Source organism: Wyeomyia smithii, chromosome 2 (genome assembly GCF_029784165.1).
Source record: "Wyeomyia smithii strain HCP4-BCI-WySm-NY-G18 chromosome 2, ASM2978416v1, whole genome shotgun sequence".
NCBI lineage: Eukaryota > Metazoa > Arthropoda > Insecta > Diptera > Culicidae > Wyeomyia > Wyeomyia smithii.
Window position 1 is genome coordinate 167723620 of NC_073695.1, and position 144179 is coordinate 167867798.

The 144179-nt window shown below is 39.6% G+C and overlaps 4 protein-coding genes across 18 annotated transcripts in view; all 4 read right to left on the reverse strand.

Annotated features, from left to right (window-relative positions):
- The window catches only part of LOC129724417 (dmX-like protein 2), a 129164-nt gene extending 84765 nt beyond the window's left edge, over positions 1-44399 (reverse strand). For 2 of the 3 annotated variants that reach the window (XM_055679298.1, XM_055679297.1), the window contains exons 1-6: positions 44154-44399; positions 5745-5962; positions 5534-5679; positions 5271-5471; positions 930-5077; positions 253-339 (exon numbers count right to left, since the gene is read on the reverse strand). In XM_055679298.1, coding sequence (XP_055535273.1) covers positions 253-339; positions 930-5077; positions 5271-5471; positions 5534-5679; positions 5745-5962; positions 44154-44240 — 4887 coding nt within the window. In that variant the 5' untranslated portion in view covers positions 44241-44399. The remainder of the gene's footprint in view (positions 1-252; positions 340-929; positions 5078-5270; positions 5472-5533; positions 5680-5744; positions 5963-44153) is intronic. The other variant, XM_055679299.1, reaches the window with a different exon arrangement.
- A 10075-nt stretch (positions 44400-54474) lies between these two features.
- Positions 54475-86872, reverse strand: LOC129724423 (general odorant-binding protein lush). Of its 2 annotated transcripts, none has more exons than XM_055679317.1 (5): positions 86554-86872; positions 86406-86481; positions 86242-86336; positions 81207-81321; positions 54475-56097 (listed from the first exon to the last, which is right to left on the reverse strand). In XM_055679317.1, the coding sequence occupies exons 1-5, from the start codon at positions 86617-86619 to the stop codon at positions 55919-55921; spliced, it is 531 nt and encodes a 176-aa protein (XP_055535292.1). In that variant the 5' UTR covers positions 86620-86872; the 3' UTR covers positions 54475-55918. The 2 variants fall into 2 exon arrangements, with proteins under 2 accessions (XP_055535292.1, XP_055535293.1); XM_055679318.1 differs by lacking the exon at positions 54475-56097 and adding an exon at positions 60142-60382 and having other exon boundaries at positions 86554-86861.
- A 297-nt stretch (positions 86873-87169) lies between these two features.
- Positions 87170-113960, reverse strand: LOC129724419 (uncharacterized). Of its 12 annotated transcripts, XM_055679304.1 has the most exons (8): positions 113315-113960; positions 113174-113251; positions 107889-113117; positions 100097-107524; positions 96840-96932; positions 95869-95919; positions 95591-95672; positions 95326-95532 (listed from the first exon to the last, which is right to left on the reverse strand). In XM_055679304.1, exon 3 carries the CDS (start codon positions 112794-112796, stop codon positions 109044-109046), a length of 3753 nt encoding a protein of 1250 aa, XP_055535279.1. In that variant the 5' UTR covers positions 112797-113117; positions 113174-113251; positions 113315-113960; the 3' UTR covers positions 95326-95532; positions 95591-95672; positions 95869-95919; positions 96840-96932; positions 100097-107524; positions 107889-109043. The 12 variants fall into 12 exon arrangements, with proteins under 12 accessions (XP_055535282.1, XP_055535288.1, XP_055535280.1 ...); XM_055679301.1 differs by having other exon boundaries at positions 100097-113117; XM_055679302.1 differs by lacking the exon at positions 96840-96932 and adding an exon at positions 99812-100030 and having other exon boundaries at positions 100097-113117.
- Positions 113961-141678: 27718 nt separating this feature from the next.
- LOC129724424 (39S ribosomal protein L2, mitochondrial) lies at positions 141679-142842 on the reverse strand. The gene is made up of 2 exons (XM_055679320.1): positions 142253-142842; positions 141679-142198 (listed from the first exon to the last, which is right to left on the reverse strand). The coding sequence occupies exons 1-2, from the start codon at positions 142722-142724 to the stop codon at positions 141780-141782; spliced, it is 891 nt and encodes a 296-aa protein (XP_055535295.1). The 5' UTR covers positions 142725-142842; the 3' UTR covers positions 141679-141779.
- Between the last annotated feature and the right edge of the window lie 1337 nt (positions 142843-144179).

Genomic DNA, 144179 nt, shown 5'->3' on the forward strand with positions numbered 1-144179 from the left:
TTCAGATTATATTTAAATTAATATAAACTAACTGCTAATTACCATTATGTGAAAACATGCTAACTTGTGGATACTCAATTATGTCAAATGACGATGCTTGCGTAGATTTTTTCATTCAAACATTTATTTGGTTAACAAAAGGTCTATGTAAGCTACAAAGCGCAAAAGATTTTCATAGGAAAAGTAATAGATTGTAATTCAACAATAAAATAAATATAGATTGAAATGGGCAAAAATAAAATTAATCCGCACCTGTGTCGTCGATCCTCTCGCTTCAAGAGGACTAACAGTGCCTGCCGGACAGCTAACAGAAAGGGTGCGAGATCTAGACCAACCACGCTGTAAACACGTAACCGAAAAAGAGTAGATAATACACGAAGAATGAAATGGATAATGGTAAGTTATGGTATTTTTTGTGTATAAGTTTCAATTTCTTTAAATAATTGAAAAAATAGAGGTTTGCTTTCCTGAAGACATGTTGTACAATATTTCAAACACTTCTTGATTTTTTTTGTTCACAATACAAATGATGCAAGTGTTAAAATTGAATTACCTTTCAATCCCATGTAAATAAATCACGTACATCAATTTTTTTGCATCATTATAAATTTTAATTAACTTTTAGATCTCCATGAACTATTTTTTTTTGTAGCGGAACAATATAAACACTAAACAAGAATACATAAAGGATGCATTCGTTGCATTTTTATCATGAAAAGGGTTAAAATGCGCGACAAGAATGAGTAAGTTGATTAGAACAAAATGGACAATGGAACAAGATAAAATCCAACATGTGCATAACAGGAAATAAACCAGAAAAAATGTGATGTATTTCAAACCACACACGTTTGGCTATGTGTATCGCAATTCGCTAGAGCAAACTCACTGCTACTATGTCTATGCTACGGAATCCAATGATTAATATATACCTGTCTGTTGAGGCTCTCTTCGTCACATCCTCCGCCACGTACGCTGTATGATCCACTGATACAACGCACTAAATGAGCCAAAATAGCCTTCACCCAACGTATCTTACCCGAGTTGAGTAATTCCATCAGTTGTTTCGGATGGTATTGTGGTAAAACAGGGCAGGCTATACGAGATGCTTCGAAAAGTCCGTAATCAGTCATGTAATCATGAATTGGTTGTTGTTGATCATTTATACTATTGGTTATATGGCCCGTGCTGTGTGATCCTTGTTTCCTTTTTTTACCATCGTTAGAAAGCATTTGTAGATTGATAGAGCTAACACGTGACAACACCGGCATCGATGAAACATTTGCTAAGCGCCTTTGGGTGTTTTCTTGAGCAAGTGAGCGAAGATCTTCATCTTTTAGATATCGATTATCATAGAGATCTTCAATATCCATATGGTTGATTGCGTTCAGTTGCGGTTTCCACTGTGAGTAAACATGCATTTCTGAATCCATGCCTGCTACAAAAATGCCATCTCGCACCCAGGAAATTTGCATGGGCAAAGGCGGTAAGCTGTCTGCAGTCCGGAGTTCAATCTGTCGTAACTTCATCCATCTTATTTCATCATTGAAATGGGGTTGCGCTAACGAGCTTGCTTTACGCAACAATGGACGATTTGATGACTGTGATTCTTTCATTGCTTTCATATTGGACTGAGCCAGATCACTAGATACAGGTGTAAAAAGCATAATTTTACTGCCAACCGCAACGGTCAGAATGTGTGATCCGTCTTCCTGAGAGACCCAGTCAAGTTGAACCAGATGCTTCTGCGTTAAAGGACAAGTATTACCATGCTCCGTGATACTTTTTCTTAATGACTGAAGAGTACTAAAACTTGGAACGGCAAGCAGACTAGAACCGGATTTTACATGACCCTCAGGAGTAACATCTCCATTACGTGCAGAACGGTTATCGTCGTGGGATAATGTTTGTAACATTTGATTTAGCCTCTGTTTTTTCTGCAATGTTTTATTGTCGTACAAATAACTGAGATCCAAATGCGGATCTACTTGTATTCTAGGTAAATGAATGTTTTTTAGGTGAATAGTATCCTCAAGAACCCACTCACTTCCACCGGTGCTTTCACATTCATAAATGGCTACACACAAATTCACATAGCGTGTTTCCGGATCACTACTTTTCGTTGGTCTAGTGAAAGATTTCCCATACTTATAAGCACAAGCAATTCGCCCCGAATATGCAGCGCTTATGTGCAGTAGCTGGCCATTCACATCGATAGTCGACTCTTGATCTTTCCGTATCATCTCCCATTCGCACCATTCGTAGGTGAATCGAACCTTTTCATTTTCATTTTTGAAAACTTTACATTTCCAAAACCGCACGGTCGAATCGGAACAAGCTGTCACAATGATGTATGGAGCGAAGCAAGCTGGATAAATCGACGATGAGCTTAGATGGCCAGCTGCTGGAGCTGCATGAATAACATCAACTCCATCCGGTAAAGGTAACTCCTGAGTACAAACTTTCGTTGTTGAAATATTCACATGTGGACTGTGATTGGTAGGTATCTTTACATCCTCCGGATTTTGAATACCTGCCATCGAAGCTCGGTGGATAAATTCTGGATCATCTAAATCCTGCACGAGATTACTGTCAGGAACATACATCATGCTGCTGCTCATCTCATCAGGTGCAGTAGGTTGGGATGCGATGACTATTCGCCACATGTGGATAGTTGTTCCGTTTTGGGTACGCTCTAGCACGACCAAATAAAACGGTTCTTCGAATTGCGCATTTCTCTGCAAATCAACCATCGCACCCATCTGTCCATCCATCAAACCAGCATGTTTGGCATCATTCCCAATGATGAGAGGTTCATCTGAGCGCTCCCCAGTAATGAGTTGTTCTTGAAAAACATGCAACAACTGAGTGTTTTGCCAATCATGTGATGCATCGTCGATCGCATCTAATTGGATTATACAACCTGGCCGCGCTGTTGATTGTTGCGACACAATCTTGATCTTATCATGCAATGCCGAATGAGTTCCTGGCAGTTGATCTAATGATGATTCCGTCGAAAGAGACACCATGGAATCCAATCGACGGAAGCGTCTTTCGGAGCTGGATATCTCTGCTAACAACGTTCGTGCATCAATAACAGCTTGATAGACTCGAAGACTTTCACCGTCGCTAGCAACAAAACAAGCAGATGGAGAGTTGCTCAAATTGCCCAATGTTGTACTTGGCAGCAGCGTAGGTATCCATGCTACATTGCTAAAGGCGGAAATTTCTGGTGAATTAATACGCGCTAGCTCACTAACACCCCCAGATTGGGACAGTGGACCAACAGCATCAACACGCCAAAGAATCAACTCAGAACAAAAACCGGACGGCGTACAAACATCTTTTGAACGGTGCAATTTTAAATCTGAACCGTCCGCAGTGCGTTTAACGTTTGTGTTCGGGATGTCCGGTATATTATGATGTGATGTTGTAAGCAGTAATGGTAATACTGGGTGACATGTTATATCATTCACGCGGAATCGATGGCCTGAGGCACGTGAAGCATGACCGATACTTAACACTTGCGAAAATTTACTTCTATCAGCAAATGTAAGCTGCCACAAATTTAACGTTCCATTTGAATGTTTGGTCACCATAGATATTGTGGGAGAAGGTGGAGCGGTAAGAATATCAGTTTGCTCTCCCATATGTTCATTTCCCATCGAATCAGCTTCATGTTTATTGCCTGTATTATACTGTGCTTCACCAACGTTTCCCTCGTTTTTGTCTTCGTTCATTTCGTTTTCTTCTTGAACACTAGGTAATGAAGTCACAATATCACTGCCAATATCTGGTGCATTACTTCCAGTACTATTAGTCGGTTTAGGTCCACGTACAATCATATCTCGAAAACCAAGGTTTCCGCTAGTGTTATAAAGTGCAACTGTGGTGGACATTGACATTGCATCGCCCAACGGGAAAGCGGATGGAATCCTGGTAGAAAATGAAACCTGTGCTTGTCGAAATGATCCTGGGTGGTATTCGTCTAACCATTCGACAACCCATATCAGATAGCTGCCATCGATTGGATGAATAGAAAAGAGTAAATCTGGATTGTGATGCCAGTCCCGCAAAAGACACTCGATTTTCATGTCCAGTGAATCTGTTACGTGAATGTTACCATCGTTAACAAGCGAGTTGATTGATGTTGTATTCGATAACGAATGTTGACTAGGAAGTCCTGCATGCGAAGCTCCTCCAACTGAATGAGAACGATTAGTTGGATAAGCCGGGTGCTCATCGCTATTGCTTTCTTCTTGCGATAACATGTTTTTTATCTTCGGACGTCGCTTATTTTCATCATTACCTTGTTCCTCCTCGTGCAATCCGTCAGAGTGACTTTCACTGTTTGGTCCAGATATTAAATCTTCCTTCTCAATAACTTTTCTAGTAATTTCCTGTAGAATACTTTCTGCTTGCAGCGAGAAATGCATCTCCTTGTTGTTTAGCCAATGCAAAATAAAACTGGGTTGTGTTGAAGGATCGTTGGTTTGCATTGATGGCACAAGTGGGATATCGGTTTCCGCATTTATGGATGCGGCTAGATGGAAATGTAATCCTGGAGTCATGCCAGTTCCATGGTATCCATAGGAGTGAAAATCATGCACACTATAGGTTGAAGGTAACGTTGGTATGGGGGCGTTTCCAAAACCAGCACTTGCACCTGGTCCACCGAATCCTGCACCCATTCCATTAAAACCAGTAGCACCATTATGTTTTGCGTGCCGCCTGATGTGAAAACACGTTTTCATATGCTTCAATCGTTGCATAAAACGATGCTTGTGCCTATGGGTTCTAAACTTTGGGTTCTGTGAGGCTAAAGGATCGAACTGATTCATATTAACCAGCCCATCGTCTGGCAAAACGGTTTCCACCCATACTCTACATATGTTGTCTAAGCAGGAAGTCACCAGCATATTTGATACCGATCCTTTTGGCATATATTTGCTTGTTTTCCGCCATGAAAGATGTGTTACGGCTCTGGGATGAGCAACATATACAAAACCATAACTAGCCTCTGGAATTCCATTTAAACTTTGTGATTGGCTTTGGTCAAAGCTTTTATTCGGAAACAAAACTGTAAAAATTATATTTTATTAGTTCGTATTAACACAAGTACCGTCATAATTCTTGTATCATTTGACTGGCACGTATTTTGAAGGTATATCTACAAAGCATAAAGTGTTAAGAAAAGCTTTCGACAAAAGCAAATAAACGTATGCCAGACAGATGATTTTAAATTCAATCGTTACAGTTTTTGTAATACATACTGTGCTTGTTCTCGTACCACACCTTAACCAGACGATCGCTTTTTCCGGAAGTAGCAAAAAGCGTTCCGTCAGGACTAAAAGCCATATGGTGAACAGCAGATGCAGTATGACATTTCCAAACGCAATCCCATGTAGCGTCCGATTCTTCTTCATTGGTTGGTGTTTTGGGATCGCGATCACCTCCGATTTCAAATTTGACAGCTGAAAAACGAAAAAAATGATGACGAAGGAATATATTTAGCACTATTCTTTTTTGAACATACTGGCAGGTTCATCGTCATCTTGCTTAGATATGCGCTCATGCCACAATTGCAAAACAGTTCCTCCAGTTAATAAGCGAGTTCCTTCTAAATTCCAAGACAATGAGCTAATATTTGATGTAGCTTGTAAGCTTCCAGTTTGAACCCATCTGAAAGTGAAACCATACATTATATACCAATGGGATCGGAGTATCATAATTTCAAAAAAACATACTTATACTCCAATCCATGGGTAGAAGATCGATCATTATGTATTAATGGTGTAGGCTCAAAAATGCACACTTTGTCCTCGTATGCAGCAGCTATTTTACCTGTATCAGTGCTGCAATCAAGCGCAGAAATTCTTATATAGTTATGGACAGCTCCTGGTATGATCTGCACACGTTCGAAATTGCTTGCCAATATGACGATGTTACACCCCGCAGCATATGCCTGTTAGAAGCGTTAAACATAATTCCATAAATAAAGTTTAACTAAAGTTAATATGGTGTGAAAAAATAGTGTCCAAAGAACCATAACATATAATCTATATGCATATCAAAAAACCTCTAGTTTCAAAACAACATGAAATGATTTGATTTCCTCAATGCATTTTTTAGTTATCGGAGGAGCTTTATTCATTGTCATTAATACCATCCATTGAACCAGATCTTGGTTTTCTGTTACCGCTTTTTTTGATATACGGGGCTACTTGAAATTTGGTAAGTCGATAACTTTACTAAAAATCTATTCGTTTCTCATATTTGGCCATCAGCTTTACTACCCCTCTTCGCATATCCGTCCCATATCGATGTTCAAAGATTTTGACTTTTTTGTGGGAATCTGTTTATAATCATCTCAAGCTTTGAAAAAATGATAAAACAGTAAACTTTGTTCGTGAAATATGGAAAATCAAAACCCGTTTGTGTTGTCCCTTGCCGAAAATATTCGCATAACAGTCACGTTCATTCTATTGATCGTGGGGGGCTAACTGATGTCCTAAAGTGTCCCCTTTTGAACCATACTATGCAATGGAAATGCTTATTATTCTGAATTAAACTTTAATCATACTCATTTTACACAATAAATTTAATAATTCACTTGCATGTCGCGCTATTTGCATATTACTTACTCGTTTTATCACATATATATTAGGGTGGGAAATCGTTATATGAAAAAAACGAAACTTGATAGCAGAAAGCCAGAACCAAGTTTTTTTGTTCTATTTGGGGCCCCAAACAATCCTAACTTTATCGGAAGTCGATTGGTTTTGTCTCCGCTTGGCGCATTGCATTTCAAATTTATATGGAGATTTGTAAGGAAAAAACAACTTTTATGCATTTTTCATTCTAAACAGCTTAAAATGACTCAAACCATAGGTTTCATAACTTCAAATGGTAGGTTTTTTTTACGCCTAACAACTTGGCCGAAGACACTAAAGAGCTAGGGTGTCCCAAAAAATACTAGAGCTGTTCAGAGTTGAGTATGTCGAAATTTATGTTGCAAATCATTTTTTCTGCGAACACTGCCAGTGCACCGGCGTCAATAAGATTTCCATCAGAAGTAATCTTTGAAACACGTTGTAGATTCTTTCTACGCCTAGAATATTGACCTAAATTTGTTTGCTTGGTCCAGCTGAGTGTACAAACTCGTAACGACAGGTTACTTCTGATGGAAAACCTACTGACGCCGGTACATTGGTAATGTTGGCAGAAAACAAGATTTTCTGCATTTAAATCGACATACTCAACTTTGATCAGCTATAGCTCTTCTTAGAGACATTCTAGCTCTTCAGTGTCCTTTGCAAAGTTGTAAGGTATCTAAAATACTATACTTTAACATAATGAAGTGCATTGTTAGAGCATTATTGAGCTCTCCAGGAAGGTAAATGCAAAAAAGTAGGTTTTCCCATATAAATTTTCATACAAATTTGAAATACATATATATGTATATATATATATATATATATATATATATATATATATATATATATATATATATATATATATATATATATATATATATATATATATATATATATATATATATATATATATATATATATATATATATATATATATATATATAATTTTAATTTAAGGAGTAAATGTAGTAATGAAGATAGAAAATTAAACTAACTGAAAATATGATTGTAGAAACTACGAAAAATATAGTTCAGCAGGTGGGACTCGAACCCACAACTTCCAATCTCCGGTCAGATGTGTTCCCGTTACACCACCGCAGAACGTTAAAGACGTAGTTCTAGAATCGAGTTTTGTATCGCTTATCCAATTCTCGCACTTCGTACATTTACTCAGTAGAGACTATTATTTATAGCTGGCTATTGTTTCAACACCCTCAGTGGAAGTTGGAATGACTTCTCAGTGTGAGAGATAGAAACGTGCCAGTAAGTTGCCATATATATATATGGGGCAGATGGGTTGGAAAACCCATTTGCGCGAGGTGGCATCCAGCGGTCTCCGCCTAGAAAAGTGGAGACGGATGCAGTGAAGGTCGCCTGCGAAGACGGTAAAGGCAGTACGCCTACCGGATCTACGCAAGACATCGCGGTGGCTGGTCCACAGCTATTAAAGGCGGTCGGAAGACAGCGGGACACGCTACCGAGGGTAGTGGCCCTGTCTGAGCAGCTCGATGCTATAATCGAGTTTGCGAAAAGTCGCAGCAATACAACGAAGTACTTGAAGCAGGCCCTCTACATGCTTCGGTCCTCCATCGATGCTGCGAAAAAGGAGCATGCCGAGCTCGAAATGAAAGCTGCGGCTGCGGAGAAAGAGGAGACGAAGGTGACCGAGCTGGCGACGAAGTCGGTCCAAACGGACGCCAGCACAGTCCCCGGGAGAGACGGCCCCCGTGGGCACCAAGAAGCGTTTAATCGCAAACAGCCCTCAGACCGGTGTAGGAGTGGCGCAAGCAACGCTCACGGTGGCAGCCAAGGAGCAGAAGGCTCCTGGTAACCCGTGGGTAACGGTTCCGGGAAGGAGTAGGAACCAAAAAGTGGTGGCCAAAAAACCGCACCCGGTTACAAATCCTGCGACGAAGAAAGTTAAAAATAAGGGCGACGCACTCATCCTTGAGACAGAAGAGTCGAAGTACTCGGAAGTCCTTAAGGCAATGAGAGGCGATGCGAAGCTCAAAGATCTGGGGGCAGATGTGCGTAGCATCCGCCGATCCCGCAAGGGAGAAATGATCGTCGAGCTCCGCAAGGAAGCCAGAAACAAGGGCCCAGCCTATCGGGCATTGGCCCAAGAGGCGCTTGGAGATAGAGTGCAGGTTCGGGCACTCACGTCGCAGGTAACCCTACAACTTAAATACCTGGACGAAGTCACCAAGGCATGCGAAGTCGTGGATGCCCTCAAGGAGCAGTGCGAAGTGGTTGTGGCACCAGAGGCAGTTCGACTGCGCAAAGGCCCAGTAGGAACCCAGACCGCCACTGTCAGGCTTCCGTCAGTAGACGCAAACCAGGCGCTAAAGGTAGCGAGGCTCAAAGTGGGCTGGTCAATGTGCCCACTCAGCATCTACCAGCCGCCGGAGGTCTGCTTTCGATGCTTCGAGCAAGGACACAAGTCCTTTAGCTGCAAGGGGCCTGACAGGAGCTCCCTATGCAGGCGGTGCGGTGCTGCAGGCCACAAAAGCAAAGACTGCGGAGAGCCCCCGAAGTGCTTGGCGTGCGCCGGGAAGCGTGACGCAAAGCACATAATGGGAGGCCCGAGGTGCACGGCCGGTAAGCCGACTAGCAAGCCACGGGCGTGAGAGTGACACAGCTAAATTTGAACCACTGCTTCGCGGCTCAGCAACTGCTATACCAAGCAGTCTCTGAGTCGTTGTCGGACATCGCCATAATCTCGGACCCCTACCGAATTCCTTCCGCAAACGGTAACTGGATTTCGGACGGGTCCGGTATGGCGGCAATATGGACGACGGCAGGTTCCCGGTTCAAGAGATAGTGTCAACTTCAAACGAAGGATACGCGGTTGCCAAGGTGAACGGAGTGTACTACTGCAGCTGCTATGCTCCGCCTCGTTGGTCTACCGAGCAGTTCGCAAGGATGATCGACCGAGCCACCGGGGAGCTGATCGGTCTATCACCGTTGGTAGTGGCGGGCGACTTCAACGCATGGGCAACTGAGTGGGGAAGTCGACGCACAAACCAGAGAGGCCGGATCCTGTTGGAGGCTTGGGCGAAGCTCAACATAGATCTGGCCAACGTCGGCTTGAAGAGCACCTTCAGTAGAAACGGCGCGGAGTTGATCATCGATGTGACATTCTGTAGTCCAGGATTGATCACGAACTGGAGGGTAGACGATGGCTACACTCATAGCGACCATCTGGCGGTCTGTTATAGCGTAGACTGTAAAACGAGACCGCATGTGGCGAGTAGAATTAACACTCCAGCTCCTCGCGGGTGGAGGATATCACACTTCAACGAAGAGGTATTTGCGGAAGCAATTAGACTAGAACACGAGGCGAGCAGAATTCGTAACCTGAGCGCTGATCAACTTGTTGCATTACTTTCGCGGGCGTGCGACGCCACTATGCCTAGGAACCGCCAGCCTAGGCATGGAAGGCCACCAGTCTACTGGTGGACCGACGCGATAGCGGACCTCCGCAGAGCGTGTCTTCAAGCGGGAAGAAGGATTCAACGTGCGCGAACCGACGAAGAAAGGGAAGATCGTCGAGGGGCATTCAGTTTCGCAAGAGCAGCGCTTAAGAGAGCAATAAAAGCTAGTAAACGTGCGTGCTTCGAAAGACTGTGCGCTAGTGCCAACACTAACCCGTGGGGTAACGCCTATAGGATGGTGATGGCCAAGACTAAGGGTGCGATGTCGCCCGCAGAAAAATCACCAGCGATGCTTGAGCGGATCATAGAGGGACTCTTTCCACGCCACGAGCCAAATCCTTGGCCTCCGGCTGGCGAGTCACTTCACCGACGTTCCAGTATCTCAAACTCAGACCAGAGGTGGTCGGCCAACCTGCCGAACACCCAATATATGAGTGACGGCGTTAGCCGTGCCGAGGCAGAGGAGGCGGAAACGGTTACGAATGAGGAACTCATCGCGATCGCCAACTCCCTGAAGGTGAGCAAGGCACCGGGATTGGATGGGATTCCGAATCTGGCTGTGAAGAAGGCCATCAAAGAGGCCCCCAGACTATTCCGGGAAGTCATGCAGAAGTGCCTGGATGACTGTACATTCCCAGAGAGATGGAAGCGACCGAAGCTGGTCTTATTGCCGAAGACAGGGAAACCACCTGGTGACCCGTCGGCATACAGACCGATATGTCTGCTCGATACGGCGGGTAAGGTGCTCGAGAAGGTTATTCTCAATAGACTGGTTAGGTACACCGAAAGTGCAAACGGTCTGTCGAGTAACCAGTTCGGCTTCCGAAAAGGCAAGTCTACGGTGGATGCTATTCTGTCCGTCTCAATAGTGTTAGCTGGGATTCCATAGCCCACTCGCTTCGGAAACTAGACATTCCGGTGTCTTTGTACAGGATTCTGGAAAATTATTTCCAGAATTGTGTGCTAGTTTACAGCACAGTCGAGGGTCAAAAATGTGTCCCAATTACCGCAGGGGTTCCACAAGGTTCCATCCTGGGCCCGGTACTGTGGAATATCATGTACGATGAAGTGCTGAAACTAAAGCTCCCCCAAGGGGTTGTGATCGTTGGGTTTGCGGACGACATCACACTTGAGGTCTACGGCGAGTCGATCGAGGAGGTTGAGTTGACGGCTTCGCACTCTATAAGCGTCGTCGAGGACTGGATGCGCTCCAAAAAACTGGAGCTGGCGCATCATAAGACGGAGATTTCAGTTGTCAATAACCGCAAGTCGAAGCAACAGGCGTTGATCAGTGTCGGGAATTGCACCATCGCCTCTAAGCGCTCCCTGAAGCTGCTGGGGGTGATGATCGATGACAAGCTCGCCTTCGGGAGCCATGTCGAATATGCCTGTAAGAGGGCTTCAATGGCTATTGCAGCATTACCTCGCATGATGTTCAATAGCTCAGCAGTGTACGGCAGCAAGCGGAAACTTCTAGCTAGCGTGACTTCGTCCATACTGAGATACGGCGGGCCAGTGTGGTCCAAAGCACTAGGTACTAGTAAACATCGAAGTTAGTTGGAAAGTACCTACAGGCTCATGTGCTTGAGGGTTGCGAGCGCGTATCGAACTGTGTCATACGACGCAATCTGCGTCCTGTCCGGCATGATGCCTATTAGCATAGCCATTAAGGAGGACGTAGAATGCTTCGATCAACGTGACACAAGGGGCATATGAGGTACCAGAAGATCATTCTCGATGATCAGATGGCAGCAGGAGTGGTCCAATTCCGCGAAGGGTAGATGGACGCATCGACTTATTCCGGATGTATCCGGATGGGTCGGGAGGCGCCATGGAGAAGTGAACTTCCATCTGACACAGATTCTGTCAGGCCATGGTTGCTTTAGGCAGTATCTACACAGATTCGGGCATGCGGGGTCCCCCATGTGTCCCGAGTGCGCGGAAGCGGAAGAGACTGCTGAGCATGTCTTCTTCGTGTGCCCTCGTTTTGTGCATGCGCGGAGCGACATGATGGTAGTGAGCGAACCAGACACCACTCCGGACAACCTAGTTCGGAGGATGTGTGAAGACCCAAACATTTGGAAGGCGGTTTGTACAGCCGCCTCTCAAATAGTTTTAGAATTGCAAAACAGGCGACAGGTTGACCACCGACACGCCAGTGTTAGCTAACGGCCAGTCTCCAGGTTAGTTAGCTAAGTTAGCAAAAAGACCTAAAGAACCAAGAAGGTGCACAGAGTACAAAAGCCGCTCCCCGAAGCAATACCTAGCGGTGGTCCCGGGGAGTATTATGGGCTGGAGACTGAAGGGGTTTTAGTGGGTCCGGTCACTGATTCAAACCAACCCCACACTCCCTGAGGTTGGTCACCTCAGGGGTTTGGATGCAAATTTCCCCTTCACCTGAAACAAACAAACAAAAAAAAAAAAAAAAAAATATATATATATATATATATATATATATATATATATATATATATATATATATATATATATATATATATATATATATATATATATATATATATATATATATATATATATATATATATATATATATATATATATATATATATATATATATATATATATATATATATATATATATATATATATATATATATATATATATATATATATATATATATATATATATATATATATATATATATATATATATATATATATATATATATATATATATATATATATATATATATATATATATATATATATATATATATATATATATATATATATATATATATATATATATATATATATATATATATATATATATATATATATATATATATATATATATATACGTTACACCACGACCGACCGGCCTAGGCGCACCCGGAGCCGAGACGTCAGCAAAAACCCAGCTGAGGCCCGTAGCAACAAGCGGAGGAACCAAACCAGCAACGAAACCATAAATTGACAATCGATGACGACTGCAGGATTCGATCGAACCACGCGGACAAAGGCTGCATCAGAATTGAACCACCGGAGGAACGACGAGTCAGCGGATTTAGTTTATTTAAGCTTTCTAGATTTAATTTTCAATTCAGTCTTGTGTGTAATTCAGTAGTGATCGGACATTAAAGTGTTAATCGTAGTAATAAAGTTTTTTTTAGTTCCCGCGATAAATCACGGCATAATTGGCGCAGTCTCAAGGCCAAGTGGTTAGACAAAGTGAACAGTGTTAACAGAGTGAATATCTAGTATCACAGTCACCGAGTTCTACAAAGAGGAACAGCCCACGTCTATGGCAGACAACTGATACACCCAGCAAGAACAACCCCTGAGTGAACATCAAGGACTTGCGGATATCAGAGGACCGATCCCGCCATTTGGAAACCTACCCCATCCATCCGTCACTTCACACCAAGACTCCAGGAGATGAAAGCAGTAATCTTCCTGTAAGTAACCACAATCATTTTTCTAAGATTAACACAAACAAAACCATACTAATTCAGAGGTGCGAGCCCCCACCAGCGGTAAGCGGACACCTGAAATATCACAAAGTGAAAAAACAAAACTAACAACTAACCGTGAAAGTGCAGTGTAAGTGAATACTGACAACAAATCTATACGCAATACAAAGCAAACGAAGTTAATTTATTATAATGGCCGAGCGCGACTTAATGATCTCACCAGATCTCGCAGCCCCAGAACTTTATGAAGAAGAGCCACAACCAGCTCCTCAACCAGCCCCACAACCGGCAATCACAATTGAGGGTTTACTTCAGCACATAAGAAGTTTAACCCAGAACCAAAATGAGTTGATTGAACAACTCAGAAATTTAAAAGAGAAGGCGGATGATCCTTTTATGCAATTCAGGACTCCAGACCCAATCAAAAATCTAACAACATTTAGTGGAAATAAAAAAGAGACCCATGCATGGCTGGAAGACGCGGAAAATACTCTCGAACTTTTTAGAAGATACCGAGATGAACCAGTGTATAGCCAATTAGTCAGGGCAGTGAAAAATAAAATTACGGGCGAAGCCAAAGAGATTTTGATCGCTGCTGGCAACCCGAACAGCTGGCTAGAAATTAAAGAGGTGATTTTGAATTCCTACGGGGATAGACGTGACCTTACGTCACACATCCAATCATTATTCTACATAACACAAGGGATAAAGACAATTCCTGAGTATTATAATAAAATCAAAACCATCGACACCGCTATCAAATCGACAGCAGCGACGATGGAAGATTATCAGAATGCAACTAAGGCAATAAACAATTTAGTAAGCTTGATGACGCTTACTAGATTCATAGATGGCCTCACAGACGAATTGTCTATGCATGTGAGGAGCTATCGACCAAAAACATTGAAAGAAGCCTACGCTATAACAACGCAATACGCGAATGCCGCGTACAGGCAAAAATTTAACAAACATTCCAGTTCAACCTCTAACAATTCATTCAATTCAAAACCGTTTTCAAATTCCAACAACGGTAATCAGACGAATACAAAACCCAACTACACGAACAACAACAACAACAGCAACAACAAGCACGGTAACACGTTCAACGCGAAACCGAACGGATCAGGGAAATTTAAAACCCCTAGAGGTCCACCGGTGGACGACGACGTTTCAATGAAAACCGCAAAGTCCCGTACGGAGGTGAACAACCACGAAACCAAACCAAAACAAGAAAGCGAATTCAGCAAAAACTACGAGGATGAGTACGACACCTCTAATCAGCTGGAGGAATCAGCTATGAACTCGGAAGACGATGATTACTTCGTCGACGAGGAGTTAAATTTTCACGTGGTAGAAGAGCCACGTCGAAAAATATAAAAAGCGATAACAATTTTGTACCTTATATAATAATTCAAACCTCGAAAGGTGAGATGAAATTTTTGATCGACACGGGAGCGAACAAAAATTATATTTCACCCGAGCACGTAAACATTGAAAATTGCAGAACTGAGAATGGAATCAGGGTAACGAATATAAGGGGAACACATAAAATAAACAAATCAGCTTCTTTTGATCCATTTCAGATCAAGAAGAAATTGAAATTTTATATTTTTAAATTCCACAAGTTTTTCGATGGATTAATAGGTTACGAGTCATTAAGAGACTTAAATGCTCGAATCGACATTCGTAATAATTCCTTGAAAATCGGACGAAAAACAATAAAAATGCAAAAAAAAATTCCCTGAAGAGCAAGCAATTAACATAAATGAACAAGAATTTCAGTACATCGCACTGAAAACCAAAAAGAACGGTGATTTCATAATAGCGAATGAAAAGAAATACAATTCATTCACTATTTTACCTGGTATCTACAGAAGCAGCAATAATAAAGCTTTTGTAGCGATTCAAAATTTCTCAAAATCTTCACAAGAAATAAATTCGAGTGGAATCGAAATGGATGAGGATCCGTTCGATTTAACCGAATTGCCAAAGCAAATAAACATGACAAACTATACCTTTCGTGACGACCACATGAATAGGGAAGAAAAACAAGCCCTTGAAACGGTGATCGACCAATACAAAGATGTTTTATACGTGGAGTCCGACAAACTGTCATTCACACACAAAATAAGACATAAAATTCGAACGGTAGATAGTATCCCAGTCCATACGAAATCATATAAATATCCCTACGTTTATGAAAGCGAAGTACAAAAGCAAGTTAAAAAGATGCTAAACGATGGAATTATAAGAGAATCAATCTCACCATACACCTCACCCGTATGGATAGTCCCGAAAAAGGCAGATGCATCTGGTCACAAGAAATTTCGTTTAGTGATCGACTACAGAAAGCTAAATGAAAAAACTATCAACGACAAGTACCCCATACCCGAGATTACCGACATCTTGGATAAACTGGGAAGGGCTACATATTTCTCAACTATTGATTTAGTTTCTGGCTTCCACCAGATCCAGCTGGCAGAAGAAGACACAGAGAAAACAGCATTTTCTGTGAACGGAGGAAAGTACGAGTTTACTCGCATGCCATTTGGGTTGAAAAACGCCCCGGCAACTTTTCAAAGGGTAATGGACTGTATACTAAGGGATTTAATTGGAGTATGTTGTTTCGTCTATATGGACGATATAATCATATTTTCCAGTTCACTTCAGGAACACAAGAAAAATTTAGCACAAGTTCTAAAAAGACTTAAAGAAGCTAGACTAAAAATTCAGCTAGACAAGTGCGAATTTTTTAAAAAAGAAACGCAGTTTCTAGGTCATACTGTCTCTGAAGATGGAGTAAGACCAAACAGTGACAAAATAGAAATCATAAAAAAATGGCCAATCCCTAAAACAGAAAAAGAAGTTCGTCAATTCTTAGGAACGCTAGGCTATTATAGGAGATTTATAAAAGACTTCGCTAAAATAGTGAAACCGTTGACAGCACTTCTTAGAAAAGACGCGGAGTTTGAGATAACACCCGAAATAAACGCATGCTTCGAAAAGTGTAAACAAATTCTAACGCTAGATCCTGTGTTAATTTACCCCGATTTCAGCAAGGAATTTATTCTTACTACCGATGCAAGCGATTATGCAATAGGGGCAGTACTGTCGCAAGGGCCCGCAGGCAATGACAGACCCATAGCATACGCATCGCGAACTTTAAGTAAAACAGAGGAACGATACTCAACAACGGAAAAGGAATTTTTGGCAATCGTTTGGGCGGTCAAACATTTCAGACCGTATCTATACAGACGGAAATTCAAAATGTTTACAGATCACCAACCACTTACCTTCTCTATGACTAATGCAAATCACCGAATCATAAGAGGTAAACTGGCTTTAGAAGAATTTGACTACGAATTAATCTATAAACCAGGGAAACAAAACGTCGTCGCAGACGCGTTGTCTCGGATAAACCTAAAAAAACATAATCAATTAAACGCACATTCACAATCATCGATGTCTTTAAACGTGGAACCCTCCGAACGAGAAGAGGAACTTTCAGATGATGAAAGTGACGACATGACAGTACACTCAGCGGATACAAGCGATGATTACTTTATTCCGTGCACTGAGAGACCAATCAACACATTCAGGACCCAAATTATTTTTAAAATCGGAAAAATAGAGATTACGGCATATGAACAGATCTTTCCCAAATTTCACAGGCACATAATAATCAAACAAAGTTATACGGAAGAAGAAATAGTAGAAATATTAAAGCGGACTCTTAACCCCAGAGGTTCAAGTTGCCTCAAAATTCCAATCTCTTTAGTTCAATTAGTTCAAGAAACTTACCGGAAACATTTTTCAACTAATAGCCCCTACAAAGTTTTTATTTCAGAAACCCTTCTAGAGGACATACGCCTAGATGAACAACAGGATGAAATTGTGAGGGAAACTCATAATCGTGGCCACAGAGGAATCAAAGAAAATAAGAACCAGATAATGCAAAAATATTTCTTCCCACAACTTGATCGAAAGATTAAAATTTTGATAGATTCCTGTGATATCTGCAAAAAAGCCAAATATGACAGGAAGCCACCGAATTTGATAAGAAAAAGCATTTTCGGCAATAACCCTTTCGATCGAGTCCACATTGACATATTCTTTTTAAAAGGTCAAAAGTGGCTCACCATAGTCGATTCGTTTTCCAAATTTGCAAATGCCATACCTTTGGAAACTAGAACAATAGTGGACGTAAAAAATGCTATTACAGAACACATTAGACAATTTGGCAGACCGAAGACTATTGTGAGTGACCAGGAACCTTCTTTCAGGTCTATTGATTTCATCGGATTCCTTAACGACCTAGGAGTCGAGTTACATTTCGCGAGTAGTTCAAATTCAAACGGTATTGTAGAACGGTTTCATTCTACCCTAATCGAAATTTATCGAACAAACAAAATTAAATTCAACGATTTGTCTACAAGAGATCAAATTAATATCGCCGTCGATATTTATAACAACAGTTTTCATACCGCTATAAAAAATTTACCGCGTAATTTGGTATTCAATCATTCGGGTTTGACAAACATGGAAGAAATTTCGGAAAAATTTAAAAGCTTGCAATCAGCGGCTAAAATCGAACTGGATAAAAGGAAAGCTAAATATGAACAACAAAATAAAGATAACGAACAACCTGAACAATACAACCCAGGCGATGCTAAATACATTAAAATTTCCCAACGAATAACTAAAGACGTAAACCCTTACAAAATAACTACCATAAAAGAGAATAACGATCTTACATTTAAAGACATCAATGACGTAAAAATACACAAAAACAGAATAAAAAAATAATCGTTTAAATCAATAACTTAACTCTCGTTACAGATTAACTTACATCATCCTAATTCACGGCACAAAATTTAAAGAAATATCATATAATAATGGCATAATTGCCATAAAACTAAAACAAGTTAGGATAAGAAATTCATTCAACTCAACTACTCGGAAGAGCGGAATGAGATCACCCACATCAAACTGGAACACTTAAACAGTCTTCAAGAGATAAAGTTGGACCTGCATCGCTCGAAGAGGACAACAACCATCGGAGGAGGAATTCTCCTCACACTAACCTTTTTCTGCTCTTTTGCAATTTATATCATCAACAGAAGAACCAAATCTAAGGAAGATACCATCCTGAAAATCCATAAGCATGCTGAAACCACCACGGAACCTAAAGGAACCATTGGAAAAGGAGAACCCGCAACCTTACCGAGGCTCGTCCTTTTCGAAAAATCGTCCGAGGACGGACGACAATCTAAGGGGGGAGACGTTACACCACGACCGACCGGCCTAGGCGCACCCGGAGCCGAGACGTCAGCAAAAACCCAGCTGAGGCCCGTAGCAACAAGCGGAGGAACCAAACCAGCAACGAAACCATAAATTGACAATCGATGACGACTGCAGGATTCGATCGAACCACGCGGACAAAGGCTGCATCAGAATTGAACCACCGGAGGAACGACGAGTCAGCGGATTTAGTTTATTTAAGCTTTCTAGATTTAATTTTCAATTCAGTCTTGTGTGTAATTCAGTAGTGATCGGACATTAAAGTGTTAATCGTAGTAATAAAGTTTTTTTTAGTTCCCGCGATAAATCACGGCATAATTTATATATATATATATATATATATATATATATATATATATATATATATATATATATATATATATATATATATATATATATATATATATATATATATATATATATATATATATATATATATATATATATACTTGAAACTTCTTAGCGTTTTGTATCCTCAAACAAATTTGAATTCTTAAACTACGAAAAAAAAATAACGAAAGTTTAAATCTTGTTTTTTTCAATGAAATTATGCAAAGCACTGGCGTAGCGTGAGGGGGCGGAGGGGGCGGTCCGCCCCGGGTGTCCCCCTAGAGGGAAATTTTTTATGCATGTCGCCTTCGAAAGGGTGACATCCGTGAGATTAATCATTTAGGTGGAGGTCGAGTTGAAGTTCTCGAAAATTTAAAAATTTTTCGAAAATGGGTAGATTTAGTGCAATTGAAAACGAGCGGGCTAACTCTCGCCATTTTTAATAACAAGGTGATTTAACTGCAATATAGTGGGGGTGACACCCAGAGGGAAAGGGGTGACACCCAAATTTTCCGCCCCGGGTGTCACCCGGTCACGCTACGCTACTGATGCAGAGATTAACAAAAAATAAACCAGAGCGAAACTTGGTGTTTTATTTACTCAAGACTCTTCAGCGTTTTTTTTTTTTTTTTTTTTTTTTTTTTTTTAAGGGGGGATTTGTTAGTAGCTTAAGTATTTATGATAAATATTAGTAAATAATGAGTATGTGTGTCCAATCACAAATGGTGACTTCTCAACACTGTTAGAAATTTGAAATTTTAATTGTTAGGATTTGTTTGCTTTCGCAATAAGGACTTATCATTCGTAGGGATTTAAACCTACTTGTCAGAAAAGGGGAAGTAAACTTACAACTAACTTAATTGCTAACTTATTGGCTATAAAGAGAGCTTATCGTAGCAATTGAGGATTGCAACGATTTTTGTCGAAAATTGTTAATAATTTTATTTGACATAGCTTCTAATGGTTCAACACCAGTAAGTCTATGTAATTCGAGTGTACCAAACCAAGGAGGACGCTTCAAAATCATTTTCAGAATTTTATTCTGAATCCTTTGGAGCGTTTTCTTCCTTGTTGAACAGCAACTTGACCAGATCGGTACAGCATAAAGCATTGCTGGTCTAAAAATTTGTTTGTAAATCAAAAGTTTGTTCTTTAAACAAAGTTTAGAATTCCTGTTAATGAGAGGATATAAACATCTCGTATATTTGATGCACTTGGCTTGTATAAGTTTTTTATCATAAATTAGTCCCAAGTACTTAACCTTGTCGGACCAACTTAAAATAACCCCATTCATCTTGACAACGTGATTATTGTTTGGCTTGAGGAAAGACGCCCTAGGCTTATGCGGAAAAATTATCATTTGAGTTTTAGAAGCATTGGGAGAGATTTTCCACTTTTGCAAGTAGGAAGAAAAAATATCTAAACTTTTCTGCAATCGACTGCATATGACACGAAGGCTTTTTCCTTTTACGGAAATGCTTGTGTCATCGCAGAACAATGACTTTGTGCATCCTGGAGGCAAATCAGGAAGATCTGAAGTGAATATGTTGTACAGGACTGGCCCCAAGACTGAACCTTGAGGTACACCTGCTCTGACAGGAAATCTATCAGATTTTGAATTCTGATAGACAACCTGCAGAGTTCGATCAGTAAGATAATTTTTTAAAATTTTTTGACTCTTTAGCGTTTTGTTTATTGAACAGTTCGAGATAAATCATCGAACTATTGTCAAGATTCAACTTCATATTTAATTCAGTGCAAACATTTAATTGATAAAACACTTATTTCGTCGCCTTTGTTTTAGTACGTCCGTTTTAATAGGTTTACTAACTCCTAAGGACTATCCCCTGCAGTTTCCCTTTAGTCCGAACCAGCTACAATTGAATGTTTGAAATGATCGTTTATTGTGGCGATGGAGCTGGGTACCAGTGTTACATCTGTTAGTCTGTGATAAAACTATGTATGGGTTAGTAACGGAAGGCTGAAACTCAAAAGACTGAAACACGAAAGGCTGAAAAGTATGTATCACATACGAAAGGCTGAATCATAAAAGGCTGAAAGTTTTGTAATTTGAATCACAATTAAAAATTTTTCTTAGGTGACGAAGTATAATTGTTTTGGTCGCATCTCGCTGAACCGAAAAGTAATTTGTTAAAATACATGCTTTTGAGGCAAATAAAGGATAAATGGCAATGGAATAGATTAATGGAGAAATGGAAACCTGCCTCAAATGTGTAAAATAACTAGTTTTTTCGTTGAACATACTAATTTAAAACCATACCAATGCGGTTCTGCGAGGAATCGACGGCCTAGTCTCCAACCCTCACCAACCCTAGGCAATTTACCGCTGTCCATATTCATAGGTATGCTCGTACCCATAGGTGTATACCTGATGCGGCTTTGCCGCATAATCGAGGGCAAGGAACTGTGGCGGTCCCTAAGGCCGGCACTGCTCCCGTAGCGCGAGCCGGCCGCCGACCACGTACACTTGAACAACTAATCTGTTGGATTTCCTAGGTCTATTCCAAACATAGGGGTAATTTCCTAGTTTACTTCCGAACAAGCGGTAGCGACAGCATTCAACCCGGACAATCGAGTTGGCCAAAGGCCACGAGTGTGTTGCATCATATGTAGTTTTTACTATGAACTTATATTTAAATGCAGAAATTGGGCTATTGAAAGTTCTCATAGACCGGAAGATGAAAATAGGGTCAGAATTCGTGAAACGGATTACTAAAAATCGCGATGTCTAATTTTTTCAAATAAATATCAAAAACTTCAAGAGTTTCAATCGGGAAGTTGATTTTCCAATTTTTACTGAATTTGAGTAAGTTTTCAAGTTGTTATTGATTTTGAAATTTAGGCCAATATGGTTTCAAATAAACATATCTTTAAGAATATTGCATCGATTTTAATTAAATTTTCACAGCAGATGCATTCTATGTTATAGCTTCTAAAATTATTTTTGTTCGGATAAAAAAAATATTTTTTTATAGTAACTATTCGAAACAATGTTCTGGGGCACTGAAAAATCAGAAAAAAAATCACAGGTATTTTCGACCAAATTTCGAAACTTTCCTGAAAATTTAGAGATGGTGATATTTTTGTTCAAAAGATATTGGGTTTCGAAGTTGGTGCCGCAACCCATTTTCAAGCGAGAAACGCCCCTAAACCCACCTTTCTTCAGTTTTCGTATCAAAATATGTAGCATTTTTACCAAAAGCAATAGTATGGGCGCTCTTAATCCGCTGGTGCGTTTTGTACGGTAGTCCTTTAACTAAATTTTGCATTGCTTTCTAGTAAAGTGTGTAGATGGACTTGCGAGTTGTTTGGGGCATAAAGTTTATTGTCTTCGTCGTTAAATCGGGTAACAGACTAAGCATATATTGACCGTTCTGCGGCCTAAAATCATTTCCATCAAACTTAGTTTACAAACCTTACAGAAGGAAAACATAAATTACAGTAGAACGTTTCTGTTGTGGTTTCCGGAAAAATAGTACAAAGGCGTCGTACACAAATTACGTAACGCTAAAAATCTAGATTTCAGACCCCCCCCCCCTATGTAACGATAGGTAACGTTCGAAATGACTCCCCCTCCCCTAAAATTACGTAACGCTGATTAGCCTGACCCCCTCCGAAATTTTGAATTTCAAGCAAACATCACAGTTACGTAACTGTAACGTAAGTAACGCAGACTCAACCCGCTGCCCCCTACCCCCTTCCCTTCATGCGTTACGTAGTTCATGTATTACGCCATATGAGAAACATCCTCTGGGAAAATGATGCATTCGGAAAATGATACATTATTTTTCGGGGAAATGTTACAGTCGGGGAATCGTTTTTCGTGGAAGTGTTACATTCGGGAAAATATTTTTCGGAAAAGTGTTACATTCGGGGAAATAATTTTCGGGGAATTGGTACATTCGGGAAAAAATCTTTCGGGGAAATGATCTTCGGGGAATCGGTACATTCGGGGAAATATCTTTCGAGAAAATGGGTTTCGGGAAATGGTTTTCGGGGAATTGTTACACAATCGTTGTCGGATACCCTGAAGCAACACTTTTCGTTTCGTTAGGAGACGGTTATGCGAATGTTTAGCTGATCAGATCGAAAATTATTCGCATGTCAGTCACATTGCTGTTATGTTAATAGAAACATATAATTTATGTCATTTTTTAAGTCAATTGACTTGAACATATTTAATTTAACCAATTGATAACAGTTTCTTACTAGGACAAGCTATGCGGACACGAAATAACCGAAACTTGCTTAAATAATTCAATCGACGTTTCCTCCGTTTGAGTTTTTTTGCTATGGGACCGACATGCACAGAGCGGCAGTTTATTAGATTTGAGCTAAGGATTGTTATTTCTTAAAAAATATTGGAGACGGTCAATTTTCTGTCAGCCATATTTTAAGGTTATGTTTGTGTTTGTATGGAACGAACCTACTGAAAGGCCAATAATTTCCGGAAATATACGCATACATTCAAGGGCCATCTGTTAATAGAAATTTAATTCAGTTCAGAGCGTTTCCATCTTAAATGATCTGGTAATTCGCAAAAATTCAGTCGACCATTTTTGATATGAAAGAAACTTTGCCCACATACTTGCGTAGCAAACTGCGTATTTTCCACAGGTGGAGGAATTTTTTAGATTCAAGAGTAATTTTCTAAAAAGGCGTATGTATCTTGACCATGCTTGTCATTCTCCTCAGTATGTGGGAAGAGCGGAGAAAAAATTCACCGCGCACTCCCCTTTCAGTATGTGCCTGCGTGTAGCAAATGCTTTCACCACATTGCTTTTTTCTTGTGTCTCAACCAACTTACAGAGAGACAAACTCACTTCCAACTCACCCGACATCTGATAGAAACAAGAGGGGTGAATCACTCTACAGAGAAAACGCAGAAGTACACCACAGTGTCCACTGTCGAGTAGTCAACGCAGTCTTTTTTTTCTCCCAATCTCTTTTTCTCTTCTGCCACGCTCAAGAAACAAACTGTGAAACGCACCGCAGATAGCTCTGCTGTGTAAATATTGTGCGTGATGTCCATAGGTGTGAGAAAGTACACCATAATTCATTGTCTCGCAAAAGAGAGATTTCAGATTTCACCGCGGTGCTTTCAGGAAACTCAGCAGATAAAAATCGTCTGTCGCTCTCTTCTAGCATGTGCGTTGATCTGCTCTTTAGTGGGAGAGCAGTTGTTTTCGCAATGCAAGATGTTCTCCTGCACTCTAGAGGTTTTCTGAGGAGAAAAAACAAGCATGATCTTGACATAGGTTATCACTTCAAAGTATTCAAAGCCATAAAAGATGACTAGAACAAGATACCTGACTTCCAGTTTTTTTCCTACATTTTGACCACGACACCTTTACAACGGTTAGTGCTGCCATCTAATGACTCAAATGCGCATAAAATTGTGGTTATTAGCCAGGGGATTTATTATAGCCTGTCAAACATCGTTAAACCAACATATTTGGCTACATGGCGTCTGTTCGTTTTGGTTTTTGTTCTTTTTGGTCATGAAATTGAACGATGTGAAATATTATAGAATTGGAACGTTTTTTTTTTATCAAAACTCGAGAAATCGCGGAAAACTTTTATGAATAATGTGTTGTGTAGTAAATTTTTTTCCCCGGTATTGTTTATAGTTACAAACCTCATGGACCAACAAACGTCATGGACCAGAGTTGATCTGCGATAACGCACACATATATGAAGTTTGACAGCAGTGAATCCCCTCTGTTATCAAGCAAAGCAAAGCCTTGGTGCTACATTCCGATTCGGAATTTGACCTTCTGTTTGTTATACACAGACTTCGCAGCCAACTGTTTAGTGTACGGGACAATTGCGGGGCTAGCGCTACGATCCTACTGACACTAACAGTCTCTCCCGAACCGAGACTCGAACCTACGACGACTTGCTTGTTAGGCCAGCATCGTACCTCGGGACCATCTGGGTACCCCCTCTGTTATTAGCAATTGACTTTGCTCGTGCATAATCCGCCAGATAAAATGAAAACTAGATGGCAGCTCCGTGCAGGGATATTGAAAATTAAATGGCAAAATTAGGTTTAACATATAACTCTTTCATTGATGAGAAAAGTAAAGATCTTCGAAGAAACAAAGTTCAAGCAGAATATGCTTTATTGATTCGTTAGCTTTTGGGAGGAAATACAAGTATTCCGAGATCAGGACAGAAATATCGCGGTTGATTTAGACTCACCAACAAAACAAGCGTTTAATGTATAATTTCTTTCTCAGGCTTGTTATTGCTCATGAATATTTGTTAATTTTCATCGATTTTTGTTACGTCTCATAAGTTCGAAATGAACTTATAACTCAGTCAAATAAATATTTTTATAATTTTTCAGGATACACGTTATTCGACATCTGACATTGGGTCATGGCCCAACCAGCGGAGCTCCAACTAAAATAAAAGTCCTACCAGCAAGTTTCGACTCTATAAGTGAAAATCATTGAATTGCATTTACTATAAGTTAAAATTTAATCAGGTTGGAATAGGGGTTTAATAAACCCCCGCACGGTGGTATATGTTTGAGAATTGGTCGGCGTGCAGACAAACCGGACCGCCAAACACATTATTTCGAGTAATCGGCGTTCAAAGTTTACCCATCCTGTATGTTTCCTGCAAGCTGCTATAGGAAATATCATTATGAGCTGTCCAAATGATCTCATTTTTTCATGAGATAGATTAGTAATTTTCACATCCACAGGGGTTAATAACTCAATTTTGAAAAAAATAGCGCTTGGTTCGGTCTGCTTGCACGTCGGCAGTGTACCACGAAACAAACAAGACAGTCTACCTATATTCTGTACAAGTAAACGTTTATCTTTTTTTGGGGCGCTTTTCCAACCCATCATTTCAAATCATAATAGATGAGGAAAAAAAAAATTTCAAATCATATTTCTATTTGAGTTATAAACTTGCTTATACGCCACTTTTTACGTTTCTCCATCTGGAGCTAAAGTGAATGAATATGCAGGTGAGCGAACCCTCGAGCAAGCGACATGTAAGGGACCGCGGAAAAAACACGGTGATCTTAATTCTACTTCACATTGTTTAATGGATCGTCCCTGTGACTTATTTATAGTTATAGAGAATGCAATTATTACAGGGAATTTGTAATAGAATGGTAGATCACAAGCAGGGTTGCCACATTTAAATCTGTGTTTTCCCTCGGAAAAATCTGAGCATCTGTATCTGGAACAAAAATATTTGTAAAAAAAATCTGTATTGTTTAAACATAAAAAACTTTGTATTTTTTAAGTTTTTATGGTACATAAACAAAGTTTTTAGCTTAAAACGTGTGAGGAGTTGAAAATATGTTCAATTTGCTTATTATTTAATTAAATAAAATTTGGATTGTTTTTAAAAATTATTGTCGATTTCGGAAAATCTGTAAATCTGTACTTTCCGACGAAAATCTGTATATCTGTATATACAGATTCTGTACCGTTACTTCGGCCAAAAATCTGTAAAATACAGATTAGTCTGTACATGTGGCATCCCTGATCACAAGGCATATGTGGTATCCTTGGTATAAAAACTGTTCCACCTTCGCCCTTTCCTGTTGCTCCAATTATATTTTTGGGCAGCTTTCTAACATATTGGCCTTGTTTCGTTGCAAAGTTTCGGGGGATCGATATTTCTTTGCAATATGATTGAAGATCCTTTGTTGATTGATAATCGATGCGAAGGCATTCCAGCTGGGTCGAGTGAGTTGAAAAATTCCGTTGGAATCCTTATCAGCATTTTCGACGGTATCGATTAACTTACAATAAACTCAAATTACACTGAAATTACATAATCAATCTCGTTTTACTTTTTGTGTAAACAATATTAATATAATCCTTAAAGCTGAACATCAGTCTTCATAAATTAATCAACAATTTGGAAATACGGGGGCTATCTCCACATTTTCCTTAAGTTTTGAATAACTCCCACGAGAAAAACAACCCTCACTATACCAAACGTTCGGACACCAATTTTCGGTTCTGGGGAGTCAGCTCTGACCTATGAACCTAATATCAGGGAGTATTTGAATATTTTTCTTCTTGAATTTGAAAATAGCGTTGGACGCTCGTTGTTATTTTCTGAGCATAGTTCTCTTTCTAGAAATATTGACATTATTTTACCATTTTACTCAGTTTAACACAGCTTGACAGAAAGCAGAAATTGCGGATTGATTTCAAATAACCAGTGGTGGGCACCATTCCGCTAATTCGCTAATTAGCGACGCTAAAATTCAGTTAGCGATTTCGCTAATTTTTGAGCTGGTTAGCGAAACTGTTAGCGTCGCTAAAATTTTGGCCTTCGAAACGCTAATCGCTAATTCGCCAAATTTTGTGGAGAAGCGACAATAGAAATATATAGAAAAACTGTGGATTGCTGATGGCGTACGTAAATTGCTTCGAAAGATGAACATACTTTACTGCGAAAGTTACTTTTGTCAGTTTTTTACCCTAGAATGGAGTTCCAGTTATCGTACAAGCCACAGGAGCATTTTGAAGAACAAGCACAAGGTCGCCCGATCAGAAAGACAAAACAAAAATGTAACAGAAGCTGTTAGTTTGTTATACAAAAAACCCTTCAGGTTGTGTTTCAAATTAGATCCCGTTAGGTGTTAAAATAACAGAAATTTTAACAATAAATATTCTACTAATGTCAAACCCATATCAAGTTTTGTTACTAACGTATCAGCTTTCTAACAAAATGAGATAGCATATGGAACAGTATAGTAACAACCATTGTTATAAACTACAGGTTTTGATAGAGACGAAAAAAATGTGAGATTTGTCTCAAAACAACTTTGTTTCAGGATTTGTTTTTAAAACTCATTCAGATTATATTTTGATATCAAAAGCATATGGGAAAATACAAAATCGTATCAAATTATGTTATTTGTATCTCGTGTGATATAATTTTGTAATTTTTTGATTATGCTCTTCTGATCGGCTCTAGATTGAATTTTTGGCACACCAAGAACTTTGGTAAATTGCAATGCGCTTGAAATTATGAGAACTTTGGTTTTACTTTTTCGATTCAGATAATAATAGAATTTCCATGAAAACATTCCTAAGAGTATCTATTTTCAATGCAAGCTAAATAACTTTTGTTATTCTTGTTTTTACAAAATCAAATATGAATACCGTTTCGTGAACCTCTTACTGTAAATAGCTTTAAAAAGTAATTGTTTTCGTTTGTTTAACCAAAATAGATCAAAGTGGTTCCAAATCTTACAAAACATGAGCAATAAATATAGTGATAAGACTATTTACATATTAAAAAGTTAGCGATTGGCGAAAGTTCCGCTAATGTGGGTTTAGCGTTTAGCGATTATCGAGCTAAATCTTCCGGTTAGCGACTTAGCGATTAGCGTCGCTAAATTTTCGGTTAGCGGTGCCCACCACTGCAAGTAACGTTTCAATATTACGTCCAAGCCTTCTTCTGTATTCTAGTAACCTTTCTAGAAAATGAAATCCGTCATGTACGATTTAAAAATATGCGCCGGACATGAATATTTGGATTCTGGACGTTATCTTGATATCGAAAATATACATATTGCAGAGCATATATTCGTTTTTCACAAAATTTTGAAACCGGAAATCGCCATATTGAATTTAAAAAATGTCGTTGGATTTTTATTTATGGTTTGTGAAGGTCATCCTGGTTTCGGAAATACCAATGTTTGGAGGTTTGTAAACGTTTTCTACAGTTGTATACAGCTTCCCAGAAACCAAAAGTCGCCATCTTTGTTTTAGAAAAACATCGGACATCATATTACGGTCGCTAGACATCAGAAAGTTATCGTACCTTTTCAAAAAGTTCCCATACAAGACCTGACTTTCTTATAAATTAAGACCCCCTCCCTCTTTGGTTGCTTCCCCTTTCTGGTACGAGTAAAGCCGAAGAGTTTCGTCCCATCAACATGTTGCACACATTAGAAAAAATTTTAGAACTTGTTATCAAAGGCCAACTTTTAAATTATCTTAATATGAACAGTTTGTTAATACCAGAACAATCAGGCTATCGAGAAGGTCATTCTTGTGAAACTGCGTTGAATTTGGTGTTAGCAAAATGGAAAGAAAATATTGAGCGTAAAGAAACTATTGTTGCAGTGTTCTTGGGTTTAAAACGCGCTTTCGAAACAATTTCTAGGCCCTTATTGTTACGAACAATAAAGCGCTTTGGTATTACAGGTACTGCATACAAGTGGTTTGAGAGCTACTTGTGTGACAGAACTCAACGGACTATTTTCAATGAATTTACATCTTTTCCCATGGGAAACATTCTTGGAGTACCTCAAGGAAGTGTATTAGTGCCCATTTTATTCATAATGTACATTAATGACATGAGACAAGTTTTACGTTTCTGTGATATTAACCTTTTTGCTGATGATACTGTACTGTTCATTGCAGCTAAAGACCTCGATTTTGCTATTATTCGCTTGAATGAGGACTTGTGTTCGCTGAGTAGGTTGAAATTCAAACAACTAAAACTGAATATAGGTAAAACTAAATTTATGGTTATTTCGCGCAACCGTGTTACTGAAAATGTCTCTGTGGAAATTGACAGCGAGACACTTGAACGCGTACGTGAGATGAAATATCTTGGCGTGACTATTGATGACAAACTTAAGTTCAATATTCATATTGACAATGTCATCAAGAAAATTGCCAAAAAACATGGAATTCTCTGTCGTTTGAATAAAGAGTTGAGTACTTTTAGCAAGATTCATCTCTATAAATCAATCATCTCTCCCCACTTGGACTTTTGCTCTTCCATTTTATTTTTGGCAAATGAAACTCAAATATCGAGGTTGCAGCGTTTGCAGAATAAAGTTATGCGGTTAATTTTGAGATGTAGTAGATTCACTTCCTCTGCCTTGATGTTGGATGCCTTGCAATGGTTATCTGTGAAGCAGCGAATTGTGTTCATGACGATGGTGTTCATTTTTAAAATAGTTAACGGATTGCTGCCTCGATATTTGTGTGATCGAATTGTGAGAGGAAGTGTTATTCATAGATACAATACTAGAAACGCGACAGAAATTCGAACACCAAATTTTATTTTTGGAGCTTCGCAGAATTCATTATTTTTTAAAGGAATTAAAGTGTTCAATTCGATGCCTACACAGGTCAAACGTGCAGCAACGCTACTTGAGTTCAAGAGACAATGTATTTCACACGTCAAAGCTGTTTTTTAGGCAGCTAAACAGAAATGTTTTACAATTCACGCACTAAATTGACGAAGTTTTCATAACGGATGATTTTATGTGGACTTTTGCTGTAATAGCTTTTTAGTATTTATTTAAGCATTGTAAAAACTATTATGTTCGTCCCGATGATAATGATGGATTTTGTATTTAATGTAGTAGTAAAAAAAATAAAATAAATGAGAAGTCTACAAAGGTTTGAGAATCGCGCGCGTTACACAGATATAATTGACTACCTTTCTTAAATTAATATATGACATTTTGAAAAATAAAGGTTTTTTTTTTATTTACATACATACAGATGTATTATGCTGAGGTATGTTATGAAAACTGAGTTTTTGTGACACAATAAACTTTTAAGTAGTTCTGGACATACGTCGGATTACTCGGGAAAATTATGACACTTTTGATTGTCTTTGGACGTTGAAATTCCTAGCTGTTCTAGGACTTTTTCGGGTTGGAAATTTTCTAGACTTCCCTAGGTGGGGACATCCTCATGAGTCTCATGTTAAGTTCACGGTTTACCTGTGCTTTGCTTGCTGAGTTCGGCGGGAATGGCCTTGTTGGGACTGTAGCAATTCAGCTGTGGGCTAGATTGGGTGTTGGCTTAATTTAGATGTGAATAATGTTCAATTGATTGAAAGAAGTAAAATAATTAGAACTTGGTAATCTTGGTCGTAGAACGGCTTAGAAATTTGTGTTTAAATTTTTTTTTTATTCAGTAATACTGCCGTTTAAGCATTGGAATATTATGGAGGATTTTATATCTGTATTGACAAAACCAGTCCGTTTTTTTTTTGCTTTCTGGTTTAATTGAAGTAATAACTAATTTTTTTTTTCTTCACAAATCATTTATTTGACACGGCACAAATACAATTCAATGTTTAACGGCGCCAATTATATCGGATGACTTAAAATCTATAAGCAAATTTTTTATCCTCGCTGCCGACTACGAGCTGAAATTAAGTCTATCTTAAAATTAGCATGTATTATTCAATCAGTGTTTTGTAGTCTGATGATCATCGAATGAATATGCAGCATGTATGGATTTGTTCTGCTAAGCCACGATGTCATTAGCTGGGACAGGGGCTTGTAATCCTCGGGTTCTGAGGGTATTGTGCGGGGTCTAGTTGCTGGTTTTGGTTCGTTGTTGTTGTTCGCTGGTGTTCAAGTGGCCATATGGTGTGTGCCGCTGAGCCAAGATATCAAGAAAGGCCTCGGGTTTTCCTGGCGAGTTCGTGTGGGGTTCAATTGCTGGTTCCAAAATCGAGGTCTACGACGTGATCTTGCCGTTTTAATGAATGTGGGTGGAAAGGAATGGGACTAGACTTGGACATGGATGGATTTCAGGAAAATGTATATAAGGGACATGTAGGGTAGGTCGCGACTCGCCAAGACATCACGAACAGGGACAGCTGGTTCTCTACCCTCGGCCCGGAGGGAAGCTATTAATTTAGACCTGGCGTCACGGTGTACAGGGCATGACCAAACAACGTGCTCTATGTCGTGATAACCTTCACCACAGGCACAGAAACCACTTTCCCCGAGCCCAATACGACGGAGGTGCGCATCAAATCTATAGTGATTGGACATAAGCCGAGACATCACGCAAATGAAATCTCGACCTACATCCAACCCCTTGAACCACGGATTCGTCGATACCTTGGGTATAATGGAATGGAACCACCTTCCCAGTTCCCCTCTGGTCCAAGAATTTTGCCAACTGATGATCGTGTTCTGACGTACAAATGCGAAATTTTCATTAAAAGCAATTGGTCTTTCATAAATTTCACCGTTTGATGCGCCCACCTTAGCCAAAGAGTCCGCTTTCTCATTGCCCGGTATCGAGCAGTGAGAAGGGACCCACGCTAAGGTAATCTGAAACGATTTTTCGGATAAAGCACTCAAATGTTCCCGTATTTTCCCCAGGAAATACGGAGAGTGCTTAACATCTTTCATCGATCGGAGAGCCTCAATGGAACTGAGACTGTCCGTAAAGATGAAATAATGGTCCGTGGGCATTTTTTCGATAATCCCTAGGGTATACTGAATAGCAGCTAATTCTGCGACGTAAACAGAAGCAGGATTATCGAGCTTATGGGAGACGGTTAAATTGTTATTGAAGATACCGAAGCCAGTGAACCCATCGAGAAGTGATCCGTCAGTGTAGAACATATTGTCGCAGTTGATGTTTCGATATTTATTGGAAAAAATTCTGGGGATCTGCTGCACGCGTAAATGATCCGGGATTCCACGAGTTTCTTCTATCATGGATGTATCGAAAAACACAGTAGAATCAGAAGTATTTGATAAGTTGACACGATTTGGAATATTCAAAGGGTTAATATTTTGGGACATGTGATTGAAATACAATGTCATAAAACGGGTTTGAGAATTGAGTTCGATTAACCTTTCAAAATTTTCAATCACAGGACGGTTCAAGACCTCACATTTGATAAGAATACGAGAAGACAGGCTTCAGAAGCGGTTTTTCAACGGTAGAACTCCGGCTAAGACCTCCAAACTCATCGTATGGGTCGATTGCATGCAACCTAAGGCGATACGCAAACAACGATATTGTATTTGCTCCAGTTTGATCAAATGTGTGTTTGCTGCGGAGCGGAAGCAGAAACACCCGTACTCAATTACAGACAATATCGTTGTTTGGTAAAGCCTTATAAGGTCTCCTGGGTGGGCTCCACACCATGATCCGGTTATTGTACGAGGAAAATTTACTCCTTTACCTCCTGAAACCTGAGAGATCGTTTTACCCATTGATTGTGGTTGGAGCTGAGCAGGTTCATGCTTCCTAGAAAAAACTACTATCTCAGTCTTCTCCGGAGAGAATTCGATACCTAGCTGTAGAGCCCAAGCAGACAAATTGTCCAAGGTATCTTGCAATGGTCCTTGCAAATCGGCAGCTTTGGCTCCTGTAACAGAGACCACGCTGTCGTCGGCAAGTTGTCTTATCGTGCATGAATTTGCCAGACATTCGTCGATGTCATTTACATAAAAATTGTAAAGAGGGGGCTTAAACATGAGCCCTGGGGAAGACCCATGTAGCTAATTCGAAAAGTTGCCAATTCGCCATGCGTAAAATGCATGTGCTTTTCGGACAACAAATTGTGCAAAAAATTGTTTAAAATTGGAGAAAATCCTTGTCGGTGAAGTTTACCCGAAAGAATGTCAATAGAAACGGAATCAAAAGCCCCCTTAATGTCCAAGAACGCAGACGCCATTTGTTCTTTGCGAGCATACGCCAGCTGAATATCTGTTGAAAGCAACGCAAGACAATCATTCGTCCCTTTGGCACGGCGGAAGCCAAATTGAGTATCTGATAGTAGACCATTTGATTCGACCCAATGGTCCAAACGACGGAGTATCATTTTTTCCATCAATTTCCGGATACAGGATAGCATTGCAATCGGCCTATAAGAGTTGTGATCAGAAGCTGGTTTCCCCGGTTTTTGGATGGCGATCACCTTCACTTGCCTCCAATCCTGCGGTACAATGTTTTGCTCCAGGAACTAATTGAACAAGTTCAACAAGCGCCTCTTGGCATTGCCGGGTAGATTCTTCAACAAGTTGAATTTGATTCTATCTAACCCAGGCGCGTTATTGTTACAGGACAGGAGGGCAACTGAAAATTCTGCCATCGTAAAAGGTGATTCTATCGCGTCGTGGCCCGGAGACGTATCGCGAACAAAGTTTTGCGCAGGAACAGAGTCCGGACATACTTTCCTGGCAAAAACAAAAATCCTCCTACTTGAAGACTCCTCGCTTTCGTTGACCGTTACGCGATTCCGCATTCTTCGGGCTGTGTTCCAAAGAGTGCTCATTGATGTCTCTCTCGATGTCTCGTTTACGAACCGACGCCAATATCCGCGTTTCTTTGCTTTAGACAAGCCTTTAAGCTTGGTATCAAGCTCCGAATACCGTAAATAGTCGCCAGGTATACCTCCCTTCTGGAAGGCCAAAAACGCGTCGGATCTTTGCGTGTAGACATCGGAGCACTCTTTGTCCCACCACGGAGTTGGAGGCCGCTCTTTGATCGCTACGCCGGGATATTTCTTCGTTTGGGCTTGCAACGCGGCGTCGAGGATTAAGCCCGCGAGGAGGTTGTATTTTTCAAGTGGTGGATGATGTTGAATCGACTCGACCGCTTTTGAAATCATTTCCTCGCATAACTTCCAATCGATATTTCGTGTGAGGTCATACGGAATGTCAATTGGTCGCATGCGAGTTGACCCGTTGGTAATTGAAATAAGAATAGGCAGATGGTCGCTACCGTGAGGATCGAGGATTACCTTCCATGTGCAATCCAACCGTAGCGACGTCGAACATAAGGATAGATCCAAAGCGCTTGGGCGCGCTGGAGGTTTCGGGATACGTGTCATTTCACCGTTGTTCAAAATAGTCATGTCGAAGTCATCGCAAAGGTTATAGATTAAAGAGGAGCGGTTATCATTGTAAGGGGATCCCCAAGCCACACCATGAGAGTTGAAGTCTCCCAAAATCAAACGTGGCGAGGGGAGAAGTTCTACTAAATCAAAGAGCAGCCGTTGCCCAACCTGTGCTCTGGGAGGAATATATATTGAGGCAATACAAAGCTCTTTACTTTGTATTGTCATTTGACATGCGACAACTTCTATGCCTGGAATCGAGGGGAGGTTGATACGATAGAAAGAATAGCACTTGTTAATCCCTAGAAGTACTCCTCCATATGGGGTGTCTCGATCAAGGCGAATAATATTAAAATCATGGAAGTTAAGATCAATATTTGAAGTAAGCCAAGTTTCACAAAGGGAAAATGCATCGCATTTGTTTTTATTTATCAAAACTTTAAATGAATCAATTTCTGGTAAAATACTTCTACAATTCCACTGTAAGACAGAGATAGGATCCTTCATATACGCAGATGAATTAGGCATCGAAGGATACAATCGCAGCAAGTAGGGGCCATTGGGCAGTCAACTGCTTCAAAAACGATCTAACTGTTGGGAGAAGTACTGTGAGGAAATTTTTAATTGGATCAGGTATATTGAAGTTTTCAAAAATCCAGTCCACGATGTTAGAAAAATTCACCAATCCAGAGTTTATTTGATTATCTGGGTGTGCAAAAGGAGCAACTGGGGTTTTAGATGTTCCAGGAAGTGCTGGGAACTCCTTCTGGGACTTTAAATTTGCAAGCCCAGGAGGAGTTTGCTTCGGCTTTTCCGCAGCACTTTTAGATTTGTTCGTATTATTCATTCCATCTTGAGAAACCTTAGGTCCTTTCCTGGGAAGCTTAGGAGAGGAAAGATTTTTCCTCTTTCTAGACTCCCCAAGACAGGCAAAAGAAGTTCCTTCTAGTGGTTCGTCAGAGTCGGTTTCATCTGAAGCCAACAGATCAAAGGGGTTCGATGTTATGGTAGAAGTGGTCACGGTCTTCTTAAGAATCTTAGCGTAAGAACGCTTTGAGCGCTCCTTAAGAGACCGTTTAATTTTATCTCTGCGTTGCATGTACACCGGGCATGCGGAAAGCTCATGCAGATTTTCCCCGCAGTGAATACACTTTTCAGCGCTTACACTGCAAGAATCTTCCGCATGAGTCTCCCCACACTTGCCACACCGTGCCTTATTGCAGCAGTAGGCAGCTGTATGGCCTAACTGCTTGCAATTGGTGCAATTCATAACACGGGGCACATACAAACGCACAGGCAGACGAACCTGGTTGATAGAAACGTGGCTACTCCCTAGATGGCAGATCCGGCAAACGTAACGCGCAACGAGTCTGACGGAGTGTATACTTTTTTACCGGAGACGAGCGACATGGACCGTAATTGCTTAACATCCAATACTTTCGCCTCGGTAGTGGATTTTTTGAAGCAGCCGACGCCGCTTCCCAGAATACACTCAACAGTCAGACTCGAATCGGTTACTACACCGTCGATCTCCACGTCTCGTACAGGTACATACACGCGATACTCGCGTGTAAAGAGCTCAGAGCGAGCTGTATCGTTGGCCTGATCCAGATCATTGACCACGACACGGAGCTTGTTTGGTCTGACTTTTGCGATTTCGGTCACGGCCTCGTATCGTGACGTCAGATCTTTAGCGATTTGTAACGTGTTCAGTGATTTTCCTCCTGGTTTGGGCCTCATGTAGAGAACCAGTGGACTCGTTGATCCGTCTGGGTAAAGCCTGGGACGAGGATTGACTAAAGCAGGGACAGAGGGGGGGTGAACCGGAGGGTCAGGGTCGGGTGGGTTTGGAGACGGGGGATCGGGGGCTAAGGGATCCACATCCATTGCGCTCAAACTAGCGCAACAGTACAGTGGCAAAGAATCACGTACCTCTTTTTTGTTGTCTTCAATAGCACAATGACCGAGTCTTTCGGTGCTGGAACGGGCAGCTTCGCAACGACACAGCTATAACACAATAGCAGGATGACCTTCGGATTATCAGTTTGTCTTTACACCGCACTTCGCACTCTTTGAAACACGACCGAGTAAGCAATGCTTTTTTTCTTCTTCACACAGTAGCGATTTTATAGCGAGACAATCACTTAATGCGTCCGTTTTCGTCGAGCGTTCGAGACGGAATGATGATAACTAATTATCTAATAGATAAATCGTCTACCTCAAATCTTTGTAGGGGTAAGAGGCGGGACCATCATCATCATCTTTTTTCGACATCATGTTCCGGTCTCTGGAAATCAATTTCCGGTCTCCAGACCTGAAATTTATCGTACTCATTCAGAAAGTTTCTTTAGGGGTTGCTCCTTCCTCTTCCCAATATTTCTATGACCACTCCCTTTGTACAAAGAACACATATGTTAAGTTTGGTTGAAATCGCTACAGTCATTCGAGAATTATGCTGGAACATACAGGGTGACAAAAAAGTCCGGTCACACAGGAAAATCTCAATATTTCAAAGAATAAGAAGAAAATCTGAATCTGGCTTTCATAGCTTTATTCAGTTACTCATAAAGATACTTCACAGATGATATCTCGGAATTACACCACCTTTCTCTGATCGAACCAGCTTCAGACGTCTCGGAAAGTCGTCGCAAACGGCGCGCACTTGCTCCATCGGCATCTCGTCCCAGATTTTCGTGATAACTCGCTTGAATTGCTCCAAATTTGTTATTTTGTAGTCGTTCAGCTTCGACATCATGTATCCCCACACGGAATAATCCAATGGATTCAGATCCGGAGACGACGGAGGCCATTCATTCTTCGAAATGAAATCGGTCAAGTTTTCCTCACACCACGCCAGAACAATCTTTGCGGTGTGGGATGAGGCGCCATCTTGCTGGAAGCAGTAGTAATCGTCTTCAAACAATAGTTCAGCTTAAGGCAGAACATTTTTATTCAAAACCGTGTCCATGTAGTACGCTGCGTTGATTTTGACCCCTTTATCGATAAAAATAAGAGGCAGTTTACCTCTCTTGCAAATGGCTCCCCAAACCATCACTGACGTCTTATTTTGGAACCGGGAAACGTTCAGCTTGTCCGCAGAGATTGCTAGAGGCTCACACTCCAAACTCGATCATTTTGGCGATTGACTGTTTGCTCCAAAACGAACAGCTTCTCGTCCGGAAAAATAATCTCGTCATCTGCGCGCCAACCGAGCAACTCCCGCGACCGTTGGTACCTCTTGTCCTTTGTAGCTTTGGTAACCCCATGAACCACCTGTTTTTTGTACGGTGTAAGTTTTAAATTCTTGCGCAGAAGCAGGCGGATTGATTCTCGGTTCATTTTAAGGTTCCTGGCCAGCTTCCGTGCAGATTGGGCGGAATTCCGGTGAATGTAGGCTACAGGCGACCCCAAAAAAGTGTGACCGGACTTTTTTGTCACCGTGTACATACATACATACAAAATTTTTTTTTAAATTAATAGCTGGATTCTAGAAGCTCATATCTTGTTTGATCCATGCTCTTAACCAAATTTTTATTCGGTAATAGTTGAGCTTCAGAAACTTTTCCAAACATTATATTTATCCAAAACACTAGATTGGACTCTCCGTTATCAAGTTATACAAGAAATATGCCAAGAAATCGTTCCAAAAACGGATCAAAGCAGGTTGGATGTTTTGAAACACTTCTCTAGAACCATTTGCACGAAAGTCGATTTTCGGCTGCAAACAGACGTCACTACGTTTCAAAAAAGGCTAATATTTGGAAATATATGACCGATTTCCGTATGACATCATTCCGATTCCGAAAATACCCATATTGCCAAGTATATAATTCAATTATTAATTTTCGCAGATTTTGTAGAACCCGAAGGTCGGCAACCCAAGTTTTAGAGTGTCGTCAGACAGCGATAACCGGTTTTTCTTTCTTCACAAATCATTTATTTGTCACGGCACAAATACAATTCAATGTTTAACGGCGCCAATTATATCGGATGACTTAAAATCTATAAGCAAATTTTTTATCCTCGCTGCCGACTACGAGCTGAAATTAAGTCTATCTTAAAACTAGCATGTATTATTCAATCAGTGTTTTGTAGTTGAATGGTCGTCTGATGATCATCGAATGAATATGCAGCATGTATGGATTTGTTCTGCTAAGCCAGGATCTCATGAGCTGGGACAGGGGCTTGTAATCCTCGGGTTCTGAGGGCATTGTGCGGGGTCTAGTTGCTGGTTTTGGTTCGTTGTTGTTGTTCGCTGGTGTTCAAGTGGCCATATGGTGTGTGCCGCTGAGCCAAGATATCAAGAAAGGCCTCGGGTTTTCCTGGCGAGTTCGTGTGGGGTTCAATTGCTGGTTCCAAAATCGAGGTCTACGACGTGTTCTTGCCGTTTTGTTGAATGTGGGTGGAAAGGAATGGGACTAGACTTGGGCATGGATGGATTTCAGGAAAATGTATATAAGGGACATGTAGGGTAGGTCGCGACTCGCCAAGACATCACGAACAGGGACAGCTGGTTCTCTACCCTCGGCCCGGAGGGAAGCTATTAATTTAGACCTGGCGTCACGGTGTACAGGGCATGACCAAACAACGTGCTCTATGTCGTGATAACCTTCACCACAGGCACAGAAACCACTTTCCCCGAGCCCAATACGACGGAGGTGCGCATCAAATCTATAGTGATTGGACATAAGCCGAGACATCACGCAAATGAAATCTCGACCTACATCCAACCCCTTGAACCACGGATTCGTCGATACCTTGGGTATAATGGAATGGAACCACCTTCCCAGTTCCCCTCTGGTTCAAGAATTTTGCCAACTGATGATCGTATTCTGACGTACAAATGCGAAAAATTCATTAAAAGCAATTGGTCTTTCATAAATTTCACCGTTTGATGCGCCCACCTTAGCCAAAGAGTCCGCTTTCTCATTGCCCGGTATCGAGCAGTGAGAAGGGACCCACGCTAAGGTAATCTGAAACGATTTTTCGGATAAAGCACTCAAATGTTCCCGTATTTTCCCCAGGAAATACGGAGAGTGCTTAACATCTTTCATCGAACGAAGAGCCTCAATAGAACTGAGACTGTCCGTAAAGATGAAATAATGGTCCGTGGGCATTTTTTCGATAATCCCTAGGGTATACTGAATTGCAGCCAATTCTGCAACGTAAACAGAAGCAGGATTATCGAGCTTATGGGAGACGGTTAAATTGTTATTGAAGATACCGAAGCCAGTGGACCCATCGAGAAGTGATCCGTCAGTGTAGAACATATTGTCGCAGTTGATGTTTCGATATTTATTGGAAAAAATTTTGGGGATCTGCTGCACGCGTAAATGATCCGGGATTCCACGAGTTTCTTCTATCATGTATGTATCGAAAAACACAGTAGAATCAGAAGTATTTGATAAGTTGACACGATTTGGAATATTCAAAGAAGGGTTAATATTTTGGGACATGTGATTGAAATACAATGTCATAAAACGGGTTTGAGAATTGAGTTCGATTAACCTTTAAAAATTTTCAATCACAGGACGGTTCAAGACCTCACATTTGATAAGAATACGAGAAGACAGGCTCCAGAAGCGGTTTTTCAACGGTAGAACTCCGGCTAAGACCTCCAAACTCATCGTATGGGTCGATTGCATGCAACCTAAGGCGATACGCAAACAACGATATTGTATTTGCTCCAGTTTAATCAAATGTGTGTTTGCTGCGGAGCGGAAGCAGGAACACCCGTACTCAATAACAGACAATATCGTTGTTTGGTAAAGCCTTATAAGGTCTCCTGTGTGGGCTCCCCACCATGATCCGGTTATTGTACGAAGAAAATTTACTCTTTGCTGACTTTTCTTCATCAGATACCTAAAATGGCAATAAACACCCTGTATAAAAATCGAAAATCCGTGAATAGCTAAACAACCCAATTGCTTGACAAATCTAGAAAATCTATAACGAGCGTCTAAGCAGAGTGATTGAGATCAATCAAAGAAATAGTTATCGGTTTCCGTTATACTCTACTAATTTTTTTGGAAATAAATATTGAAATTCAGTCCGCAAATATATATTTCGACTGTGACGTACAGTCTTCCTCAGTGCTTATGTGGACCAGTCCACATAAGCACTGAGGAAGACTGTACGTCACAGTCGAAATATATATTTGCGGACTGAATTTCAATATTTATTTCCAAAAAAATTAGTAGAGTATAACGGAAACCGATAACTATTTCTTTGATTGATCCCAATTGCTTGAATTTACACTTCATTTCAGTGTGAGTTGGTATCCTGCAACTCATGCATTTGTGATAAAAAGTTTGCTGCAACAGTTTAAGCGGATTTCAGATTTTGTGCGTTCCGCTGGCGGAGTTCGGACTTTACACATTTTAAACGCGGATTTTGAAATTTACGCTTTTTTTACACGGATTTCTCAGAAAAGCCAGTTTTTAAGCGGTATATTTTTTAATGATTTTAAAATTTCAGAGTTTCAGTTGAGTTTCTAAAATACAATTGCCGAGTATTCACGAATTTTGCCTGACCTTTGGTTTTTTCCTGATTATTATTTTAACTCGCAAAAAGTCGCTAACCTTGAAATTTACGCGCTACGTATCTAGGGGCGGACGAAGAGCGATTTCAACTGCAGGCGAAAACTGATTTCCCGCCCGTTCATCATTTTTAAGTTTTTATTACGAGCATTTTTCAAGAACTAGGCACTGTCAGGCTTAGGGAAGTGGAGTTCTTATTTGTCTACCCAAGTCGAAGTCCGAAGTTATCCTAGAGGTTCTGGGCAATTCAAAGGAACGCATCCCGCAGCTGACTGGACCGAATTTGGAAAACTTGAATGCAGTTGAAGTTTCATGTGCGATGAGTGGTACGACGTTCGATGTTTACCGGCTAGGTCCATCGCTGTGGCAAGGTCGGGCATATGCAGAATTGTCGTACGAAGCTAAAAGATCCTTTCATTATTGATGTGGCCAAGAATGCCGTGACACTTGTCGGGAAGTATGTTGGGGACATCGAAGGCGTCTAACAAAGGAGTTGAATTTACCATCCAGAATGTAGTACTGCCGCTGGATTCGATTGGATTCTGCGAAACTTTATTTTTATTGCTTTATTAAGGTGGCTTTTAGCCCATGATCATGCGAAACATGTGCCATGACAAAGCAGTGCCGAGAGCCGTTTGATGGTGTTAGAGAACGTTTCACACGTATGTACGCACTGCTTGGCTGCTTGCTATGTACGACCATACATAAAAGTCCAGGGATTTAAGATCCGGGGAGCTGGAGAGCCACAAAGTCTCACCGAGAAAATCAGTCAAATTCTTCCGACACCACGCTTGGACGATATTCACCGTGTGGGCTGATGTGCCGTCCTGTTGATAGATGTCATGATCCTTCCCGTAGAGATCCCGAAGGCCACATCTTTCTCTAGAAGCTCGGTCTTGAAGTACGCGGCGTTGATATAATGGCCCTCCAGAACATCACCGACGCGACGCTCTGGGACTGTGTGATGTTTATGCGGGACGAAGTATGCCAATGTCGGCGCTCACAGGCGATTGTTTTGGACATTTTGCGGCTGTCGCAAGACAGAATTTCATCAGAAAACACGAACTCATAACCTGCGTGCCGCGAAAGTATTTTACTACGATGTCGCGGTACTCTTTCATCGTGCATGGTAATCAAACAATAAATGACAGCAAGTCGACACCGTGTGCGTCGGTTAGCCTATATATGAGGCTCAAGCTGACATTAATACCAATACGCAGAATGCACATGGAGCGCACCTACACAACGATGAAAAGTTGTATTCGAACTTATTGAACACCATCAAAAGCAAGGCGAAAGTGTTCCGGTGTTTCAAGGACTATGAAGCCATAGAGATAACTCAGTGGCAGATAAGTCTTTCCGTGGGACAAGGTCACGAATATTTTTCAGTTCAACTACTACAAGAATCGAGCAATACAGGGCGACTGAACGCTTTAATCGGACGCTAGTTGAAAAACTAAGATCAATTCTGCTTAGTTCAAAAGCTGTGAAGACGTCATGTTTGGAAGCGGCTCTAACGGCAACGTATTTCATGAACGGTTGCCGGCAACGTATTTCATGAACGGTTGCCGTACGGTGGCTTTGGCTGGATACATAATCCTGCTGACTGATTAAGTCTCTGCAAAGAAGTGGATGAACGTAAAACCAGATACGGTTTTTCGAATATAATGCTATGACATAGGTCCCTAACCAGCAGAAAAACGAAATTAGGCCCCAAAAGCCGGAAAATAGTTATAATCACTCCGAATGGATACAAGCTTTAGGACAAATTTGCGAGCGAAACCTTTATTGCAAGAGACGTCAAATGCAACGAAAAATGTTTCACTTACCTGGAGGTGATTGTTTTTTCAGATGTGTGTGTAACAATAACTTTTGAACGGAAATTGAAATCTTATTATTTTTAATTGATTGTCCTAACATTCTTTTTGGTTGTGCTAATTTACTGAAAGAACTTTTTTAAATATAAATTTGCATGACATTCAATAAGGTAAAATTTATTTTTTATTTTAAATGGAAGGTAAATTAATAATAAAAAAACAGTGGAAGCAGTAGAGTTTAGACAGGTTCGACTTAGTATCCTGGCAAATATAGAAAACGTTCTAAAATCGCTTCATAATCTATTATTCTTTTTTATAATCATAGCATGGATAGATATACCTATAAAATCCAAGTATCGCAAACGTTACCTTACAGAAGCATATCGAAAGAATGAACAAAAAAATCCAACGGTTGATAGTAAAATTTAATGAAACATTTTCCACTCTTTCGATATAAGATATTATTCTACCTACTGTTACACTCAAAACAATATTTTCAAAATCTACGAAAGTATGTTCTAAAAAAGTATTCAAGTATTTTAAGCTCTTATAACAGAGACGTCTCTATAAAAAAAGTTTTTTTTAGGATTCTGACGATAGATCATTAACAACCATCAGAATCCTAATAAAACTGTTTTTCTGTATAAGTACAAGACTTCAAAATTTGTAAGTGTGTTGGTTTAGTGCAATATACTGACAAGCGTTGAAATTTAGTCAAGTGACTCCTTCTGTCAATTGATAAGATTCAAATGCATCGCAATTATTTGCAATTTTATTGATTATTTCTTACAAAGCCCAAGACTTGTAAATAAAGTAATTGTGCAAATATAAGAGAGCATTATCTTTGACATATTTTTACATGAATCTTTTTTTTTTTTCTTTGAAAAAAGGTTGAAGATTCTTCCGAAATAAAAACAGTACATTATTGACTGAAAGAAAATTTTAAGTATGTGTTTGCTTGCTGCAACTAACGCAGGAAACAAAAATACTGAATTGAACATACAGTGAATGGAACTCCCTCGACGGATCCGACTGCAAAACAACGATCGCCAGCATTGCAGGCTCCGCTTAGTATCTGATGGCAGTTCATATTTTCAACGTAATTTTACTCTTTGTGTAGTTTAACTTTTCACTGCACTTTTCTGTGATGATTTCTCATTTTTTATGCACAAATTAGCACAATTTAACCAAATTTTCACTCTGGCAAATGACGAACTCAATAGTTTCGCTAATCTTTTTTCACTTTTCACGAAAATCTGTCAAAGTATTAGATGACATTCATGGGCAGAGTTGCCAAGATTATATGAAATATTTGAAACAAATTTAAACTAGCAATTGGCGATTAAAATGACTGTTCGACTGACAGCTAGCGCTGCAGTAAAAATGAAGATGATGATTTGTAGACAGCATTTTAACCTATCAAGATTCACAAATTTACGTAGCGGGAAACTTTAAAAATTTAGATTTTTTTCACTAAACGGTAGATTCAAACTGAGAAAATGCAATTCCAACATGCTATGTACCTACCAACTTCTGTAAAAACCAGTGTTGCAATAGGGTGTTTTAGGGGTATGTATATTATACTTTCTTTTGATAAGGAATGTCAAAAGAAATACATATTCTACTGACTTTCTTGATTTAAACAGCAAAACAATATCTTTATGCTTAGGAAATCTGTAAACACGGTACCCGTTGAAAGTTTTCAAAATTTCTATTGACACATCAAATCGAGTGCGGTTAATCAACCGACTATTAGGTTTCCACTTATTCACACGCACTAAAATGTTTCCAATATTAAGACATGTCTTCACATCTGGCATCCCTTTCATGACGCGTAAATCAGGTTTTTTTTCCTGTATGCACTTCCTCACTGCGACCAGAATGGTAGATCTATTGTGAGATATGCCCGAATGTCTGCTGTATCCAGCGTTGCCACAAAGTTTTGAATAAAATCTGGCAAAACGAAAATTAAAAGTCTGGCAAAAATCTGTCACTCATTTTTGGATAAAATTCCTGGCAGAATTGAAAATGATGACCTTTGTTTTTGCTCTCGCCGGGTGTAGGTAGGTAAAGGCCAGGCACGGCCCATCTCGCAGTAATGACCTTTTTGCAAGACGACGCGGATGAAATCTGGCAAATATCTGACTCATTAACAAATATCTGGCAGATTCTGAGGTTTATCTGTTTGTCTGGCGCGCAAACAGAAATCTGGCAAAATCCAGATATATCTGGCATACTGGCAACGTTGGCTGTATCCCGCACTTCTGTTAATAAGGCAATCCACGAGACAGTTACGATCAGCTGATTTCAGTCTGTTTTCAACTTTTGATAGCTATATGCTTGTTCGATCGGTAGCAACTTGGATGCAATTCGGATCGAAAAGCGTGAAAAACAACTGTAATCCGATCGGTAGTTCTAGTATCGCGAGTGCCAATCCTTCATACAACCATAAAAAATTACTTCTGATATTATTGTCGACATTAAAAGATTTCGTTTTTTGGTTATGTTTTGGCTTTTTAGCTTGAAAAACAACAACAATAATAAACGTACAAGCGTTGAAACGTCACCGGTGGATTGCCTTATAGCAATAGCTCTATTGAGAAGTGGCATGCTTATTACTATTGTTCATCAGTGCTTGTGTGTAATGTGCTACTCTTTCTTTACACGCTTACTGTTCTACTATACCGATACTCGTTCCTCTTGCCAAATGTCACCAATTATAATTCCCTGGAGAAGTTTCGTCGTGCGTCCTTCTGGCCAGTTTTATTGATAAGAGGGACTTATTTTTTGTTAAGAGGAAGTCACGCAAAGGTATTTGTAGATTTCAGCGGAAAGGAAGGGTAACTGGTGGGGAGCCTGAGAATAAACCCATGCTTAAGTCCTTTTTGACATCGGATGGCCTGGTTCTACTAAGATTCGAACCCACGACCATCCGCCTGACAAAGCGGACTCCGTAACATTGAGGCTACGCAGCTCCCCGTAAATCAGGGTTATATTTTCCACAAGCCAGCAGCAGAAATTTCACTTTGCTTACTATCAGGGCTATATTCCCCAAAAGCCAGCAATAGCAATGTCACTCTGTGCACTACTTGCCAGTTAGTGAAAATTTTAAACAAATATAATTTTTCAATTTTAAAATCAAAGAAAACTCGTAGAGATCTAAGACAAATTACGTAATGCCTACTGCAAGGTCGGTTATCGATTAGTATAAGAAAAAGCAAATTTTTTCAAATTAAAACCCCCTATTCACGACGTGGTGGTGGTGATGGACGACGAGACCTGTCTCACCCTGGATGGCAACGACTGGTAGGGCACTTTGTATTTTACTTCCACCACGAAAGAAGTAAGCACTAAGGTGAAATTTCTTTTACACACCAAGTTCCCCAAGACGGTGCTGCTGTGGCTGACAATCAGCGAGAAGGGGATGTCAAAGCTGCTCTTCTTTCGCTCCGGACTGGCCGTGAACGGGGAATTTATAGTACAAAGTACCTGCCGAAAGTTGCATCGTTCACCAAAAAATACTATAAGGCCGAAGACACGGTGTTCTGGCAGAACTTGGGAACGTTGGGCGGGTTCGCCAACTTGGGTACCACATCGACATTTAGCCATTCCAGCTTCTCAAACGATCGCCTCGAATAGTGACATGGAGTCGGCTCACTATTCGAGGCGATCGTTTGAGAAGCTGGAACGGCTAAATGTCGATGTGGTACCCAAGTTGGCGAACCCGCCCAACGTTCCCAAGTTACGTCTCATCGAGGATTTCTGGCAAGCCTGAAGCGTTTTTTTTCGTGTAGGGTATTTTCGTCACTGCGACCAATTTTTTGATATTTTGTGACATATTCCCCCTTTTTAATTTTGCTAAGTCAGGATAACGTATCACTATTGGAAGTGGTCGTTACAGTCTGGCCAATAGCATTAGTCCAGTCCGGTGTTATACTTCGTATGAAGCGCACAACTGTACTGGGATTTGTTCTCCAGATTTCAGAGGGTTCCAGAAGACCTCTCTCGAAGAACTTATATCTCTTGATAAAAATTGCCGAACATCGGCATAACAGATGTTCCGAGTCTTCTTTTTCCATGCCACATACTCGACATGTATCATCTTGAAGTTTTTTTATAACCTTCAAATGATAACGGCTCGGACAATGCCCTGTTATTAAACCAGTACATTTTTTTGAAAGATCTAGTATTTTACGAGTTATAGAAACGTTCGGAATGATGAAACGTTTCGACTGCCTACCGATGAAGGTGTTTGTCCAGTTGGATTCCACTTTAAGAGTTTTCCATGCTTTTAGTTCCATTCTAAGGGAACAAGCGGATAGACCACAGAAGGGTTCTGGACCTATGAACTGATGAGACGATCCAAGTCTTGCCAGTTCATCGGCTCTTTCGTTCCCATCCATTCCACAGTGACCAGGAACCCAGTATAAGTCTACTTGATTATTACAACCCAGTGTTTGGAGTGATTGAACACACTCCCAAACTAGTTTTGATGTGCATGTCGCAGACTTCAAAACCTTCAACGCTGCTTGACTGTCGGACATCATGCAAATGTTTGAGTGTCTGTATTTCCTGCGTAGGCATATTTCAGAACATTCTAGTATCGCTTGGACTTCAGCTTGGAAGACAGTTGGCCATTGGCCCATTGGAACTGACAGGTCTATTCCTGGGCCAGTTACTCCTGCTCCCACTCGATTGTTCATTTTTGAACCATCTGTGTAGAAAATGATTGATCCTGGGCGGAGATCAGGACCACCGCGTTCCCAAACATCACGCTCAGGTTCAAACATTCGTAATCGTCTTTCAAAATTGTATCTTTTCTCCATCCGGTCTTCATTGTTGATCACTAGGGGATTGATACGAATAGTTTTTTGAATACCTAGATGACCCGTTAAATCACCCTCAAAGAGCTTTAATGATCTTTTGATCCGTAAGGCACTCTTTTCGGCTTCTAATTGTATGAATTGATGCAGTGGAAGCATAAACAGTAGAGCTTCCAATGCCTTGGTGGGTGTGCTTCTCATTGCACCCGTTATTGAGGGAGTAGCTAGCCGTTGAAGTTTTTCCAACTTATTTTGAGCACCTTTATCCCTTGTTTTGTCCACCAGACTAGTGAAGCATAGGTAATTCTGGGTCTCACAATAGCCGAATAAATCCAATGGATCATTTTCGGTTTGAGTCCCCATTGTTTACCAAAAGTTTTATTACATATCCATAGAGTATTTGTAATTTTTTTTTATTGCCTGCTCTAGATGTGTATTCCAGTTAAGTTTTTTGTCAAGAGTTACTCCACGGTATTTGACGTTATCTGGAAGTTTAAGAAGCTTACCTTTTAGCCTAATATCATTAAGCATAGTTTTTTTTTCTACGTGTAAATGGGACGATAGTGGTTTTGGAAGGATTTACATTTAAGCCTTCCCTATCGCACCACGAGGAAATAATGTTTAAGGCAATTTGCATTCGGTTTGCGATGATATCATCATACTTGCCACGAACAATAATGACAATATCATCAGCAAATCCAACTACTTCAAAGCCTTCTTCCATCAATTTTTTTTGAAGATCATCAACTATTAATGACCACAGCAGAGAAGATATCACCCCTCCTTGTGGACACCCTTTTATAGCTGTTACACTTATATTAGAGCTACCAAGGCTTGCTGATATTTCTCTTTTTGATAACATCTCGCTTATGCAATGAATAATGCAATGGTCAAAACCACGTTTCTCCATTGCAGCAGTCATTGAGTCATGAGACGAGTTATCAAATGCCCCTTCAATATCAAGGAACGCCGCAAGGGAAATTTCTTTTACAGCAAAGTTTGTAACTATAGTATGGAGTGCAGTAAGCAAATTTATATTTACTAAGAGGAGTTTTAGAAAGATATGATGATTTGATGTGCTCACCGATTATTTTTTCCATTGTTTTGAGAACGACTGACGATAAGCTAATTGGCCTAAAGGATTTTGGCAGAGATTTGTTCCTATTGTTGGCCTTAGGGATAAAAATAACCCGTACTTGTCGCCACGCTCCCGGAATATAGCCTAGAATTAAGCTGGATTGAAAGAGTTGTGTTAGAATGGGCATCAGAACTGTTTTACCCTTCTGTAGTAGTACCGGATAATTCCGTCCCTACCAGGTGACTTGAAGGGTTCAAAGGAGTCTATTGCCCATTCAACTTTACTTTCGGTAAAAATTTGATTGGCCAAAGTAATTGCATCATCCCTAGTTCTTTCTAGCCCAGTCATCGTATTCACTGTTTCGTGAATTTCTGTCCTGGTTGTAAGATTTCCAGTACTTGATACAGATGTAATTTGGTCAACACTTGAGTTAATAATCGACCCAGGAAAGTGTGCTTTCATCATTAACTCTAATATTTCTCTAGAGCTAGTATCAGAACCATCTTCTTTTCTTAGAGTACCCAACTGATTTGAGTGATCTTTCGCAAGGATTCTCTGCAGCCTGGCGGCTGTTGGAGTATTTTCAATGTTTTCACATGTATGCCTCCAGTGAATCCTTTTTGATCTTCTTATTTCTTTATTATAGGCGGTGAGGGATTGTTTGTATTCGTCCCACTGTTGGGTTCGTTTAGCCCGGTTGAAGAGTTTCCGGGTTTTTCCGAAGTTTTTGTAGAGATTGATTCCACCAAGGTACTTCTCTATTTGTAGAGCGTATCTTTGCAGGGCAGCAATCAAGGTAAGACTGTTGGATCAAATTTGAGAGATATTTGGAATTTTCTTCCAACTCTCTGTATGGTTTGGAACATCCTTCGAAGCTGTTCAAAGCTACCATTAGCTTTGAATTATAAAGCTCCCAGTTGGTTTTTCTGGGGTCCCTTATGAACTCATTGCGTTCTTGATTTGCTTCATACTCAAATAAGATTTGCTTGTGGTCAGATAAAGATTCTTCATCTGATACGTGCCAATTTTTTATTCTGCCGGAGATCACCGGACTACATAGTGTAAGGTCAAGAACTTCTTGTCTTAATACATTTATAAAAGTTGGTTTATCCCCCTTCTTACATATATCTATCCCTTGTGATGTTATAAAGTCTAAAAGGTACTTACCTATGTTGTTGATGTCTGCGCTGGCCTGAAGCGTAAGCTCCACTTCAACAAATTTGTCGCGAAATTTGAGGAGGAATTGATAAATAAAACGAAAAAAAGAATTAAAAAACAAGCCTACACGCATGTTTTCGTCCGCCATGGTGAATGTTTCGGTTAACTGCCGGAAGGCCGCACGCAAGATCGTAGATTTTTTTTGCAAGTAAGCTGACATAATTACCTTCCATAGGAAATTTATTAAACCCAATTATCTGTCTTAGTTATTTTTTACCACCATCCGAAAAAAGATCATTTTTTATCGCATATGTTAGCACAAAACGATATTTTTAGCCCATTGAAACATCTGTGTAGTATCAGTATCAGCCAGATCAAAAATAATTGATTGAAATGCTTGGCCTATGTTGCGTGGAATTGCACAGGGTTTTCAGTTGATCCACTAAGGACATTGCAGCGGCAAAAGTACCGGGCAAATCCGTGTTGATCACTAACCGCTAGTATTTTTATTTTTTATTTTTCAAAGTACCATTTTTTTAATTCTAAAACTTTGAAGAACTTGCCCACCCTAATCGAAATTCTGGCTACGCCCATGGAAGAAACCCGTACCACCCGTGCCTTTGTAGCCATGGAGCGATTTCGTGGTCCAGCCGGCGGGTTCAAGCGGGTGTTGCCAGAGACGGGGGGCAGTTCAGAGCTTGAATTTGTACAGTTGGCGAGACAAGAGAATCAAGGTAAGGAGTTGTCACAGCTCGGTTCCAAATGGATAATATGAAATAAGTGAGAACAGAGGTTTCCAAATCTCTTCCCGCATAATCAAAAACCATTGCTGAAGCCCCGCATAATCAAAAACCATTGCTGAAGCGGTAAGGTCTTTAACTGTACTTAATGAAGTATGGTTACTGTTCATGAAAATATCGTTTATCAGTTATAACTGTACTAAATAGAATGACTTAAACTATTGAGCTACAATATTATATTCAGTATCCCCAAATAGGATAGTGAGCACTATTTGTTAACCACACCTTCAACGGTTGAAGCTCCATCGAAAAACGAAGAGATATCTTCCAGCAAACGCTGTAGTCGCAGGTTTTCGTCAAATTATAATGGAAGGTGATCAAATTGGTCACAAATCTTTCGGCTTTAGTATTTATACAATAATTTTTTCTATCCAGTATCTCCGAGCAGAACGAAGTTGAAGTCGACATTGCACGACGAATGCAAAACAGCGCCCCTCGCAGCCTGGAAGAATACAAATATGACCACTCACAAAGAGAAATGTGCTACGTGGCTGGCAAGTGATGATATCTGCAGGTGAAAAACAAAAACATCATGTTTTTGCAAAAAATAAAGAAATCGCCTCTAACAATCTTTATAATATTCAAAACAATATCACGACTATTCCACTAACGATTATCAGAATATAAATCAATATAAATATACCATTCATGAAATGATACCTGAACAACTGGAAACTACTGCAAAATAACATATTTATACTATTTAAAGAATAGTTTTAGTACAAAATTTTTGATTATTAGTTTACCATATCGTGTATAATATCGAAAAAAATATATTCGGGAAAATCGCTGTTTTTGAATGGTAACCATACCTAACGCCTAGTTCACCAAATGGTTATTTCTCAGTTTACTATAAACTAGATGGTCAAAACTGAAGCTGATATGGTATGTTAATGGTTATGTGACTTTTTTATAAATGGTTAATATACTATACGGGAAACAATTCGTGTATGGTATTTGTTTATGCGAGTTGTGTTTTCGTCACCGCTGGCATAACCAATTTCCCCATTTTAGGACAAAGTTGAACTAATGCTGCATTGATTTTGAAAATAACGTTTTGACAGTTCCTTATGGGATTTTCTTTGGGGCTCGATAAAGCCGAGCAAAAGAAAATTCATTTTGTTCATTATTTGTCGAGCAGTTGGACAGGACGAGGTACGGAGTACTATGGGGCAACGTGTACCAGAAAAAAACGCCAGTGTTACGTATGTCTTATGTATGAGGTGGTACCATTCGAGTAGTTCATTTTGCACCAACTTTTTTGGAAGATTTCTTCCTGAGTGTTACGTATATCTTATGTATAAGGTTTTACCATCTTGTTTTGTTTTCATCTGGTGGATTTACCACGATGAATCGATTTTGCTAATAATCACAGTTTGAAGCGCGTTGAGGTCATCAGATGGCAGAACTTACCGTTATAAAGGTGTTGCGGGCAAAATGAATGAAGTCTGGTATCTTGTTCTAGTCATCATTAGCATAACTCATGCATTTGTTGTTTGTACCAATTTTAATAGTCGATTGAAAACCACCTTACGGGATTAAACCATGTGCGACACTGGTTGGGTTAATAGTTCTGCCTCAGCCGTCAAAGAATGCTGTAGAATGTTCTCCTATTTGGTTTGTAGCTTCCGTTGCAGATTATTGTTTGTGGTCTCATACATTATCAATGTCACTATTTATCGACATTTGCAAAGAACTGAGATACACTAAGTTGTAAAATTACGCGAGATTTGATTTTTAGTATTGTCGTTATAAATCAAAATTGCAAATCATCTAGACCATACAGAATAGTCGATTGAAAACCACCGTACAAATTTGATTGAAAGTACCATGATATTTTTCTGGGTGTGCGAATCTGGTCAAGCTCACCACCAGAGATGCCAGACTTTTTTTTTGGCAAGTCTGTATAATCCATAAAAATGTCTGTATAAGTCTGTATACCGCTGCGAAAAAAAGTTACCGATACATTGATACCTAATTATTTGTCGACCTGTCAGACTAATAGACAGATAACTAATTTATCTTTTTAATCTAAGTAACACATAGAAGTAAGAGTCTTTCCCGTGATAAAAATCGTCGTTCGTCGTAATGTAGCTAAACTGATACATGATGGCAGAAGTCTCGCGGTTATAAAAATAGTACCTTCAAGGTTTGGGACATTTTAAGCAATTCTTCAACGTTGGATATTGCTCCGAATAGAACAAACGGTCTTTTCACCAATATAACCTGCATGGCAATCGATCGAGACAATCAGCTGTTTGTTACTGGGGGCGAAACAGGCAGATTAGTGCCCACGGGGCCGATAAAAACCCCGATAGCCTGACTCGATTCCCGTTGTCATGATTTCACTCTCAAAAACGCAAGATTAATATGTTCAGCAAAGTGTTCAGTTCCTAGTTCACTTTTTCCAGCAACGGCTACAGTGACTTTTGGTTTTTGTGTTCGTTTTTTTGTGTATACTGGTAAAACCATTATGTAGAATATCAGATATCTGTGTAATATCTGTATTATACTAAATGTCTGTATAAAATCTGTAGGCTTATGCGTGTCTGTATCACAACACAGAAAGTCTGTATAATACAGATTTGTCTGTATATCTGGCATCTCTGCTCACCACTGAAATGATAAAAAATACCATGATATTTTTCCGAGTGGATATGCTTTAGTTCACCCAACGGCCTATACAAATGGAAAGTTCATAGTGTTGCCTTGAGATTATATGCAGCAAAGCACAACTTGGATATCTATGTTTCTTTAGTCTATAGAGATAAGTAACTTTTCTCCTATGCACACTAGGAAACGTGTAAACCCGCGTAAAGTTTCTTTTGTTTTCTCTAAACTGTAAATCATCGCATCTCGTTGCTTCGACTTTTATCACTTTTTAACATTTTTGGTCGATTATGTTCAGCGGCTTCTTCCGATTTCTGATAACGAATGAAAAAATCATTCAGAAACAAGTTTAAACCATATAATGAGTGTTCAACTGAATATTTGTCCAGCTGCTAAAACACAGCATTGCAAACAAAACAGCTGTTTGTAAATATTTTCCTCAACTAGTGGCACTAATACATTCGTACGTAAAAAGGTCTATGCTATAACCTTTTTTTTGTTTATAGGAGGTGCGCACAGGCCGTCGTTGCCAACAAGCTGGTTGCCGAAAGACGTCAGATTATTTTGCCGAAACTTCGCAAAAACTGAGCTTGACGAATCTCGTTGGAATTTTTTGTTTGACAGATACTGGTAACTTTGTTCACTTTCGGGCAAAGCAGTCTTGCTCTTGATTTTATCAGATCATTTTAATTTTGACCAAAATGCACTTTGAACGTTGTGTGTCAGTTTACTAAGAGCATTTATAAATTGAGCAGCATTTCCACTATACACACGATTGAAAATCGTCGATTATAAGAAGTATATTCAAGATGTTCAATATATCCATACAATTGTGAAATAAATACAGCGGCTCTGTTAGTTATCAAAGGTATTGTAATTCAAAACAATTTTTCTCCTGATAATTTCTGTTATCTGATATATTTACCTATATGCTTGCACGTGCTTAGAATAAACAGAAAAGTAACAAACAAACTAATTAGTTACACATCGTCTATTTGTTTTTCGAAAAGTGAATGCGTCTTTTTTTGCGAAAGCATTCTTAATTTTTTTGCAAACGACTTACAGCACTGTAATATAAAGTTTAAATTCGAATTTAAGTGCCCAGCACCATTTATGCACTCTCGCATAATGATTCAACCTACATACTTAAAATTGAATACCGTGGATATGAATTTGAATTTTTACACCCAATTATTGATTTGAGCAACACGAAGGCAAATTTGGGCGCAATTTAAACAGTGCAGAGTCATGGGACCACATAGATAACACTGGACTGGAGTAATTTGTCCACTGATTTAAAAAAAGATCATGTTTTTCTCTCGAGTCTAGATTTTGAGATATGCCTTTTTTTGTGAAAAACCACATGTGCCTTGAACTTATACTTTCAGCGAGACGAAATGCACCAATTTCAAATCAACTAAAAAAGCTTTGGACACACTTTATACGATCAAATTAAAAAAGATGTGTGTTTGTTTGGTAAAATTTGTCGTTTTTATGAATTTCAAGTTAATATCATTGAAACAATTTTGCTTCTAAATATGATTCCAAAATATAATCATACATCTCTTCTCTAACAAATCCAAATTTCAAAATAATCTGATAAAAGACGCTATACTAGCCATATTGCAAATACTAGACTTGAGAGAGAAAAACTACTTACAATCATTCTCTAAATCAGCAGACCAAAATCCACAAAAGTATAGTCCGAGCTTTACGAGATTGATATATATATATATATATATATATATATATATATATATATATATATATATATATATATATATATATATATATATATATATATATATATATATATATATATATATATATATATATATAACATTAAAAGGTCTAGTACGTCGTCACCATAGAACACCAACTTTTTGATACACCGAATAGTCATTCTACAAATCCATATAAAAAATATAACATTTCTTTTTTTGGTAAATTACATGTAAGGAAAGAATCGGTTTTGAGGGAATTCAAATTGTGAGATCAAATTGTTTCGCTTTAGTTTGCAAAACACTATAACTTTAATGGAAGGTGTATGTGTATGTTTGCATTAGCTGATTGTAGATTTTGAATAATAGGTATATAGAAACCTAATTTCATACGGTGGTTTAACGGTGAGATTCTTATATGCTATGTTCCTTCCCGTTGTACGACTATATTTTTTATTTGTATAGTTTTATCACTTGTTCAACTAAAAATCCTGTGTGGAAAGGTTACAGGCATCACAACAGCATGACATTTGTAAAGAATTTTATTCGAAGTTGTAGTCCTTGATGATTTAATATGGTTACTTGCTTTCGGATGCAGTTCCGCCAGCGGTTGGAGCAGCTGCAGTTGTTCCTGACCTTTGTCCCGGCAGTGTAGCCGAGTTTGTGCAGTTGCATATTGCCTCAAAAATTCTTAATACAATGCCCCTTGTTCGGGTTACGACGCGGTGTTGTTTCAGCCCACTTAAAAGTTTATTTCCTGAAAAATGAAACTTGATTAAATTAGTTGAAATGAATCATTGGAGATGTCAATGCTTTTATTGCAATAGCAACCAGCTTTGGCGATTAGAGCGTCCTACCCGGGACGTCTCGGAATGGAATTTCCCGAGATTCCCGGTTCCCTGGAATTTATTATTCAAATCGTGGAAAATATTTCCCGCAATGAAAATTATTGGTAAATCGAGTTAAAATCTTAGACCCTTTTGAAATTGTGTACTTGCAATATAAATATAGAAAATACCTAGATTCGGTGGTATTTGACCATTTTTGGCTATTTATCGGAAACCGGAAGTTACACCATTTCAAAATGATGTCTGGAGTCGATTTCTGGGTATCATTCCGATGTCGGAAATCATGACCACCCTGCATGATTCCCCACGTTCGGCCATTTAAAACGTTGTTAAGAGGAGGGGAACAAAGTGGATGAATGTTGTCAATCTTTGTTCATTTTGAAAAGGCTTAACCAATTATCATAAATTTCGGTACATAAAGGAATTTATTTCAATAACATTAATATTATCTTTCTCATTGGTTTGGTCAGGGAAGGGGGATGTAATAGCGAATTTATTATTACACCTTAATCAAACACGATCACCATATCATCTTATTTACGTGGGTCCTTGATACGAGGTATATTCCTGTGGCATTGATTTTCCTGATTTCAATGGCGTAGTTATAGGGAGGGAGAGTTACAGTACTCTTAATAATTTTTTCACCGTTGAATAGCTCATCATGGAAATTTGTATACAGGGGTTTTCGAGTATTGGACGTGTTTCTTAAATATTAGTGTCAACGTATTTTCATCCTATTTGCGACAATCGATTGGATGGCTAAATTAGTTACGCGTCCATCAACATGCTGCAAAATTATAGTTTTAGAACGTTAATTATTGTACTATTGAAAAATGTCGAGACCTGTTTCTCACGTTGATTTCGATCAATGAGAACTGAAAACAAGGTCGAATGCCAGCCAATATGGGCATTTTTCGAACCGGTATGATATCTAGAGGCCTACAATCGACCCCAGATGCCAGTTTGAATTTCGAGAGCGTCTCTCGGCATCTGGAAAACAGTTTACAATGGCCGAATACCACCCTACATGATTCCCGACATCGGGATGATGCCCAGAAATGCCCCCCTCATCATTGTTAATTTTATATTACGAGCATTTTTTAAAAAGTCGGCAGTCCTTGAGAAGTGGATAAGCGCCCATGGAGAAGGCGTAAATACATTTTCTAATGAAATATTCTTTGCTCGTTAACATTTGTCTGAGTTTGTCTTTGTCTGTCCGAGTCAACGTCCGAAGTAATTCTAGAGGTTATGGGCAATTCAAAAGAACGCATCCTTACCGGATCTTAGGGGCCATACACATACCACGTGGACAGCTTTGGGGGGGGGGGGGTCTGTGTAATGTCCACGGTCCATACAAAATTTTGAGAATTTATATGGGCAGTTGTCCAAGGGGGGGTCAAAATCGCTAAAAATTTGTCCACGTGTTATGTGGATGGCCCCTTAAACTGGTGTTTCCGAGGCAAGCGTCAAGCTTTACTTGAATGCAGTTGAAGTGTCATCCGTGCTGACAGAACCAGCTTCGGTTGTATACGGTGCTCTCACGAAGTGGAATCAAACCGACAGAAAGACCAAGTCAATTCTCACTAGCCTCACAACGGATGAAATCTTTGAATTTGTGAAAAAATCCGTTTCAAGCCAAACGTTTCTGAGGAAGCAGTGTGCACGATTACGGTAGAAGGAAGGACTCTATGCGGGCTCATTTAGTTGAATTTGATGATCTTGTTCGGTAATTTTAGACCACAGGAAAATGGACGAAGGTGACTCAATAGCTCAACTATTTTTAACCCTACGCGACAGCTATGATTCCCGGGTGACGGCACTCGATAATCTTGAGAAGAAGGACGATCAAACAGCGACTGTTGACTGAAGCGAAAAAAGGACAAACCACCAGGATGACTTGAGTGACGCTGGACTTGTCGGAGGTACACAGGAAGAAGCCGCAGTAAAAGATTACCGGTAAGTGACATTCTGACAAGGTCGAGCATGTGAGAACTGTCGTTCGACGAAACCAGAAGGAAATGCTATAGCGGCAGTCGATAAGAAGGTAGTCACGTTCGCGGTAAATGGTGACCAGAAAAAAATCTGAAACCGGGAAGATCCAGTTCTGCCTGGACGCAGGATACAGTGATCATCTCGTGAAAGATGCAAATCTTCTGCGGTATATGTGGAAAATAAAAATGGACCGTGACACTGGTCGGAAAGTAGGATGGAGTAATGAAGGTATGTCTAACAAAGGAACTGAATTTACCATCTAGAATGTAGTACTGCTGCCGTATCTTCGGGAAAACTTGATCTCGGTCAAGTAGCTCTCACATCACAAGATGGTAGTGATTTCACTTCCCGCGATGGCCAGGACTGAGCGGAACTTAAAAAGGACGGTGCAGTGACACAGTAGTTCGCAAATCAGTAAGTGGCTTCTTGCTCGAAGTTTACGGCCACAGTCTCGTGGTCAAACAAGAAGCACGTGACATTGAGCGCTAATGTAGATGGAGTTGTTTGGCTAGTCGGTTTCTGCATGATGTTGGTGTTAAGATTACGCAACCAATGACGATCTATAAGGACAACCGTAGTTACCCAAAACCTGACATCAAACACTCTTTCATACGTGACCACATCGTAGCTGAACGCATACAAGTGGAACCTATTTGGACTAACAAGCAGTTGGCGGACATCTCCACGAAGGCACTGGACGTTGGATGATTCGAAGACCTACGACGAACAGTTGGACTCCATAATCAAGGGAGAGGTGAAGTAGGCACTCTCGAGCAGGCCTTGAAAACTTGACAAGCGCTCATGGGAAAGATTCTCAGTCATTCCCAATCTAGACGTGCCATCATTATGATCGTTTTTCAATAAACTGTTTCTCATTTGTTAATGTTTGCCTGAGTATTTGTCCGTCCAAGTCCAAGCCGATATTATCCGTCAATTTTAAATTTACTCGTTAATTTTGAGAAATGGCAGTCTAAAAAAACGAAAGTCAACTTCACAAAAATTCAAAATATTTAGTTTTTTTTTCTTAATTTTACGCCCGCTCGATGATTGGCGAGCAGGCGTGAGGTGACTGCCTGCTTCACCTTCGCATTTATCCGCCCCGGCTCCTCGTACTCGAAAACCCCTATGTACCAATTTTCACGGTAATCAAGGCACTATTTGCCCCCTTCAATATTTTCCCGAGGGGCAACCTATCATTTTACCCCCTCCCCCCTCAATAATTCTAGAAAGTTGGCGTTTCTTTTTTTGTTTTCTTTATAATTTTATTTGTTATTTTCAAACTTCACAACTATTGCAAAATTGTGGTCTATGATAGTTACTATCGAAACTGCCATTCCAATCACTTATCGTCAAGACGTACCACACGCAAAATTTTTAAGCAATATATTACTAGAATCAGATAAATCAGATTTTTTCGTAGTACCTTTGCCCCACCAATAATTCTATGAAGTCGGCGCCTATAGACCTTTTTACGTACGAATGTATTAGTGCCACTAGTTGGGGAAAATTTTTACAAATTGCTTTTTGTTTGCAATGCTATGTTTTTAGCAGCTGGAAAAATATTCAGTTGAACACTCATTATATGTTTTAAACTTGTTGCTGAATGATTTTTTTCATTCGTGATCAGAAATCGGAAGAAGCTGTTGAACATAATCGACCAAAAATGTTAAAAAGTGATAAAAGTCGTGATGTTTGGAGGAAACAAAAGCAACTTTACACAAGTTTTCACGTTTCTTAGTGTGTGTAGGTGATAAGTCACTTATCTCTATGGTTCGTACCAAGGGGATGGCAGCTCTATTTAAACACTACACGTTTGATAGTAGGCAACATATCGGGGCTTTATTGAAAAATAAAGCTGCGAGGCAGGCGCCCAGCAAAAGTTCCATATACTTATCACTTTCGTCGGGCAGACTCTTCACTCATTCAACATAGAAAGGGATAGCATGTTGCCATCCTCCTAATTAATATAGATCATTTTAATATATTTACTAACATCATTAATATGTACAGTTCATACTAAACAAACATTTCTGAAATACATCTTAATTCTATTCTACATGTGAGATATCATTCCGTTGTACATTCTCCGGTTATAGGCCAAGGTCTTCGTTGTTCAAGGAAAAATAAAAACTTCTGGATTGAATTCCGCTGCACATTTAACCGAGAAAAAGACTCTATCGCATGGATCTTTGTATGATGACTCTGAAAGGAAAGTGTTTATTTTGTTAAAGTCGTTTCTAATTTAGCTGCGCAAGTTCGCTATTTATTTACCTCTGTATATAAAAATCTATCCTTATTTATTTCTACAATAATTTATTTAATTCTACATTCTTTTATTTAATTCTACAATTTTATTTAAGTATTTTTGTGTAGAACAATACACCGTGATCTAATGTGAAACCATTGGAGTTATCCACGTAGTGCTCGTTTACAAATACGCAGTGGTAAAAATACTCAGCTCCATTGACGTGTATGGAAACAACGGGCAAGACGGGCAGGGCGGGCAAGGTGGACCTTTGCTCATTTGTATATAGAGTTCTCCAGGCGCGTTTGTATTAGTGCGATGTATTCGATTTTTTTTGTTAGCTGTAAGAATTTTTTGTCACCTGTGAGAACTGTTATCTAATAGAGAGAATAAAAAACTACCGAGTTTGATTCACACTCTCACAAGTTTCAATATACAGTGTAAAGCGGGCCGTGTCTTAGTGTTCGTGTGTTTTCGCTTGGAGAACTCTATAAACTATTGATATTTGTACGAAATATTTATACCAGTCACATACCAACAGAATTTTGTGCATTTCGAGTTATTTATATAGATTGAAACAAGAGTTAGTTATTTGAGAACCAATCCAAAAAAGTTGACCCTCAACTGCAAAGCAATGTGATATAGTTTTCTTAGGCTGACCAGATTTTCTGAAAGGAAAACGGAATAAATGGGTTCAAAAACGGGACACTTGGGAAGAAAAATTTCAGAAAATTTCAATTACCCAAAGCATTGGTTGTTCTGCTGCACCTGCCTCATTCGGTACAAAGCAATATTTAGCTGATGCACAGTGTAATTTTTGGTCGTAAAATTTGTCACAAAAAAGATCAAAGTTTTACCTAACGTTATACGTTCGGCTGAGCAGTCACAAAAATTTAGAACTACTTATTTTATACTATCCGACGTTTCGTCACTGGTCAGTGACATCTTCAGGGGAAAATATTATTTGTTCGTTCCTTGTCAAGATGCTTTTTAAAGCTAATCGTCAATACTGATTGAATCAGTATTGACGATTAGCTTTAAAAAGCATCTTGACAAGGAACGAACAAATAATATTTTCCCCTGAAGATGTCACTGACCAGTGACGAAACGTCGGATAGTATAAAATAAGTAGTTCTAAATTTTTGTGACTGCTCAGCCGAACGTATAACATAAGTACACAACATCCCAACAGTCGAAAACTCATCAAAGTTTTACCTAACAATTATCATGGCTTCCATGGTCTCAACATGCAATCGTAACTTTTCATCAGTCGACATACCGTTTGCGATAGAGAATAGGCGTGATACTACCAGGAAGGCACAAAGGATATACAACAACTGTAACAAATTCCTGGCAACACATTTTCCATTTCGTAAAATATTGGAACCCAACGGTTTGCAACTGTTTCGACTCTGTGTTCATTAAAGCTTCATTCGAAAATGTTTGAAAGACTATCCATAAAACGGTACAAAATGGAAAAACCTAAATTAATCCACCTAGCGGTCAGACTCAGCCTTTCTCTTTCAAACTTATTATTTGTAAAAATAGATTTACATGAATGCTTAAATCCAATAAAGGTATATTCACTCTCTGGGTTCTAAAATATTGATGTTGTAATTAAAGTATAAAATATGAAATTCGACGTGATGTTAGTGCTTGAGAAATAGCGAAATAAAAGAAATGACTCCTTATTTCGAACAATTTGATCACGAGCGATACCGGGAACGTTCAGATAGTACGATACCACATTTATATCATGTTGAGGCCATATATATTGATCAAAGCAGGTATAGTGTTGAATAGTCTTTGATTTTCTTTTCTTTCCAAAACTTTTGAACAGTATATTAAATTGTTATGAAGTTTGTTATTTGTAAGTTTGAGAGATGACTCCTCTGTATGATACTAGTTATGTTCAAATAAGTCGTGTAATACCTGAGATGATAGAATTTCGTTGTTTTACAAATTAAAAATAACGGTTGCTTAAGTTTGATTTCAATCGAATGAAAAGGTAACGTTTAGGGCAGCCAAACTTTGAAACCACGTGCTCAATCATAATTCATCAGTTAACCCTTAACTAGCCCGTTCATCTGATATCAATATTGTTCAAATCGGTTGTGTAGTTTCTGAGATAATGAAGTTTCGTGATTTTCACATTTCGATACATTACAGACGAAGTTACAGTCCGATTACAGCAAAATTCAATAGGGTGTTATGAGGCAGCTAGACCTTTCATTTGACACTAATTTTGTGGAAATGTGGATGACCCTCTCTGAGAAAAGTGAGTGAGTCCAAGTAGTCTTCGGAATATGTTTCTTTTCATAGCTGGATTTCAGATTTTTAAACATAACAGGCAAAGTAATAATCCGTTTGCAAAAAAAATAATTGTAACGGGGTAATGAAACGATCGTAAGACCCCGCGGTCAGCTGACAGTCCGATGACGGTTCGTTGACAGGGCTAACGGAAGTATAGATAAAGAGAGAGAGAGAGTAAGAGGAATAAGACGTAGAGAGAAGAAGAAGTAAAGTCGAAAGTGAAAAACGATTGATTACCCGCGACACGAATTAAAAAGTGTGAAATATTCAAGTAAATTGTTAGAAGCGGAGTGGACGGTCTAAATAATTAAGTCTTTAAAGAGGCTTCATTCGTTGTCATCGGGTCCAAAGGAAAAGTCGATCAAGCCACTGATACTTATTTGCAAGTAATAAAATAAAATAAAATAGAGGTTAGATTATGCAGCAATTATAAATTGATTGCACTTACAGTTATCTTACAGTTGGAAGGAAATAATACGGTGAAAAGGTGGTAGAAGAATAAGGAAAAACTAAATGTAAGTAAAGGAAATATTAATTAGAAAACAAAAAGGTAACGGAAAATTACAGCTTTTAGCGCTCGTCGATAAAACACATTTATTGGACTTTTTCGCACGCTCAAAAGATAGCCCCTTTTTCTCTTCAACAATCTAAAAGATTTATATGGTCCTTTGAACCGGATCTACGATGAGTTCTCGTGTTGCTAAGAAATCCCACTGTCAGGCATGTTCCGAGAGGGATACTGAAAGGATGGTCAGTTGCTGCTATTGTGAATCGTGGTGGCATTTCGATTGTGTAGGAGTCAACGACAGCATCGCAGAGCCGGATCGCACGTTCATTTGTCCCAACTGCCAGAGACCGTTGGCAACACGGCCAGTAAATGCTTCACCCTCGTCTGCAGTTGCTAGTGAACGCAACAGTAATGCGGGAAGTGTGTCCGGATGCTCCGGTACTTCTAGTTTGAAAACGAGAAGGGCTCGTCTGCACTTAGAAAAACTCGAGGCCCATAAGGCTCTAGCATTAAGAAAACTGGAGCTGGTACGTCGGGAGCAAGAGCAGCAGCACGAGCAGCTCAAATTACAAATGGAGAACGAAATACTGAAGGAAACTTTTCGGCTGCGGGAAGTAATTGAGCTGGACGACGATGAAGATGCTGACGGCGGTGAATCGCAACAGAGTTCATTCAGCAAGGTAAATCAGTGGCAGAATCGGCAACGGGAACAGAAGGCTTTGGTTGAAAGCGGCGATGCTGAGCAGAACGTCGTGAATACGATGGCTATATCTGGCGAAACCCCCGCTGGGCAGGATGGCGAAACGCAACCACCCAGCAATTGGCAAAACGTTTTGAGAAGGGTGATAGCAGGTATTTCATTAGATGAGGCAGGCTCAGGGCCGTCTTTAGGAGGTTTTCTCGATAGAACTTCGAGCACACTAGTGCAAACAGGGAACAAGCAGCAGATAGATTATACTGTTTTTAACCCAATATCGGGTGATAAATTAGTTGGTCCGACGCGTCCGTCTTTAGGTGCACGAATACTAAATAAGTCGATACCTTTTACAAATAATAAGCAGCAGAGTGCTGTCACCCCGTTGGTTCCTCCGTTGATTCCTCCGGTTCTCCCACCGTTCGATAATGCAACACTTTTCGCGACCGCGAATCAAGCAAGCAGTTTACCCACAATGAATAATGTACTGCATAATATCATTCCGCATGACCCAATGCATTCGCGTCAATCCGTACATACACGTAATCAGATTCAGTCAATAAATCCAGTGAATTTGTTACATCCATTGAATCCAGTGAATTCAACACAACCATTGCATCATTTGAATTCTGTGCCAAATCCGGCGTTACCGGAAAATCAGAGAGGATCGTTAAACAGGGAACAATCATCAAATGCGCATCCAGGTGGGACAGTTCCAAGGCAGATTAGGAACAGCCAGCCGCCACTAGGGCTTCACACAAACGAATCGTTGGAGTACGGTCCTACACCGAGACAGCTTGCTGCCAGACATGTGATGGCAAAGGATTTGCCTGTTTTTTCCGGCAATCCGGAAGATTGGCCGTTGTTTATCAGTGCATACGAAAATACTACTCAGGCATGCGGGTATTCGGACGTGGAGAATCTAGCCAGGCTACAAAGAGCTTTGAAGGGACACGCACTTGAATCGGTGAGGAGTAGATTACTATTACCTGCTAGTGTACCTCATGTTCTCGCTTCTTTGAAAACGTTGTACGGGAGGCCGGAATTGTTGATACACATGCTGTTGCAAAAAGTACGCGGAGTTCCAGCGCCGAAGCAGGATAAGTTGGATACAGTGATCAAGTTCGGAATGGCGGTACAAAATCTCTGTGATCATTTAGTCGCAGGGGGACATGAAACGCATCTGAACAATCCGATGATGTTGTTCGAGTTGGTGGAAAAGCTACCAGCGAGTATGAAACTGGATTGGTCGCTTTATAAACAGCGAGTAACGACTGCGAATATCGAATCTTTTGCGCAATATATGAGTACCTTGGTGCGTGCAGCGACGGACGTGACGATGAACTACGATCCGGTGGCGCAGCAGCAACCAGCTCGTACGGTAAAGGCGGAAAAATACAACAGAGACAAAAACTTTTGCGGAACACATTCGACGGAAGCAGAAATACGCGTCTCGGCGAAGGGAGGTGAATTACATACCCCGGTGAAGGAGGAAATAGTACGTTCTTTCGAGCCAGCGTGTCTCATTTGTAAAGACCCGAAGCATCGGGTAAAGGAGTGTCCCAAATTCGCAGAAAAAGATCCGGAGGAACGTTGGAGAACAATTCATCATTTTGGTTTGTGTCGTACATGCCTGGGAGCGCATGGTAAACGCACTTGTAAGGTCCGGCGACGTTGTGAAATCGATGGGTGTCAATTTCGCCATCATCCACTTTTACACAGTAAACGGGAAACCAAAGGAGACGACAAAAAGACTTCACCTAAAGTTGTTCCGGAAGTGAGAGGAGATCATGCTGCTAGCCAGCCGGGCGGATCCAGAGCTGTGACAAATTATCATTTTACCGAAAAGATGACGCTATTTCGAATCGTGCCAGTGACGCTACATGCCAATAATCGATCAGTGGAGGTGTACGCCTTTCTCGATGACGGTTCATCCAGGACACTAGTTGATGAACAAATCGTACGAGAACTGGGTATAAAGGGTGAAACGCAGCCCTTGTGTCTTCAGTGGACAGCGAGTGTGAAACGCATGGAGGCAGATTCTCAACGGGTCGCGATGGAGATAACTGGATGTTCCAGTGCTACTAAGCACGCGCTTTCGGACGTACGCACGGTGGAACAGTTGGACCTACCACGACAATCTTTACGATATGCGGAACTGGCCAAGACTTATCCGTATTTAAGAGGTATTCCAATAGCCGATTATAATAATGCAGTTCCGCGTATACTCATCGGAAACGATAACGCACATGTTACCGCTACTTTGAGGATTCGCGAAGGGCGACCGGGTGAACCGATTGCAGCTAAATCACGCTTGGGATGGACTGTTTACGGAACAAATCCAGATAAAACCGGAAACCGTGCACACAGCTTTCACATTTGCGAGTGTCAGGATGATCGATCGCTTTATACGATGGTGGAACAGTTTTTCTCTGTGGAGAGTCTTGGTATCGTGGCTGAATGTACTCCGGAATCGAAAGAAACACAGCGGGCTAATCAAATTCTAGCGGAAACCACTAGAAGAGTCGGACAGCGCTTCGAGACGGGACTTCTTTGGAAGTATGACTACTTCGAGTTTCCGGATAGCTATGCGATGGCGGTTAGGCGTTTACAGTGTCTGGAACGGCGTATGCAGAAAAACCCAGTGATAGGCGAAAGCGTGCGGAGACAGATGTCTGAGTATGAAGTGAAAGGATATATCCACAAAGCCTCACCGGAGGAATTAAAGGAAGCGGATCCGCGACGTGTATGGTACTTACCTTTGGGTGTGGTGCTGAATCCGAAGAAGCCATCTAAGATACGGATTTTCTGCGACGCGGCGGCCAAGGTGGACGGAGTCTGCCTGAATACGATGTTGCTGAAAGGGCCCGACTTGCTCAATACCTTGTTGGGAGTGCTTTTCAAATTCCGGCAGAAGCGAATCGCTTTTTGCGCGGATCTGAAGGAGATGTTCCACCAGGTACTGATAAGACGTGAAGATCGGCATGCTCAACGGCTTCTCTGGCGTCAAGAGACGACACAAGATCCTGACATCTACCTGATGGATGTAGCAACTTTTGGGGCTACGTGCTCGCCGTGCTCAGCACAACACGTTAAAAATGTCAATGCCGAAGAGCATGCCAAGGAATATCCAGCAGCGGCGGAAGCAATTGTTCACCGACATTATATGGACGACTATCTGGACAGTGCGGATAGCGTGGATGAAGCGGTGAAGTTGGCCCTCGAAGTTAAACATGTACATTCTCTGGGTGGGTTCCATTTGCGGAACTGGTTATCAAACTGCGATCGTGTTTTGAAACGGGTCGAGGAATCCGATGCTGGATACGAGAAGAGTCTGCAATTGGACAATAGTAACACGACCGAACGAGTACTCGGGATGTATTGGAGAACAGAGCCAGATGTTTTCACATTTTCCACGGCATATGCGACGGACGTGCAGCGTCCCACAAAGCGGCAGGCGTTACGGGTGGTGATGAGCCCGTTTGATCCGATAGGCGTTCTATGCTTCTTTCTTATCCACGGTAAAATATTCATTCAAGAATTGTGGAGAGCAAAAACGGATTGGGACGAGCTGATTCCCGAAGCGTTGTGCGACAGATGGGTGCGATGGACGGAGAAGTTTCAGTTTCTGGACCAGATAAAAATTCCGAGATGCTATTTCGGAAACCGGACAACGCAGGAAATCAAGACAACACAGTTGCATATTTTCGTAGACGCGAGCGAAGACGCTTACGCTTGTGTAGCGTACATTCGGGCTGTTGTACCGAATGAAATCGAAGTAGCGCTGGTGGGAGGCAAAGCGAAAGTTGCACCACTGAAAGTACAGTCGATTCCGAGGCTGGAGCTGATGGCTGCGGTGATTGGTGTGAGACTGGCTAAAACGATAGTCAAGGAACACACGCTGCGATTCGACGAGGTGTTTTTCTGGAGCGACTCGAAGACGGTGATGGCGTGGATCCAGTCGGACCATCGGAAATATCGGCAGTTTGTCGCTTGCCGTGTAGGAGAAATACTCTCGAAATCGGAGGCCACACAATGGCGGTGGATTCCGACTAAGGAAAACGTAGCGGACGATGCTACCAAGTGGGGGAAAGGTCCATGTCTATCATCGAACAATCGGTGGTTCCAAGGCCCTAGTTTCTTGCGCCAAACGGAGAAACAGTGGCCGTCATGGTCAGAGCCAGCTGCGGAATCAACCACAGAGGAGCTAAGAGCGTGCATGGTCCATCACGTAACAACAGCAGCACAGGCAGTCGATTGGAAAAGATTTTCCTCGTGGATGCACTTATTGAGGTCGGTGGCTTATGGGTACAGATTCAGCAGAAATCTTAAACAAAAAGCCGCAAAGCAAAAAGTGCAGCGTGGACTGCTAACGCAGGATGAGCTGGTGACAGCGGAACAGCTTATATTTAGTTGGGTTCAATGGGAACAATATCCCGATGAAATGACCGTTCTAAGTGGTGACCAGAAAGTGCCAACGCGACTACGGACAAAATTAGAGAGAACCAGCAGAATTCGTACCCTGTCACCTTATGTTGATGAATTTGGCGTGCTCCGCTCGGACAGTCGAATTGCTGCGGCTAGGTATGTAGCCTATGACACTCGATACCCCGTTATTCTACCGAAGGAACATATAGTGACTCGCTTACTGGTGAGTTTTTATCATCAAAAGTATTTGCACGCGAATGGAGAGACCGTAGTTAATGAGCTAAGGCAACGTTTTCATATATCGAAGCTGAGATCGCTAGTCCGCGAGGTCGTAAAGGGATGTATGAAGTGTAAAATTAAGAAGGCGGTGCCAATGGTTCCTCGAATGGCACCACTCCCGGCAGCAAGGCTACAGGCGTTTACCCGCCCGTTTTCATACGTGGGGATGGATTTCTTCGGGCCTATTGCGGTGCGTGTCAATCGCAGCATTAACAAGCGATGGATAGCGCTATTTACGTGCCTGACAACCCGTGCCGTACACCTCGAGGTGGTACACACTTTATCGACTGAGTCCTGTAAAATGGCCATCCGACGTTTCATAGGACGCCGAGGTGCACCGGTAGAGATACGAAGCGACAGAGGTACGAACTTCGTAGGATCAAGCAATGAGCTACTAAAGGAGATGAACGAGATCAATTCACAACTTGCGGAGACGTTCACGAACGTGGGCACAAGATGGGTGTTTAATCCACCGGGAGCACCACACATGGGTGGCGCATGGGAGAGGCTGGTGAGGTCGGTTAAGACGGCTCTAGCGGCAATGTATACTTCGAGGGTTCCTAGTGAGGAGACATTGACGACGTTGGTGGCGGAAGCTGAGAGTGTGGTGAATTCGCGTCCACTGACGTATATTCCGCTCGAGACAGAGCAGCAAGAGGCTTTAACACCAAACCATTTCCTTTTACTAAACTCCAGCGGTGTGGTTCAAACCCCAAAGAATCTTTCAGATCCCAAACTAGCGGGCAGAGCGGAGTGGAATTTGTGTCAGGTAATGCTGGACGCTTTCTGGCGTCGTTGGGTCCGCGAATACCTCCCAACAATCGCACGGCGTACGAAGTGGTTTGAGGAAGTGCCACCGATCGGAGTTGGCGATATAGTAGTCGTGGTAGAGGAGAAAGTGAGAAACGGATGGATTCGTGGAAGAGTTGTCGAGACTAAACCTGGAAGGGACGGAAGGGTTCGCTCGGCAATAGTACAGACGGGCAACGGACTCGTACATCGACCAGTGTCAAAGCTGGCGCGCTTGGACTTAGAAACGGACTCCGGAGAGAGTAAAGCGGAAGAGGAACCAGCTTTACGGGTCGGGGAACTGTAACGGGGTAATGAAACGATCGTAAGACCCCGCGGTCAGCTGACAGTCCGATGACGGTTCGTTGACAGGGCTAACGGAAGTATAGATAAAGAGAGAGAGAGAGAGTAAGAGGAATAAGACGTAGAGAGAAGAAGAAGTAAAGTCGAAAGTGAAAAACGATTGATTACCCGCGACACGAATTAAAAAGTGTGAAATATTCAAGTAAATTGTTAGAAGCGGAGTGGACGGTCTAAATAATTAAGTCTTTAAAGAGGCTTCATTCGTTGTCATCGGGTCCAAAGGAAAAGTCGATCAAGCCACTGATACTTATTTGCAAGTAATAAAATAAAATAAAATAGAGGTTAGATTATGCAGCAATTATAAATTGATTGCACTTACAGTTATCTTACAGTTGGAAGGAAATAATACGGTGAAAAGGTGGTAGAAGAATAAGGAAAAACTAAATGTAAGTAAAGGAAATATTAATTAGAAAACAAAAAGGTAACGGAAAATTACAGCTTTTAGCGCTCGTCGATAAAACACATTTATTGGACTTTTTCGCACGCTCAAAAGATAGCCCCTTTTTCTCTTCAACAATAATAATCAGGGTCTTATGGGGCAACAAGACCTTCCATTTTACCATTGATTTTATGAAAATCCAGCCATCTCTGAGAAACATGAGTGAGATTAAATAGTCTCCAGAACACGTTTCTTTCCATTACTTCTGAACCGCATGTTCAATCTTTATAAAATTCAAAAGTTGAGAGTTTTTAAGGTAGACCGTTCATTTGAAACCAATTTTGTTCAAATCGGTTGTATAGTTTCTGAGATAGTGATGTTTCGTGATTTTCACATTTTGATACATAACCTCTAAACTAGAAATCAGATTACAATAAAATTCAATAGGGTCTTATAGGGCAACTAGACCTTTCATTTGCAATTAATTTCATTGAAATTGGTCAGCCATCTCTGAGAAAATCGAGTGAGATTGTGAGAGCGTTTCACACACACACATACACACACATGCAGAAAATGCTCAGCTCGTCGAACTGAGTCGAGTGGTAAATGACATTCGGCCCTTTTGAGCACATTTATACCTTTAGTTTTTGCAGTGATTGCTATAGCTTTCTAGGAGAAAGGCAAAAAGTGAAATGATAGAAATGACTTTTAATTTCAACTTCAATCCCGAGCAAGGGCGCAAACATTGAAATAGTACAATATCAAATTTAAATGATGTTGAGGCCACATATTTTGATCGTAGCTATAGTTTTAAACAGTCTACGGGTTACGTTTCTTTCTATAACTTTCAAACCACATGTTAAAACATTATAAAATTCATTGTTTAAGGGTTTAAAAGTCCATTTATTTGAATTCAACTATGTTCATAGCTTCTGAGATATAAGAGCGTTTTTCACATTCATTCACATTCACATTCACATTCTGACGCAGCGCCAATACTAAAAGTTTGATTACAATGAAATTCAATAGCAACCTAAGCGGCAAATAGATCCTTCATTTGACACCATGATAGAAAGAATCGGTCAGACCATCTCTGAGAAAAGTGAGTGCGAAGAAAAGGGGCACATACACACGTACACACCCACACACAAACATAAAAACCTATACATGCATATATGCAGAACATGCTCGATTCGTCGAACTGAGTCGAGTAGTATATGACATTCGGCCATTTGGATCATTTAATTAGCCAGTGATCGGTAGGAGAAAGTCAATATGTTTACTTTCATTATGTGATTTCACATTTTGCCTTTCTCCTAGAAAGGTATAGCAATCACTTGCAAAACCGAAAGTATAAAAGTGCTCCAAAGGGCCGAATGGCATATGTCACTCGACTCAGCTCGACGAGCTGAGCATTTTCTGTATGTGTGTGTGTATGTGTGTGTGTGTGTATGTGCAGATGTTTATTCTCACTCACTTTTCTCAGAGATGGCTGGACCGATTTTCATGAAAATAATTGCAAATGAAAGGTCTTGTTGTCCCATGAGACCCTATTGAATTTTATTGTAATCGGATTTTTAGTTTAGAGGTTATGTATCAAAATGTAAAAATCATAAACATCATTATCTCAAAAACTACACAACAGATTTGAACAAAATTGATTTCAAATGAACGGGCTACCTTAGAAACCCTTAACTTTCAAATTTTATGAAGATTGAATTTGTGGTTCAAAAGTTATGAAAAGAAACGTGTTCTGAACACTGTTTAATCTCACTCATGTTTCTCAGAGATGGCTGAACCGATTTTCACAAAATTAGTGGCAAATGGAAGGTCTTGTTGCCCCATAAGACCCTATTGATTTGTTTTGCAATCGGACAATTACTTTGCCTGTTATGTTTAAAAATGTGAAATCCAGCTATGAAAAGGAACATATTCCGACTACTTGGACTCACTCACTTTTCTCAGAGATGGCTGATCCGATTTCCACAAAATTAGTGTCAATCAATAAGTCTAGCTGCCTCATAACACCCTATTAAATTTCACTGTAATCGAACTGTAACTTCGTCTGTAATGTACCGAAATGCGAAAACCACGAAACTTCATTATCTCAGAAACTACAGAACCGATTTGATCAATATTATTATCGGATGAGCGGGCTAGTTAAGGGTTAACTGATGAATTATGATTGAATACGTTCCCATTTCATTTAATTATAATCGAACTTAAGCAACCGTTATGTATTAAATTGTTAATAAAATAACGAAAGTCTATTATCTCGAAGATTACATGACTTATTTGAACATTACTAGAGTCATACGAACGAGTCATCTCTCAAACTTACAAATAACAAACTAGAAAAAAAAAGTTCAAAGACTATTTAAAACTATCCCTACTTTGATCGATATATGTGGCTTCAACATAATTTAAGTGTGGTATCGTACTATTTGAACGTTCCAAATTCATTGATTTCTTGCGATGTGTTTAAAGTCTGCAAATGCACGACAAATCGGCCATAGGATATGATCAAAGCCAAATAACAAATCGTTTGAAATGATTTGTTTTATCGAAATGACAACATCCAACATTCTGTACATCGCCTTATTTCTGAATATATTCATATTGGGTGTTATTCGGTCATTTTCAGCAGATTTTCTGGTATCAATCTGACACCGGAAATACCCATATTGGGAGGTATTTAGTTATTTTGGTTGTTTTCCAGAAACTAAAAGTGGTCGTCTTTAAATTCTAAATGGTGTCCAGGGTCAATGTTTGGTTTCTATGCATTATCTCGATTACGGAAATATCTATATTTAGTATTATTCGGTCATTTTCGACAGTTTCCTAGAAATTGCCATTCAGCAATTCAAAATGGTGCCTAAGGTCAATATTGGGTGTTATTCGATAATTTTTGGCTGTTTCCCAGGAACCGGAGATCCAAAATGGGGTCTGTGGTCGATTTTAGCTGTTGTGTATCATTCTAGATCCGGAGATACTCATGTTAGACGGAAATCTGCCATTTTTGGCTGTTTTCCAGAAACCAGAAGTTGCCATCCTACAATTCATAATGGTGTCTGAGGTCGATTTTTAGCTTTTTGTAAAATTTTGGCTCCGTGGTATTTGATCACTTCGGGCTGTTTTTCAGAAACGGAAAGTCGTCATTTTGGACTTTAAAATTGCCTGTGAAATCAATTTCTGTCATCTGTGCGAAATTCTAGTTCTGAAAACATTCATATTGAATGGTATTTGGTCATTTCAAGATTGTGTCTGCGGTCAATTTTTAGCTTCTGTGCATTTTTCTGGTTCCGGAGATACTCATATTTAATCGTTCGAGTCGTTCATTTCAGGTTGTTTTCTCCAGACACCGGAAGTTGCCAAGTTATGGCTCCAGTGCATTATTACGATTCCGGAAATACCCATATTGGGTGGTATTTGGTCATTTTCAGCTGTTTTCAGAAACCGAAAGTCGTCATCTTAGAATTAAAAATGCTATCTTTGGTCGATTGTAGCTCTTGTGTATCATTCTATATCCGGATATTATGATATTGGGTGGAAAACGGCCGTTTTTGGCTGTTTTCCATAAACCGGAAGTTGCCATCTTACAATCCAAAATGTTGCCTGAGGTCGATTACGGAACCTATTTGTTACCACTAGAAACATTCACCTGCCAAATATGGTTCCATTTAGTTGATTAGTTCGCGACATGTGCAGAAATTTGTGCAGAAACATGTGCTTCCAGAAGAGGGAGGGGCGTCGAACCATTATGGACATATTTGTTACCTCTAAAAACATTCACATACCAAATTTGGTTGTATTTTCTTGATTGGTTCTTGAGCTGAGCGAAATTTGTGTTTCATTTGTATGGGACCCCTCCCTTATAGAAGAGGGAGGGGTGTCAAACCATTATGCACATATTTGTTACCTCTAAAAACATTCACCAGTCAAATTTGGTTCCATTTAGTTGGTTAGCTCTCGAGATGTGCAGAAATTTCATTTGTATTGAACCCCTCCCTTCCAGAAAAGGGAGGGGCGTTCAACTAGTATGGACATATTTGTTACCCCTTAAAACATCCACATGCCGAATTCGGTTTAATTTGCTTGGTTTGTTCTTGAGTTGTGCAGAAATTTATGTTTCATATGCATGGGACCCCTCCCTTACAGAAGAGGGAGGGGTCTCAAACTATCATAGGAACCTTTAACGGCACCAAAAACCCCTACATACAAAATTTCACGTCGATTGGTTTTGTAGTTTTCGAGCCTATATGGATCAGACAGATAAACAGACCGGCTTGCATTTTTATATGTATAGATTACAACATCAATATTTTAGAACCTTAAGAGTGAATATACGTTTATTGGATTAAAGCGTTCATGTAAATCTATTTTTACAAATAGTAGTTTGAATCAGAAAGGCTGGGTCTGACCGCTAGGTGGATTAATTTAGGTTTTTATGAACAACGGACACAGTTACAATGTGATTGCAATAAAATTCAATAGCAACCTATGGGGCAACTAGACCTTTCATTAGACACTAATTTCGTGAAAATCGGTTCAGCCATCTCTGAGAAAAATGAGTGAGTTTAAACAACCTCAGGATAACTTTTCTTTACATAACTTTTGAACCATATGTTCAATCATAACGAAATTCAAAAGTTAAGCGTTCTGGAGACAGCCCAATCATTTGAAACCAGTTTTATTGAAATCGGTTATGTGGTTTCTGAGATATTGATGTTTCGTGATTTTTACATTTTTATGCATAACCTCTAAACTAAAAATCCGATCACAATGAAATTCAATAGCAACCTATGACGCAACTAGACCTTTCATTTGCAATTAATTTTATGAAAATCGGTCCAGCCATCTCTGAGAAAAGTGAGTGAGAAAAAAAAGTTGCACATACACACACACATACATACATACATACAGAAAATGCTCAGTTCGTCGGAAGGGGTCGAGTGGTATATGACATTCGGCCATTGGGACCACTTTTATACCTTTGGTTTTTCCAGTGATTGCTTTCTTTTCTAGGAGAAAGGCAAGAAAAACGGGACGGTTAAAAATGGTCGAAAAAGCAGTACTGTCACGTTCAAAACGGTACGTCTGGTCAGCCTTAATACTCCCCGTGTCGAATTAAGCTTCAGCTACTGTAAAACTTTAGAAAACTGTAGTTTTCAATGAAATTGGAATAATTAGGCTTACTTCAATCATATGGGTGAAGATAGTTTAGTAGAAATATTATTTTTTCGGAAATCAGAGTAATCCAAAAAATTGTTTACCGTTTTGGACAAGACGGTCAGTTGTTGTTCTGGCAAAATGGGCAGTCTGAGAAAACGACAATTGACAATTTATTATTCTTTTTTTGTAGCATGTGAGCATGAGACCCAGAGCTATTAAATATCATTTGCAATCAAATGCATCATTAGAAACGTTGATAAAACCTTTGAATACACTACATATAAATCATGTGAATAATTCCATCTGCGCAACGGACGGTAAGTTTCAAACACGTGCTTTTTTGCGCAATGCGTCGCATCGTCCCGTATAGAAAAGCAATTTGCTACATCATTCCATACCAGTCCATCTTACCAGCACGGCCCTCGCTGGCCGGTCCGTTTCATATGCATGTTGTGAAATATCGGTTTTCGAGTTGGTTTTTATTTTAGTGAAAACTTATATAAATCACATTCATAGTGCAATTATTTCTGCATTATTTTATAGAAAGCATTAGTCAGTGTTGAAATATTGTGTTTTGAGCAGAGTATTAAATGATTGTCTCAGGATGACCGTCTTACCCGTCGTTCCCCTAATGGAAAAAAAACTGATTGAATGGAAGATACCTGTTATGTTTGCACACTTTATGTGTTTTAATGTAATTATAATCAACATAGATCCTTAAGATTAAAATTTACAATTTCAATAGTATTTATTTCAAAGTATACCGTGAATTCATGGTAAAATTTATTGTTTTTGGATCAAGAAGTGTAGAGATATGTATTGTTTTCAGTTAAGCAAAGTAAAGGCTTGGTGCTACATTTCGATTGGGAACTGGCCCCAAGCAGCACACATTGTTGCAATGAAGCAAATGCAACTATCAATGCAGCATTCAAAGATTGTAATAATTCGCATCCGTTTCTTTTATTCAACTTGTAAATAACCGAAAAAGCGCAAGAGGTGGAGCCTATATGCAACTAACAGTGCTATGTTAAATCATCATCTGCATCGATAACCGCTGCAGTATAGAAAGAAAAGAGAGGGGAAATAAAATTTAGTTTTTTTACCTTTACTCTTATTACGCTTCGGTGATGGTGTCGCGAAGTTTCATATAACTACAAATATATCGAAATTTTTCTCTACTTACGCTTCTGATAGGAATGTAATTCTACCTGCGATTCGAAATTTACCGTGCAAAAAATGTTTTTACTTCGTAATTATTCACGCGCCTTTTATAAAGTGTTGTGAAAGAAATTTCATGTTTCAAACTCGCCAAATTATAAACAATGTTTTGGGAAACGATAGTTCAGAATACCTTGCTCAGTGGATATGCAGTGTTAATCATGCGAAATATGGAATAACAAAACCATATTTCCAACAATAATCACTTATCATTTATTTATATTAAAGATGGCTTTTTACTGTTGTGGTAATTTTAGCAAATATATGGTTTAACAAGATGTTGCTATTCATTTTCATTACTAGTTTGCTTTCCTTAGAAGAAAAGTTTTTTGAAACAACAGTATGCAACATCATGTGACATTATCGTTATTTAAAAGCATCATGAAATATGCAGTAGGAAATAGATTGCAGAAAACTGTTGAGCAATTTCTAGTGTTCAGTTACGAGAATGATACACGTAAATAACAAAATGTTGCTCAATTCTCTTAAATTGCTTTAGAGTAACCGGAAAAGTTTCTTGCACCGTTAAAAACGTTTAAAAACAACAAATATTGAGCAGTCTCATTTGAAAACATGTTGCAAGTGCTGCTTGGGTGACCTTGTTTTTGTTATACACAGACTTCGCAGCCAACTGTTTCATGTGCAGGACAATTGCAGGTCTAGCGCTACGATCCTACTTATCTTCACCCGAGCCAAGACTGAAACCTACGACAACCAGCTGTTATACCAGCATTGTTTTTCGAGACCAACTGGGAAGGTACATTATTTTCAGTTACATCACTTAATTATCATCTTGATCTATTGAAAACACCAACATCACATCAAAATTTAGCGATAATTATAACATTTTCAGTTTGCGCGTAATATCAGTAAGCTACAGTGCCGGATTTAAAGGGGGGGGGGCGGTCTCCGGACTCCCACATTTTTGGGGCCACCACAAATTGAGAATTAAATAATCAACGTTCAACTCCCTCAGTATATCGTATCGCAACTGTAACTAGCGGGCCGGTAGAGCCAGCAATGCTGAGACTCTCTTCTACACCGCCTCAGGGTCGGCTATCGTGTGTTGGTCAAATTAAACACTTGAACTTCGTCTCAAACCACTCTTTTATTTCGCCTGTCACTCCCACTTCCTTAGTCTCTATCTCCTACCTCGTCTCTTCACTTTCTAAGCATTCGGGCCCCTTCTTCGACGTCTGCTTTCGTTCTACTTCCAAGCTTTGCCACTGCCTGAAGTCCGTTGCCTCTCGCCTTCCCGATGTCCCAGTTGTCGCGGTGCTCCGAGGAACTGGCTAACTCCAGTAGGGATAACTATGCTGGTTAAGAAGCTGGGTTCCAACAGCCCCAAACAGGAACATGAGGTCCTGAGGGCATAATGAGGGGAGGGGGAATTACGAAATGGTGTTTGGGCGTCGGTTGGAGGCTGGTTTTCTTCAAGAAGTTACGCACCTGATTGACCAGTTTTTTGTTTGACGATGCCTTCACTTCACTTCTCAACTTCTCTTTTTCTATTTTATCTTTCACTATACTTTATCTTTCAGCAAACAATAGTCGCACTGTCGCTATAGTTTTAATTCGTTTACGTTATTACAACCTTTCACCTCGAGTTTTTGTCTAATAGTGAAATGATGGTTGGCGGTTGACTTTTTTGGCGCTCTCCGCTGGTTCACCCATTAACTCCGCCCTCATTTCCAGAGGTTTTTTCGCCTCCGCCCCCGTGGTCGTTTTACAGAGTGTGTCTCCTGGTGGCGACTAGGTGCATCTCGTCGACGTCTGATTTCCGAGAGTACCGCTTTTAACTAGTTCAAGGTTTCCTTGCTTCTCTCTCAACATTTTAATATTTTTTCGCGTAAATCGCGGCACTCTTGGCTTATCGGCATTTTCACCTGTTACACAACTTAACAATGCTAAGTTTGACAGCCTTTCATTCTTCATAGTTGTACGCAACCTATTTTTAATCCTTTCCCCAGTTGCGTTTGAGATCATTAGGCTCAAATAAATCCGCAACGCAATTTCAGCGTGCCAGATGGTTTTGGAAGATGTCTGCAGCTGCTCGAAAACCGGATATTTTTCTTGATATCTGAAAAAAAAAACCTACGGCAATTTGGAAAAAAATGCGATCCACATGCAAAAATTTGCACACAATTTGAGAAAGACTGCTTCAAATATAAGGCGACCCTGACAAATATCTACGGAAACCAGGAAAAAACTACACACATCTGCAGGTCAATAAAATCTGCACACGAACTCTGAAAATCTGCATTTTGCAAAGCACATCTGGAATCCCTGATTCGGACAACGCTGGTTCGATTCAACGACTCCGAAGGTGTTGATATTTGTTTGGTTTTTGCATGAGAAAAAGATGGGAGGAAATATTTTTGCTTTTGCCATCACACACATTTTGACAATTGCATATGAGAGTTCGCCTAGGTGCGAACAGCCTTTAAAATCTCTTTCAACTTCGTAGTCGCGAATGGTGTATTAATATGTGTCATTCCAAGAGAATCCAAGGTGAACTCTTATGAATGTTTTTCGCGAAAAAAAAAAAAACACTGAAGAAAAGTTTCAGATTGAAATGGTCTGTTCAAATCTTCTTGCTGTAAATCGAACTTTTGTATGAATCTCATTTTTGACAGAGAAGAAACCTTTTTCTCGATTTGTGGTGGCCCCAAAAATGTGGGAGTCCGGAGACCGTGCCCCCCCCCCCCTTTAACAAAAACTTATGAATTAAATAATTATTGATTGATTATTTAATTCATAAGTTTTTTTTTCTCGTAAAAAAAAATTCCAACAAATTTTTGGTAACTTTTCAATAACAAATAAAAGTTTTTAACTCGTACAAGAGAAAACGGTTTTGCTTTATTTTGGGGCCCCCACAATCGTAAATCCGGCTCTGGTAAGCTAACATATTTTTCCCGTACACAGTTATTCCCGTCTTGATTGTTCGGTATCTTCATCACGGTCGCGTTCAGTAAAGTTGAAATTTTCCTGATCATTCTATAATTTCCTGAAAAATTACTGATGTCGGTTAATTTTTTTGCCGAAATACTGTTCAATAAAATTCACTTGATGAGTTCAGCAAAAACATTGCTGACCCCTTCAGTAAACTAAAATATTTTTGCACTTTTTATAGTTCAGTTAATATTTAACGATCTATCAGCACTTATCCAGATGTTGCTGAAAAACCTCCAATAATTTTACTGAACTTTTGTTTTTTTTACTATACTGTTGGATAATTTTTCTGCATCTGTCAAAACAGAATCGCACATCAGAAGTCCGCCATTTTGAGATTTTCAGAAAAGTTTCGTGGCTGTGTTTTAAAAGTGTTCCGCGGGTGTATTTAAACAATTTAATTAGACATGGGTATCGAACTTTCAAATTTACCCCACCAGTATATAAATTTATTTGAAGCATTTTGCAGAACGTTTGGTATCATCAACTTTGTAAATGCCGACTCATTCTGCAACCTTTGATGGACGGTTTGTAATTTTTTGCTGAGCTATCTTCTTTTTTTATGTTTAAGCGACAATGAAAAAACACCGAACACTCGTTAAGCAAATGAATTACCGAACAGATTACTGATGGCTCAGCTGTTGAAAAGTCAGTAAAAAGTTTGCTGAGTTCGGTAAAAGAAACTAATTGTGTACATTTCGATTCAATACTAGTTAAACGTCATCGGCGTTCCTCGTGATCTAAGATCTTAAAATGTAGAATCATTTCTTATGAAACTCATACATCCATATTAGATTACAAAACGGCATTTGGTGACCCTATTTTTGAGCATCCTCCCAGTTCCGGAAACATTCATATTGGATGGTAATTGGCTATTTTATACCGTTTTCCAAAAACTCGAGGTCGTCCTCCTGAATGCTGAAACATCCATATTGCGTGGTATTTGGCCGTTTAAGACAGTTTTCCAGAAACCACAAGTCACCATCTTGGATTTCAAAATAGCGTCTGAGGTCTTGAGGGTTTTGTTTTTCCATTTTGGATTTCAAAATAATATCTAGAGTTGATTTCTAGACTCTCGAAGCTACACTCCGACTCTCGTTTCGCCATTATCGTTAGTTACAAATAGAACCGCAGAGAAAAACACATCTAAGTCTTCTGATAACCAAATGCTTTGATTCTTATAAATTCAAACGCACGACCATATTGTAATTACGATTGCAGTGTCCGTCAGTCAGAGACCTACTCTAATTGGCTTGAAAAGAGATCTTAAACAAACTCAACAACCACTGAAATCTATCTTGGTATTGTAGTTCGCACCCAGATCACCAACGAATTTGGCAAAGACGATACCGATTATGCTGACACTACCAGAAAATGGTTCAGTCTAACAATATTAAGAAGATTGATTTATACAAAGTAAGGCATTTTTTACGCGTGTTGCTTTTCTCCATTACTAAAAAACGGTTGTACCGTACAAAATATTATAATAGCGCAAAATGATAAGATTCAGTGTTAGCGGGTTATTGTTTACCGGTGCTTTATATTTGGTTAACGGTGCTCACTAGGTGTGTCACCTCCCCTGCCACCGAACGTGTGCGTCTTGATGTTCATACAATACTAAAGTATATCAGTGGTTAGTTGTATAGACTATAATTATGCATACTATATAGAAAAATTTCGACTCACGTTCGTTTTTGCAAGCGTTTAAAGCCTCTTTCGCAGGAGCTTTGAGTTCTGTGGGTAACATTGCATCAATTTGTGCCACAGTTTTCGAATAGCTTATTTCACCTTTTTTCGTAAGCTGCAATTGAAACGTACAGATTAATCAAGTTGAAATCAGTAGAAAAATCACATCACTAAAATTGTTGTATCATCGCTACTGGTGAAAATGAGGCCCTATCACATAGGACATCCCTGACACCGTTATTTCATTACCTATAGTTTGACAGTACCCCCATTATGACGAACCCCTCGATGCCGAGCCCCAAACAACAATGGCCGCAAAGGAAAGACATCTGACGCGCTCTTCACTCCCGTTCAGTGTTGCCTAATCTAACGATGTCGCTGTTTATAGCAGTATGAAGCACAGCAGCATGCCATTTCATTTCCGCGTATACAAAAGCACAGGCTACGAACGTGTCAGGGAGGTGTTTCGGACCCTATATTTGACCCTATTATTTGATTCGTAGTGTTTTACGTAGCGCTTTACACGAAACATAGATGCTAGTTGCAGTATGCATGCGCTCAAAACTTTTGACGGTGTATAGCACGCGTCAAAGTCTAAAGCCCCGACCCGACATCGACCAACTACGAGATCCCATAGTTGCCCAGGGATACGCAGAGCAGCTGGAAGCGGTACTACTAACGGAGGAGCAGTTTTGCGCAGGCTCTTTTGAAGATGGCTGGATAAACATACGATCCGCTATGAGTATCAGGGCTATAGGGCACTAGGTACAGCCGCTCCGAATCGAAATAACGATCGGTTTGACGGCGAATGCAAACAGTTAGTAGAGAAGAAGAATGCAGCACGGATGAGAATGTTGCAGTACCACACAAGAGCGAATGTGGAACGATATAAACATGCGCGGAACAGGCAGAACTCTGTCCTTAAAAGGAAAAAGCGCCAACAGAAGGAACGAGTACGCGAAGCGATGCAACACCTGTATTGCGTTAGCAACACGGTTCTCGGCCCCAAACCTCTAGGAGATTGAGGAGGAAATTTGCAGTCGGGAAAACAGACAAGCCGCTGGCAGTGACCAAAAACAAGTCAGCCTCTAAAACTCGGTGATGAAGCATTGGCTAGAGTGCTCCACTGGGTGATTACCACGAAACATGGACCTTGCATGTGGAGACGCTGGTTGTCTCATAGAATTAAGATCGGCAGTAAGAACGTGTCTGAGCGACAATAATTTAGTATTGGAGAGTAAATTTAATGATGATCAGTGGCTAATTAAGTATTTTCCATAAAATAAATGAGCTGAGCCTTTCAATGCAAGGCAAGATGATAATAGTCTTCAAACAAACAGCAAAACTACGGCATCCAATAGGGAATTTAAATTTTGGGCGGAATCGTTGAAAACAAAACCTGGACAGTTTTCGAAATCTGGAAAACATCATCCGTCGAAGATATCATTCAGAAATTTTCAAGAAATCAGCGAGCATTTGCAGGTAGGTATTATAACAAATAAAACTCTTCCCGTTGAATAAGTTTAAAATGCGCAGGATTTTTTGTAGAGTTTTGAAAAATATCTCCCCGATGAGTTTCACAGAAAAATTGAAGGAATGACACGAATGTAGCAGCCTTTCACGATATCAATGAAGCCAGAATCGTTGACGTCAGATTATTATAAATGCCCGATTGATTTGACTCTAGACACGAACATGAAGGAGAAATTTGAATAGACCCTTTTACGAACTGACAGGTGTCACGGATCCTGCTGATATTGATGCTGCTTTTACGTGCGTAATGTCAGCGGTTACGAGCTTTCTGTCAAAATTTCATTCATGGATTGAGTGCAGAAACGTCTCGTAAAATGTGTTGTACAGAACATCGCTTGAGGAATTTCGATGTCAGATGAAAAATTAATTTAATTTTGTCTGATAAAGCACAGCATATTCTCATACCATTTAGCAACAGAGATCAAGTATCGATCCGGTCTTAATGTTTAACCAGATATCCGGCTACAAGTGTCACAAATAAAACCCCAACTTCACATAGCTTGCGAAATCTGAGAAAGCTTTCTTGTTAAATTTAATAAGTCGTTTCTATTAATAAATATTTGCAAAATAGAACCGAAAATACGCAGTGCAATACATATTTAATTTTTTTCTTGCCTTGGCTTCTATGCATGATTGTTCGATGTATTTTAATCAAAAAACACATTTTCCTGAGTTTGGAAACATTTCATCTTAAGGGGCAACAATAACACAATTTTGAATTTTCGAGAAATCAGAAATTCTCAATGTTTTTTCGACGCCATTTTGTTTTAAATCCAAATATGAAAGTTTTTAAAGTTTGTCCGTATTTTCTTACCTATCCTTTGAACAAACAGATCTTAAATCGGACAAAAACTGAGCTCAAAACGGTGATTCTACGAAAACAGTTTTAGCATAGGTTTAATATATTTCACAAAGCAAAATAATATCAAGTATGCACAGCATTGGATCCGTGAAAAAAGTCTCAGAAATCTTCGTTGACAATTGTCTATGAACCGTAAACCTTTGTCTACTCTCCTGTTTAAATTATACACGAAGGCGTGTAGTTTCCGTAATATATTAAGCATGTATACCTCAGTTTATTGTTTTGAAACATCGGTAGTTTAGAACGAACAACTTTGATGATGAAACCACATGATAAATTGTTTTCCTGCATAAATAGCTTATAGGACAATTTTGCGATTAGTGACAAATGCAATGTCAAAGGCATAATAAATTTTGAATCAATCAACTTTATCAAAGACGCGATGATTCTGTCTTATAGCTTAAGCGAGATTTTTATGTTTTGACTGGTTCTGGCCAAGATTGCGACCCCTCCCCGTAGAAGGGACAGATTCATGTGAAGACAAATTGTTATTGTATCTTTGAGTATCGCTTACACCCTTGATATTACATTAAACAGATTTCAAATAAGTTAATCTTACGTCGAGATAAACCTATTTCAATATTAGCACGTTGCTGACATTTTACGTGGATCAGACTCTCCTAAAAATAATTTTCTTTCTGAGACTTTTTCCTCAATATAAGACATAATTTGACTACCACCCTTATATATTGGTGGATTCATTAATGCTATATATATATATACATACTTGATGATATTTTGCTTTGTGAAACATATTAAAACCATGCCAACACACCAAAAATCCTTTTTAAAGTTTAGTAGAATACTTTACTGAAGGCATATCAGCAAACCATTTGTTTGCTGATTCACAGCATTTTTTTTTTTCAAAATGTTGCTGTAATTCAGTTCCAAAATTTACTGAATTTCATTCAGTAATTATGTTTTTACTGTAAATCAGTATTGACTTGATTGATTTACTGAAAACCAGTAATCGATTCAATGATTCACGAAAATACAGCAAAACTATTTGCTGAATACAAAACAGTAAATGAATGTTTGCTGGAAATCAGCGAGCAAATCGATGTGACAAAACTTTTCACTTTAAGGTGAAACGGGACGGTGGCTTTATTTTGTACAATTTTCAGTTTAGGTTTCATTTCACTTGACGATTTTGAGCGTAAAAATTTCAGCTTCCGTTTAATAAATAGGGCTCGAATTGCTACTCTATGCATGCGTCGGTAGTGCAAACAACCGATCAAAGTTTTACACTTGTAATCTTAATGATTTTCGAGAAAATTACATTGTAAAATTTGGACAAAATTCGAGCACGGAGTTTCACCTTAAGCTGTTATTAGTAAAACGCGCCAAACCGCTGTGAAGCTGATACGGGATCATGGCTAAGTTCTTGATAGCTGATATTGGACCATTGTAAAGTTCCTGTTGGGCTAGATGAACTCAGAAGTTGATACGATGAACATACATTTCTAGTTCAACAGTAATTAGAGGGATACATGATTCCCTTACTCTAACTGGTTACCCAGCGGAATATACTTTGCTTTGCTAAATGTACAGCAAAATTTCATTGCCGATTATTCAGTATTTATATTCCAGTATGCTGAAGTTACAGTTGAGTGCTGTCAGTTGAAAGAAATTTTGCTTTGCCGGAAAAACAGCAAAAGTTATTTCGCTGGATGAATTACTGGTCTCACAGCTTGGCAAAATCCAGAAAATCTTTGCTGGTTCTCAGCAAAAATAAATGAGTGTGAAAACTGTTTTCGTAGAAACACCGTTTTGAGCTCAATTTTTGTCCGATTTAAGATCAAATTCTATTATATGGACAAAGTCTAAGAATTTTGATGCTTGGCTTTGAAAGAAAAAGGCGTCGGAAAAGCATCAAAAATTTCTGATTGCTCGAAAATTCAAAATGGGGCCATTGTTACCCCTTATGGTGAATGTGGCTAAACTCGGAGGAATGTGTTTTTGCATCAAAATACATAAAAAATTCGTACATAGAATCCAAGGCAAAAAATAGTAGCACTGTGTTATCAAAGAGTAGATATTTGTTACTGATTTTAACGAGTTTAATGATTACGATGACAATACTGATACCACATCACCGTAAACGACAAGATAGTTTGAAGATTCCCTCGAGAAGATTTTTCTTATTGTTTCAAGAATGCAGATGCTTCTCCAAATATTTTAGCTTGAAAAAATGCTGCACCGAGCAAAAGGTCTGAGAACCCCTGTTTTGAATTATATCTGCACGCATGCAAAATTCGACTCTATTTAGACAGTTTTAACGAAGTGGACATTGAAACAAGTCAAAAACAATTTTTTACTAGCGAAATAAGTCTTGAAACCCCTGTTCATGTGAAACAAAATCCACCAGAAATTGACAGTTTTACCCTTGGGTGAAACCGAAAAAAACAACCTTTTTTCGCTTTTGTCGACCAATGCAATCGAACCTATTGGTACAGTCAACTTTTCGCTAGATGCTTCTTTTATCTATTAGTGTATGCATGCATAGAAAAAAAAACCAATTGAAGAAGATGCCATCTGCAACAATTGATTATGTTGATTCTAATTTGAAGTTAAATTTTTGTGGTCTGCGTTTTTCACGTGCGAAAACACAAACTTTTGCTATATGATTGTGTAACTTACCGTTCCAGCCATTTGTGCTATACACATTGTATAACATTTTAACTCGTTATCCGGATCTGCAGGAAATTTTCCTGCTCTTAAACTATCCAAGCTAACTGAAATATAATATCTCAATATATCTTATTCTACAAGCTTTATATCAATTTATGTATGTCGATTGATACCTTCATTGACATTGTATTTGGGAGCACATGCTTTCCGCATCATATCAAGTGAATTATTCAGCTGCTTCATAGTCATCTGGAAATGTTTTGAAGTTTTTGAAGCTCTTGTATATATTAACTTAGAATGTTTTTTGTATAAGGTACTCACTGCGCCATAGCTAGGTTCTAACACTTTTAATACGACCGTTAATGTCACAATTATCAAACCTCTCATTGTGCCGGCTCATATTTGAATTAAACTTTTAAAACTATTTTTTTCTTACGAAGTCTCATGGTGAAAACCTAAATCAAACTCAGTGTGTGAAATGAAACTTCACTAATTTATAAGTGCAATAAAATTTGCAGTGTCATCGAAACTATGATATTCAACTTCACCGGTTTTGCAATTAAGTCACTTTGATTCGTGAGCTTAGTAATTACCGAAGCGTCATAATTATCGTTTCTACGTTATGATTAAAACTGCACAGTGCATTTTAAGATTTAATTACATGGTTAGGAGCACAGTTTATACATACCGTTTCTGGATCTGTCTTCCGCCTAGAATAAAACGATTTTATTAATATTAGTTCTAAATGAATTCAAGCAAGAAGTTGTTACTGATTTGTCTTGAAGTTTAACCTCGGCGCTTTTTTGTGCCTCATTAAGCACCTCATCGACAAAAACGTTTAGATCACTCATTTTTTCTGGATCCTGTTTAAACTCTGCTATACGGTCGTCAATATCATCTCGCAAGTCTTGAGACTGCTGAATGTCCAGGTTCATTTCAACACGCATTGTAGTTGTGTGTAAGATTTCTGCGATGATACCTTCAGTCTTTTGAAGTCCAGTAGTGCAGTAGTTGCAATTCTTACTAGAAATATGCAAGTGCTTTAGTGACATGAAATAATGTTATTCCGAAGTATTTTTTCAACGTCAAATTAAACTTTTTGTTTTGATTCTTTTGGGATTGAAGCTGCATAAAAGTTACATAAATGTCGAGTAGCTTTTGTCCTGACCGCAATCAAAGATGACTAGAACAAGATTCCTGACTTTTGCAGTATCCAGCGGACACGATTGTCGCTGCGCGTGAACGAAAGTCGAACTAACTTGTATACTGTCCTTGCTTCGGCTGGACATATACTAAAATTGGAACGATACAGACAGGAGTAAAACTTGTATACTGGTAATTTAATGATGACAGCAGGGCGGCAAAAGGTGAAACAATTTTTTCCTTGTATTGGCCTGCCATCTAATTTTCAAGATCCTTGCACGGTGCGGCCATCTAATTTTCAATACCGTTATATGGCGCTGCCAACTAGTTTCCATATGGCGGATTTTGCTAATGACCAGTTTCATGCGCATTTAAGTCAGATGGTAGCACTAACAGTTGTAAAGGTGTCGTGGGCAAAATGTATAAAACAACTGGAAGTCAGGTATAAAACAACTGGAAGTCAGGTATTTTGTTCGAGTCATCTTTGGAAAAACAGTCTAAAATGATCGGAATGATGTACAGCATCCAAATATCGACTACAGACGCTATTTTGCACGTGCACGTGCGAATTCTGGTGTCTGGAAAACAGCTGAAAGTGTCCAAATACCACCCAATATGGATATTTCCGGAATCGTAATGATTCACAGAGGCCACAAATCGACCTCTGATGTTAGTTTGAATTCTAAGATAGCGACTTCTGGTTTTTAAAAAACAGCACATAATTACCGATTTCCACCTCATTTGGGATTTTTCGAAGCAGAATGACACACAAAAGTAAAAAATCGTTCACAGACACCAGTTTTAATTCTAAGATGGCGACCCCCGGTTTCTTGAAAACAGCTAAAAATGGCCGAATATGGTTTTTTTTTTTTCAGAATGAGAATGATGCACAGAGACCAGAAATTGACTTTACATACCATTTCGAAATCCAATATGCGGACCTCCGGTTTCTGTGAAACAGTCAGAAATTATCGAATACTACTCAATATGGGTATTTTCGTAATCGGGATGATGCATAGAAGCCAAGAATCGATTCTGGACAACATTTTGAATTCTAAGATGGCGACTTCCGGCTTCTGAAAAACAGCCCAAAATGACTGAATACAACCCAATATGAATATTTCCGAAATGAGAAAATACCCGAATATCACTCAATATCATTCGCTTCTCTGCTATCGTCGATCGTCGAGAAAGGAAGCATTCTTTCAAAGTTCCGTTAGCATTTTGCTCGTTCGATAATACAGTACCCGCTTCGTGTTCAGACGGTGCGCGTATCGCTTGTGTTTTTCCCAAGTATGATGACAGTTCTACAAGGTATGCTACATTTTTGTCTATCCACGCACACAAACAAATCTCGTTATGAAAAATTTCGCGTTTTGTATGAAATTCAGAACATTTTTGGAAATTTCTCGTTTTATGTTGTTTTATATCTGATTTTTTTGGTTGGAGAGTGAATCTCCAGTTGAAACACACTAGAAATTGATATTAATTTAGATTTAATGTGAAAAATTGCGACAATATGTCGAACTAAAATATATAAAAATGCTATATTTCTAATAGTTGGAGCATAATCTTAGTCATTGTCATAGCTCATGACTTTTGTTACTGTATGAAACATAAGCGACTCTATTTAGAAGCGCTATTAGACTACAATAAAAAAACGAAAAGTGCAAAAAGGTTACCGGCTAATTGATGAAAAACAGCATATTTTACCTAAATCGCAGCATGTTTATGTATTCCCCACAAATAAAACATGTTTCAACATCATTTCTATAACTTTTCAGGAAAGTATGTTCTATAAGTTTAGTTTAAAATGCAAAATCATTTCAAATTTCATACAAAATTGGAAAAAGTTCATAACGATCACTAATACTAATGCATCGACGTGAATAGCATACCTTGTAGAACTGTCATCATACTTGGGTGTTTTTCGGTGCCGGTGCGGACAATAGTCGTCCAGCAGCCAGAGCAAAGATTTCGTGCATTGTGCACATACGGTATACGTACTGTATGAGTTTTCGGTCCCGGTGCAGTGACAATTGAACACGTATCAGCAGACGTAGTAGATCCCCCCGCGCCGACGGGCGCCGGCTACCCACTAGCGGCGACGAATTTTGCAGCCGCCGTTGGATTGCTGTTTGTTTTACCAAGACGATTTCTTCACCCTGTCGCTGGTGTATTTTTTTTTAATTCTGCCACGTCGTTCATCGCAGGATTAACTCAACTAGCAGGTCGTTGAGGCAGCAGCCTCGGAGTTTCGGTGAAGTATTCACTTTTACTTTATTTTATTTTTCTCTAATACGGTTGTCTATTTTCATATTTTATTTCATATTACTTTGAAAAGTTGTTTTTTTTTATTTAACTAACCATAACTTGAAACCCCATCTTATCACGGTCTTTCACCGTTAGTTTGCGGTAGAGCAAATTGCTCCCGCAAAGCTGAATATGGATAATATGCAGATGGAATTATTCCTGGATATTGAAACAAATGGGGAAGAGATTGAAATCCCCCCCATCAGCTCTCCTCTACCTTCCCCTGTACCCTCCCCTATACCAAGCCACGTACCGAAGGTTCCGGAGATACGGGTAAAAGCTTACCCAAATGCAGCGAAGGGCCCATTTTTTGTCTTTTTCCGGCCCATAAAGAAGCCCTTGAACATCATACAAATTGGCAAGGACCTGGCAAAAAAGTTTTCGGCCGTAACCGAAATAACTAAGGTAAGACCGAATAAAATGCGAGTTGTCGTGGGATGCTTGAAGCAAGCAAACGAGATCGCTAGCTGCGAGCTCTTTATGCGAGAGTATCGCATGTACATCCCTGCCAAGGACGTGGAGATCGACGGTGTGATTACCGAGGGGAATCTCACAGTCGATGACATTTTTCGTTATGTGGCTGGCTGTTTCAAGAACCCCTTAATGAAAAATGTAAAAATACTGGATGTCAAGCAATTGCATTCAGTATCCATCGTCGAAGGGAAGAAGAAATTCTCCCCTTCGGATTCCTTTCGGATAACCTTTGCCGGATCTGCCCTGCCGAACTACGTCCTTTTGGACAGGGTTCGTCTGCCTGTACGCCTGTTTGTACCGCGTGTCATGCATTGCCAGAACTGCAAGTAGTTAGGTCATACAGCCACCTACTGTTGCAACAAGGCACGCTGCAGCAAATGCGGAGGCAATCATGCTGAGACCGCTTGCAACGAGGACACTGAAAAGTGTCTTTACTGCGAAGGAACTCGACATGACCTTTCGGCATGTCCCGCGTACAAACAGCGCGAGGAAAAAATAAAGCGTTCCTCAAGAAACGATCAAAGCACTCTTTTGCAGAAATACTAAAGAGAGCTGAGCCACCCTCGACAGGAAACATCTTTTCCTTTTTGTCAACCGATGAGGGTACATCTGACGATTCCGTCGAAGGGTGTTCTTATGCCATGCCAGAAGGATCTAGGAAGAGGAGAATAGTGAACTCTTCTAATCTTTCCCGCAAAGGTCGCAAGATAACCCCTAGCGGAATGACCAATAAGCCTACGCATAAAGGAAGCGGTGAAAAAAAACCGAAGCAAGTACCTCCCGGTTTTAATTTCAAATCTAAACAAGAATACCCACCGCTTCCTGGGGCACCAAAAACCCCTCGTGCACCCATTTCTCGATCAGAGGATAAAAAAGAAACAGGGTTTATAAATTTCTCTGATATTGTGGACTGGATATTCAAAACATTCAACATAACAGATCCCCTTAAAAACATTCTTCTTACCTTTCTCCCTACAGTGAAAACATTTTTGAAGCAACTAGCAGCAACTTGGCCCCTCATTTCAGCTATCATATCTTTCGATGACTAATACAGCGAAAGAGGTTAGGAATTTTATCACTTTATTACAGTGGAATTGCAGAAATATCATCCCCAAATTCGATTTATTTTCTTATTTAATAAACACCTATAATTGTGACACTTTTGCGCTATGTGAAACTTTCCTAAATTCAAATAATCAACCCAATTTCCACGATTTTAACATAATCCGTCGAGACCGAGACTCACATGGTGGAGGGGTACTTTTAGGGATCAGAAAGTGCTACTCCTTTTTTAGAATCAACCGCCCTCGGATCTTGAATATTGAAGTCGTTGCCATTCAAACAAATATGAATGGAAGAGACCTTTGCATTGCTTCGATATATATTCCTTCATCCGTGCGGATTGAACAGAGGCAACTTTCTGACATAGCAGAATTGCTTCCCGCACCTTTTTTGATTTTGGGAGATTTTAACTCCCACTGCTTGCAATGGGGATCGCAATACGACGACGCCCGATCTTCTTTAATTTGTAACTTGATCGACGACTTCGATATGACACTTTTGAATACTGGGGAAGCGACACGTGTACCTAATCCTCCAGCACGTGAAAGCGTGCTTGACCTATCCCTTTGCTCGACATCACTAGCGTTAGATTGCCAGTGGAAAGTAATCAATGATCCTCACGGTAGTGATCATCTTCCAATCGTTATATCAATTGCTAATGGTTAAACTCCCACGAATCCAATCAATATGTCATACGACCTCACACGTAACATTGATTGGAAGCGTTACGAAACTATCATAGCGGAATCCCTCGAGTCTCACGAGGAACTTCCTCCGGAAGAAGATTACGCGTTCGTTTCTGGCTTGATCATCGACGCCGCGACTCAAGCTCAGACAAAACCGATACCCGACGGCGTCCTCCTACCAAGTGGTGGGACAAAGAGTGCTCTGAACTGTACGCGCGAAGGTCCTCGGCATATAAGGACTACCGAATATACGGCTCTGTTGAGCTGCTTCGAAGGTACGAGGTACTGGACAGGCAGATGAAAAGCTTAATGAAAGCTAAAAAACGCGGATACTGGCGGCGGTTTGTAAACGCGTTATCGAGAGAAACAGCGATGAGCACTCTTTGGGATACCGCCAGGCGCATGCGGAATCGTAACGTAAGAAGACCTTTCGCGACGCGTTTTTAGTAACTACGGAAGGGCCTCCATTTTCGATATTGGAATTTTCAATGGCTCTCCTTTCGTGCAACAATAAAGCTTCAGGGTTGGATAGAATTAAATTCAACTTGTTGAAGAATCTACCCGATTCTGCAAAAAGACGCTTGTTGAACTTGCTCAACAAATTTCTTGAGCTAAACATTGTTCCGCGCGACTGGAGGGAGATAAAAGTCATTGCTATTAAAAAACCCGGAAAACCTGTCTCTGATCACAATTCTTATGGGCCGATTGCTATGCTCTCTTACCTCCGGAAATTAATGGAGAAAATGATCCTCTTACGGATAGACAAATGGGTCGAAACAAACGTTTTACTTTCAGATACTCAATTTGGCTTCCGCCGGGGCAAAGGAACGAACGATTGCCTAGCGTTGCTTTCTACTGAAATTCAACTCGCCTTTGCTCGAAAAGAGCAAATGGCTTCTGCATTCTTGGACATTAAGGAGGCTTTTGACTCTGTCTCTGTAGAAGTTTTAACCGAGAAACTTCACTCGCAGGGACTTTCACCAAATTTGAATAACTTTTTGCTCAATTTGTTGTCAGAAAAGCATATGTATTTCTCACACGGTGATTCGACAACTTCCCGAATTAGTTACATGGGTCTTCCCCAGGGCTCATGTTTAAGCCCTCTCTTATATAATTTTTACGTCAATGACATCGATGAATGTCTTGCAAATTCATGCACGCTAAGGCAACTTGCAGACGATAGCGTTGTATCTATCACTGGAAGCGAGGCTAACGATCTGCAAGGACCATTGCAAGATACCTTAGACAATTTGTCTGAATGGGCTCTTAAGTTGGGTATCAGATTCTCCCCGGAGAAAACTGAGCTGGTTGTTTTTTCTAGGAAGCATAACCCAGCCCAGCTGCAGCTCCTATTAACGGGTAAAACGATCACTCAGGTTTTAGTCGCTAAATATCTCGGGGTCTGGTTCGACTCTTAATGCACCTGGGCTTGTCATATTAGATATCTGACACAAAAATGCCACCAGAGGATTAATTTTCTTCGCAAGATTACCGGAACTTGGTGGGGTGCCCACCCAGGAGACCTTCTAAGGTTATACCAAACAACGATACTGTCAGTTCTTGAATACGGTTGTTTCTGCTTTCGCTCCGCTGCGAAAACACACATTATTAAACTAGAAAGAATACAATATCGTTGTTTGCGTATTGCCTTGGGCTGCATGCAGTCGACCCATACGATGAGTCTTGAAGTGCTAGCGGGTATTCTTTCGTTGAAACATCGATTTTGGAATCTCTCTTACCGGTTGCTAATTCGATGCACAGTTATGAACCCATTAGTAATTGAAACTTTCGAGAAGTTGGTCGACCTTCAATCTCAATCCAGATTTATGACTTTATATTTTGACTATGTGGCTATATAGTAACTATATTAACCCTTCTTCATACGTTCCTTTCAATGTCGCACTTTTAGATACTTCTGATAATGCTATATTCTTCGACACCACCATGAAAAAAGACATTACTGGTATCCCGGATCAATTGCGACCCCAAGAGATCCCCAAGATTTTTTCCAATAAGTTTAAACATGTTAGTTTTGATAAAAGGTTTTTCACTGACGGATCTAATCTAGATTGTTCCACTGGCTTCGGTGTTTTTCACGAAAGCTTTACCGCCTCCTACAAATTCGATGTCCCTGCTACGTCGCAGAACTAGCTGCTATTCAGTACTCCCTTGGGATCATCGAAACCCTACCCATAGACCACTACTTCATCTTCACAGACAGTCTCAGTGCCATTGAGACTCTGCGATCGATGAAGCCTGTGAAGCACACCCCGTATTTCCTGGGGAAAATACGGCGGTTTTTAAGTGCTTTAACAGATAGAAAATACCGGGTTACCTTAGCGTGGGTCCCTTCTCATTGTTCCATTCCGGGCAATGAAAAGGCTGACTCTTTAGCTAAGGTGGGTGCTATTGATGGCGATATTTATGAAAGACCAATTGCTTATGATGAATTTTATAGCATTTTGCGTCAGAGAACACTCAACAGTTGGCAAGCATCATGGAACTCAGATGAACTGGGACGGTGGCTACATTCCATTTTTCCTAAGGTATCGACGAAAGCATGATTCAAGGGGTTGGATGTAGGTCGAGACTTCATTCGCATGATGTCAAGACTTATGTCCAATCACCAGTGGTGGGCACCGCTAACCGAAAATTTAGCGACGCTAATCGCTAAGTCGCTAACCGGAAAATTTAGCTCGATAATCGCTAAACGCTAAACGCTAAACCCACATTAGCGGAACTTTCGCTAATCGCTAATCGCTAACTTTTTGATATGTAAATAGTTATATCGCTATATTTATTGCTCGTGTTTTGTAAGATTTAGACCACTTTGATCTGTTTTGGTTAAACAAACGAAAACAATTACTTTTTAAAGCTATTTACAGTAAGAGGTTCACGAAACGGTATTCATATTTGATTTTGTAAAAACAAAAATAACAAAAGTTATTTAGCTTGCATTGAAAATAGATACTCTTAGGAATGTTTTGATAAAAATTCAATCATTATCTGAATCGAAAAAGTATAACCAAAGTTTTCATAATTTCAAGCGCATTGCAATTTACCAAAGTTCTTGGTGTGCCGGAAATTCAATCTAGACCTTGTGCTTGTTCTTCAAAATGCTCCTGTGGCTTATACGATAACTGGAACTCCATTCTAGGGTAAAAAAATTGATAAAAGTAACTTTCGGAGTAAAGTATGTTCATCTTTCGAAGCAATTTACGTACGTCATCAGCAATTCACAGTTTTTCTAAATATTTCTATTGTCGCTTCTCTACAAAATTTAGCGAATTAGCGATTAGCGTTTCGAAGGCCAAAATTTTAGCGACGCTAACTGAATTTTAGCGTCGCTAATTAGCGAATTAGCGGAATGGTGCCCAGCACTGCCAATCACTACACGTTAAACTCGCACCTCTTTCGCATAAGGCTTGTGGAAAGTAATCACTGCGTTTGTGGCGATGGCTACCACGACATCGAGCACGTTGTTTGGTCGTGCGCCGAATACTCTGATGTTAGGTCCAAGCTAATAGATTCCCTTCGGGCCCGAGGAAGACAAGCAAATGTACCCGTTAGAGACATTTTGGGAAGTGGTGATCTCCAGTATATGTCAGAACTATACTGTTTCCTGAAAAAATGCTGATATTAAACTCTAAAATTTTTTTATTTGTATCTTATCAGATTACCCATCCTCCTTTCACTGAGAGACTGATGTACCTTGTGCTGGAGACACAAAAACTCGAAACCAGATTAGATACAGTGCTGTACCTGTTTCGAGATCATGATATTTCGGTGCAATGTGAAATGCAGTGTAATACATGTGCGAAAATTTAGTCACTAGTAATTAGAAATTAGCTTAGATTTATCTTAGAATAGTTATAATTAATAATTACTTAGTAATACAAACAAACTCAAGCCCCCAACCCAACAACCCCCAACCATAAAATTGTAAAACCATACTAACCCCAGTAAATCGGGTGTAGCGATGACTCCCTCTAACAAGTTTGTTTTTACCCTGTAAAAATAAAATGTATTGTAAACACTGCTCCGTCAAGCTAACGCAAATGAAAGTAAACAACTTTAAAACTTAAACCACTCAATATGAGTATTTCCAGAAACAAGGTGATGTAAGGAAGTCAAAAGGCGAGGATGGTATCATTCCCATGACACCAGTGGCGTAGCGTAACCGGGTTACACCCGGGGCGGAAAATTAGGCACCCCCATTTTCCCATGAGTGTCACCCCCGCCAGGTTGCAGTGAAATCATTTTGTTACCCAAAATTGTGAGAGATATCACGTTCGTTTTCGATTTAACTAAATCTACCGATTTTTGAAAAAATGGTTGCGATTATTTTCTTAAAAGTAAATTTATATAATTTTCGGGGTTTCACAGTTACCTCAACCTAATTGATAGTTAATCTCACGGATATCACCCTTTTGAAGGTGACACGTATGAAAATTTTCCTCATGGGTGTCACCCCCTGAAGGGTGACACCCGGGGTGGACCGCCTCCGCCGCCCCCACCACGCTACGCCAGTGCATGACACCAATCATTGCAAACAATTTGTCGTATTCAATAACTGATTCGACATGCATTTGCAGACTATAACAAATCGCAAGGTCAATCTTTGGATGTATGTATGATCAATTGAAAATGTTTAAAATTATCAAAATAAAGGAAAGTAGACGGGACGAAGTTTGCCGGGTCAGCTAGTTGTATAATGACCTGAAATATTGCAGCAATTTATGCCTTGTTCATACTATAGCGGATATCATGTGATATCGTGCTATAGTGTAAACGGGTTATTAGTTTCCCGTGAGAATTTGTTTCAGTGATGCACAAAACTCATGATCAAAACAAATTTAGCTGCTTGGGTACGTCTTATACGACGTTCATGAGCTATTATTACTAATGAAATACGTGAGAAAAACATACCTTATTTAAAAAAAAAAACTGTTAATTCGGCTAGTTGCATAGAATCTTCTGCGTTGCCAAGTGGTCATTTTATGAGATGCTTATTGTTCGTACCTATTTTTTCGTTCAAAAAGAAAACTAACATAACTGCGATGCAAATAACTACTAATTGCTAAACTGGTTTATAAATTAAACTGAAATAAAGAAAAACGCTGTCTCAATTTTTTAAGTTCGAATTTTCATTCATTTAATCGTAATAAATATAAGCAACAAATTTATAGTAGTACCGTCTGCCGGGGTGAGATTGTGCCAAAAAAGGATACGTTTTTGTTCCTTAGTTTGTAATGCACACATTTAGGCAATGAGTTTGATCTAAACCACGTCAATGCACACTTAAATGTTTAATTGACGACTGCCGCAAATATGGTTAAGTTACAATAAATTATAATTTTGCTAAAATTAAATGAACTTTGGCCTAATCTTATCCTTTCTATGCGGTGAGATTGTGCCAAAAACGAAAAGTTGAATTAATTAAATGAACAGTAGTGTATCTATGAATAATTCACATAAATAACATGATAAAACAGTAAGTATAGGGCGATCATAAACAACGTGGACTATTAAAGGGGTGTAGGGACCAGAAACTACGTTTCATATGAATTATAGAAAAATGTATGACTGGATCAAACTGATATCTGGAGTATTCAGTTATGAGAACGTGCCTTATAGACAGTCTCTATACACATAGTGGCCTCTCCAGGTACCTTAGAAAGGGAAAACGTTAGAACATAAAGCCTGAGAAGACTTTTCGTTTCAATTATGTATTATGTGTCATTGACCACTGTATATTTCATTGGAAATCTCAAAAACGCTGAAAAGGTACCCACAACCTTCCTTCCTCACTTTAAAAGTCGTCAGTTTATATAGAATAGGTGTACAAAATTTTGTTACATTCCATGAGCAATATCAGTCATTGTAAATTTCCATCTAACAGTTGTTAGCTTACTGTTCTCAAGCTTTAAGTCATTATTTCAAGTAATACCATAGCTACACAACACACTTTATGTAAACGATGCAAGTATTTAGGTGTATACTGATACAATTTTGTCGTGAATGTGAATTCCGCACATTGTACCGTTCATTATAGCCCATTATTCACCCCAGAAGGGCTCGAACAAAGTACAGTTTGGAAAAACATTACTTTCTGAGCCAACACAGGTTCAATGCATAATATTTCCTCAACACATTGGACGCGACATCCTAACGTACCAAATGAGCAGTAAGTTGATGTGATTTCTTGATCGGGTTGGTTTCCCTGGGACATTTTTGGCTAACGTTATTTGCGCACGTTTTTCACCCTGTACTTTGAAACATTATTTAAGTGGAACAGTTCACTGATATTATCTATATTCCATTTAAAGTTGTGAATAAATATGTCACGTTTCATAAAGTATTGAATTTCAGGTATTAGGTTCAAGAAATCTTAAGTAATTTACCATACAAACATTTCCCGTTTTGGCTCAATCTCACCCCCGTGGCTTAATCTCACCCCGGCACACGGTATTTTAAAACACTCTACAAAATAAATATATAGAAAAACATTTTGCCAGATTACTCCTTGAAGTACTACATAAAAATAACAGGATATGAATATTGTAAAAAAACTTAAATAAATAGTTCCAGCAAACCTATATCTTTACATCGCTACTAGTTACAAATATACAGATTGGACTCGATTATCCGGAATCGAGTGTTCCGGATAATCGAATCACAGAAAAAATATTCAAATTTGCTATTAACGAACATAAAATAAATATTTCCTTTTTTTATTTCACTTGTATGATGCAGTGGCGTAACCAGAAATTATTTCTGAGGCCCCTTTCGTAAAATCCTAAGGAGTGAAAAAAATCGGACAACTATTATTTTCATCTAATTCGAACATGCCGTAAGTGACATAAATTGTCACAAATATACTAGGAGGGATGGTAAAGGTAAAATTTCGGAATAAAAATTAAAAACGAACACCAAAAAAATAATATTCCGGATAATCGAGTCTAAAATTCCGGATAATCGAATGCCGGCTAATCGAGTTTCCGGAGAATCGAGTTTCCGGAGAATCGAGTCCGACCTGTATTTCAATCCAGAATAAACCGAGAAAATGATAACACTTACATATTATACACAAGCGGCGGGGAGGCAAACCAGCCGCAAGATGAAAACCTTAAAGACAAAAAAACAAGCGGCAAAACTTAAGCTACTAACAAATCCCCCCTTAAAAAAAATTTATTCGCTATATATGGCTTGCCTCGTTATATATATACATATATATATATATATATATATATATATATATATATATATATATATATATATATATATATATATATATATATATATATATATATTTATATATATATATATATATATATATATATATATATATATATATATATATATATATATATATATATATATATATATATATATATATATATATATATATATATATATATATATATATATATATATATATATATATATGTATATATATATATATATATATATATATATATACATTTTTAAGAATTGGTACATTCACTGTTAAATGGTAAAGCATTGATTTTCGATACGATTGTTCGATTCTTATAAAACTTTACTATGTTGCCCATAAAAAACACACATTAGGCCCAACGACTAATTGTCGAATAAAAGAAAATCAATTTTTGTTATCTCTGTTCTTCTATCAATGGTACCTAATCTTTTCTCGCCTGTTTGCCAGGTGGGTTTGCAAACAAGCTTCACATGCCTTCCGTAGGTGTTAGTAGATTTTATGATATCTGTTCGATACTTTCCACATTACATTAGTAGTGTTTTAGTTATTGGTAAATAACATGCATTCACGTATATCTATAGAGTATATATTCTTCACGAACAAGTCACAGGATTTCACTAGTCATAGTACATTTGTAAAACTATAAACTCTAATTGATTACCTTTCTGTTCTCTGTTAAGCATAAAATTCGCACACTTCAACGCACACTTTATCAACAAGTGAGGAAAGATTGAATGAAGAGTATCGCGTCCGCGTGTAATATGCAAGAGCAAAATCTCATTCCATCAACTTTGTTACGACGAACAGATTCTCTCGCTTCGTGTATCTTTTATATAGACAGATTTCTCTCTGAGATGATATTGGAACATTTTTACCTGAGCTAATAGTTATGCCTCGTATGAAAAATGCATTATTTGTCACGAAAACGCAAAATGTATGTACTCACCTGCACCAAAAATTAATTTGGTTTAAATCTCTGGAATGAATTACCTGCTTCACGTCTCACTACACCATCTAAACCTAATACGTTTATATATATTTATTGAAAAGTGTGAAATGATTTAAAGTTGTTTGTTTTGGTTGCGCAAAGTACAATAGCGCAGCATGCATCTCAAGCGCAGAGAGAGAATAAATTGGGTTGTCACATCAGTGCATTCACATGAGACTGAAAAAAAACTAGAAATTCAAGGCAAATTTAACATTTGATTTCCTATGCTACACAACTGTTCGAATGAACGTGCCTATCCGCTATAACGTGATCCCGATCGCTATCGATTAGTATTGAATCAATATCGGTTGATTTCAGTTGTTATGGGTTCATAAAAGAGCATTAAAAGTGGTTGATCGGAATATTTTCATTTAGGGAGTATTCTCATCAGTCGGAGGAGGTTTTTCTTGATTTTTTTTTTTATATTTATTCAGAATTTTTATTGTGTGTTCTGCCACAAACGGTGACATATCAACACTATTACATATATTTTAAACTTTATTTCATTAAAAGATTATAATTGCTTCCGCAGTTAAGTATATATAACTGTAGGAAAATTGTAAACCTACTTGTCAAGGAAAAAAAAAGGAATTTAAAATTAAGCCTTAATCTAATCTTACACCTATCTTACTGACTATAAAGTAAGCTAATCGTTGTAATTGAGTATTGCAACGATTTTTGTCGGAACTAATTGATAATTTGGTTTGACATATTTTCTAATGTTTCCACATTAGTAAGCCTGTGTAGTTCATTCGTGCTAAACCAGCGAAGATGCTTCAATATCATTTTCAGAAGTTGAAGTGTCTTCTGGTTGTCCAACAACTTGTCCAGATGGGGACTGCATATAACATTGCTGGTCCAAATATTTGTTTGTAAATTAACAGTTTATTCTTGAGACAAAGTCTAGAATTTCTGTTGATAAGAGGATACAAACATTTTATATATTTATTGCACTTTGTTTGGATATTCTCAATGTGCTCCTTGAAGGTGAGATTTTTATCATAAATTAGCCCTAAATATTTAACTTGGTCAGACCAATTTAAGATTGCACCTTTCATCTTAACAGTGATGAGTTTGAGAAAAGAAACTCTTGGTTTATGGGGGAAAATAATTAATTGTGATTTTGGTGCATTAGGAGAAATCTTCCATTTCTGCAAACATGAAGAAAATATATCTAGACTTTTCTGCAGCCTACTGCATATGGCACGAAGGCTTTTTCCTTTTACGGAAATGCTTGTATCGTCACAGAACAGAGATTTCTCACATCCTGGTGGTAAATCAGGAAGATCAGAAGTAAAAATATTATAAAAGACTGGGCCCAAGATACTCCCTTGAGGTACATCAGCTCTAACCGGCAATCTATCAAATTTACTATTCGAATAGTTAACCTGAAGAGTGCGGTCAGTCAAGTAACTTCGTATCATTTTTGTGATGTAAAGAGGAAATCGGAAATTGGACATTTTAACTATCAAACCTTTATGCCAAATACTGTCGAATGCTTTTTCTATGTCTAGAAGAGCAGCTCCAGTGGAATAACCTTCAGATTTATTAGTACGAATCATATTAGTTACTCTAAGTAACTGATGAGTAGTCGAATGCCCGTGGTGAAATCCAAACTGCTCATTTGCAAAAATTGAATTTTCATTGATATGTGTCATCATTAATCATCTTAATAGAATCATTCTTTCAAAAAGTTTGCTTATAGAAGAGAGTAAACTAATTGGACGATAACTTGATGCTTCAGCTGGATATTTTTCAGGTTTCAAAATTGAGTGACTTTAGCATTTTTCCATTTTGAGGGAAAATATGCTAATTCAAAGCATCTGTTAAAAATTCTCACCAAGAAATTTAAAAAGCTTTCGGGAAGTCTTTTGAAGAGGATATAAGAAATCCCATCATCTCCTGATCCTTCCATGTTTTTAAAGTTCTTGATAATAGTTCGTATTTAATTCAAGTTTGTTTCTAGTACTTCTTCAGAAAGAAATTCTTGAGTGGTGATTAAACTGGGACACGGTTATATGGGAAAAAAGCGATGGTGTTATTTTTTCGCTCCCATGCACTTTTCGTGTTCCTTATGGGTCCTATAACAACTGTGTAACTTTTCAGATCGATAGGTGAAACGCCCGATTTGCGCCCGATTTTTAAAGCTTTCATACGATTTTATATGGGAAAATCCACTTTTTCAAAACTTCTTCTATACAGATGTCCAGTTGGCTCCTAAAAACATATCAATACATGATATTTATAGGAAATTTTCCTGGAAAAAACTCTTCTGAAGACCGCAAGGCGCTACCTTGCTTGTGAACCCCAGACTGATTGAATATCTGACGAACGGCTCACCATTAAATTTTACTAGCACTACTGCTGCAGCATGCTGCTGTTGCAAATTCAACCATGTGATGAGAAATGATATCGCTTAAATTTATCTTGGAGGCTTCCCCGAAGATACTATGAGCAAAAATCACACTTTGAAAATTAATTCCACGCGAAATTATTTCTCATACTTAAGTAAGCTGTAGCAGTGTTGCTGGAAAATTTCAATGGTGAGACGTTCGCCAGACATCAGTTTGGGGTGAATAGCTGTTTCTACAAGCATCGTAGCGCCTTACAGTCTTCAGAAGAGTTTTTCCCAGGAAAATTTCCTACAAATATCATGTATCCATATATTTTTAGGAGCCAACTGGACATTTATAGAGAATAAGTTTTGAAAAAGTGGATTTTCTCATATAAAATCGTATGGAAACTTTAAAATCGGGCGCAAATCGGGCGTTTCACCGATCGATCTGAAAAGTTACCCAGATGTTATGGGACCCATAAGGAACACGAAAAGTGCATGGGAGCTAACATTTGTTTTTTGTTCCACCCTAGTGGTGATCTGATCATACTTTTGTGATACTTCATTTTCAATAGGACTCATTACGTTCAAATTGAAATTATGAACACACTCGAACCGCTGAGCAAGTTTTTGAGCTTTTTGTTCATTCGTAAGAAAAATGTGGTCACCATTTTTGAGGACATTTTTGAATTTTTCTTAACAACCTTCGAAAGCTTTCAGAAAGCTTTGGAATATGGTTTTAGTTGTTTAACTTCTCTCATGAAATTTTCATGTCGCAAGAAAGTGAATCTATGTTTTATTTTCGTTTGTAAATCTTTAAAAATAACTTTCAAAGCAGGATCACGAGTTCTTTGATATTGACGTCTCCGTATGTTCTTCAAACGTATAAGAAGTTGAAGCTCATTGTCAATTATTGGTGTATTAAATTTCACTCTAGTCGTAGGAACTGATAAGTTTCGGGCATTGAGTATTAAACTGCACAAATCATCCAATGCTCCGTCCATGTCAGCACTGTGTTGTAGAACAATATCACAATTCAAGCTTTCTTCGATCGTGGTACGATATCGATCCCAAATGACCTTGTGATAATTAAACACAGACCTAGTGAAATTTAAAATAGTTTCACGGGATATGGAAAAAGTTGTAGGAAGATTACTAGAATCAAAATCAGCATGAGTTAACAAATCACTGCATGAATGACTTTGATTTGTTAATACCAAATCAATTGTCGATGGATTCCGTACAGAAGAAAAACATGTAGGAGCATTTGGAAATAAAACTTAATAAAATCCAGCCGAGCATTCGTTATACAATGTTTTTCCATTGGAATTGCTTTGTGCATTATCGATGTTTTGCAATAAAATCACCGATGATAAAAAACTTAGATTTATTTCTCGTGAGTTTTTGTAAATCTCCCTTGAAATGATTTTTCTGCTCACCAGTGCATTGAAAAGGTAAATACACTGCGGCTATAAATAAAATACCAATAACTGTTTCGATTTCAATTCCCAAACTTTCAGTAACCTTCGTTTCAAGATGGGGCATAACACGATGTTTGATTCGATGGTGGATAACTATTGCAACTCCACCTCCGGCAACATCAATTCTATCGAACCTGTGAACTATATAGTTGGGGTTTCTTTTTAGTTTAATGTTAGGCTTTAAAAGCGTTTCAGTCACAACTGCAATATGCACACCATGGACTGTTGAAAAATTAAAAAAAAACATTTTCTTTCGCTTTTAAAGAGCGAGCATTCCAATTTAGAAAATTTACAGCATTATTTAAATTCATTGCTGAGTTTCAATTTCATAACAATATTAGTTGTCAATTTTAAACCTTCTTGAACAGCCTCGTACATCGAGTTACAGTTCAACAAAGCGGACATTAGCTGCAGCATGGATTGTTGTAGGTAGTCAATCTTCTCGGGAGTTGGACTACCTAAATCAATACTGGCTGACTTTTCAGCACCAAACACGAAAGGCTTGTTGCTGTTTGAATTCGAAATTTTGCCTGAAAGGACACTAGCATATGAACAGCCTGGTGGTACCTAAACAGGATTATTTGTTTTCAATTGGTTGTTTTCTAAATTTGAAATAATACCTACAGATACACTAGCTACAGGAAAGGCTGGTGTTGATGATTTCAAATGTGTAAATTGAGGGGGTAAACACAAATCAAATTTCATTGATTGTCCTGTTAGGTCAAAAATTATTTCTTCCAGACAGCGCAGGTATTCAAAACAACCTGCTGTCAATAACATTCAAGCAGATAATCAAAAAACGAGAAACAGGGAAATTGTGTGTCATTATTGCAAGAAAACGAAATACTGTAAGCTGTTGATGCGAGAATCAATGGAAGCTGATAAAAGGAATTCGTCAAAGCCTAGAACAGGTGAGAAAGCCAAAGTAGCAGTGGAAGGTTCAGAAGCCTACTTGTTTGCTGCAGGGCCAGGTGATATCGACATATAAAACTGGACTATTGATTCTGGTGCTAGCTCACATATGAGTGCTAATAAACAATTTTTTGAAGAAATATTGAACCCGGATGCTGACACTCCGTCATTCGTTGTCTTGGCAGATGGCAGCTGGAATCGGATCATGTAGTATTAGTTGTATCGGAGCAAACGATGCTGTCATCAGAATAATACTGTCAAAAGTGCTGTTTATACCGGATCTTGCAGCAAACTTGGTATCCGTTGGAAAAATCTGTCAGACTGGTAGAAAAGTTATTTTCGATCATAAAGGATGCAGCATCGTATGTGAAAAAAAAAAACAGTTGCACAGGCTATTTTCTTTGAAGGACTTTACCATCTGAAGACCGTTGAGAAGGCGCAAGCAGCATTGGAAAATAATCATATTTCTGATTGTTTACATCAGTGGCATAGAAAACATGGCCACAGGGACCCAGAAGCTATTCGTGCATTAGAACGTGAAAATCTGGCAAATGGCATCAAGATACGAGATTGCGGAATACGTATAAAGTGTGAATGTTGTATACAAGGGAAGATGGCAAGGTTACCATTTCCCAAGAAAGCGGAGAAGCAATCAAAAGGCACACTGGATCTTGTACATAGTGATCTTTGCGGACCAATGAAGACGGAATCTCCAGGAGGCGCTAGATATTTTCTCACAATAATTGACGACTTTAGCCGTTACTCGTGGGTTTTCTTTCTACGTTGCAAGTCCGAAACAACAGAGTGCATCAAGAATTTTGTAAATTTTGACGTAGGACTACGTCTAACCCCACTATGTCGAAATAAAACCAAATTGTAACGTCGGAATGAAAGATTTCAAACGGTTATACTGATGTAACAACATGATGGATCACAATAATCAATATGTCGTTGGATTGATAAAATGATGGACAATTTTGTGATTCTTCAATTTTCATTATCATTTCATTGTTAAATAGTGAAAATTGAATAAAAGTTTCAAGGTCGAATTTTCACGAACAATGTACCAATCATATGCGAGCACGCCTGGCACAGACTTCATGAATAGACACCAACTGCCTGCTGCGATATCCTGTATAGCAGTGGCAAAAAAAGTTGACAGAATCTCCCCGTCCCAATAGGTCAACTAATGTTAGCTTCCATGAGCCTAGACTATTTTGATGTCTTGAAGGTGAAGCTTTTTCGGAAAGTTCGTAACCACCTTCACTGTCAGACAGTATTACGTTCTGCTGTTTACAAATATGTTGATGTTAATGAAACTGTTGTCTTGAAGGAGAATATGGCACAGGCAACAGTACTGCACCGAGCAATGTATGAGCAGAGCGCTGATTACTCGTCGTCTATCAGTGCAAAAAACTCGATATTCATTTTTGTGCAGTCAAACCAAGTGAAAACTACATTGCCGCTGTTGACGCACAGTGGGGCGTGGAGCACAATCGAATTGCCGTTTGATTTGTCTTCTTCTTCTTGTTTCGTATAGCAGCAAATATCAGAATTTAATATGATTTTTCGGGTGCCGCAAAATACGCTGCGCCGCCGGGGACAACAAAATGCGTTGTTTGTTTTTGAGCTCTACACTCTGCTTTTTTCAGATTTATTTAAATAACTGAATATATAATAATTTAAAAGACAATAGAAAACCAAAATGCGCCGTACAGATCTTTGAATAGGTAGTTAAACGAGCTGTACTGATGATTATATTTTACTAGCTAAATGAATTTAGTCCAATATGACAATACTAGTTGCATCCCGCGGTGGCGGTATAGAGGAAAACCAAATTCATTTCATCTTGATATTAGAGTTCCGACATTAACGACATTTTTTTTGAATTAGCATTTGCAAGAAAATATAACTTTTCGTAACCATATTTGTAATTGAACAACGCTATGCAAACATCAATTGCTGAGGCTAATGTTGTGCATCACTCTAACCCAATTTATTTTCGAAGATAACAGACATATAACTTTCAAATATGGTATCTTCGTTGTTCTTTGATATCTTGAAACTGATCAATTTTTTTCTGATCGATTCTGTATACTGATAAAATGTTTAAATTGACCTGAATTGAATGTTAACATGCTCATAAAATTCTATGTCAATTTCAAATTTTCTGTGAATATACATTTTCTAGAGCTTTCTGTACTTCCGGATTTACCATCCTGTATCTCCATCACCGCCAGAGTAGCCACGCCTCGTCGATACACTTTGCCATCCGCTGTTCTTACTTCCGCTTGTCGTATTCTTCCATCGGCTCCCTTTACGACTGCCTGTACGCGTCCTCGTCTCCAATACTTCCGGTTCTTGCCTTCCACCAGAAAGACTAGATCTCCGACTTCCAGTGGCTTCGTGTCCTCGAACCACCGGTCCCAAAATTTTCTGGCCAGGCCCCGCGATCGGTAATACATGTTGCGCAAAGCTTCATAATATTGATCCGGGTTGTCCAAAACTGCGCCTTCTTTGGTCACTGTTCCACGGATGAAATGGTTTGGTGATAGAGCTTCTTCATCGGCGGACTCCTGTGGAATATAAGTGAGTGGTCGGGTATTGATTAAATCCTCAGCTTCTGCCAAGGCCGTGATGAGAATCTCATCAGTCAACCTCCGCCCGTGCGGGGGCCTAGTGTGGTTGGTAACGTCTCCGCCAACCACGCTCGACGCCTGGGTTCGAATCCCACCGCCGACATAGGTGTCGATGGTTGTGAGGTGGCGTAATCCACTCACAACCAACCCAACTGGTCTAGATTCAATCCTAGCCGACACCGGGAGATTTTCTGAGGCGAAAAATCTCTGGGATCACGCCTTCCATCGCATGAGGAAGTAAAGCCGTTGGCGCCGGTCCGTTAATAAAAACGGGTCGTGAGTTAGGGTCCTGGGTGTGGAGTCGCCTCCCTGGGCGTCGGTGATTGGCCACAACAGTGGCGGAACTAGACCGACGGAAAATAAGCGAGAATAGAAAAAAAAACCTCCGCCCGTCATCCAGGACCCTCAAAGCTTCTTTGACGGACCGTACCATCCTCTCCCAGACACCGCCCATGTGTGGTGTACCGGGAGGGTTGAAATGCCAGGCTGTGATGGACGAAGTGACCCTTTCCGCACACTCTTTGTGGATCTTCTCGATCTCCTTGGTCATCACGGTGTTCGCTCCATGGAAACACGTAGCGTTGTCGGAGAATATGTGATCGGGAGTGCCTCGCTTGCTCGAGAAACGTCTGATAGCCATCAGGCAAGACTGCGAGCTTAAACTGTACACTACGTCCAAATGCACAGCCCTCACAGCCATGCACGTAAAAACCGCTACCCATCTCTTCTCTATCCGCCGACCTATGGCTACCTCTACTGGTCCTAAATAATCGACACCTACTGCACTAAATGGTCGAAGATGAGAAGTGGTGCGTTGAACGGGTAACGGTGCCATCAAGGGAGCAGCCGGAACACATCGATTCACCTTGCACCACACACATGCCTCGGTCGCTCGTCGAATCGCTGTACGTGCGTTCTGGATCCAGAATTTCTGACGGAGCTCATTGAACACGGTCTCCCTGTAAGCATGACCGTATTTTTCGTGGTAATGTAGAATTAGCTTCTGCGTTATCTCTTGTTTCCCCGATAGGATGATAGGGAATTTCTTGTCGAACGGGATCGCTTCATTGGACTCTATCCTTCCTCGTACTCGCAGCACCCCTTCAGTGTCCAGGATTGGAGAACGTCTGTACAGAATGCTGGATTCCTCGATTTTCTTCGGTGGTTCACCCGCTTCTAGCTCGAGATTTGCTGTAAGTATATTCATCTCAGCCGGAAAACTGGCGAATTGCGACTGCTTCCAAAGGATTATCTGCTAGTCGAAGCTCTTCTTGTTGAAGAGGTTACCCGCACCAGTTTCGTCCATCGAGAAACAGCACTCACGTTGACCACTTCATGGAACGTCACTAAACCTCTTGCCTCTTCGGTAGTTTCCTCGAGTTGATCGATAATGGGCCACTGGTTGGGCGGTAGAAACAGCATCTTCGGACCATTCACCCAATCCGAATCGTTTTGCAACGGAGGTCCACGGCCCCATTTCGTGAGCACATCCGCGATGTTCTGTTTAGTTGGTACCCATCGCCAGTCCCTCATGTTGGTTACTTCCAGTATCTCCCCCACTTTGAAGGGACGAACTGTTTGTATTTGAACTGATCTGACTGAAGCCACGACAGTACAGTTCGGGAGTCGGTCCACAGTATGGTGCGATCGATATCCAGCGTAGTGGTTTCCAGGAAAGTTTGGCTCATTCGTGCTCCGAGGCCGGCAGCCATCAGTTCCAACCTGGGAATCGACTGACGCTTAAGCGGCGCTACCTTTGCACGAGACATGACCAGACTGCAGTTCACTTCTCCATCGACGACCGACCGTAGATATGCCACGCAACCATAAGCATGTTCGCTCGCGTCCGAAAAAGTGTGTAGCTCGAGGGACTCCACCGACGAAGATTCAGCATCACCCAGATAACATCTTGGAATTCGTAATGCTTCGACTTCCGGAAGCAATCCAATCCACTGCTGCCAAAGGTTCCAGCCACAATCGTCAATTTCTTGGTCCCATTCGCAACCGCTTCGCCAGAGATGTTGGACGAGCATCTTCCCATGGATTGTAAATGGAGACAGTAGCCCCAAAGGGTCGAAGAAGCCCATAACGCAGCTGAGAACGATTTGCTTCGTAGGCCGCTTTTCACCGCCAAAATAAGCTTGCATCTCCGGTCGGGAGGTTACGAAGAAGGCAAACGCATCCGCTTCTTGCTCCCAGCTTATCCCGAGTACCCGTTCGTTGTGCTCCTGCTTATCCTGGTTGAAAACGACTGATCCCCCAGCTTTAGCGTCTCCTAACGCAGTCAGGACCTCAGGTGAATTTGACACCCAATTCCGAATGTCAAACCCGGCTTGCTTATGGATGATCCTCACCTGTTTCGCTCGTTCTACCGCTTCCTCAACCGTGTCGACGCTGTCGAAGTAGTCATCGACATAATGCCGCTTAATGATGGCCGCTGCTGCTTCCGGAAACCGCCCGGCATGTTCCTCTGCATTCCGATTCTTGACGTACTGTGCTGACGCAGGCGAGCACGTTGAGCCAAACGTAGCGACGTCCATCACGTACACTTTCGGTTCTTCTGCTCTGTTGTTTCGAAACAGGAATCGTTGAGCTGACTTATCTTTCGCGATTATCTCCATTTGATGGTACATCTCACGGATGTCTCCTCCGAAAGCGATCCGCCGCTCCCGGAAGATGAGAAGCACTGACATAAGCGGCACTAGTAGGTCCGGCCCTTTCAACAGCATTGAGTTAAGGGAAATTCCTTGGACCGTCGCGGCCGCGTCCCAGATGAGTCGGATTTTTCCCGGTTTCTTCGGATTCAGGACTACATTTAGCGGGAGATACCATGTCCTCTCGGGATCTGCAGGGCGCAGTTCTTCTTTGGTGGCTTCATGGGCGTATTTTTTAGCTTGATACTCGTCGATCTGGTTCCGAACGTTTCGATATAACTCTGGTGACCTTTCCAGCTTTTTCTCCAACTGCATTAGCCGCTTCAGTGCCATAGGGTAGCTGTCCGGGAAGCTAACGTCATCCTTGGCCCAAGGGAGTCCCGTCTCGAAACGGTTCCCTACGCGCTTCGTGGTTTGCTCCAATATAGACCGAGCCCTTTTGTCTTCAGCTGATTCTCGGTGCACCCGTACTACGGAATCATCAAGTGCATAATGGGATTTGAGTAGATCGTGAAGATCTTCGTTAGAGACCTGCTGGTGGTATCCCAGATAGCTGCCCTGCGACTCAGGCGATACTCGTCGTGGCCCGTACACTGTCCAGCCGAGTTGGCACCGTACTGCGATCGGCTCACTCGTAGTGCCAATCTTCGCTTCCAGAGGAGCGAAGGCGTGAATGTTGCTGAGCCCTATCAGAATTCCTGGTCGACCTTCATATGAACTGATCGGCAATCCCCGCATATGGTCATACTGCGCCACTAGTTCGTCAGCCTTGAGTGTCTGGTGTGGTAGTCTCAGCTTGTCGACCGTATACACTGACCGCAGCAAAGTCTTCTCCGCATTCTCCTCATCAGCAGCGGAAGTCCACAGGTTCATACGTCTGGAGTTCTTTTCTACACGATAAACGTCCGCCGTCCAGTTAAGCACTAGATTTTCCTTCACTCCGCCTAGCCCCAAACGATCAGCCAACTCAGTCTCTATCAACGTGATGGAAGCTCCTTCGTCTAGGAACGCAAGCACAGCCAGTGATCTTTCTCCGCAGTGAATCATAACTGGGATCATTCGGAACATCATGGTACCGCTGGGTTTGATGTGTGCGTGCATGGCAACTGCCGTTGTGGCCGGATGAATCAGTGGATTGTGCGGTTCTCCGCAATCATCGACGTCGCACCGAATCTTGAAACGACATTGCCCACTGTGTTCATTCAAACAGACCTTGCACAGTTTCCATTTGCTCACGATCTTCATTCGATCCGCAAAGGGCATATTTTTAAAGTCCTGGCAGAACCTTAGCCGATGGTCGTCTAGTTTGCACGCTTTACACGGCTTCTGCATCTTCCGATCGTTCCGCCCGTGGGACTCGTTCGCCTCGCTGTGGCTGTATAGAGCAGCTTTCTCCTTCGGCTTGGATCTTGCACTTGTACCAACTGCAGCTTTGGTGTCCGGCTTGTAATCGTAGTTGACGTTCACCTCGCATGCATCGGACACAATCTTGGAGATGAAATCCGTGAACGTTCGCAGCGTCACCTCCTTCTTCTTCCGTTTGTAGTGCAACCACTGTCGCTTTTCTCCGTCCGGAAGCTTATTGACCAAATCCTGAATCAGGATTGGATTCACAAGGTGCAGTGTGAGCTCAGCAGCCTCCAAATGCTCGCAGAGCTGCTCTACTGCATTTCCGAAGGGGATAAAACTGGCCAACTGGTCGGTTTTCGGCGAATCCAACTTACGAACCTTCTCGAGATGGTTTTGAAGCAGTTGCTCAGGGCGGCCATAAAGCTGTCGCAGCTTCGCGATTACCCTCGGAACCGATTTAGGGAGCAGTAGTTGTCCGCGAACCGACTCGAGTGCAGCACCCTTTAAGCTTTCCTGGAGTCTCACCAAGTTCTCTACATCCGAATAGCCACAAGCTTCGTTTGACGCTTGGTAGGCCCCGAAAAACAAAGGCCACTCTTCCGGTTTTCCGGTAAAGGTGGGAAGTTTTCTAGTGAGCCCATTCCTGGCGCTCAACTGGGCTTTACTCGGCCCGGCACGCTGGTGCCTCTGTCCGTTTTGAGAGCTGATCTGGCTTTTCCTATCGCCTTCCAAGTCGACGGTTTTTTCCTCGTCGTCGTCATCGGAATCATCGGAGCTGTAATCGTCTTCATCACTCTCGACACCACTGTTGATATTCTCGAGGCGATCGAGATTTTCCTTCGTAAGCTTGCCAGGCTTTATACCCTCCGGAGACTGCTTCGAGGTAGTTGCTTGGTCGTCTTGGCCTGTGGGTTTCTGATTTTTAATCTTCGACTTTTCCTGTACTTCTATCTTCTCCATACGCCTTTCCAGCTCGGAGATTTTCTCGCGATGCTCGTCTTCCATCGCCTTCATTTGCTCGAAGTGCATTCGTTTTTCCCGCAATTCCGTTTCGAATAGCGTACGTTTTTCCTCCATTTCCACTTCGCGCAAGTCCCTGGCGGCTTCCAGCTGCTTTTCGCGTAACATTCGCTCTAGGTGCATTTGCTTCTCCTTCAGTGCGTTGTTGATTTCCAACTCCTTCTGCTTGATCAACCATTCGGCTTCCATTTCCTCCTCCTTACGTTTCCTTTCCGCTTCCATAGCTTTCAGCTTTTTCGGCGACGGTTGGAGGAATGGGAGTGGCATTTTTTTTTCTCACGGGTCTTTTTCAGCTTTTCCTGACAAACTGCTTGGCACGACGCATCCGGACAGAACCACTTCTTGTCCTTTTTCGGCACCGTATTTACACCCACGCAGCGCGTGTGATACCAGCGGTCGCAGTTATCACAGGCAATCATAGCCTCATTCTCCGTCGAAATTTGTCCACATTGTTCGCAGGGGGCAGCAGTCAAGTCCAGGGATTTGCTTCTCATCGTGGTTGAGGCCTCCGAAATCTCGTTATTTGATTTTTGAGAATGTTCGGATGACTAAATTTTTCAAAGCTGCACTTTTGGAGTGGCTCAAAAACTAGAATATGCATTTGAATTACAATTTTCTTTACGATTTACATGATCATTACTTACTCAAATAGTCTCCTCCTTCCTTACGATACTTCCTTCCTGAACTCTTTCTACTGTATACTCCTTTCCCGCTTATTTTTCCTATCATTTAATGCATTTATTAATAAATTTACTTGTTACTTTCTTCTCTTTACAGATACTCACAATCAATCACCGTACCAGTCTACGTGACGTTACGGTACTACTCTGGATGGTCAATCGCAGTGTTTCAACAGGTCCTCAATCAAAGGATATTTATTCTATTTTTCATTACGGTCCGATCCGGTTCTTCGGTTAAAGTGTGCTACGAAAAGGTGTCGAGACCAACCAGGTTCACCGAGATTTTCACCTCTTCACTCCTAACACTTATTATAATCCCGAAAGTTTATAATTAAATAGTTGATAAAAATCACGTTAGCTTGATATAGCGAAAAACTTTGTTTATGTTTTTCTTTTTCCTCTTCTCCTGCTAGTCAGTTTCCGTTGTCGATCTATCCATGACAGATGAGCGTGTTGGCATATTTTTCATTTGCGTTGTTTTGTTTTCGTTTCGTGCGAAACGGTACTCGCCAATTTTACCGTCTACGGTTGATGCCCGGTGATGCGAACAACCTTCCTTTTGGAAGATGTTGATCTTTAATTTGTTAAAATAAATCAAGCTAATTATAAAAGTAAAACGAGCTGAAATCAAACATAGCTTCAAAATAAAAATATAAAATTATTGTAGTCCTACGTTAACTATGCGGTCGTGTCCGAAATCAATAAGATCGGATCAAGGAGGAGAATACCAAAGCAGTGAGTTGGACCGTTTTTGTAAGCAGATGGGTATTAAGCAACAGTTTACTGTAGCGTACAGTCCCCAACAAAATGGTGTCGCCGAGAGAAAAAATCGATCACTTGTGGAAATGGCACAATGCATGTTACTCGACGCTGGAATGCACAAACGTTACTGAGCTGAATCTGTAAATACAGCCAATTATTCACAAAATATTTTGCCAACAAAAGCGATAACAAAAACACCTTTTGAAATTTGGAACGGCAGCAAACCCCACATGGAGGATCTACACGTGTTTGAATCATCAGCGTTTGTATTCACACCAAAGCACAGTAGGGAATCGCTGGCCAACAGCCAAAATAAAATTTTCGTTAGCTCAGTGCGTCTTGAACTGTCCTACAGATCAGACGTTTTTTCGGTTGCTTGTGGACTGGTCTTTGACTGCCTATAGCTTCAAAGTTTGTGTTTTGTCAGTGTGTCTTTTAAAGACTACCTGAAAGTTATTTCCCATCAGTCTTTCTCAAGACTACCTACTTTTGAATTTAACATTTGTTTTAACTTTTTTCGTATCACCTGAAATGGCTGGACGGAAAAAGAAACCTCGCATCGCTGCGGGGAGGAAAAGAGAGGCATCTCTTTCTGACACATCGAGTGTCTGTAGTGACAATCCTTTTGATATTTTGCCTGAGCAAGAAGCTGGTGAAAGGGAAGTTACCAATAATGAAACTGTACAAAATATAAAATTTTTAAAAAAGGAGAAAGTTCCACCTATTGTGGTAACTATTTCTTCTGAATTTAATATATTCAAAAAGGAACTTTCAACGTTTGTTTCTGACGTTAAAGTTACCTATCAAATTGGCCGTAGAGGTGAATGCCGCTTATTAGCCGACTCAGTAAAGGGTCGTGATCGTCTTGTTCAGTATTTAACTGACAAGATGTACAAATTTTTTACATATGACACCAAGAACGCCAAGCCGTTCAAGGTTGTCTTGAAAGGTCTCACCAACGATCAAACCGTTGATGAGATTAAACTTACTTTAACAGAATTACTTGGCATAGCCCCTACCCAAGTAATTCTAATGAAACAAAAATCACGAGGCGAAAACAGTCAGAGAACTGGAATTTCCCTTGTTAATTATTTAATTCATTTTAACCGCAATGAGTTTAACAACTTAAAATTTTTTGAAAAAGCACATGCTTTGTATAATGTGCGTGTAAAGTGGGAAACTTATAGGAAGTATGGCGGAGGTGAAAAGCATATCACCCAATGCCGTACTTGCCAACGTTATGGCCATGGTTCCAAATTCTGTAACATGGACCAAAAATGTCTTAATTGTGGAGACTCTTCTCACAAAAAGGACACATGTCCTGTGAAAGAGAGTAAAAATTTTCGCTGTGCGAATTGTAACGGCAACCATATGTCAAATTTTTATCAATGCCCAGTCCGTTTAGCAATTGTTAAGGCAAGGCAAGGTAAACAAAATTCAATTTCTCAATTAAAACCAACTTCAAAACAAAATTTTCCAAGCGTACCAGTGACGCATAGTTTACCTACTCCTTTGCATACCCGTTTAACTTATGCACAGGTTACAGGTAGTTCGAACATTATACCGCCTAGTGTTGGTAGTTCGAAAATGACCGTTAATATGGGTAAGCAAAACACGCTAGAAAATAATTGTACACCTATTACTCCAGCTAATATTGCTGCCGAAAAAATTTTTTCTAATGTCAACTGCCTGGGGCCTATTACGGCAGGTAAACTTTCTTTTTTGCAACAGGCAATGTTCGATCTTATGAACGCCATGTTGCAGGCAAAATCAATGTTTGAAGCCATTCAAATAGGCACAAATTTTACTATTAAAATTGTTTCTAATTTAAAATTTAGCAATGATTTCAAATAAAACAATTAAAATATTAAATTGGAATGCTCGCTCATTGAAGGCCAATGAGAATGAGCTTTTTAATTTTTTAACAGTAAATAATGTGCATATTGCAATTATTACTGAAACATTTTTGAAACCTAACATAAAATTAAAATATGATCCCAATTACGTGGTTCATAGATATGATAGGATTCAGGGTTCCGGCGGTGGAGTTGCAATTGTTATTCATCGCCGAATCAAACATCGTGCTCTTCCCCATCTTGAGACGAAAGTCATTGAAACTTTGGGAATTGAAGTTCAAACTGAACTTGGGATTTTATTTATTGCCGCAGCATATTTACCATTTCAATGCACACGCGAGCTCAAAAATTATTTTAAAGGTGATTTACAAAAACTAACCAGAAATCGTTCGAAATTTTTCATAATCGGCGATTTTAACGCTAAACATGGTTCATGGAATAATTCTCAAAGTAATTCCAATGGCAAAATTTTATTCAATGATTGTTCTTCAGGATACTATTCTATTTTGTCTCCGAATAGTCCTACATGCTTTTCTTCTGTAAGAAACCCTTCAACAATTGATTTGGTGCTGACAGATCAAAGTCATGTATGTAGTGATTTGATCACACATGCTGACTTTGATTCTGACCATCTTCCAATAACTTTTTCTTTATCATATGAATCAGTTTTAAACCCTATGAGCTCTGTTTTTAATTATAACAAAGCTAATTGGGAAAGATACAAAAATTATATTAAGAGAAATTTCAATAATGAGCTTGATTTGCAAAACGAAGTGAATATTGATTCCGCTTTGGAAGCATTAAAATGTGCAATTGTTGATGCCAGGAATTATTCTGTTCCAAAGGCTCAAGTGAAATTTGATTCACCAATAATTGACGAAAATTTCAACTTCTAATTCGTTTGAAAAATGTCCGCAGACGTCAATATCAACGTTCTCGTGACCCTGTTTTTAAAACTATTTATAAAGATTTACAGAAAGAGATTAAACATAGATTTACTCTTCTGAGAAATCAAAATTTTGAGACTAAAGTTGAAAAATTTAAACCATATTCAAAACCATTTTGGAAGCTGTCGAAGATTCTTGAGAAACCTTCAAAGCCTATTCCAGTTTTAAAAGATGGTGAACGTTTTCTTGTATCCAATGAACAAAAGGCTCAAAGACTTGCTCAGCAGTTTGAGAGTGTTCATAACTCAAATTTGAATTTTGTGAGTCCAATTGAAAATGAAGTCACACGTCAATTTGATTTAATTTCTTCCCAGAATTTTTTACCTGCAGAAATAATTGAAACTAACTTGAATGAGATTAAATCAATTATTAAAAATTTCAAAAATATGAAAGCACCTGGTGAAGATGGAATCTTTAATATACTAATCAAACATCTCCCTGAGAGCACAATGGATTTTTTAGTGAAAATTTTCAATTGCTGCTTCAAAATTGCATATTTTCCCAAATTATGGAAACATGCAAAAATTACTCCCATTTTAAAACCGGATAAGAACCCAGCTGAAGTTTCAAGTTATCGACCAATCAGTTTGCTTTCTTCAATAAGTAAACTGTTTGAGAGAGTTATTGTTAACAGAATGATGTCACACATCAACGAAAATTCAATTTTTGCAAATGAACAGTTTGGATTTCGCCATGGGCATTCCACAACTCATCAATTGCTCAGAGTTACTAATATGATACGAGCTAACAAATCTGAAGGTTATTCCACTGGAGCTGCTCTTTTAGACATAGAAAAAGCATTCGACAGTGTTTGGCATAAAGGTTTGATTGCGAAATTGCAAACTTTTAATTTTCCAATTTTCCTAATCAAAATTTTAAAAAATTATCTTACTGATCGAACTCTGCAGGTTGTCTATCAGAATTCAAAATCTGATAGATTTCCTGTCAGAGCAGGTGTGCCTCAAGGTTCAGTCTTGGGTCCAGTCCTGTACAACATATTCACTTCAGATCTTCCTGATTTGCCTCCAGGATGCACAAAGTCATTGTTCTGCGATGACACAAGCATTTCCGTAAAAGGAAAAAGTCTTCGTGTCATATGCAGTCGATTGCAGAAAAGTTTAGATATTTTTTCTTCCTACTTGCAAAAGTGGAAAATCTCTCCCAATGCTTCTAAAACTCAAATGATAATTTTTCCGCATAAGCCTAGGGCTTCTTTCCTCAAGCCAAACAATAATCACGTTGTCAAGATGAATGGGGTTATTTTAAGTTGGTCCGACAAGGTTAAGTACTTGGGACTAATTTATGATAAAAAACTTATTTTCAAAGAGCACATTGAGAGTATACAAGCCAAGTGCATCAAATATACGAGATGTTTATATCCTCTCATTAACAGGAATTCTAAACTTTGTTTAAAGAACAAACTTTTGATTTACAAACAAATTTTTAGACCAGCAATGCTTTATGCTGTACCGATCTGGTCAAGTTGCTGTTCAACAAGGAAGAAAACGCTCCAAAGGATTCAGAATAAAATTCTGAAAATGATTTTGAAGCGTCCTCCTTGGTTTGGTACACTCGAATTACATAGACTTACTGGTGTTGAACCATTAGAAGCTATGTCAAATAAAATTATTAACAATTTTCGACAAAAATCGTTGCAATCCTCAATTGCTACGATAAGCTCTCTTTATAGCCAATAAGTTAGCAATTAAGTTAGTTGTAAGTTTACTTCCCCTTTTCTGACAAGTAGGTTTAAATCCCTACGAATGATAAGTCCTAATTGCGAAAGCAAACAAATCCTAACAATTAAAATTACAAATTTCTAACAGTGTTGAGAAGTCACCATTTGTGATTGGACACACATACTCATTATTTACTAATATTTATCATAAATACTTAAGCTACTAACAAATCCCCCCTTAAAAAAAAAAAAATTCGTTAGCTGTTTAATAATATTTTTCCTTTATTGCTATAATATTCAAGTGTCTAAATCCAAAATTTGGGCGCAATATCATAAAATCTGATTTTTTTATGACTTTTCAGAGCTTGGCATACTGAAGTTTTTTGACATTTTTTTGAAAAAAAGTACATTACTTTGAAACGCTCTGTAGCTTCAATGATAGATTGGATTTTTTTGACGTCAAGGGAAAAGTTGTTGTTAATGTTATGCAAAACAATCCCCTTTCATTAGATATTGTAAAATTTGGTCATAGTAGGCCTGACACTAAAAAAAATTAAAAAACGTGATTTTTTGTAGAAAAGTAGCTTAAAAGTTTAGTTGCCGCTGTTTGCCACGGTTGTGACTGCTTTCAAAATTTAGGTAAAAACATAAGCTTTCAAATGCATACTGTCCGCTGTAGCGCAAAACTGTGCAAACTGTCACTTTCGTGGAAAAAGCGAAAGCAGATTTTTTAATTTTTTTTAAGTTGGAATTTCATCCAGGATTAATTTTAATCATAACCATGATAACCCATTAATAAAAGTTTAAGATATCGAACTCAACCCGTGAGGATAAAATCTAAATTTAGGCAAAAATCACAAAATTTATCGATAAAAAGTTATAAAAATACGTGTTAAAAAAGAGAACAAATTTTTATGAAATCTTAACTATGTAAAATCAATTCATCACTTTCTGCATATTTAAAACAATATTGAAAGCATTCAGCCCTTTTTTATCATCATGAAATTCGCTAAACTGATTGAAGTGTCAAATCCTAGCAGTACATTCATACTATCAAACTCCGGCTAACAATAGTCCGTTTGCAGATTACTTTTGCTTCGCACTCGTTTGCATACGAAAGTAAAGCACACAGTTTGTTGTATGAGAAAAAACAAAGAACATTCGTCGCCTTCCGTATCTTTTCGTACTCATTTAGAACGATTCCAGTGGCTTGGTTTTCAAATTCATAAATTCGTTAAATTTTATTATGGAGCCTTCAACTTCAGCGGCACCACCTTATTCAATGTTTAGTAAGTTGCTAATCCATGGTTTTATATATGTATTTAAATGTTGTCTTTTAACCATAAAAACCAGATTAGAAAGACAACATATATATGAAACAATGAAACATCGAAAATCACTAGAAGAAATGAAAATAGCAGCGAAAGAAATTTTTCCTGATGATAGGAAAACATTAAAAATTGGATTTTGTGCCTCATAGACGGACCCAAACAAAAAATGGATGCCAGATTCGTGTTCAGCGCCCCAAAATTATGTGAATACCAAGCTCTTCAAAATTTTAGAAGTGAAAAAATGGTATTTTGAAAAATAAACATAAATACTAGTGTCTAGTGATTGTTACATCAAGGCTACCAGTGAAAAGTTGTCCTTGACATCAGAGTGGAAATTTTGTTTATTCGTCGTCCAACCTCGAAAATAAATAGATGTTTTTTAGTAAAAACTCTCAAGTTCATTTAAACCTTTAGACACATCATTTGGGCGACGAGGATCTCAAGAATCCACGACTATGGCAGAAGATAGAGTTACTCAGCAGCCGCAACCGGGAATTCAATTTATGATTCTCAAGATGGCCCAACTTGTACAGCAGATGGCGGCTCAGCAGCAGCAGGTTTAGTATCATGCCTCCGAGCAGATTTTTGAGTCCCTCTCATAGAACATCACCGAATTTGTCTTCGACGAAGAAAACGGAGTTACGTTCGGACGCTGGTTTAACCGCTACCAGGACCTCTTCGGGAACGATGCAGGGCAGCTGAAAGATGCGGCGAAGGTACGTCTACTTCTCCGGAAGCTGGACATCCATTCGCACAGCCGCCATCTCAACTACATCCTGCCGAAGCTTCCCAAGGACGTGAAGTTTGAAGGCACAGTCAAGATTCTCAATAAAACCTTCGGGCATCAAACGTCAACGCTCCGGAAGCGGTTCATGTGTCTGCAGTTAGTGAAATGCGAATCTGAAGATATTATCAGCTACGGTGGCAACGTCAATCGAGCCTGTGAAGATTTTCAGTTCCAGAACCTAACACCGGAACATTTCAAGAACCTGATTTTTGTCAGCGTATTGAAAGCCACTAAATATGCAGATGTCCGGGCAAGACTACTTTCCATGATAGAGAATGGAAAGCCTGAATCACCAATTACTCTCCAATCGTTTATTGATGAGTATCAACGCCTTTTCAACTTAAAAGAAGACACCACGATCATCGAGCAACAACGCAGCGGCTCGAAATCTATAGTTCACGCCGTCAGGGTCAGGAAGAGTGCACCGTATCAGCGAAAACTTCGAAGCAATGAGGTAAGAAACCGAAGACACAATGTTGGCAATGCGGTCAAATGCATTTTGTGAAGGACTGCTTTTGCAACAACCACCTTTGCAAGGACTGCAACCGCATTGGCCACAAAGAAGGATGCTGTTCCTGTTCGAAGAAAACGAATCAAACGATACAGATATCCTTAAGGCTCCTGCCTCTAGAGATCCACCAGCTGATAATGAAGAAGTTCAATAACTTCCTCCGCCGACGTTCTAGCGCTAATACAGTAAATCGCTCTAGCGCTAATTCAGTAAATTTTTCACGATTGTTGTTAACCATCTGCCGATGAACACTAAACAGCCAAGTTCACCCGACGTAATGTTCTGAACGAGCGTTCAATCGTACATGTTGTACAGGGTAGAGTAAGTGCAATTTTAATTGCTTTCTCTGTCGCAGGGGAGAAAGAACGGGCTTCAGCAAGCAGGTCTATAAGATCCAGCTCTTCCAAGCTTTTACGGTCTGCTCTCATGCTGCTACAATGTTGACAGACTTCCACCTCTCTAACAAAATTGTCAACTTCGTAAAATATTACGAAAGCTTCGGTTTTGCGCTTGAACTCTTCGAACGACATGCGTATTACGTTAGCGGGATGCAGCAAGTCCCCTCTCTGCCCTCCTATGGCTACGCCTATGGACGAACTAAAATCTCATGAACAAAATCAAACTTGGATACAAACTGTGTTACCACCTGGAAAACGAGCTGTTGGTTGTCGTTGGATTTTCATAAAGAAGCAAGATATGGAAGGAAAAGTTACCAGATATAAAGCACGTTTAGTTGCCTGTAAGTTCACTCAAGTTTATGGGACAGATTTTGATGAAATATTTGCCCCAGTCGCAGAACAACAAACGTTTCGAATACTGCTTACGATTGCTGCACGGAAGAAATTGAACGTGAAACATGTTGACATCAAAACTGCATATCTTCATGGCGATTTAGATGAAACAATATTGATGAAATTACCACAAGGAGTTCTGGCAACTGAAGGAAACAACGTGTGTCTGTCAAAAAAAAACCTGTATGGATTAAAACAGTCAGCTAGAATGTGGAATAGGAAAAATGATAGTGTGCTTAAAAGTATAAGATTCAAACAAGATAAAGCAGATCCGTGTCTATATGTTCAACGAAAAGGAGATCTGCCAGCATACATACTTTTGTACGTTGACGATATGCCAATTGGTTACCCGGAAGAAAAAGATTATGGCCATATATTGGATAAGCTGAGGAAGAAATTCGAATTTACTGAGCTTGGCAATGTTGATAATTTCCTAGGAATTCAATGAAAAAGAATGTTCAAGGCTACAGTCTTAATCAAAAATTTTATATACAAAAGTTAGTTAAACGTTTTGGACAAGAACATGCAAAGCGATCTCGTATACCAATGGATCCAGGCTATTTAAAGCGAAAGGAGGAGGTAGAGATACTGCATAGAGGGGAGGAGTATCAAAGTTTAGTTGGCGGTTTGCTTTATATCGCCGTCCATTCGAGACCCGATATTTCTATAGCTGCATCAATTTTGGGTCGTCGTGTTAGTCAACCAAGAAGTGCTGATTTAGTAGAAGCTAAACGAGTTCTTCGCTACCTTATCGGAACAAGTACTCTACAATTAGAACTGGGTGTAAATGATGAACAACTACATGGGTATGCGGATGCTGATTGGGCTGGAAATGCAGCAGATCGAAAATCAAATTCTGGATATGTTTTTCGTTTAGAAGGAGAAGTTGTATCATGGTGTGCTCGCAAGCAATCGTGTGTAGCTCTTTCTTCAACAGAAGCTGATTATGTTTCATTATCTGAATGTTGCCAGGAGTTGCTATGGCTGATAAAACTTATGACCGACCTTGGAGAAGACATTAATGAACCAGTTACTATTTTTGAAGATAACCAGAGTTGTATCAAACAGTTGAAACAAGATGCTGAAATAAAGAGGTCAAAGCATATTGACACAAAACATCATTTTGTAAAGGATTTGGTCGCTTTAGGAAGAAGAAATGCAAGCTGATTTACTGACGAAACCCCTTACTTGTGTAAAACTTCTTCTTCTTCGTCTCGTCTGTGTGATTGGTTGACGTTTCTACCCAGTCGTTTTATGGCACAGCTGATTGCTATTTATACCGTTGAAAAAAACTAAACGAAAACTTCACACAAATAGGCCATGGTGGAACGCAAATATTCGGAATCTTCGAAACCGGCTTCGGAAAGCTAGAAAACGGTATTTCAAACACAGGGGTGAATCACTGAAAACTGAAATGCGTGAAATAGAGGCCCAGTACAACTCTTTGAACGCAAGATGTTTTCGTGATTACATTCATCGCATTGAAAATGACGTTAAAGCTGACCCTAAATCGTTTTGGAAATACATCAACAATCGGAAATCAACGAAAGGAATACCTCAGAACACTCGTTACCAGGGAGTGAGTGCCTCTACGCCACTGGATTCTGCGAATATGTTCTCGTCTTTCTTTCAGAGTGTGACAAGTAATAACTCACCACCTTTGACTGAAATATACTTGAGCAGTATTCCGCAGTTCGACTTAAATTTGCCTCTGATGAACTTTTCGCCCAATGATGTTCTGCGCAAACTTCAATCCATCGACGGATCGAAAGGCCCTGGACCCGATCAATTGCCACCATTCGTTGTCAAAAACTGTGCGTGCTCTAGCCTTGCCTGTAAGTATACTCTTCAACCGTTCTTTGAGTGAAAAATGCTTTCCCACCGTTTGGAAATCCGCTTCGATCATACCGATTCATAAATCAGGTTCGCTCAACGATGTAGAAAATTATCGCGGAATTTCTATATTAAGTTGTTTGCCGAAAGTTCTCGAAAGCATGGTACACGATGTGCTCTACCAATCTGTTAAACACGTTATCTCAGCTGATCAGCACGGATTTCTTCAGAGGCGTTCTACTCGTTCTACTACGACAAATTTGATGAGTAATGTTTCGACCCTTGTAAATCGGATGGAGAAACGGCAGTAAATTGACGCGATTTACATTGACTTTGCCAAAGCATTCGACAAGGTGCCACATACTTTAGCTGTCGAAAAGTTCAAGCGGATAGGACTTCCAGAGTGGCTGACACAATGGATTTCGTCTTACCTTACCGGACGTAATTCTTCGGTGAAGGTAGGTGAAACGTAATCTACACCTTTTGAGATTCTTTCAGGAGTACCTCAAGGCAGTATTCTGGGCCCTCTGTTGTTCATACTGTTTATAAACGATCTCTGCACGAAGCTAAAATCTCCAAAATTATTGTACGCTGACGACCTCAAGTTTTACCGTGTAGTCACAACGGAGGCTAACTGTTGCGCGCTCCAAATGGGTATCGACATGCTTCTGGAATGGTGTGGCTTGAACAAAATGGAAGTCAATGCGACCAAATGTTGCGTGATCTCATCCAGCCGCTTGCGTGCACCGATTGTCTTCGAGTACAAAATGGCGTCAACGAGCTTGACCCGCACGACTACAGTGAAAGATTTGGGAGTGCTTGTCGATAGCAAATTAAGGTTTGCGGAGCACATTTCTGCAGTCACTGCTAAAGCTTACTCCCTATTGGGTTTTTTGAAGCGAAATTCGAAATTCTTCGACAATATTTACACGCTAAAGATACTGTATTGCTCGTTCGTGCGCAGTGTCCTGGAATATGCGGTGCAAGTGTGGGCGCCGTATCCTGCAATACACATAGGGATACCATCTGGTCGAAGCTAGAAATCAGGACATTTTTTTTCGGTACAAATTTGAGCTAAGCTGTTTTTCGAAGTTTCATTTCATATACCATGTTAAATGTGATTTGCACTTCAAAAACACCAAAATACTTATTTACTTGTTCAACATACAGCACATGCAAACTGTTTCAAATTAAACTAATTGTACTGACTGATTTTTTTTGGATGGTTAGGATAAAGTGAAGTGTTCGGGTATTTTGGCTATTGACTAAGAAATGTTTGAGGTATTTTGTGTGTCGTGGGTGAAAATATGTTTTTCCAGCTTGTGGTAAGTTCAGTGCTGATAAAAGTCATTTTCCCCAGCAAAATTCTTCGAAAATTACAGACAATCATTTTCAATTTTCACTTCCAATGATCGCAGTACTCTTTCAGATACACTAGATTTTCGTCCTAGTAACGTGCTGTTATACTCAGATGAAATAGATCGCGCGCATCGTTCACGGTTACCGAATAAAATTTGACGACAAATCCAACCAAATGATCTTCACTTCAAAGCGAAAAAGAAAAACAAACAGTCCACTCAACCAAAATAAACCTCACCGAAACACTTTTTCACTGACACTGACCGATGCCTTGACAATCTTCGTTAACTGATAAACTGATTTTGTTGTCTTGCTTTCATCGCATGAAGTATAATGAGGTGTTTTGACAGTTCACTTCCATACGAAAAGCGGGAAAGGAGAACTCCGAAAGGATTGTAAAAAAATAACGTTTATGGATGCTCTTTTTCACTTTCACTCAAGAGCGTCAACAAATATCAACCCTGGGTAAGTTTTTCTCAGCATCTACTGATCCGATTTGACTGAATTTTTTTTTCAGCATGAAAAAATGGATTATCTTACTTGTTATATATAACCGTTTTTCAATATCTAATTTTTTCAATGTTTTATGATTTTTTAAATAGTGTTTTTTTATGAAAAAGATCTAATTATTTACTAAAATGGCCGCCATTTTGTCAATTTTTTGAATTTTAAAAAACGGCTATGTAACAAGTTAGATAATCCATTCTTACATGCTTAAAAATTCAGCCATATCAGTTCAGTGCATGCTGAGAAAAACTTGCCACCAGTTAGGTACTGATTTAGTGAGAGCATTCACGTTCCCAGCTGTCAACAACGTAATACTCACTATATGTGCAACCACGATATGCAAAATCTATCTTCAAATACACCTTAATCAATAGCCAAATTAGCCGAATACTTCACTTTACTCTAAACATTGGAAAAAAATTATTTTCGACCTTCCAAAGTAGGGTCCCCTGTTAACTGTTAAGCCAAATGTTAAACGGTTACAATACCTAAAAGATTTCTCTCGTCATTTCACTAAGATTGAACCAAAAACAAAATCGACCGTAGTGATCGTTGTGTTCTGGAATCAAAAAATTTATTGATTTTGAAAAATTCTGCATAATATTATCCCACTATAAAATTGAAAATCTTATGAAAATCAGGACAAATGCTAGAAAATGAAAAATAAATCAGGACGTCAAAAAAGGGTCTCAAAATCAGGACATGTCCTGCTAAATCAGGACGGATGGTATCCCTAAATACACATCAACCGGTTAGAACAAGTTCAGAAACACCGATATGCTCTTCGATCTCTAAACTGGAGGGACAGAACTAACCTACCATCGTATGAAAGCCGCTGTATGTTGATCGATTTGCCCACATTGTCGAGTAGGCGAGTTTTCCTCCAACGTATGCTAATATTTGATGTGCTAACAGATCGAATAGATTGCGCGGACAATCTTGGAAAATTGCGCTTCGACACACCCCTTCGATTGCTACGTCAACCTGAGTTTTTTCGCCGACCAAATCACCGCACTCTCTATGGAATGAAAACCCATTGGATGTCTGTTGTAATTATTTTAATAATGTGATAAACATGTTTGATTTTGGTGTGTCGAAATATGTGTTTAAACTAAGAATTAGTACCTAAGTTAAATTGTCTGTACGATGTTTACGTCGAAGATGAAATATAATATGAATGATATGAATATCTTTAAGGTGATTTAGTTATCAAGGTGTGGAGAAAAAAAATATATCGTGATCTGAAGAACAATGAGTGCAAGTGGCGGTGCCTCGGATGATTATCCGTTTTAGCCGTTTGTAATGCAAACAACGCGAGTCGAAAAATTTTAGCATACATTGCAAAGTGATATCATTTTCTTGCATGTCAGCAACACGTTGATACCACAACTGCCTAGATCAAATTTTTCACTAAAGATTAATATTAGCCATGTGTCGCGATCCTCTCTCTCCATCGCTCGAAGAGCGCGCACTACTTCATCAGAGACGCCATGAAGAGAACGCAGTCCGAAAGCAGACGATGACGTCAAGGCTAGGGTTTGCAATATTCCCGAGAATAGATTTCCCGGGAAACGGGAATGAAAAATCTCATTTCCCGGGAAAGGAAAAAATCCTTAGCAAAAATGAGATTTCAAATAAAGTTTATTAATAAAAAGTTTCAAACAATCGTTTACAATTTAATTATCAATTGAAAAACAAAATTTATTCAAGTTCACTCCAGAAATTCATGAACAATCGTCTATCAATCGCCTCAGTTCTGCTGACAATTTTTCGTTAGGCCCAAATAATGTAGTTCCCTTCTGTAAAACTTTGCTTAAGATCGCTGAATTACCGCTGGTGTCTGATTTCTAAAATACTTCTAAATCACCGATTCCAGCTCTTGCTACATTTCATTAGAAACTGAAGAGTCCAATACTTTTAGTTTGTTGGAGATAAAGCTGAGTGTTTGGCAGCCAGATCTTAGAGCATTTGAATGCCTTCGTAATTAATGTGAAATCGCAGCCACGACCCAAGTTACACTGACTGAGTTTTATTAATTTATTTATTTCTGGTCGCATTGATTCACGGATTTCAATTTTTTTTTATCAATTTACAGGTTTCAAAATTTTTTGTCAATAAACAAAGGAAAAATCAAGCAACTATCCGCTTAGTAGTAAACTCACTAGCAAAAAAAGACATGTGACGCAGAAAATATTTCTTGATTTATCGTTTACTAAATAAGACAGCATATATTTTTGACAAATAAATTAAGCAAATAATTTGATATTACACGGCAAGCAAATCTTGATCGTCGTTTCAAGCAAATATTTGCTTCGTATAATGCACACTATGAAGCTGCTCTACACTTCTACGACGTAAATTTCGTGTTTTGATACGATATTTAGTTTTATTGCAATATTGTATGGAAAATTTTCCGAGGAGCTCGGGAATCCCGGGATCCCGGGAATCAATATTCCTATTCCCGGGATCCGGGAATCCCGGGAAAGGCAATTCCCGGGAAATCGCCAGTCAAGGCTGGCTGGTTCAGAAAACGCCCTAATATGTTTGTGCGCAATTTCAAGCGGCTTATCATATCGAGATTTTAGTTTCTCTAACGCCAAAGTGTAATTTGCATCCTCAATCTCAATGCGAGATGAGTGATGCTGCTTCGCCAGAGAGATTGTTTTTTTAGAAAATATAGTTTCTGGCTAGCCTTTACCAAAGGATTTTGATCGACCATGCTTCTGATCAAATTAATAAATGATTGCCACTCTAAATAATCACAACAAAACGCTTGCAAATTCACACGAGGCAATTTTATATCCGAAAGCGGCATATTGGGGGCATCAAATTGGTGCGGCTCAACTGGTGCAGTTGCAGCGACGGGACATTATACGAAATAACTCGGCCTGTTGGTTTGCTAGCTGAGCTATTATATCGTTTTGTGGCTGTGGATGGTTTTCTTCTCTACTGTCTCGATTTTTAACCAGTTTCAAAATTTTCAACAGGCGGCCTTCTAGCGCGAGGTACGTTGGCTCAAAATTTCGTTGCTGATCGACGGCATCATTGTACATTTCATCTTCTTCACTCACATCCAACATTCTTTTATGCACTAAACAATAACTAACGCATATATCATTGAGCGTTTCGATCACCATTTGAACGTCTTTTTCCTCAGCCGCTTCTGGCTATAACTTCATCACTACATCAGATACGCGGTTCAAGCGACTTCCGCTCACGGATTATAGTTTCTTTTTTTTTCTACCGCGAAGCATAACGGGGCCGAAAGTCTTTTGGAGTAGGGAAAAGCCAGCTTGAGTAGAGCCTGTATCCCGACTGCTCCTCCTCAAACTGGCATAAAAACCCTCTCATCTTTTCTCTTTAAAAAATACAATTTAAAAATACAAAATTAATTCAACCTAAAAACTAATATGTACATCTATCTATAGCTATCTATATGAGAATCGATCTATTTATATGAACATGTAATTAAAACTAGGGGATGATGAGTCCTTGTCTCTTGGGATTCATAACCTAAGATGAAAAATAGAGAGAGAAAAACAAGGATTAGTATTATCCTTGTAGATCTGCATAGAGAAACAGAGGAAGTAAGAGGATTCAGATACGATAATTTATATCTTTAATGAATTGGTAAACATGGGTAAGAAAACTGATATCTTTACTGGCAAGTGCATCCCGAACTTGCATTGCAGATGATGCATTCCGTTCCCGGAGGGAATTGAGAAGTTTAATCCTTGTTCTGTGGTATTTGGGGCATACGAAGATTACGTGTCCGATATCTTCGTACCCTCCACATTCGCAAAGGTTGCTATCGACTATTCCTATTCGATAGAGGTGGGCATTTGCAATGTAATGGTTTGACATTAGGCGTGAAATAACTCGTATAAAATCCCGAGTTAAATCAAGCCCTTTAAACCATGGTTTCGAAGACACTTTAGGCGAGATGGAGTGCATCCATCGCCCTAAATCACCAGAATCCCACTTTTCCTGCCAGTTTGCCATAGCCAGTTGTCGAGGCAGATGAAAATACTCGGTATAGGTGATCGGTCTATCAAGTATATCTCCTTGTATGGCACCCCTTTTCGCTAATAAATCAGCTTCTTCATTGCCTGAGATTGAGCAATGAGAGGGGACCCACACAAAGCAGATGATTAAAGACCGATCAACCAGCACTTCTAATATCCGTCTAATTTCCGGGAGGAAATAGGACGGGTGCTTGACCGGTTTAATCGATCGGAGAGCTTCGATAGAACTGAGGCTGTCCGAAAAGATAAAATAGTTGCCTGGTGTCTTGAGCTCGATAATTAGCAGCGAATTGTGTATGGCAGCTAATTCAGCTACATATATGGAGTAAGGTTGTGCCAGTTTGCCGGATATGCGATGATCCGTGTTGAAAACGCCATATCCAGAATGTCCATCCATTACAGATCCATCCGTGAAAAAGAAATTCTGTTCTGGGAGGTGGCCGAATTTTGTCGAAAATATTGATGGCACAACTGTTGGTCTGAGGTGTTCGGGAATTCCATGGATTTCTTGTTTCATCGTCAAATCAAATACAGCAGAAGAATTGTTGAGCGATGGTGAAATCTCACGGTATGGAGCAACAGCCGAAGGGTTTATCTCCATAGACATGAACCGCTGGTATTCTGACGTACAGGGTTTTTGAACAACTTCCAAACATTTCTTATAGTTCGCGATTAACATTGGGTTTGCTATCTCCGATCTGATGAGGAAACGAAGAGCCAACTCATATAGCCTCTCTTTGAGTGGTAGTACTCCCGCAATGACCTCTAGAGACATGGTATGTGTCGATTGCATGCAGCCTTGAGCGATACGCAAACAACGGTATTGTATCCTCTCTAGCTTCAGCATGTGTGAAGCTGCGACCCCTCTGAAGCATATGCTGCCGTATTCTATTACGGGCAGAATCGGGGTTTGATAGAGTCGTATCAAATCCTCTGGATGGGCTCCCCATGATGTTCCTGTTACCATTCGAAGGAAATTGATCCTTGGTTGGCATCTTTGCTTCAGGTAATTGACAGGTTTTTCCCATGTGCACCTATAGTCATACCATACTCCGAGATATTTGAAGCTAGGTGACTGAGTGATGGGTCTTCCGGACAGAACTAGCTCAAAACGAAGTGGTGGTCGCTTTTTTGAAAAGACTACCATCTCCGTTTTTTAAAGCGAGAACTCAACTGGCCCAACTAGTCAGATTATCTAGCGTATTCTGCAGGCTGTTTTTCATATCTACAGCCAGAGACGTCGTGACTGATACTACGCAGTCGTCAGCTAACTGGCGCATGGTGCAGCCGTCCGTTAAGCATGTGTCGATGTCACTGATGTAGAAGTTGTACAACAGCGGACTCAGACAAGAGCCTTGGGGGATACCCATGTAGCTTGTTCGTGTTATTGTTGAAAAACCGTGGTTGAAAAGTAAATGCTTTTCAGACAGCAGGTTGATCAAAAAGTTTGCCAGTATAGGGGAAAATCCTCTTTGATGCAGTTGCTCGGAAAGAATTTCGATTGAAACTGAATCAAATGCGCCTGTGATATCCAGGAAAACCGAAGTCATTTGTTGTTTGCTGCCAAGAGCCATTTCCGCTTCTGTGGCTAGCAATGCCAGGCAATCGTTAGGGCCCTTGCCCCTACGAAAGCCGAACTGGGTCTCTGATAGTTGGTTAGTTGATTCTGCCCAGTTGTCAAGTCTACGCAACATCATATTTTCAAGTAATTTGCGTATGCATGAGAGCTTTGCAATCGGCCTGTACGAGCGGTGATCTGCGGCAGGTTTGTCTGGTTTTTTGATTGCGATAATCTTAACCTGTCTCCAAGCTTCCGGAACCATATTGTTCCTGATAAGTTTATTAAACAGTTTAAGGAATCGTAGCTTGGCCGAGTCCGGCAGGTTTTTCATCAGATTAAATTTGATCCTGTCCGGTCCTAGAGCCTTGTTCTTGCAAGACGCGAGGGCAATTGAAAACTCCAGCATTGAAAATTCTGGTTCTTCAATCGCCGTTGTGTCGCTGAATTTCTGCTGTGGTGGGACAGCATCTGGGCATACCTTTTTCGCGAAATCATAGATCCAAAGTTCAGAGTATTCATTAGCCTCATTGTTGTCGGACCTATTGCGCATTTTCCGAGCCGTATTCCAGAGATAGCTCATAGAAGAATCTCTGGGTAACGTGCTTATGAAATTTTGCCAGTACGATCTTTTTTTCAGTTTGTGCAGTTTAGCCTGTTTCAGTTCCAGCTCTCTAAACTGATCAAAAAGTTGAATGGAATGATCTTTCCTGGATGCTAGGTATGCTCTTTTCAGAGTTTTTTCATCTCGGTGCATTCTTTGTCCCCCCAACTTGTCCGCAGGGGCGGGCCTCGTCTGAGATTGCAACGCGCTATCTGAAACTAATGTCGCAAGAAAGTTGTATTCGTCGGATGGAGGAAGCTCATCGGTTGTTTCAAGCTCCTGGGATATCATGTTCGAGAATTTTTCCCAATCAATATTTTGGATGAGATCATACTCTACTTCGACTGTGGTAACAGACTGGAGCCTGCTCATAATCGAAATACTTATTGGCAAGTGATCACTACCATGGGGATCTTGAATAATCTCCCATATACAATCCAAAGCTATTGAGGAGGAACACATAGATAAATCTAAAGTGCTCTCTCGTACTGGAGCCCTTGCTATTCTTCTAGCTAACCCAGGTATATTCAATAGGGTCATATCGAACTCGTCTAGTAAGCTTTCAATAAGAATAGCCCGGTTATCATCTCCAGGTGCTCCCCACGCCATACCTTGAGAATTGAAATCTTCAAGGATAAGGCGTGGAGTCGGCAGCAGTTCCGTTATTTGTGTCAGCTGCAACCGGTTAATAATAGCTCTAGGTGGAATGTAGACTGATGCGACCGTAAGGCTCTCACCAGCGATTGTTATATGGCAAGCAACAATTTCTATGCCATCAATTGCTGGGAGAGGAATTCGGAAGAATGGGTAGCATTTTTTATACCAAGGAGCACTCCGCCATAAGAGTTTCATCGGTCTAAACGAATTATATTGAAATCATGAACGGCTACTGTCGTATCAGTTGATAACCATGTTTCAGATAGCGCAAAAATATCGCATTTGCTATCGTGAAGCAGAAGTTTAAATTTATCTAGTTTGGGAATCAAGCTTCGACAGTTCCATTGAATGATCCTTGTTGTCGATTCGTCACTTCTGTTGTCTGATTTAGACATCGAAGGATACGAACGCAAGGAGGGGCCATTTGGTGCTTAGTTGCTTACCCAACATGCAAATTGTTGGAAGCCAAGCCGAAATCATACTTTTAAGAGCATCGGATAAACCAAAAGTGGTGAATATCCATTCAACGATCATTTTAAATGAAATACGCTCATCAGTAGACGGTATTTCAGACTCCGATGAAAGTTTAGGGGTGGAAGCAGATTGTTTCCCCGGGAGTTGAGGGAACTCCTGATCGTAGTTAACTCTGAAGCCAGGTGGAGGCGCTTTAGCATTTGGTTCGGTAGCGGGACCTCGTGGAGTATCATTTAACGTCTTCTTCTGCTCCTTTCTAGGGAGTTTAGGAGAAGATGCACTTGGCCGTTTTCGCACAGCTCCGGTTGATGGAAGAGGTTGATAATCCCCTTGTCATCATTTGAATCATCATTCTCCAAGCTGGAGTACCGATTCTCTTCCTGCTGGAAGGCAGTCTTTAGCATCTGTGCAAAAGACTGCTTACTGCGTTGTTTGGACGATTTTTTTAGTGCGTCAAAGCGTTGCTTGTATTTTTTACGCGTTTCAACTTTATGAGGGTGACAACCACATAGAGAACATTTTGCTTCCTGTTCGTTACAAGTGTAGTTATTCTCCATAATTTCCCCACACTTGCAGCATTTGGTCTTGTTACTGCAGTAGGTTTTCGTATGCCCCAACTGCAGGCAATTTGTGCACGACATGACTTTTGGAACGAAAAGTCATACCGGTAGCCGGAGCTTGAACAGCTCTAAAAAATCTGGAAGCACTTTTCCTTCAAAAGTGACTCTAAAAAAGTCATTTGGGGAGTAGTTTCCTTTGTTGTCTTTAGAATACATTCTTCGGCATTTTAAAACTTTGATTTTTGGAAGGTTTGGATTCTTAAATCGTCCATCTCCTTCCATCAGTTCTTTCTCCGTTAGGCCGGGTTCCGTAATTGCACCCTCAATCTCGATTGAGCGTGCCGGAATGTATACGCGGTACTCGATCGTGAAATTTTGGTCTCCCACGACCGCGTTCGCGTGTTGGAGATCCGAGAACGTAGTTTTCAATTTGTCGGCTTTGACTTTATACACCTCAATCAAGCTGGTGTATCTAAATTGCAAAGTTTTGCATATCTGCATGACCTTCAATGGTTTATTTTTGGGCCGGAAATACACAACCCAACGTTGCCCGGGTTGACCTTCTTGGTACTTTTTAACCCTAGTTGTTTGGTTGGGCGGATCAATAGGAACTGTTTTGCGAGGTCTTTTGTGCTTCTTAACAACGCCAAAGAACTCGCCATTATTATTTTCAGGGATTTCCGAAAAATCCATCCCGGACTCATCACCTTCAGAGGAAGATGAAAGATCCGGGGGGATAGATAGTCCACCCACCGCCATTTACGGGCGTGAACTGTCTGTTCTCAAATATTGTTATATGCACGGTTTTAGTATGAATAAAAATAATCACTTTATGTAATGAAAGGAAGACAATGAGGAATCAGAATTTATATATATATATATATATATATATATATATATATATATATATATATATATATATATATATATATATATATATATATATATATATATATATATATATATATATATATATATATATATATATATATATATATATATATATATATATATATATATATGCGTACTATGCGATTCACCAGATAATACTAAGAATCTGGGCGGGCGAACAAATGCCGAACGACTGGTTGTAAGGCCTCATATGCCCTTTCTATAAGAAGGGCCATCGATTGGATTGTGGCAACTATCGAGGGATAACGTTGCTCAACTCCGCATATAAAGTGCTCTCCCGTATCCTGTTCTTCAGATTGAGACCGCTAACGGAATCCTTTGTTGGCGAATACCAGGCTGGTTTTCGACAAGGGCGTTCCACGACGGATCAAATTTTCACCCTGCGACAAATCCTCGATAAGTTCCGGGAGTACAACTTATTGACTCACCATCTGTTTGTGGACTTCAGGGCGGCATACGACTCAGTCAAAAGAAACGAGCTGTGGCAGAGAGAGAAGCAGCGAGATTGGGACTTGTCATTAACTCTGCCAAAACGAAGTACATGGTAGCTGGCAGAGAGCGTGGGAGTCCCCGTGGTGTTGGTGCAGAGGTGGAGATAGATGGGGAACGATTTAAAGTGGTTGACGAATTCGTTTATCTTGGTACACTTGTGACATGTGACAACGATATGAGCCGTGAAGTGAAACGACGAGTTGCAGCTGCGAACAGGGCTTTCTACGGACTGCGTAACCATCTAAGGTCCCGTAGTTTGCAAACTCGCACAAAACTAGCGCTGTATAGGACGCTGATACTCCCGGTGGCCCTTTACGGACATGAAGCATGGACGCTGAAGGAAGCTGATCGACGAGTGCTCGGAGTTTTTGAGCGTAAAGTTCTGCGATCGAAACTTGGCGGTAAATCGGAAGGTGGAATGTGGCGCAGATGCATGAATCACGAGTTGTACCAGGTATACAAACATACTGATATAGTGAAGGTAATACAGCGGGGCAGGCTTCAGTGGGCTGGACACGTAGCCAGGATGCCTGACGAGAGAGCCGCCGAAACTATCTTCAGTAGAGAACCAGGAAGAGGCCGTCGACTCCGTGGTAGGTCTCGCACACGGTGGATGTGCGCGGTGGAAGAAGATGCACAATCTGCTGGTGTACGGGGAGACTGGAGAACGGCTGCCCAAGACAGAAGAAGCTGGACATCTCTAATTCGTTCGGCCCTAGACCGGTGAACGGTCCGTTAGCCATAAAAGTAAGTAATATATATATATATATATATATATATATATATATATATATATATATATATATATATATATATATATATATATATATATATATATATATATATATATATATATATATATATATATATATATATATATATGTGTATATATATATATATATATATATATATATATATATATATATATATATATATATATATATATATATATATATATATATATATATATATATATATATATATATATATATATATATATATATTTATATGTTTGTATAGAATGTGAGAATGAATGTATATAGGAAAAAAAGAGAATGAAAGCACTTATCTTGTATATGTAGATGTAATTCGCTTGCACAGGTCTCGTTGCCGCTGCACTGAATAGCTGCTGAACGGCAGCGCCTCCCGCCTTCACCCGTTCAGGGCACCACTACCAGTTGAGTCGACCTTCGCTGTCGCTGAACCAGCACGTCACCTTAGCACGACTTCACCACCTTCACCAACGACGCAGCAACCGCGCCGATTAGCACCACTAGCACTGGCGCTGTTCGACAGTCGGGGCTCCCCCACCAATAACGACGCATATTCGCACGCCACAACACCACTGCACCCGCGAACGCTAAAAAGAAGCGGGATATTAATTTCGTAAATCCACAGAGCACTCAAGAAAAACGACTTTCCTGCTCGGCTGCCGAAAAGACTATGGATAATAGTTTCTTCAGCATCGTGATTATGTTCGATAACGTTCACTCGGTCACTATGTCCCCACAGCGGGATTGTCTGATAATTTTATCACGATTAGGCAGATTCACAATTGCCGGTACGGCAGGAAACGAGGCCAAACTACACGACGCGAAATTCATCAAACTGGCACGGTTCAAGGCGACTGTTGACAACCACAATTAACTGCAATCACTGCAACTAGAATGTGAAATGTAAACAATAGCAATTTGCTATTCACTAGGCACGGTTCAAGGCGACTGTTCCCTGTTGACAATCACATTTAACTGCAATCACTGCAACTAGAATGTGAAATGTAAACAATAGCAATTTGCTATTCACTAGGCAATATACTCTTATCGGTTAGTGCGTAGATATAGAAGAACTTAATGTAATATCTTGATAGCCACAGCATGTATGCAATATTGCGTAGAGAGCTTTAGGTGGGAAGCTTAAAGCTGTGTAGAGTATAGATGTGTGCTATAAGCAATAGTAGGTAGACAAGTCTAAGAATGAGAACCACAAATAACTGTAACAATCGCTAAACCAACACGGTCGCTTTTAATGATCTGACGAGATGATGTTCAATAAAATTACCTTTTAACCTGGAATTAAAATCGAATACACTAAGGTCGCTTTTTACACGTTTTTTTTACGCGGATTCCGGAGTTTACGCGGTTTTTTTACGCGGCAGGTATCCCCCGCGTAAAAAGCGACTCTAGTGTAGTTTTTTTAATTGAAATTCCAACCTTCTCGCGAATCCGGTTCGAAGGACCATATGTGGGTTCCAACAGAGCGACAGTGAACGGGCGAAATGCAATACGGATATAAAAACCTAAATTAATCCACCTAGCGGTCAGACCCTGCCTTTCTCATTCAAACTTATATCAAATTGTTATGAAGTTTGTTATTTGTAGGCTCGAGAGATGACTCGTTCGTATGACACTAGATATGTTCAAATAAGTCGTGTAATCTTTGAGATAATGAAATTTCGTTGTTTTATTAACAATTTAATACATAACGGTTGCTTAGTTCGATTATAATCAAATGAAATGGTAACGTATGGGGCAGCCAAACTTTGAAACCACGTGTTCAATCATAATTCATCAGTTAACCCTTAACTAGCCCGTTCATCTGATAATACTATTGATCAAATCGGTTGTGTACTTTCTGAGATAATGAAGTTTCGTGATTTTTACAATTCGGTACATTACAGACGAAGTTACAGTTCGACTACAGTAAAATTCAACAGTGTGTCATGAGTCAGCTAGACCTTTCATTTGACACTAATTTCGTGAAAATCGGTTCAGCCCATGGGCGTAGCCAGAATTTCGAATAGGGGGGGGGCAAGCTCTTCAAAATTTTAGAAGTAAAAAAATGGTACACTAAGGTCGCTTTTTACGCGGCTTTTTTTTCGGATTTCGAAATATACGCGTTTTTTACGCGAATTCCAGAATTAACGCAGCACGTATCCCCCGCGTAAAAAGCGACTTTAGTGTGTTTTGGAAAATACACTGGAGTCGCTTTTTACGCGGGTTGTTTTTATGCTTTTTCTAAACGGGATATTTTTATAACTACGCGGATTATTTTTACTCGATTCGGAAGATTGTTTGTACGCGGTATCAAATAAGTTTAGTATGAATATATCTAATCTAATCTTTTTAATGCGGTACAACCAACCGCGTGAAAAGCGACCCCAGTGTAGAAATAAATACTAGTCTTTAGTGATTGTTACATCAAGGCAACCAGTGAAAAGTTGTCCTTGACATCAGAGTGGAAGATTTGATTATTCTTTGTCCAACCTCGAATATAAATAGATGTTCTTCACTAAAAATTCTTAAGTTCATTTAAACCTTTGGACATATTATTTTGGCGACGAGGATCTCAAGAATCCACGAACATGGCAGAAGATAGAGTTGATCAGCAGCCGCAACCGGGAATTCAAGATATGATTCACAAGATGGCCCAAAATTTACAGCGGATAGCGGTCCAGCAGCAGCAGCGTCAGTATCAAACCCCGGAGCAGATTTTGGAGTCCCTCTCTTCAAACATCATAGAGTTTGTCTTCGACGAAGAAAACAGAGTTACGTTCGGACGTTGTTGTTTAACCGCTTCCAGGACCTCTTCGAGAACGATGCAGGCCAGCTGAATGATGCGGCGAAGGTACGTTTACTTCTCCGGAAGCTGGATACCCATTCGCACAGCCGCTATCTCAACTACATCCTGTCGAAGCTTCCCAAGGACGTGAAGATTGAAGACACAGTCAAGATTCTCAATAAAATCTTCGGGCATCAAACGTCAAACGTTCCGGAAGTGGTTCATGTGTCTTTTCACGTTTGTTGTTGACCATCTGCCGATGAACACTCAGCAAGCAGACTCAACCGCTGTTCAAATATTGTTGACCTCAGCCAGGTTTTTACCCGACGTAATGTGCTGAACGAGCATTCAATCGTGCATGTTTACATGGTAGAGCCAGTGCAGTTTTAACTGCTTTCTCAGTCGCAGGGAAGAATGAACGGGCTTTAGCTAACAGGTCTATATAATCCAACTCTTCCAAGTTCTTACAGTCTGCTCTCATACTGCTGCAATATTAATACAAAACTTCCGCCGGTTTTCGGTTTTGCGCTTGAACTCTTCCAACGACATGCGTATTACGTTAGCGGGATGCAGCAAGGATAACGCGTAGACAGGTGCACTATCTTGACCGTGTTTCCAGTGAGTTTACAAGAGAATCAAGGTAAGGAATTATCACAGCTCGGTTCCAATACTCCAAGCTAGTTGATGCAGGCGGATTTGCTTGGTACTTTTGCCGCTGCAATATCCTTTGTGGATCAACTGAAAAACCTGTGTAATTCCACGCAACATAGCGCAAGCATTTCAATCAATTATTTCTTATCTGGCTTATACTTTAGACAAATGTTTCTATGGGCTAAAGATGTCGTTTTGTGCTATTAGAGTTATTGAAAACAAAATTCTGCACCAATGGCAACACTGATTTTGTGGAAATTGGTTCAGCCATCTCTGAGAAACATGAGTGAAATTAAACAGTCTTCAGAAGACGTTTCTTTTCATAACTTTTGAACCACATATTCAATCTATATAAAATTCAAAAGTTGAGGGTTTTTAAGATAGCCCGTTCATTTGATACCAATTTTATTGAAATTGGTTGTGTGGTTTCTGAGATATTGATGTTTCGTGACTTTTACATTTTTAAACATAACCTCTAAAATAAAAATCCAATTACAATGAAATTTAATAGGGTCTTATGGGGCAACTAGAACTTTCATTTGCATATAATATCATTAAAATCGGTCCAGCCATCTCTGGGAAAAGTGAGTGAAAATAAAAATCTGCACATACACACACACACATACATACAGAAAATGCTCAGCTCGTCGAACTGAGTCGAGTGATATATGCCATTCGGCCCTTTGGAGCACTGTCATATCTTCGGTTTTGCAAGTGATTGCTATACCTTTCTAGGAGAAAGGCAAAAAGTTAAAAAAATTCTTAATTAGGAGTAAAATATTCGTGCTATTAGCGAAATAAAAAAAATGACTTTGAATTTCGTACACTTCAATCATGAGCAATACCGGGAACGTACGAATAGCACAATACCAAATTTAAATTTTGTTGAGGCCATATGTTTTGATCAAAGCAGTTACAGTTTTAAATAGTCTTTGAATTTCGTTTCTTTTCATAACTTTTGAACCACATACCAAATTGCTATGGAATTTCTTACTTGTGAGTTTGAGAGATCACCCGTTCAAATGACACTAGATATGTTCAAATAAATCGTGTGATCTTTGAGATAATAGACTTTCGTTGTTTTTATAATTTAATACATAACGGTTGGAATAAAAATACGATTATAGTCAAATAAAATGGGAACCTATAGGAAAGCCAAACTTTTCATTTGACACTAAGATTGTTGAATTTAGTCCAGCCATTTTTGGGAAAACGAGTGAATTTGAAAAGTCACCGGAACATGTTTCTTTTCACAATTTTTGAACCACGTGTTTAATCACTTTAATCACTATGAAATTCATCAATTAACCTTTAACTAGCCCGTTCATTTAATACCAATATTGTTCAAATCGGTTGTGTACTTTCTGAGATGATGAAGTTTCGTGATTTTCATATTTTGATACATTACAGACAAAGTAACAGACTGATTACATTGAAATTCAATAGGGTGTTATGAGGCAGCTAGACCTTTCATTTGACACTAATTTCGAGGAAATCGGTTCAGCCATCTCTGAGAAAAGTGAGTGAAAATAAAAATCTGCACATACAGTTTAAGTAGTCTTCGGAATATGTTTCTTTTCAAAGCTGGATTTCACATTTTTAAACATGACAGGCAATGTAATAGTCCAATTGCAAAATAAATCAATAGGGTCTTATGGGGTAATTAGACCTTTCAAATGACACTGATTTTGTGGAAATCGGTTCAGCCATCTCTGAGAAACATGAGTGAGATTAAACACTCTCCAGAACACGTTTCTTTGAATAACTTCTGAACCACACGTTCAATCTTCATGAAATTCAAAACTTAAGAGTTTTTTAAGTAGCTTGTTCATTTAAAACTAATTTTGTTAAAATCGGTTGAGTAGTTTCTGAGATAATGATGTTTCGTGATTTTCACATTTTTAAACATAACCTCTAAACTAAAAATCCGATTGCAATGAATTCAATAGGGTCTTAAGGGGCAACTAGACCTCTCATTTGCAATTAATTTCATGAAGATCGGTCCAGCCATCTCTGAGAAAATCGAGTGAGATTGGGAGAGCGTTACACACACACACATACGCACACACACACACATACACACATGCTCAGCTCATCAAACTAAGTCGATTGATATACGAGATTCGACCCTTTGGAGCACTTTTATACCTTTGGTTTTTCCAGTGATTGCTATACCTTTCTAGGAGAAAGGCAAAACGATATTACCTTTTCGAGCGATTTATTTTAACTGAACTGATCTTACAACTTTGTCTTCAAAATAAGTTCCAAAAAATAAGGAAACAATATATGATATTGTGTCGAGGTGGAGAGAATGGAAGTTTGACTTCTATTTGCTCTTATTTTGCTAATCCGATCAAAGAGTCTGGGAGGATTGCTAAATTTTGCCACAACATTCACAATTGTACAAATAGGTTTTCCCAGTAACATTGAATGATATTTGCCAAAACCTTCGAATCTAAGGTCGCTAAATACACCGAGTATACTACGTTCACAAGAATATACATATCACGTTGGCATTCACGTCAACGCTTCTACAAGCCTAAAAACTATACATTAGTGACAAGCGTCATCAACTAAGAACGAGCAAAAGGAAATAAAATCATTTGTTCATTTGAGTGTCATCCATAAATTTACTTTAGGATCTCACTAGACACAATTAAAAAATATGTTTAACTGCACTTAAAGTTGTATATTTTTTTCAATACGAGAGCTTGAACCTAGGCATTCACTGTGAAATGTACTGCTTCGGGTTGCGGCTTTGGGGGAGTTGATATAACTCGCATGGGAGGAAGCCTTCGAATTTTTCTACCATGTCGGCCGTCCTTTCTTTGCCATAAACCTGATCTAGGTCGATTACCTAGCTCTCGATTTTTTTGAGCAGAACCAATCGGTGTTTTGTTGTGGTGTATGTTAGAAACCCTTCCAACTGTAGCCATACAAGTTCGTTTAAATGCAAATTCCTGTTTTGAAGGAAGTTGCACTACTACCAGATCGCCAAACTTTCGAAGAATTGTTCCGTAAGTTCCTGCTGAATGGATTAGATGGCATGGTTGACCCGGGTATTTCTCTAAGCAATGTACTAGCGTGCCAACCTGCAGAGCGCCAAGCGGATAAGCATCGCCCTCGTTTGCACGAACTATTTAAAGATAATAAATGTATTCAATGATTTAATTTCAATAAACAAAATTACCTGGGATTCTAGGAATCAACCGAGAAGATTTTATTAGGTCTCCGGCTTTCATATTTTCCGTAGCTAAAATATATTTCAGTTCATTACCAACTGCCACCAGAGCTACTTTAGCTGTACGGCAACCATCATTAATTACATCAATTACTTTTTCTATTTGAGGTGGACCTTCCAAAGGTCCATCACGAACCCATTTAATCCAATGAAACTTATGCTTTATTCCACCGCCGATTCCTTTGGCTATCAATCGGCCACTGTCAGGATCTCTTCCGGCAAGATTTGTAACTTTTAATGGCTCTACGGTGTACTGATCCAGATAATGAACAATACGGCGGTAAGCTTTTCCCGTTCCAGGTTTTGGTTTGTTCATCACCTTGGCTAGATTTTCCAAAGAAATACCACAGCTTTGTACCAGTCGTACGTCACTTGTAACGCGGCTCAAAGTAAAAGTTTGGAATAATCTGAACAGCGCCATGATAAATTTGTGTAACTGGAACAACGAATAACAAAACGTTTTTTTTATTTTATAAAAATATATTTACGATAAAATTAGGGATGGGAAACCTATCGATAATTATCGATAGTTGCAGGTTATCGATAGAATCGCTAAGCTTTCAGCGTTATCGATAGTCGAAGTATAAATGACAGTTCTAGAAGGTATGCTACATTTTTATCTATCCTCGCACACAAACAAATCTCGCCAAACATGTGAAAAGGGCCCATGTGCCATATGTAAACAAGCCAAATTTTCTCGTTTTTTTTATCAATACAAGCGAAATCTGCTCTTACCAATAAGTTTATTGATAAAAGAATTTACTCATAATCAAACAATCTTATTTGTACGAGTAGATTAAGCTTGTATTCATTGAAAAAACGTGAAATTGTGGCTTGTTTACATATGACACTTGGGCCCTTTTCACATGTTCAGCGAGAAATCACGTGAAAATTTTCGCGTTTTGTATGAAATTCAGAACATTTTTGGAAATTTCTCATCTTATATTGTTTTATATTTGATTTTTGTCATTTATCAGAAGTTAATAATTTCTGTCATTTATACTTGGGTCCTGTCCTGTCCTAGGATAGTGATTGGAATATTTCCCTCGCATAGATCTTCCTATCTGCGCTTGAATTAGTGGTCGATTTCACTAATACAAGTTTTATTTTTGGTTGCAAATAATCAACACTGTTTTTCCACTAAAACAAAGTTTGCTAAAAAAGGTAATACTAATGAACTACGATTCATAAATGAATTTTTTTCGAAATGAATATCAGCTGATTTTTTGGTTGAAGACAAATCGATTTTATAAGAGTAAGCGCACCGGTGAGTTGCCATTTGATTTGCTATTTTCACAACGCTGGCCGTTGCTATTTTGGATAGCAACCGATGTTGGCACCGGTCGTTGCTATTGGGGATTACCAATTCATTGATTTCTTTTTAACGCCGGCAGTTGCTAATTTCTAAAGACCGTCACTAGCTAGCATTAGCAAAATGTTTGTGTGTGTCGTATTTCCCAAAAATTCTGCGCATCTAGTAATAACCAATTTATCTGTCCGTCAATTGTTTCCGGAATAATCTGCGTTCTTTCTGCTTCATAAAATATCCCCTTTATTTCAAGCAACTCTGTTTTAACCTAGTTTGCGTTCTCCCAAATTATCGATAACACAATTCTGTTGCAGGATTCTGCGTTTGTGCGTGCATGGATTTTTTTATCCTTGTATGTTTAATTAAAGTAATTGCGTTAGACCGTGGAATGTTTCGCAACGTTGCCTTCAACAACTATTATACTCAAAATAGGCGAGCTGTCATTAATTGTATTTTGTACTTTGTGCTGTCTCGATTCCTACAATTTGCTATTAATATTTACTAATTTGCTGCCAAACAAAATTTAAATGTAGAACGCGGAAATTGTTTTCGAGTATTTGGTTGATT

Bases quoted from the DNA above. Each gene is read 5' to 3' on its own strand.
- LOC129724423 (XM_055679317.1), bottom strand. From the start codon at position 86,619: ATGAGAGGTTTGATAATTGTGACATTAACGGTCGTATTAAAAGTGTTA. The intron at 86,337-86,405 runs GTATCAATCGAC...ATTATATTTCAG, and splicing joins CAAATACAATGTCAATGAAG to TTAGCTTGGATAGTTTAAGA. The intron at 81,322-86,241 runs GTAAGTTACACA...TTTCAATTGCAG, and splicing joins TAGCACAAATGGCTGGAACG to CTTACGAAAAAAGGTGAAAT.
- LOC129724419 (XM_055679307.1), bottom strand. From the start codon at position 112,796: ATGCCACTCCCATTCCTCCAACCGTCGCCGAAAAAGCTGAAAGCTATG.
- LOC129724424 (XM_055679320.1), bottom strand. From the start codon at position 142,724: ATGGCGCTGTTCAGATTATTCCAAACTTTTACTTTGAGCCGCGTTACA. The intron at 142,199-142,252 runs GTAATTTTGTTT...ATCTTTAAATAG, and splicing joins GTTGATTCCTAGAATCCCAG to TTCGTGCAAACGAGGGCGAT.